Raw genomic sequence first — 144179 nt, forward strand, 5'->3', positions numbered from 1 at the left:
TACTTGTATTTCATGGTAATTTTTTTATGTAAATTCTTACATAATGTTCTCAATTCATACCGACTTCGATCATGGATAGATAAATGACATCCAAAAGTTGGGAGTTCTATTCCATTAATTCTCACTAGTACTATATTTGAATTGTATGTGTTTTTGTGCTAGCTCCCCGTGTTATTTCCTTTGTTTAAAGGGACAGTAGCGGACCGTGACCCGGAGTAGACAAAGCATTGGGGGGGCACTGCATTGTTCGTGAACAATGCCGTGCCCCCCCAATGCTTTGTCTCCTCGGGGTCACGGTCCGCCACTGTAAAGGGATGACATTAAATTGCAGAGTACTTATAAATTATGAATAAATATAATGATATATATCTATGTCTTCTTGTTTCATCTTGTCTTATTCTCTGTAAAACTTGGATTTCAAATCTGCATATGGATAATATGTAGAGCGGTGCCCCATTATACGTAGGCTTTATCAACAAGTTTTGTGAGTTCATGGTTGAAAAGATCACAATATTCAAAGGAAAACGAATATGATATGGTTGCCAAAACAGAAAAGCCTCTGAAAATCACAAAATAGTTGCATAACTATTCAAAGACTTTGGAGCAAGGTCGTTGCATCACCAGTCCAAGTGCTTGAAAAATGTTTCCTTGTGTTCTGTGTTGTGGTTGACATTGCTGAGGAGAATGGTTGATTGCTTATAAGTGCCATAAAGTGATCATTCAAACCTGATGGAGACTGGCTGTTATATATAATTATTTTAATCAGGAATTGGTCTCCAACAGGATTTTAAAAATATGAGAATTAATTTTCCTGGTGAAAGAAAGAGAAAATGTAGGATGGGTATTAAAGAACTAGATGAATGAAGATTGTCATAATTAACATCTATGTGGAATAAATTTATGAGACCTAATTCCTTTGTGTTGAGGCATGTAAGAGCATAAGGGTAATTTCTATTCACAATTTACAAAAAAAAATATAGATGAAAATTAACCCTATCTAGGCCGGGGTATTTTGGGAGTTCATATGGCGGGGGGGGCCTAGATCTCGGCCATCGACTACGCGATTGCGACGAAAATTGGCACGCGGGTTGCCTGGGATATAATCTACAAGATTGTATAGTGATTTATTTCACACGAATCACTATTAAGTGATTATGCTAATTTATGCGTAATTAGTATGCGAAATCATACTTTTTCCTCTAATTCCCTAAATAAAGCTCCAAATGTACTAATTTTTGGTATAGAAACTCTTTGTGGTGTTCTTAGCAAGTGTACATGAAAAAAAATGCGATATCAAATCATTTTCTTATGTATTGTTTTTTGCAATTTCTTATGTATTTCTTTTTTTTACCTTTTGTTTTTCATTGTTTTTTAATGAAATTTGTTGGGGACTCTTCTTTGATCATAAAAAACATAAAACAATTAAATTTAGACCAGCAAAACTAGTAATAATCATACATTTATGAATTTTGGTTGAAAACACAATTTGCATTGACTTTGTACACGAAATCACGTTTTTGAGCAATTTTCGGTCTGACATGCACTTACATAATGTTGCGTAATTTCGGAACCACATACCCCGGTGACGCAAAATTGGTCTCAAAAGTTGCGCAAGACTTGAAAGTAAAAAGTCAGCGAGCGGCGCGGTCAAAAAATTTCGCGGTGAAATTATTGCGAGATTTGTTGAGGGGGGCCTCGGAGGCCCCCCCCCCCCCCCCCCCGGCCTAGATAGGGTTAAGAAAATTCCTATGATTCGAGAGCCTGTCAGACATATTTTCTTTTTCAAAGAGAGATTTTATTTGACAGGTGTATAGCAAGATGTCAGACAGGAGAAAAAAATAACCTCAAAAGTATATTTTATTAATGGTAGACAGAAGATTCTTTTATGATTAGTGGGAGGGAGGGGGATGGCAAAGAAGAGAAAACAAAAACAGGGGCCTGGGAATCATATTTGAAGAGGGGTGTTGGTCTCGATAAAAAATCAACCTGTTTAACAAAAGTGATTTTGGTAGAAAAAAAAATTATTGGGGGTGCTGCCTCTTTCCAGGACCCGGGATGCAAAGGGGATTGTTTTTTCTTAACAGAGTCATCCTAGTAACACTAACAGCAAAGAAGACATTTTGACTGGCAAGCTAACTGAAGGTTTATGAGCTTGAATAGTGAAGCTTCCTTACCAATCAAATAGATGCCGAGCATGTTTCATTAAACTTGTTGATATTTAAAAAATTGCAATAACATTAGCTTTACTGACATTATTCAATTTGATTGGCTGATATGGGAAACTTGTAATAGATATCATGTAGGCCTAGCTATTTGTTATAAGTCTGGATCTTTGAATTACTAAAATTGTTACATCTGGTTTGCCAGACTTAGCAACAATAAAACCATGCAAACTTGATTTCATATATTGTTGCCTTTGTTACTACCTTGTTACTATGTGGGCTATGTTCCCAGGATAGAAACATCATTAATAATTTGTCACTTTCTAATGTATAAGCCTCTAGTGACTGTCTGTTCACGTTTATTTATCGCAGGGTGACTTAATTTTTAATTTTATTTATTTATTCATCATCATCATCAGTGATGATGATGATGAATAAATAAATAAGATAAAACATAAAAATTAAAATTAGGGTTTTGTTTTATTTATATATCATTATTGTGGGACAGGAAGGGGGATTGGTCAGACTGTCCCCGCATTTTGTTTAGCCTGTGTTGAGGCATCAACCCATGGATTTCGCTCAGGCAATGGACCCCACTCAAGTTAATTTGCCCGACTGGGTTTAAGAAAAAATTGGGCGCTAATGCTGCTTATAGTACGCACGGTACCCCGGTCGAATAAGAAAAAATCAAACTCGTTGTATTTGTCGTTAAAAAAAATGAGAAAGAGCAGCATCAGCGCCGCCACGGGATGATATTTTTGGAATGGGGAATCCCCACTGATCTCTCCCCTAAAAGTGGGAATCCCCTGCCTGCCGCGCGCGCCGCATAATTAGACTTCTTGCAGCGACAAGCACAGCAGACTCGGTTACAGACGACGTAATCAAATATTGAAAATGCTATCTGAAAGAGAAAAGAACGGGGTACGGAAACTCTTAGGCAAGATTCCAGAGGAAGACATTTTTCAGCTTGCAAATACTGTAACAAACAGACTTGTGGTTGTTCAAAACAGGAGAGGTAAGTATTTTTTCACCTTGCCTCTTTTCTATCGGTCCCATGTGCTCAAGTCTGTGTGATGTTTTCCCGGGGGCCCCAGAATCAGGGTAATAATGGATAGGCCCTCATTCGTTTTTCCTTTCTAAGCTAAGTTAATCATCGAAGAGCAAAAACGGAAATCAGCCCCGTGATTCGGTCTTTGAAAACACAAAAACGAAATCACAGTGAGAAAAAACGTGCTTTGATTTTGTTTTTGTAGATCAAAAACAGAATATTGAATTTGAAATCAGAAAGACAGAAATTTTTAATACTTTTTTCTTTGAGCTTTGGGCTTTTTCAGATTTCCCATTCCATATTTGTGTTTTTATGTATCAAAAACAAAATCAGAACACACTTTTCTCTCCATGATTCTGTATTCGGACAATCGCACAGCGAACATCGAAATAGCCGTCGGCTCTCTGATTTTTTATTTGCTCTTCGTTCATCAATATTAAAGAGCGCCATCTATGTCAGCAAAATGAACCATATTTCATAATTATCTTGATAGAATTAAAAATAAACCACCGTTCTAGCATGTATACTGGCAAGCTATGGGTGTCGATCTGTATTCATGATTGTGGCTGTTTTCTTCTCTTGTGAGGGACTTTTTTTTTGATAGATTTTATTTTGATTTTATTATTCTTTTAGTTTGGGCAGAGGTCAGAGGCGTAATGAGACTAAAATTTTCAGGGCAAGACATGACATAAAGGGCTAAATTACTTTCAAAATGCTGTTTGCAAGGGAAGCGACCAAACCAAAAATAGCCTTTCGAATAGATAAATGAACAAACCATGAATACAGATCGACATCCATAGCTTGCCGGATTTCCGTTTTTGCTCTTCGATGATTAGAAAGGAAAAACGAATTATCCATTAGTACCCTGATTGCCCAGGTCTAGCTTGGCTCACTCATTTAATGAACAAAGTTATGATATAACTTGGCTCTTAAGTAAATTTGATTCTTTAAATTATTTTTTCTTTATTAGATTTAGAGCTTGAAAAATGAAAATTTTCTTGCCATATTTTCTTCCACCAATAGAGGGCGTACACAAAAATATGCCCCAAATTCAAGTTTTTGAGCGCTTTGGTCAATACAAAAATTATTCTAAGTTACTAATGAAAACTGAGTTGCAACTGTATGGAAATTAATAACTTTGGTCACAAAAGTGATATTTTAATGATTTTTTAAAGTGTGTGCTCAATACAGCATTGGCATACCATAGTCAGGACTACCTGTAGATTCTCCACAGGCAAGATGGTTGCAGTGAACAAGTGGCCTGGCTTAGCCTGGAGGCTTCTGGGGAGTAAAATTATTTCTACTATACGTAGGCTTACTCCCCATGAAGCCTGGTACGGCAAAGCATAGGCCCACACGAAGGAGACAATATTTGTTGGCAATTGTTGGCCAAAAATTGTCAGTCTTAAATACATGAAAATATTCAAAATAGAGGAGCGTTTACTTATATTGTCGCCATCTTGCTGTCTTTGTTATCATAGCTAAAGATACTAGACACGTAAAGAGGGCGACAATATCATGAGCAGTGCTAGACCAAAAGCTTTGGTGACGGTCTCTGTTATGTTGGTTGTTCCGCTGAACTCCGTTGGCTCCAACTAAATTTCTAGCTTGATTGGTACAGGGACTCAATGGCCATATGTTTATGTATTAAGTTCGGATAAAATAGGGAAGTGAAGTTGTGCAACAGCCGATGTAAGTCACTGTTTTTTCCCCTTTTAATTTTATTTTTCACCTTTTAATTTTATTTTTCCCTGTTATGGTGCATTTCAGGTCAAAACGGAATAATAATCTTTATTTTGGTACAGTTTTTTTCATATATCATAAATCGATGAGCCCCGTGGTAGGGATTTTGCAATGTTAATCCCTAATGGTGGCTGCACGATAGCGAGCCATTTGTGTATGAGGAGGAAAAAATGTTAAAAAACTTCTCGAAACAGATGGTTGCCAGCTGTCTAGAGCAGTGCCCACTTAGATTTTAAAAATATAGTTTCATACGATATAATTTGTTATGGTCATTTGACCATTGCAAATTTCGCTTCACTTGAAATAAATATGAAATGATGAAAATATGAAATTGCTTTCGGCATCCTTATCTGCCTAGATCTCTTTACATGTGCATTACATAATCAATTCTACTGTATGTTAAACTCTTAAACCTTCACATCAAACAAGTTGGAATTGAAGGAGTTTAGAATGTTAATTGCTGATGCTGTAACAAAAGGAATACTGAATGAGAATTTTTATGGAATTTAACAAATTGTCATTTTCTTATCACAATTTCTATGACAATGATAGAAGCTACAAAGGCAATCGCTATGTATAGTGACAGTGCAGAACAACTTCTCCGACGCAAACTGGTGAAGCGAGATGTTATCTTCAGTTATCTTGCTGACCTCCATGTTCCTGTATCACCTGGTGCAGACAAACACAAGCTTATTCAGAAAGTTCTCATGTGTTGGCAGACTTCTGATGATTTGGTGAGGATAGATTGACAGGTGTTATCATATTTTGTCTGTGTATAGATACATGTAAGTCCAACCCTAAGAAATGATTATGAAATGGGAATAAAAAAATATTGTGGTAAAGTTATGATTTCTTTTTTAATAATCAAACAAGAATTATTATCTAGCAATTTTTTGTAAAGAAATGAAACTATGAAATTTCGATAAGCATATTTTGATTTTGTTTCTACCCAAGTCCCACTTGAGTATGAAGTTCTGATATCACCTGTTGTTTAACGTGATTGTGACAAAAAGACCACATGTTGTGTGGCCTCGTAATTTTTTTTGTGTGTGTTAAGACCAAAAATCATATCAATAGCAACAAATTTAAGGTACATAAATTTAAAAAAAATAATAAGATGCAGCAATCAGTCTCTTAGTGATGCTATGCATACTGCCAATATGAAAAATAAAAGTTGATCAGTAAGGCATCCAATCATCTATTGTCATAAACATGTTTGATTATCCTATTGTTTAAAAGTGGAGTATAAAATTTGAAATTGGAGACAGGATCAGTTTGAAAAGACATTTTAAATACTGGTATTCATATTATCTACAGAATAACTTGGTGTTCTCATTTCTGACTATGTTTTCTTATCCAATGTATTTCTCAGAGTGGCATAAAGGATGAATATGAAACGGATGAAAGCCCTATTTCATCTCAAGAGCTGTCTGACTCATCCCAAGATACGTTTCGTCTTTCACAAGAGAGTTCATCCAGGGACTCGTCAGCACACAGTACTCCAGCAGATACATCATGGTGTCAGGATCTAGCTGTACAATTCTCTTCTTGGTTTTTCACACAACTCAACCAGCTTCATCCCCAGCACACTAAAGAAAGCAACAATGAATGGGGACCAAGTCACTTCCTGGATGACGCAAACCTGAAACTTTATGTCCTTCGGGGAACCGACCGTCGCTTGGATGCATATGACGGCTCTGCTTTGGTTTCCCAGAGATTAGGATGCTTGGTGAAGGATGAAGGATTGGTTTTCAATCCAAACCTGACTGCAGAGGGTACTCGAGGATGCAGTGAGCCACATGGACTCGTTATGATTGCAGTGTGTGGCACCATCCACAAGGCAGGAACGTGTATGGGACTCTTTGAGCAAAACATTGGACTCGTCAAAGATCCCGCAGCTGATAATAACTGGAAGATTAAATTCATCAACATGCAAATCAAAGATGGTTCCTCCAGGAATGTACCAACATTAGGCAATTTCTCTGAATTAAATGCTATTTCAATGTAAACACAGATAAATGGTCATGGAGATCATTGGATACTGCTGCGTGATTATTAATCAATTGAAATTTCACCCCTCCCCCCTCAAAAGTGGTCAACAAATAGGAAGTTGTGTATCATTCATGGGGATATGTGATTGACCATGTACATGATCAGTGAAAATCACCTTCTGTATTAAAGCCACCCTGAACGAGGATTGAAGTACAGTTGTATTTTTGGACCCTACAAACGTGAATTTTGTCTTCCATTAAGTTAAAGTGACACTTCCCCCCCCCAAAAAAAAAAAAATTAGAAATGCTTTTACAATGTTGCTAAAAACAGATGTGTTCATGCAAATTTTAAGATGTCATGATTTAGAACAAAAACTTGAAATGCTGTGAAACAGGTATTTTGAAACATGACACTGACATTGCACTAAACTGTTTGGTAGAAGGCTTCAAGTGGAATGAGTGTGCTGAAGTTTCCTTTGTTTTTGTGGACAAAGTGCATAGAATAAAGGAGTCAGAATTTGGCCATTGTTATTATTGTCGATGATTTTGCTGGGACACTCTTTAGCAGAATCTGAATGAACAAAAGCATGTATCCTGATTCCTATTTGTCTTCCAGATCTCAAAACCATTTTTTTTCAACTCGGCTCATGGAAATGAATTGTTTCATAAAAAATCATAAAAATCATATTTTTAGTATGCATTGTCTCATTTAATTCTCAAACCTTAGATTTTGTGCAGAGGGCCTGTTATACTTTGTATTTGCTCTTATATTAATTAATGTATTACTTACAAGAGATCAGAGTTGGCCTAGGACTATATGTACTCTGCCGTCCGACATAAGGAAGCAACTACCGGTACATGTACCTAGAATGAGTTTCTTAGTAAATGAAGAAAATGTGTTGTTTTTTTATGTGAAAATATACATGTACATATACTTACTTGCCATTAAAATGTCTATGTTTCACAAATAGGGGGCTATGTGACTCCAGCTCCTGTAGCACTATGTAGAACATATAGTAGATATCCCAAATCAAGTAAAGTCAACTTAAAACAGAAATTAGTGGATTAGAAGTCAGTGGATGGCGATTCTTATTTCATTTGTTGACTCTAAAAATATTTGTTTGTGATGATTATGGATGTAACAATGACAAAAATAAACTTGTTTATTTGTCTTGGAGAAATCTGTCCACAGGGTTTTGTATCACATTCAGCCCTGTAAATAATCCATGCAGATCCCTGTATGTATGTAAAGAGATATTTCAAGACTTCACTCATAAAACTCATTATTACTCTCATTTTGGGGACACATATTCATAAAGTAATGCCAATGTGCATGCAAAATTCATTTTAAATTGCTTAAATATGGGCCAAGGCCGGATCCACATCTCAGAAAGAGTTGCAATCAAATCCACTAGATTGTCAATCAATCAAAAGCGCATGTACTACAACTTTAGCTTTATTTCTCAAGTTGTATCCAAACACAACTAAATCTTAAGATTGTACTTATTTTTCCTTTTTAGTTATCAGTTCATAGAGTATTATGGCAAGGAAATACTTGGTAGTGGAAGCAGTCAATTTTAATGAATCAAATTTTATCTTGAATATTTTATTAGTGTTAAGAGGTTATTTTGAATGTGGAACCAGAGAATTTATCATTGGTATTTTTTCTTGTTTATATTTCATCTTATTATATTTTTATAGAGTCAGTCAAGTCGATTTTATCTGCAATACTAGTAGTTAGTTTGAAATCACACATTAAGAAATTAAGCTGTAAATTATTTTGATATTATTACATTATGCGGTGTTAGATATTTAAGATTATAAGAAAGATTATCTGTGCTTACAGCAAATTTATTTGATCTGTGCAAACATGGAGAAATGATTTAAGCTTTTATAACCTTATCAACAAAATACAGAAGAGAGGGTAGTGTTCTTAGTCATCTGGGCCGTTTTTTATAAATCCCTTTCTTAGTTTGTTCTTTGGGCCCAATATTACCATCATAAAATCATGGAAAGTGGCCCGTGCTAACCAAATTTGTTTTCATTGAGCACTGCTTTACACAGGACTGGGGAACTTAAGCGAGATCAAATACTGGTACTCCCTTCTTTTACATGTATAGTGAGCATAAATTTCCTGTATAACCCAAAAGCTATAAACTTCAAAATTCAGACTGTTATCAAGAACTATAACCTACAAAGAGCTTACTTCGACTTCAGTTGATTGGAATTAATATAATTGGCACCCAAGAACAGGTCACGAGTTGTTTGAAAGTCATTTGTAACTTGTGAACAACTTTACAAAATTGTCCCCACTAGTTATTAGGAGTTGGTATACAAGCCATGTTAATATACTGCGTTCGTAAAGCGCATTCCTAGTCTGGAAAGGTGAGGAGCATCTAACCAATCACACCTGTTGCAATACAATGTTTGACTTAGAACACCTCTGACTTTGTTTGTACATGTATATATGTGGGCTAATGGGCTTCACCACAAGTTCTGATTTGGTGGCTTGAGCTTAGCTCCATTATACCCAGTAAACTCTACTACAATATTGGTCGAGTCATATTTTCAATGTGTACGAACGGTTGTCGTAGGTGAAGCTACAGTGATGCAGGCACTTTCCCAGCATATTGAGGAATTTCAGAAACAAGTTTTGTTCAAAGTAATGCCAGCAGCTTTATTTATATACTTATGTTACCAGCAGCAAAGAGAGTGCATTGTTTTTGCCCATTTATTTGTATGAAATAAAAGTTTAAAACAACCTACATGTAATTTGATAGACTCCAATTATTGGGGAGTAGTTGCAGTTTTTTATTAATATACATGTATACAATTATTACTTTTTTCCAAAATTCATTTAGTTTATTCATTCATTTTATTCATTCAACTGTCGATCCATTCGTTCACCCATTCGTTGATTCTTTCAATTATTTTTTTTTGGGGGGGGGGGGCAAACACACATGTACCTTAAGCGTGACACATTATATACACTGCATAATCATTTCTTACTGGTAGCTTGTAAAGACAGTGATGGTGATGATGACTATGATGTTGATGATGGTGATGTCATATTGATGTTGACGATTATGTGGTCATTGTAATGTGGATCATGATGATTAATGATTTCATTCAATGTTGACGACGATGATGATGCCATGTGTGATTAATATATCTATGATGTCCATTTATATAGAGCAGTTACTATGTGCATTTCCTTTCACACCATCCTCTACAACCAGGTTGAATGTATAATCCACCTGTTTGCTAATTCAAGATTTTCATACCAAAATAATTTCACCTACAGATTGCAAAACCATAAACTGATATCAACTTCCTATTGTTTATATAGCAAAATAACACTTCATCACCTCACAAGGTTGGCTTGATAGGGTATCATGAAAAGATTACTGTCCACTTTTTTATGAAGATTTTTGCTCAACCTGCCATGCCTGAAGGTCAAGTCCATCCCAGAAAAATGTTGATTTGAATTTTTTAAAAAATCAAACCAGCATAATGCTGAAAATTTTATCAAAATCGGATGTAAAATAAGAAAGTTGTGGCATTTTAAAGTCGCTTATTTTTCACAAAACAGTTATATGCACAATTTAGTGACATGAAAATGAGAGAGAGTTGATGATGTCACTCACTACTTCTTTTGTTTTTTACTGTCTAATTTTTGCAATTTTTCATTTTTTACAGATTTGACAAGGGCCAACTTGACTGAACCATATAGTATTAAAATAATGTTAATTCCATATGTTCAGGGAGGAATTAATCTTTGTTTCACTTGACAAAGAGGTGAAACTTAGAATATTCAGTATTTCATATAATGAAATATAAAAGGCATAGTGAGTGGATGATGTCATCAGTCTCCTCATTTGCATACCGACAAGGGTGTGCATACAACTGTTTTGTGAAATTCAGTGAAATTTTTGAATATCATAACTTTCTTAATTTACATTCGATTTTGATGAAATTTTCAGTGTTATACTCGTTGGATTTTTCTCTTTTTATTCAAATCTACTATTTGTTAGGGTGGACTTGTCCTTTAATCATCTCGATAAAAAGCATGTTATTTCAATCCAATTCATTTTACCATTTTCATTACCACTACTTCCACCCCTATGTATCCATCAACATGAGGAAACTACTAAAACTCTCACATGAAGTGTTGATAATTCTTTTATCCATTTATTCTCTGCTGTTATGTGGTGTGAGAATTATAGAACATACACAAAGAGATTCTTACACAGACCAGGAATTTCACATCAACAACGATTGGGTCAATAATTAGAGTAAGAAATTGCTGTTCAATTAAATTCGAAGCAAGGTCTACACGTTTTTCATTTCCTTAATAAATGGCAAAAACACTAATATATAAATACATATGTTAGTTGTTATGATTATAAGGACCAGGTATACAGATTATAGATATTATAAAATGCAGTTATTACCATATTTGCAAATGATACTGAAATAAGAAATGGGCACTAACGATGCAAAAAAAGTTTTTTTTATATAATTACAATGTTAAGTAATCACTGCAATACATATGTTCATATCCTGGTCCATATTCAATATCAATAGTATTTTACATATATAATCAATATCTATCCATTCTAATTTCAGATAGTGGATTTGACAAAACATCTGTTTAAAGCCAGGATGTTTAATAATGCATATTGATTTTTGCACAGAACTAATGACCATCTTCATTTAAAAGATACCAGTTTCTGCAACTGCAGAACAGCTGCATTAATTTCATACCCCTATGTTATACATATACAATATTTACAAGTATTGATAACAACACAATGCGTGAGGGCACATTGCGAGAGATATGCAGCTACGACAGTCTGGTTTTGCAGGAAAAGATGTGTACAACTGATCACCTCGAAAATAAACATACAGTCTGGTAATACAGATAGGCCTACTGAATGTAGAAGCAACATGAAGTTTGTGTACATCTATTCATAGGAATATATATCATTTAATATCACATTTTAAGTGCAAGTAAGATGGTTTTGAGTGAAGCCACCTGCTGACAATGGAGAGGCATTATGAGATAGATTTATTGATAATGTGTATTATACCAACTTCTCAGAGGAGTTGATATATTCAAAGGGGCGTGTAGGGAAGCCACTGCATGTACTTAGAGATTCTGCTGATACAGCTGTCCTAAGATGGCGGTCACTAGATTTTATAGCAATGCATCTCATGATCAAGTTATGGTGGATGTAAGCAATGCAATTCTAAATGAATAGTAACTAATTGAAACTGAAATACAAGCAGTTGGCTTTCCAACAATGGTACTAGAATGGATAGGTCATGTGGAAAAATGATGGGGAATACAAACATTATATCACTATACAATCATTGAAATCCCTCTCCTATCCCCTTCTCCGGATACATCCAATAACAAACAATATTAGACAATGCAACAAAGAACAGACTTCTATTACTGGTACCATAGCGTAGATCAACTTCATTAATTTTTCGGTACACAAATGACAAGATTTGCTGATGCTAAACTACATAAGGTTATCAAAAGGAATTTACAAAATTCAAGAAGGAATTAAAAAAAAATCTACAAAATGTGATCAAATTACTTATAGTAATAAAAAAAAGAATGGATGCATATTAATAAACTAGGACTCAATGCAATATAATGTAAACAATGAAAGGAATATTGTAGGATAAATAGAGAATGTGCATGGTAAAATAAACAAGAGTCAAAACGACATACAAGCAGAATTAGTATTACGGCTGCAGTAAACTTTTGGTGATTTCAAGTACACTGTACGGTGTTTGGTTTTGGGTTATTAGAGATGAGCTTTTGAATCAGTCTGCAGAACTCAACACTGAGAGGTGTTCATCCTAACACCAGTCCTTATTAAGGCTGAGAGCCAATCTTTAGGCCCAAATATTAACACCAGCCTTCAACACCACACATGATATCACTTGGTGTAAGACAAAGACTAATTACTAAAATAATCAACTTCACAAGGACATGTCAAATAGCATGATCATTATTCCATTGAAAAAGAAATAATAAAGAGTTAAAACCTGACCATGCTTATTAACGCTGGAGAAACTACAACAGCATACGATTTCATCCCAAAATACTAGTGAATATAGTGAAAATGTAATTATCATAAGTCAATACCATGGATTCAATATGAACTCCCCTTTGAAAAAAGGGGCACCATCATTAAAACTAAAGATTCCAAAAACAAAATTATAAATTCTATATAATTTTTCATAAAATGCAAAAAAGGGAATGGTAAAAATAAGTTTACAGTAGCAAATCTTTTTTTTTGCAAGGAACATCAATGATGTAAACAACTCAAACAGCCAATTCAATATTAACTAACCTAAAACCTAATTAACCGACTACAGTCCTCTTATCTGCCTTCCATGAATATTCATGCGAATTTTCAAGAAACATAATCATTGTAGCTGACAGGATAGAATATAATCCCATCATTAATAATACAGCATAGATATACTATGAGGGGGAAAATGATAAAATACCATTGACATCTATGTATGCAAATGATATCAGTAGTGCCAAAGCACATATATGATGCATGTCATCTGGGTAATAGCATGCATGATCACAGTATACAGGTACATCATAATTTGTGTAAGGTGGGTGATGTCATAATGACCTTTTTATACACTGTGTCCTTGGCAGATGCCCAGCCACTATACTTTGTTTAAAACATTTTCAGATGTGTATATGCAAGGCTCCACACTACCATTTTTTTCTTGGTGTCCTAATCGGTCCACAAAGTCATCAATTTCATAATTTTATTGGCCTGCATTGCAAATTTGGTAGCCTTAAAACGACAGAAAACAATACAATTTATCAAAACTTTGGTAGCCTGACTGGGCCAGCAAGTGTGGGCTTTCAAAAAAAATGTTGGTTGCCCGACTCACAATTTAGGTTGCCCCGGGCCACTGCTAATGTCGAGCCCTGGTGTATGTGTACATCATGTAAACAAGTGTGATAAAGCCCAATAAAGGCAAGATAAACATAATTCTAAACTATTAAGAGGAAAAATTTTACAACAAATTTGACTACTAACACAAAATGACTTAAGTTCTGACATTAAATTGAAATTGTGTGTTATTTTAATCTGCAATGAATGAAAAGGACAAGCATAGCCATTATGGGGGGGGGGGGCAATATCACGTGAATAGTCAATATCTAAGTGTACATTTAATGCTATATATATTCTGACCATGCTCGATGCTCAAACCGTATATGATAAAGTATGTTGCAGAATATAATGCTAAAAAGGATGAGGATTTGGTTTATATAGAAATACCTAAAACTTTGTGTGTAAACAAGAAGAGCATTAATACCTTAAAACCAGAATAGAATATAGATAAAGCTGAAACACTCCATTAGCAGAAAAACCTAAAGGAAATACCATGTTTTTAACCAACCTTTGCCTTACCATAATATAAGAATGAATACTGACATCATTTACATTTCTCTTGCAAGCTGTAATCAAGTACATGTCTCATGCCAACTGAAATACACCTACAGAAAGAAAATCTGTCTATATTTGAAACCTAATTAAAAACGATCCTTTTCTGATCACTTCTTGCACTCCTGTCCTCTTTCATAGCTCCTAATACCTCAGGGAATTCACATGTCTGCAATAATTTGCCGTTATTTGTTTCCTTCTCTCTATCTCTTTCACAGTATAAATGAAATGTAATAAGATATTATAAAACATGGAATATTCATTAAAACCATCTCATTAAATCCTATACTTCATATTCAAGCATTCTCTGTGACCCAAAGAGTATTTTTGTAATGTTATGCACAACTTTACAAATGACTGAGAAAAAATTTCCATTTAGGTTTCTACAATCTAATTACATCACGCGGATGCTGAGAAGCAGTGCAGAGATACATTTAAGTGTAAAGAATTTTTCTGTCACAGTTTTTAAGGAAATGTTCAGAATATGATTTAACTTATGTCGAAAAAAAAAATGTCAGTAAAACCTTAGGCTCATTATCTACCAGTTGCTTGTACTTCAGTTCACATGTAATATAACTTTAAAACAGCTTCGGGAAGCGAAGCCCTGATTCATCATTTTCTCAATTTGCCCACACACATAAATAATTGAGGATTGTGAAACTATGTAACATTAAAAAACATGTCGGATTAACTTTATCAGTCACTCTATATGATATACAAATCTGAAAGGGCACATTATACAATCACTGAAAATACACATTACATATTAAATTAAATGCACAGAGCAAAGTATTTTAAGGCAATGGCTTGCAGAAACGGTTCTAACGAGTTTCATCATTACAATACCAATCATGACGTAACAATGAATATTACAACTATGGGAATCTATTCATATTTCTTTCACGAAAAGAGAAATATATACACATATTAACGAGGTGTATGAATCATATCATAAATTACCAGTGGGGTCTTGCTTGGATTGAATTTATGCTCTCTTCTTTTCTATTCCTCTTTCTTTTAATTTACTTCTTTATCAATCGATTTATATTATACAAATGTGTTAATACACAATGTTAGGTTCTGTGTATTCATCTGATGCTATCTGGAGACTCTGATGCTAGTATGGGATCAATATCATTAAATCAGTACCTCCAAACTTTGATTGCAAGGATCATATTTGAGCTGAAATGTTGAATCAAGGCGGTCATCTTGCAAGAAGTCTGTCGATGGCTGCAGTTACGTCGCCCCCTGTGGCCGTCAGCGCTCGGATGTTGGCCTCACGATCGACAAACCCCATCGAGGAAAGCTGCTGGAGCTGGGCCTGGAACCTAACTTCTGGTGGCTACATAGAGGACATGATTCAATATTAATAATCAATCAGTCTTATTAATTTTGTGATCACTTTACATGGTGAGGTGAAGGCATCAATGAAGTATGAATGAGTCAGTATTACTGCTAGGCAATATTTCAAATGATTAAAATTATGCAATATTAAAAAAAAGAATAGATAATGATAATGGTTTTATTATTATGTTGATACATCGCTGTAACATGATATGCCCAAAATATTGTCTATTATGAAAAGTTAATCAATATTTATCACAAATGAAATGGGACCCTGAAAAATATCCTTGATTTTTATTGTCTGAAAAGCAACAGGTGTTTGATTGTTACTATGGTAAATGTCAGATAAAACATGCAATGAGCCCTTCCACGAAATTCACCCCACTCCCCGATGAAGTAGAAAATAAATATAGTGCTACCTGAGCTTGCTGTCCGCCCGTTCCAAGAGCTTGTAACATCTGAGTCATGAGCTGATTGAACTGAGGCTCACCAACCGGAGGTAACCCACTTAGACTGGGAGGTGCACCTGGTGTGGTGGTACTGGTCGTCGTACCTGCAGGTGTTGATGGCGTTGTGGTGGATGGGGTGGATGGAGAGGTGGTTGAAGCAGCCGTTGTGGTGGCAGCGGTCGAACCTGTCGAGGCAGACGGAGTGGTACCAAGTCCAGCTCCAGTCATGCTGTCGAAAGAAGTTAACAAATGTGTCACTCATAAAAGCCTCTGCACATTATGGTATTCAATAAGAGTATCCCCGTTGATGGTACTTATGTGTTTCCCAAATGAATAATCTGACAAATACGGCATTGCACTCAATTGGGCATTTTAGTGCGACTTCAGAGCATCAGCCTATCAGAAAACTAACCACTTAGTACCAGGAGGCATAATAATTCAGTAACTCAATTGTAAGATGCAAACTTACCCAGGTAGCAATCCTGGGGCCTCTGTAGCTAGTTGTTGCATGCCTTGTTGTATCTGCATGATGGCTTGCATAGCCCTAGGGTTCGTCAAAGCATGCTGCACGTCAGGATTTTGCATCTATTTAGTGAAGAAAAAAAAATCAAAGAATACTGTCTCCATATGGAGTGCCAAACAGGTTTGAGGATAGACTATATCTTGGTATATATATGTTTGATTTGGCAATCAATCAGGACATAAAGTCATAACCATAGAAATGTGAGTGATGGTTGTTTTTAACCTGATTAAAGAAAGCATGAATTTTTGTAAGCAAAAAGAGGAACAAAAGGCACGGTTCACTAGGCAGAACCAAACTCAGATCACAGCATTGCGAAACCAATGCTCTACAGACTGAGCTATCATACTTCCTCATGCCCTCTTTAATTATACTTTGGGAACTGTGGCAGATTTAGGTGGGGGACCCCCCCCTAAAAAAAAATTTAAAAAAAATTATTTTAAAAAAAGAAAGAAAAAGAAAAAGCAAAACAAAACAAAACCTTGACCATACTCCCTCCTTGATAAAACACATAGTGTCCCCCTTCCTAGAAATTTTTTGCACCAGTGACAAACTTTTTTTTCCTTTCAGGGGAGTGGGGAGGGGGGGAGCTATCCCTTCCTACCCTCCCTGCACATGAGTCATGAGTTACTTACTTGCTGGAGGAAAGCTGGCAGCATCCTCGTCATTTGTTCTTGAAGCTGCGGGTTACCAGAAAACAGTGGATTGTTCCTCATTACCTGATAGGATAGATAAAAAGTGGTTTGATTATTAACCCTAAATAGACTGGGCTTTTTTGATGCCTAAGTAGACTGGAGTGGGGGGATGATTTAGCCCCCCTTATGACCTTGGTTGTCGATCGAACGTTGGCACGCGCGTTACCCATGGCATAATCTACAAAACTGATTATGCTACTTTATGCGTAAAATCATAAGTTTGCGTTAAGAAAATAATGCCCCTAAAATGCTCATTTTTGGTTCACAGACTCTTTATAGTAATCTAATCAAATGTACTAAACAAATTCAACATCACATTCATTTTCTTATGTAGTTTATTGTTTTCTAAATTTCTTACGTATTTCTATGTTCTTCGCATTGTTGTTTCTATTGTTTTTTTTCAATGGAAATTGTCCTTGGATAAACCTATATTGATATACCTGTGCTGCCATATCTGGGTTCTCGACCATAGATCTCACCACAGATTGCATGTAAGGAGCTTGCACCATGTTCTGCATCAGTGCTGGGTTGCTCTGAATCTGCTGCATCAGGCTCTGTAGCCCAGGACTGTTGTAAATATTAGCACCTGAAAGAATAGAACACGGGTAAAAAATATCAAGCTTGAAAATTATTATCATTATCATCATCCTCAACTTCAATATCATCGTTATCATCATCATCATCATCCCCATCACTATCATCACCATCATCAACACTATCATCATAAACATCAAAATCACCATCGTTATCATCATCATCGCTACCACCAACATCATCGTCATCATCATTATCATCATTATCATCATCACCTTCATCATCAACATTATCTACATCATTATCCTCATCATCATCAACATCATCATAAACATCATCACCATCGCTACCACCACCAACATCATCGTCGTCATCATCATCATCATCATTGTGGCCATTGTCATCGCTGTCATCATCTAAGTCATCTTCCTCATAATAACAATTGTCTCTATTGTCATATTCGTCGATATCATCTTCATAACCAACAGTACATCATCAAGCAAGGAGGCACTCTGTCGGTGCTTACCTGGTTGAATTCCAGTTAGACCGGGTGATGTGGTACTGGATGTACTGCTGGTTGATGTGGTGTTTGACGTGGTGGTCGAGGATGAGGTCCTTTGCGAGGGCGGTGCCCAGGGGTTAGGGAGAGGTTCTGTGTTCTCCACCCCCTGTTGGGAGGTTGAGGTACCTAACAAAGAAAAGATACAGGAAGTCTATTGTATAAAACATGCAACCAATGTGGGTAAACAGGCGAGCATTTCACCAAAATAATTAGTCAGTGGTTTTCACGGACAACTGTTATAAGCTACTGTAATCCTTGTATCTGGTTGGCTTGTAACAAATTGGTCAATGAAAATTACTTACTAACAAGATGCTTCATGAAAAACTCCTGAACAATAAAAATCAGCTTTTGTATCAACTGGAGAGTACATAATATGTGACCTTACTTTTGCCTAAAAATGTATGACCCTTTTCATCTATTAATTGTACAGGATGATGTGTCAACTGCTAACATATGTATGCAGTAATTGCATGTCTAATTCTGATGCATGATAAATCAGCTGGGGAATGTTTCACAAAGGATCCTGTCAGGGATTTTCTTTGACAAGTTTGCCCAGAGCCAATCAAATGCAAGGATTTTAAAAGCTTATAAATTCATTACTTGCATTTGAAATGCTTTCCAGAACCGTTTATTGGGGTAAACCTCAGAAACTAATGGATGCTGTTAAACACTATCCAATGAAACTAGTTCATACCATCTTTTTAGACAAAAGGGAAATCACAAATTATGTTCTCCACAATTGGATGCAAAGGCTTTTACTCAGTCAGACCGCAGGTCCCTGTGCTAATGAGCAAAAAGGCCAGATTCATCCAAATCATCTCGTGGCTGAATCCTCCTCCTTGCAAAATCTCGTGATTCAAGAGAATTTCTTTTTATAAGAATTTACCTATTTTAACCTCAAGTTAAAAGAAATATAATTGCACCATCAGATAGAGTAAAAGTTACTCTTTCATATTGGTCATTTATTTTCTATATAATATTTTGTTTAAAAAGTAAATTTCTGGCCTGAAAATGTGCTCAAAACTGAATTTTCTTCCTCTGTTTTCTTTTGCAAATTGTGCAAAACTTTTTATTTTGAGCCTCGATGATATCTATATCACCATAAAGCTGATTTTCTGTACTTTCTCACAATGCCACTCTTGATATGCGGCACCTTTTAATCGGGTCAAGATCACACTTTTCCCACCAAGGTACAGGACGAGATTTCTGAAATTTTGTACTTGCATGAAATCAAGAGTTCTGATTGGCTGGATAAGGTTCACAGAACAACAGGCGCTGGGTATTTGAGGAGATTACCACATGGGAAGTGTGACCTTCCCACGAACCCAGGCACTGGAACCGTTGGAATTTGCCTTTGTGTGGTCTCTTTGACCAATCAGAGTGCAGTATTCTTGTTTTCAAACTATTTATGTACTTGGCAAATGAAAAGTGTGATCTTGACCCGATTAAACCAATTCTTATTTCGAAACCTATATCATTTCAAAGCATAGGGGAAGGCGGGGTAAGTTGAGCATAGGGGCAAGTTGAGCCACCAGCCGCAGGCCAATAATGAATGAGTCAGACATTGTGGTGGTGTCATATATTGATGACCCATAGCATAACCCCTAACCCCACCACATTATTTCCAACTTTGAAACAAAAAGTATTTTTTTAGAGGGAAAAATGTGAATTTCAGCCAAAAAAGTAAAAAAGAGTGTGAAATAGATAAGTGCTTTATAAACACACACGTCTTTAAATATAATAAAGACATGATAACAACATTATTAGTCCAGGTATGGATCTTCATTCTTGTCATAGTCTTTTATATGATGGATGCATAATAAATGTGTGGATACAAAATTATCGCACTAAGTTCGGACTGGGGTAAGTTGAGCCAAACAGCATGGGGCAAGTTGAGCCATAGTAATTCCTATAGTAATGTATCTTAAAAAACAAACAAACCATAAAAATCGATTGAAATGCAGGCTGAAAGGAGCAAATTTACATGACTGCTCTTTTCCTTTTACAGGATGTTAGTATTTATAGAGAATTAGCAAGTGAAAAGACTTAAAACAAAAAATTGACATGCTGGTTCTCCCCCATACATTTTTTACATAGTTTTTGTGGCTCAACTTACCCCAGAAGGTGGCTCAAACTTACCCCATATATGGGGCAAGTTGTGCCATTTGACATCGGTTTTTTCAAAGGTCACGATGACTTTCAGTGTTGGGGTAGAAATTTATATATAGGTGGAAAATATTTCAGAAGAATGAAATTTCAAAGCAAGGTACTTATTTCGACAAGATTATTAATCATATCAATTCTAACTTGCAAAAAGCAAAAACTGTCACAACTTACCCCGCCTTCCCCTACATATTCAGCTTTATGACATGATGTAAAAATCATTTTGGGCTAAAAAAATAATAAAGTGCGAAATAGCAGCTTTTGTCGGGTGAAAAGATTTATTTTGTAGCATATTTTAGATCAAAATTTTAACCTATATTACAAAATCTTTGAATAAATACAAACACATGACCTGAAAGAATGATTCTTCTTCTTTACAATGGTACCAAATTCATGAAATTCGATGCACAATTGGAGCAGCAATGACCGAATGAAAAGAGGTGTTTTGGTCCGCATCAAGTTCATTAAATATGCAAAACATCTCAAGTCATGAATATCACTTGGATGAAAGAAGCCACTTTCTTGGGACCTTTCTTGGGACTGGACTATCATTGTTTAGGAGTATGTTTCCACGCAGGATCTTGTTACCATTTTTTCTTTGACAAATTTGCTCTAGGCCAATCAGATACAAGATTTTTTAGTAGCTTGTTGAAAAAAAAAATATTTTTTGTTCATTAATTCCCCCTAAACAGTTCTTGGTCCAAACCTTGAAAATCAATTGTTAAATTTGATTCAAAATTCATCAAAATTATTAATGAAAAATAAAATCAATACAATTCTTTTAATTTTTACAAAGACCACAAAAGAAAATATAAATAGCACATACCAAATCTATTCGTGCAGTTTATACCATTTCCTTTGAAAACATGCATCGTACCAATCTTTGATCATATTTTTGGTCTTACAGTACAGTGATTTTCCATTTACAGGTAAATTAAAACAGAAAATAAATTTGGGTTCTTTACTTTACATGAAAGAATTCATTTAAAGGTAAATGAAAGTAGTTGCAGTAAACACTGATTTCACGAGAAAGTCTGTAAAAGCAGGCTTAATGGTCATTATATCATCAAGGATAAATACACTGAACTCTGTGAAATCTTGAAATCTACGCGGAAAAATGTTCACAATGAAGATCCCCAAAACAGATAAGCGCACGTGGGACAGTGTATTATTATTGCTTTGAATATCGGTCAGACACTTGACCCTCATCCCGTGCTTATTTGCTAATTTCTAAGCAATTACACAATTTCTTCCAGAATCCTTTGGCACATATTTCTTATTTATACAAACAGACACTTTGGTGGTCCTTTCATTGGATTCTGTACGAACTCATTTTGAAATCGTTACCACAACTGGCATTTATCTTTAACTTACCTTTGTAAAACCTAATTTATTTTGACGTGTACATTTTCAATGACAAAAGGAATTTTCATTTCAGATCAAATCTGAAAAACAGAAGAGGCAATTCTTATTTTTTTTATTGAAATTTACTATTAAGAAGTAAGAGATATATCTTACTGTTTGCCAAAGCTGCAAAGGGGTTTCCTCCTAGTTGTTCTTGAGCAGCATTCAACATGGGTTCTTGAATGTCTGTATACATCCTCCGTAGTGCATTGTAACCACCAGGTATATTCTGTAGAAGAAATGCACACAGAGTAATATGAGACTCATAAATACTGATGTAAAATTAATCTTATTTCTTCAAGGTTGTGGATATTTAATATCCATTTTAGTCAAATTACACTTACCTAGTTCCTTACCCATAATGCATCAGTCTGAGCAGTGGAGTCTTGTAATATAGGCCCACATGAATGGTAACGTATTGATTCATAACTCAATATATTCATATAACAGTGATTATGTTATAACAAGTATGTGCATCTCAAAAACATTTCAATTATTCTATACATATATACTATAGGCTAATTAATTCTCTGTATTATTAACAGTTATCCCAAAAATGGTATGTTGGCTCAGTTGGGAGAGCATCCGCCTTACAACCAGGAGCTTGGGAGTAAGACCAAAATACGTAAAAAGATGGGAGTTGCTGCTACCCTGACAATAACGTTCAACCATACAAGAGATCGAGCCTTGTCGATCTGGCGCTGCACAGTGGCTGCCTGGCCCAAGATCAATTGGGCAGAATTTATTTTCGGAATGTTTCTATTCTTCTATTTCAAACAATAAAATATGGATTTTTTAAGTACATTTTAAGACCAGACCACATGTAGTTTTAGATAGTTCCCTCCTCCATTTTATGCTTACCTCTAGATTGATGAGTGCTCTGTCTTGTGATCTCATCATCTCCTGCATCATAGCAGGGTTACGAGCGAGCTCCATGGTTTGACGAAGCACTTCCGGGTTGTTCAGCATGTGTGATACCTCAGGGTTTCGCTGTGTGAGAAGCGAAGTCAGTTCATATTGGTTTCATTGTTTTGATTTAAAGAGTTACAACTTACAGTATATTTTTTTACATAATCTTTGTAGAGACTTTTAATAAAGTGTGAGTTGTATTGCGTTTCATGATTTAGGTGTATACGATATGCTGTAAAAAGTAAGAAAATCTTAAAGAGTGCTTCAATTGACCCTTCTGTAGCTTGATTTTATCACATACATGTACATGGAGGCTTGTTTCCCCCCCCCCATATTTATTGACCAACTAATCATTCTAAACTCATTAAAATTACAAAAAATAATACTTTGAAACTACAGTTTTCATGACCTCAAAAAGTCTAAAAATAAAATGTAGCTGTTTGTGTGGTTGTTGTGGAATATGATTACGGATTGAACCCAAATTTTGAATAACAGGTACTTCTTAATGTCATTTTTCATATAAGCAACATGTGAACATTTCTTTTTAAATCAGTACAAGGTATTACAATGCAATGTATGGCAAAATATTGATTTTTTTTTTATTCTGTAATTCCTGAAAAAGCTTGTCTACAGAAATTAGGTTGATAATAACACTTGACAAATCATTTGAGACAGAAGAATCAATACTGAATTAGGTTTACCTCCATGATCTGTTGCATCTGAGGATTGTTGAGAACAAGATTCCTGAATATATCCGGATTCTGCATCATGTTTTGAACTATGGGATTATCCAATACTTGCCTCATCATGTCTGGATTGTTCACCAACTTCAACAAGAAAACATGAACAATTAATTAATTGTATACCATATTTTTATTAGCTACCCCTGGTTGGAGTGCATTACCTACTCGTGTTAGCAGTCATAGGGGGCGTTGCAAGAAAATATTTGGAATCAATCACAAATATTCTGTTGCAATTTTACAATTGATTGATCACTTTTAACTATAGCAAATCATATTACACTCCTTGTTTCATGGAGCAGATTAACAATCAATCCCAAATTTGCAATTTATTGCATGGCATATTCTTGATTTCGGGAACAAAAATGGACTTGCAATTGATCGCAAGTTTCTTGCAATGCCTCATAAGTCATAGAAGAAGTAAATAACGTAGTGCAGTAGTACTCTTGTAACAATAGAACCAGTGGCCTGTATCACTAAGCGCTAAGATGCGTCTTAAGCATCCATAAGTCCGGTTATAGGACTTAGTGTAAGATGCATCTTAGCGGGAGTTTCACAAAGACCACTAAGACGCGTACCGTACTTAGTACCCATTTAACTAAGTTGCATACAGAGCGTAGCCCACGTCTCGTCCAGACGAGACGTAGGAACTGTTCTTAGTGTAATGTCATGTTTCCTAGTGGCCATTGGCGGCGGAAACCCAAAAATTTAGGGGGTGTCCACCTGAAATTTTGGGATGGAGACATGTAAAAATTGTTTGACAAGCAAAAAAAAAACAAAACAAAAAAAAAACACACACAAAAAAGGTCATCAACCTAAATTTTAGGGGGGGACAACACACGTTTCAGGGGGTCCACGTGAATTTAGGGGGGGGGATGCTGGAAAAAAAATTGACAAGCAAAAAAAAAAAAAAAAAAAAGGTTATCAAACAAAAATTTAGGGGGGGGTTACACGTCCCCCCCCGCTTCCGCCGCCTATGCTTGTGGCCACAAACTGCAGGAGCGCTTCGACTTCGACCCTTTGGAAGTCCTTGCTTCTTTTTCTCAAATTTTTTGAGGCAAATGCATATTGTTATTAATTTATTTTTATGAATTGCCCAACATCATGTCATTGCCTGTCTGTACACTACCAAATATGTTTATAGTAGAGAGAGGGGGAGGAGGGGGGGGGTAATGAGCACTATTTTTTGTACTCAACACCCCCCTCCTCCCTTGAGAAAAAACAAAAAGGTAAAATTTTGGTTAATCTTTTGTTTTCGTCGAGGTATCAGATACAACTTCCACTGCATACATTTCACTTTCAATATTTTACTTCTATATGTTGTCTTAAGAAAAAGGTAAATACCATACCTTCCCCATTATCCTCCTACAGTAGTCAAAATTATGTTAAAGTGACAAAATTCCTCCTCCTTTCACTTTTTAGTCGCACACGATGCAGACGAAAACTTGCGGGAAATTACTACTTTTTATCTTCACACAAGGTCGAAGGACACGAAATTAGGCTTCGTAGACTCAAAATCCAGACGTTTTATTGTTGAAGACGCGTCGCACACAGGACTTAGTAAAGAACTGTTTAGTGGAACTGACGCACCAACAGGACGTCAGTAAGACCCGTCTTAGTGTATGAAGCGTCGCAGCGACACTAAGTCCCGTTACACTAAGTACTATTTAGTGAAACAGGCCCCAGCAGTTGTAGTAGTGTACTAGTAATACTAGTATTACATGTACATGTAGTGGTGGTGGAGGTAGTGATGGTGGTAGTAGTCACAGAAGTAATAGTGGTGGTAGTGGTAGTAAAAGTGGTAGTGATAAAAGAAGTGATGGTAGCAGTAGTAGCATAGACTAGTAGAAATAGTAGCAGACTAGCAGTTATAGTGGTAGACTACCACTATAACTGCTAGTCTGCTACTATTTCTACTAGTCTATGCTACTACTGCTACCATCCCAGAGTTGCTAATTTTCCGGATTTTTTCCTTTGCTGAAAAATATTCCGGAAAAAAAAATAGATTGTCAAAGTGAAATCCGTAAAAATTTCCCCTCCAAATCTTGTCACGGAGTTCGCTACGGAGAGCGCAATTTCAATTTTGGATGGCCAATTTGCGCAGACGGAAAATTATTAGCGTTGTGCGCAGCATGAAGTTTAGCTGGTACTGTACTTGCACGGTACGCGCGAGCAATACATTGTAGCAGTTGCAAACGCCGCCCTATACCCTGCAGGGATACGGGTGTCAGCGCTATCCCAGTCGGGCGATCGCCCGGTAGAACCGCTCGAAGCACGGCCCGGTGTGGCTGCAATTGCCTGCTGCTGCGTGAGTGATTGGTTGTCTGCCGCGGGATTTCAGCTAATCGGCGTGGACTGCATTTCGACCCTGATTTCCCAGTCACCATTTACAAATGTCTGAAATCATCGAGAGAGAAGAAGGATGTGTCAGAGATTTAGAAGAAGGAGTAAAAAACAAATGGCGATGGTCCTGGCTCGAGATCAAAGATGAGAATGGGGATTACCTATCAGAATACATCAGAAAGATAAGGCAGTCGGGCAAGGCGATTTGCATGTGGTGTAATGGAAAGCAGATCAATTACGGTGCATCAGGTGGGTGTTCTTTCGGCTTTGAAATTTAAAGTGAATTTTTAAAATCCCTGTAAAATCATGCAAAACTTAATTTTTGTAAACTTTCTGTAATTTGTAAAGTCGTGCAAAACTGATTTTTTTTAAGACAGTGATTCACTTATTTTCCCCAGTTTTCTTTGGATTCAAATGTATTAAGTTAGAGCTAAATAACATGTATCAAATTCAAGAGTAGAGGCTAGAGTCGTTAGACTTCGTAGACTGTAATTGGTATAACTTGGCCTTTTTAGGCTTTGATTTTTTTTCTTCATTATTTGTGTTTGTTCCCATAGAGAACAAGCACAAAAATTATATGTTTCGTGGACATTAGTAGCTAGAGCCTAGAGTCCAAGCCGAGTTGTAGATTATCATTAACTTTAAAAATTAAGTCGCCGATAGACTGAGGCCATGGAGGCATAGTAGACTCTCGACCCTAGACTTTCTTTTGGTTCCACTGTTTCAGAATGATGTGTAATGTTCGGCCTACATGTATTCGTTACGAAGTTCCAACAAAAATGTTATACGGTATAACTTACACCTATAAGTGATCTATCTTTCGTGCAGGATTCAAAGCACTGAGAGGTCATGCAACATCAAAAGGCCACAGACAATGGCGTGGAGCAAGAAAGGGAGCTCAACTGTTGCCCTCTGTTTTTCAGGTTGGTCCAACATTCACAAGTTAAATTGCATAACTTCTTTTAAATCTGGTCTTTATTGTATGGTGATTAGTCATATACTTCAAGTATTGTAAGCATTTTTCGTACAGTTTTCCCCCTCTTACTGTTTTATATCATTATTTTTTTTTAAACATATTCTTGTTCATATAATTATGTTTATATATTATGGGTTCAGCTGATGGCACATGCTTATCAAGAGCCTTTTTACAGTTTAGTGCCTTACATACCTGTTTTTCTGAGGCTATCACAAATTTAGAACTTCTTTTATTAGCCACATAAATACTAAATCTGCCATCTCATACATTTGTCAGTACATGTATTATAGTTGAAGAAACTCAGATTTGCTGTGTACTTAGTAATAGGAAATTAATGTTTCTCTGTACGCTCAAACTCAACTCATTTTAATCAGGCTGCAGCTCAGAAAGAATGTGCTGTCCCCACACCAGAAACTGCAGCCGCAGCACCCAGTACCTCATGCTCATCACTTGGTTCAGGGATACCGTATGGGGCACCTCCCAATGTTCATCCTGCCACTGAAACTTGTAAGCAAACGTGAGTATAATTTTTTACTGTCTTTCTAAAATTAATTTTTTCCAGATTTTTTTTCATGAGAAAATGTTTTTGTACTTAATTGTTTACTTTCTTTATTTTTTGTTTGCATGATAAAAAGTTTTTGTATGTTTAGCATGACAATGCTGTTATTTATTTAACTGGATAAACCCATCAACATGTTTGGATTATTTTTACTAATACCTCAGAAGTTGCTACTCCTGAAACGGCCCACTTCTACATCATCATGTACTTCACCGCCTGGTTTATGGATGCTGTATGTGGAGCGCCTTCACTTGCTACGACTGCCACTGGATGTGCGTGATGTCTTTTTTTTCTCTTGAGTTAGAGTACATTTTCATCTTTTAAACCATCATGTTATGAAATTACTGTAATCTGTATGACAGAGGCCAAAGTTAAAATTTCTCCATTGTTTTTTTTTTTTAATCATAATTCCAAATTCATCCCACCCTGTTACATTGATCTTTATAAACAATTTAGTTTGATATTCAATGAGGAATTTTGCTTTTTTAGATTTTTCATTTATACTAACAAATTGACAATAATCACTAACAGATTGTCATTAGCATTCAGATTCAATCGTGAATTACCATCATGTGATGATAGCATTTTGAATTGACCTTAGCTCGGATTTAAATAAAAATTATAGTATGGTAGTGCACATACATGTGCATTAATATTATGAAGATTTATATTATTTTAATTTTGAAGTTATCATGTATTATATTCTTGTGTTTTTGCTGATTGAATTTCTTATTTATTCCTTTACAGCAAGACTCCCAAACCCTTTGTGCACCTGAAAGATAGGATATCACATGCTGAAGGACGGACTTTAGCCTTCATGGCGGAACACAATTACAAGCTGAGCGATGCTCCACATCTTGTTGCCTATGCCAAAGAAATGTCCCAGGACAAAATGGCCCTTGATGGTGTACAACTGGGGAGGGCTTCCGCTACATATAAAATGGTCCATGGCATTGGGGCTGTTGCCCGGAAGCGTCTTGTCTATCAGATGCAGACCAACTGCTTTTCCTTGAATCTTGATGAAGCAACAAGTAATAATAACAAGAAAGTTCTAAGTGTTATGGTAGCCTATTTCTCCCCAGAAAAAGGAGAGACAATTGTTCAGCACTACAGTTCATTGACTCTTACCATTGTCAGTGCCAAAACTATAACTGATTCAATAGTAAAACTGTTGAAAGATGACAACATTCCTCTGTCCAATTTTATTTCTGTGCTATGTGATTCCGCAAACTACATGAGAGGGAAAAAAGGAGGGTTTGAAACCCTCCTGCGTCAACATCATGCCAACCATTTGCTTGACATCGATGGTGATGTATGTCATCATATACACAATGCCTCCCGTAGGTTTTGCAGTCACTTCAACAATGTTGTAGAGAGACTGGTTGATGACTTGCACACCGAGTTCAAGTTTTCTACTGATCTACGGCAATACTTAGAGGAAATCTGTAACATTCTTCAATGCAGCTTCCACATCCCAAAACAAAGAGGACCACACAGATGGCTGTCAGTTCTTGATGTCTTACAACCCAGTGAGGAAATGCTAGATGCATTGACTGTTATGTATTCAGCATGGTTGCCCCGGAATGAGAGAGAAGTCTACCAATCTGTCCTCGATGAGATTATGGAAGGTGTTTCTACAAGTAACCTGAGCAAGCTTTCCAAAATCATCAAAGTCTGTAGGGAAAAAAACCTCACAGAAGATGGAAGAAAGAGGAAAAAACGCATCGTTGAACGGATCTTCTACACAAGAATAGATACTTTCATCCATATCCACTTGTATCTGTCCCTACTTCCCATGTTCAAATCTTTCATCATAACTTTCGAACAGAGAGCACCAATGGTGCACAGAGCACACGAGGAGCATATGGAGTTAGCCACCCACTTTTTGGCATGTTTTGTGAAGACTGAAAAGATCAAGAACATCACAGCACAACAAATCAAATCGTTACAGATTGATGCAAAGGAGAACTTGGAAGATTTGAGCAACATGTACATGGGATCAAAGGCTAAGAAGCTTCTTGCTAAGAAAAAGCACTCAAAGTCTCAATTTCTGGAAAAACTTCAAACAGCCTATATTGACAGTGGAAAGTACTTGGTGAATAAACTTCCCTTGGTGAATGTAACACTGCAGAGGTTAGCTGCTGTTGATCCAATCGCTGTGTGCTCTGGCAGATCTGAATGTACAAACACAATGAAGAAGTTAGTTCATCACTTTCCTACAGTGATATCAAGTGACGAAGACAAGGATGCATACATACATGAAGTGTTAAGGATTAATAGTGATCCTATGTTGCCACCTGCTTTTGTTGATGAAAAGGCAGTTCGTGCAGATCACTGGTGGGCTGCTGTTGTAGATGGGTATCCCATGTTGGGGAAAGTAGTCAAGGCATGCTTGTCCATCATTACAGCGCCTGTAGTAGAGCAGCACTTTAGCCTTATGAACAATTACATAAACCAAAAGACTAACCGACTAGAGATAAAAACTTTCAGTGCTGTTCAGACAGTGAAGTTCCATCTGCAGTCTGAGGGAAAATCCAGCTTGGAACTCTTTCACCGACCCAATGTGCTCCATTCTCCAGTAGATACTGCATTATGTTATCACTTGCAGACCTCCTGGTCAAAATTCAAGAAGGCCTCCAAGACCAAGCCAGGCTCTGACGTACCACCAGAACAAGCTGCAAAGAAATCGGTCCAAACGAAAGCAGCAGAACTTAGAAACTTGGTCATGCTGCCAAAAACCCTCAAAAGGAAGAACATGACAAAGTCTGGATCAGCCAAAAAGCAGAAAAAACATGTAGCTGCTACACTCACTACCACAAAATGAAAACTGCAAATTTTCCTGTATTTTCAGCTGAAAACCTATTTGCTACCATGAAATATGTGTTCTCTGGTGCGTATTCATCAATTCATATGTGTGAACTATCCATCATTTTGATAGAAATTGTGATTTATGGATTTTCAATAGTATAGGATTGTCTTGTTGATGAGTACAGTGAGTGAAAAAGGGCACCCCAGCTGCTACATACACCCGTCCCGAGTCGCACCCATTGGCCGCAGCATATTAACCCGCAGCAGGTTAACCCGTACCGTAATGAGTACGGGTTACATGATTTTTTTTTTTGAGCACCTTTCTTGCCTATGATATGAAGTTTATTATGTCATTAATTATTTGTTATGTACTACTGTAGATTAATGATTTCAGCCCTCTAAAGAATAAGAAAATGTTCCAGCTTCAGGGGGCTTCGCCCTTGACCCCGCCAGGGGCCCTGGGCGGGCCCCTGGACCCCCGGCCTGGGTTTTCAGGATTTTTTTGAGCTATCAGTTAGCATCTCTGTGATAGTGGCAATGGGGGTTGTGGTGGTAATGATAGTGGTGGTGAAAGCTGTACAAGTATCATGCTTACCTGTTGTTGCATTTGTTGCTGCATCTCTGCGAAGTTAGCTGAATCTAGTCCCATATTAGCCAAGTTCCCTAGACCCATTCCTCCAAGCCCTCCAAGACCACCAAAGAACGGATTGCCACCAGGAGCATTAGTGGATGGGGTCGATGATGGGGCGGTAGTCGATGAGGAGGAGGGGTTGGAGGGTGAGGCGGGATTACTAGAAGTTGCTGTGCTTGAACCAGGTTGATCCTATGGACCATTGGTGGATAGACATGAGGAAAAACGATATTAACGATTACATTTTTCCACTCGGGTACTAATATCAAAACATCGCAGAAAAATCTGTTTTCAGGATTTGGATGTCATATCATGGAACCTAAGCCTATTTAGGGTTAAAGACATGCATATTGCTTAACTAGTTTTACAACACAAGAGCATATTTCATCTCACACAGATAACTCACATTATTCCGTCTCTTCCTCTTAAAATATTTTGCCCCTGGATCGGATGATGTTATTTAAAAGAAGGAATTCACCTTGCCTTTTCGTAGGATCTAGAAAGATTAGATTAACATATTTAGAAACATTTGGCAAAGAAAAATTAAAATAGATATGGATCAAATTTTAATTTACCTTCTTAGACCTAATCACCAGATGCACAACCATGTTGTCTTTAATGTCTGAAAGAAGAACATATAGAATTATTCATTTATCAAAATTGAAATGGCCAGACAATCTGTCAGAATCAATAAAGAGACAAAGAGAAATCAAATAACTATCTTCACAAATTTAATGCAAAATAATCATAAGCTAGATATAATTGATTAAAGAAATATTTCCTCATCTGTTTGACTCCCTCTGTTTGAAAAAAAAAGCAAATCTTTATACATATACATCTTACAGTTGGCCATACATTTCAACCTTGCACCCCCCCCCCCCATTCTGTAACATACTTCAAATCTTAAAACTGTGCTCAAATGAGGATGTGGTTATAATTAAAATCATATCACAAAGTATCACCTATTAAGGCCACTGCACACCTCACAATTGGGCTATGACCAGATTTTTTAATATAAGTAGTAGAATATAATGCCAATATCAATACACAGATGTTCTGTGTCATGTTCTTAACCATCATACAAATACCTATAGATGCTAAAACCTGTGACTATGCTATCATCCTTATTAGAATAAAAGCGAATTAAATATATATCGGTAGTTGTTATATCATCATAGCAATCGTAGAATTGGCTATGATTTTGAACTAATTTGGCCTTTACTAAAAAAAAAGTTTGCAGTCAGCCAAAATTGTTATAATGAACCTCAAATAAAAAGATACTTTTCATTCAAATTTCCAGAAAATGAGCAAAATGCGATTTGTTCCAAAAGCAGATTATGGACCAGTCCTAAGGTGTGCAGTGGCCTTTAGATATACATGTATGCATATGATTTTACACGGCTCAAGTGACCAAGGTGTGCCTTTGTGTACATTCACATGCGATCATGTGCCATTCCAAGTTCAAACTTGAGTGATCATGTTTGAAGGGTGCATTAGCAAGGCCACTGTTTTTCCTCTAACATGGCTGATGGCGATATCAGTGCAAAGGTCTATCCAAAAAATTATAGAAATTCTATAATATAAAAATGTCCTATAGAGGGATTTAAGCAAACATCACTGAAGTTGTTGTAAGGTGGTAACATTTTATGAGTGAAAAAGAACCAATTTACTTCTGAGGACCCCCCCCCATATTTGAACATTTATATTGTTTATCCTTTTGCTCACAACCGAAGGATCAAATGGTTGACATATTTGAATTACTTTTATGATATTCCCTTTTTTATTTCTTTTTACTTACCGGAAATATAATAAAATATCTCCCTTTCATAAAATTTTGAGAAGCAAATACATATATGAAAATTTTATCCAAATCTTATTTCTCTTAAGAGTTTTGTAGTTGCTTTAAATGCCAAGTTATGTTGAATGAATAATAAATGGTATCCATTAATAGAGATGCATACAAAGACATGTATATAGTGTGTCAATTCATGTCAAGAGAAAGTTTGTTTCCCAGAGATGCCTATGACTTTGTTTAATATATAATAGGCATTTAGAAATCTTTGAAAAAAAATAAACTAAAATTTAATTACATGTTCTTAAACAAAATGCAAATTTTTCTAGTACCAAATAGGGTTATAAAATTTACAGTTACAGACTTACAGGAAAACTCATACTATGTAAGTCATCAAACATACTTTGAATGAACATAATTTCATAAAATCAAATACAAAAGAACAAGTGGGATGAATCAGTTTGCTCAATGAATATTCATCATTCATGAAAACATTTAGAGAACTGTTCGACCAAAATAATGCAAGTTCAAAGATCAACTCTGCTCCAATATGCTCCAAGTTTAAAAATGGTTCAGTAGTAGTTACTGAGATACATTCGAATATAAAAAGTTTCTACCCTTTGACCTGATACCCCCAAATCTGACCTGGGGCCTGTAACACAAAGCTTAGCAATGATCGTAGACACATTTTTCTACGATTGATTCCATTGACTACAATGTACAATCAATCGAGAGAATCAAGCGTATGATTAATCGCTAACCTTTGTGTTACGGTACCCAGATCATATCATGAATAGAAATGAATACATAACTTTAATTTAATTAAGGTTTATCATTCACACAACCTCACGTTATCACATAAGAAGTACAGTACGATCGTAAAAAAAATGAAGGAGGGTAGAGACATATGATACTTACTATTCTGTTCCAGGGTATCATTATCTTTGAGTATCTTGCCTGCAAAGATGAGACATAATTGCTCAACGGTAGCACTGAACTTCTTGGAGATTTCATCTTTAAGCTGAAAAAATATTAATATTACAATTTTTAAGAAATCATGGTAACTGTACAGTAATCTTTCTTTTCCAGTATTAAAGGAGGCTTTGAAATACAACTTTGTTTATGTGATAAAAAAGATTATCTGTTATAATCTGTAACATCAAATGCAAGACTGAATAATCTTTGTTTTTTAATCCAACAGCAAAACAACAAAACCACCAATTTTGAGGATAGCCGGAGGGTGCACAAGGAGTGAAATAAAGGTGTAGAGTAAGAAATTAAGCTTCTATTTCATTTCGTATTTTTTTTAGAAATAATTTTTACAATATCCTTTTTTTCCCACCTTTGCCACTCGAAGTATCTGAAGTGTTTCACCGACTTGAGGTTCGGGTAGGTGGAACATAGTTTAGCGGTAGTGAAGCTTGGGTGGAGTGGAGCCTGCACGAACATCACTTGAATGATCCCGAACCAGGCTCCATGGAGAGTAAGCCTACATACAGTAGCCTGATTTTTACTCTCCAGGGACCAGGCAGGAGCCTCCAGCCTGTCCAGGCTAGATAGTATTATTTATACATGTTATATGAGAGTTTTGAGACAATTTAACTGCTAAAAATGGGCTTTCAGTTTCACATCTAATGTCAATTCATTGTACCGGTACTATTACTAGATACGAACATCTACATCACCCATTAACAAATAATCACATTACAAGTTAGACTGGGTTAAAATCTTAAAATAATTCCACGTCCTGTCATGCCTGTGACTGTGCTAAGTAAGATAGGCTAAGCCTAGGGCCAGTATCGGGGCGGCGTTGCGCGTTGTGAAACGCTGAGAACGAGAGACTGTGCCTGTGAGTGTGGATTGGATCATTCATCGCGCCGTGAATAAGCAATATTGACAAACTTGTCCTACACTACAGTCGACACATGGACCCTGATCACATATATTACCTGTTTAATTGTAGCATCAGGCTTGATTTCTATTGTTTCTTTGTCTTTCGGTGTCTTAACGACAACATTGATGAGATCTTTAGCAGTGGTTCCCGAAGATTCTGTGGGCTCCGCCATGTTTCCAGATTTGTGTTTCAACAACTTGACCCCTCTCTCTGACCGAATTTGTCTAAGTTATGGAAAGCTACATTTGTCAGGTGTTTTTTTTTCTACATTTACCGTATTCTTTTTCATGAGAATAGATTCGGGGATGTGGATGGTTTATATATATATACATTGAAAAGTTTCCGGTCATTTTTTCCATTTGAGTGTCCCATTTTAAAGTTTAAAAATAAAAGAATTACTGAAGACATTGATCAAATCAATGCCGTTACTCCGGACTGCAACATTTCCCACATCTCTAGACCAGGAGACTTACAAGCCTAATCAGAATGTTTGATGTTGCATCATTTCTGAATATGATTTCACTTATCTCTCTTTGCATCATAATACTGTTAACCTTATTCCCGATTTCCATTCTCATCTCACATCTATCGGTGAAAAAAAAAGAATTTTCATTTAAGGCTTCGATTCAATTCAATTAAACTTTTATTTCCAAAGATAAAAGCATTAATCATGGGTGTCGATCGGTATTCTTGGTTGGGGGGATGATTGACACAAATGTTCTTGTGAATGGGGATCTTTCAACATTACCCCCACTAAAATCACAAGTTAGGACATTTGGGAGTGATTGATATGCATGGTGTTCTCGGAAATTCCTTCATTGTTGTAGTGTACTGTACTTATATAATTTTTTTTGAAAATTCAATTTGTGTTACAAGTAAGCCTATTCTAAACTCATACGAAAGAAAAAGAGACAAAAATTATGTGGACCGTGTACATAGTAATCTGTTTATTGAGCATGATGTATACCCAGGGGCGTCGATCCATTTTTCAGATGGGGGGGGGGCAGGCGCGCCGGAACACTTTCAGTTTTTGGGGGGCAAAATCCCGAAGGGGGCACAATATTTTTGACAGCGTGAGATACCGAAGCGATCGAGCGGGAGAGGCTATGGGACCCCCCCCCCCCCCCACGGTAAGGATTTTGTGTAAAATGGAGTATAAAAGTTGCGTTTCTAAGTGCATTCAAAAATAAATTTCTTGCGAATTAAACAGTCTTGGAGTTCTTTTTGCTCCTTCTGTTTCCTCCCTTCTGACCCAGCCTGGTGTTTCTTCATGACCAGGGTCGCAGTTCCAGCAAATTACGAGCCTTATTGCAAACGAAATTGTTTCAAACCAGTGTAATATAGGCCTTTTAAAGACTTTAACATGTTTAAGATGACAAACATGACCGTACGCAGCCGGGGGCCGCCGATCGAGAGGGCAAAATTCACAAAATTCACCAAAAGTGTGCACGAAATCCTTCAATTTCATTCTAGAAAATGCAAAAGCTCCCCCATCACCTCGCTCTTACGTTTCTTCGAAAATTTAGGTCTTGCAGCCCCACCCACTCCCGGGTTGTTGTTTTTATTATTTTTGCAAACGTCCATGAATAACAAAAGCTGGGATGAACCAGAGAACATAGCTGCCATCTCGATCTGATTAGTAACAGGTAATGGGAAGAAGTTTTGGAATCTAAAATACATAAGTGCTATATATGAGCTGAAATAGTATCAGACAAAACGCCTTCCATGCAATCATGCCAATGAAAAGGAATAGAGGAAATACGGGGCTGTGAAAATATCTTAAGATTTTTTTTTATAGTAGAGCACTAGTGTAACGCTTATTTTTTTTCTTTTATATTCTTTACATTTTTATTCATATCTCGGATAATATCTTCCGGTCAAAAAGACACTTTCACAGATGATTTTATTTTTTTCATGTCTAAACATTATCTCTAAGTTGCTTTCGAGTGGGATTCACCATTTTTACAAATTATAAATTATAATCCTCTACATATGATTATTCTGAGTGTAATTTTCTGATAACATGTCTATATTGAGTTGAAATGACCTTGGTATTTTCTTTAGGTCACTGAATTGTTATTATTATTTGTTTGGCGTTACCTGTGCCTGGGAGGCGAAAAGCGAATTGAATCACTATGATCCACAGGTCTCTCCTCCCGATATAACTGATTGGGGGGGGGGGTGCAGGTGGACCTCGACACCGGGGTTTCCCCCTACTTTTATACAAATAGTGCAGTGGGTTCTTAACGTGCAAAGGTGGTGACTCTCCTCTACACGGGGCCTCCATTTAACGTCCTATCCGAGGGACGGAGTGTTTTCCATTGTAACATAGCCTGCATCTATGAAACATGGGAGAGACGTTTACACACAACGCACTGACTTCAGTCATCCGCCCAGGTGGACTCGAACCTACGATCTTTGGTTCGACTTCGACGGGCAGACGCGTTACCGACTGAGCCAACACCGCTCTCTTGTTATCACTGTATTAACTCAATTTATATTTAGTTGAAAATGAAATAATTGAAACAAGTTTCTCGAGATGTTATGGTTTCTGGGCTTGACAGCTATGACATAGATTCCATATCTTGCTCGAGTAACTAGTGTTCACGCGCGTTAGTTATATCGGGTCCGGTCTGAGCGTTTCTGGGACCGCGCGTTTGTTAGACGACACAGCCAGCATCATAGAATTATAAACCTAATCATTGGTGGACCACTATCAATTTGCCATTCGCTTTTAGTCTGAAATGTATTCATTAAAAGGTTAAACGTTATCACACTGTAATAAGATGGAAAAGGGGCTTATCAAAGCTATGTTTCACAGAGGAACTGTTCGTCAAAAGGAAATTCAGACCTGAGGGACTTTTTAAGGCTTGTTTGTATTCACGAAGGCCATACGTACTTTACTAACCAAATGATGCGATCACGAAGCGCAAGCAGTTTTTGTTGTATATATTAACCCTAAACATGGATATTTTAAGGACTATTTTTTAAGGAATCCATTAAGAGTATACATATTTCTCAACATGTAATCTAATGCAAGTGCCAATTGATTATATGCTGATTTTGTTAGGTTACAGCTAAACACATGAAGCACTTTTGTAGTAATTGTAATCGTGATTATCATACACATCTCACTTATCGAATATTGAGAGCACGAAGCGCGAGCTGAAGATTTAGGACATTCAGACCTGAAGAGGGGCATTCTAAGGCTTGTTTGTAGGAATTCACGAAGACCATACGTAATTCACGGTGATGCAAGCGCGAAGCGCAAGCTGAAATTTTTCATTATGAAAGATTTCTGCCTAAATGAGACAGAAAATCGTGTACAACTCTTGAACGCACACACGGGTCACGGAGTGACCCTGAGTGCAAACAGCTGACTGTGTTACAACGTAGGGGTGATACATTTTCACAACATGGGTGATCAAACTCACTGGAGGGACTTTAATTCACTTATAACAAAGAAATGTGTACTACAGTACTCCTATTGAATGCTCTGATGAAAATTATATGAGTTTCACATTCATTTGAACGGGAGGACAAGATTATCGTATATATCGAGTGCATTATGCATAAATCATACAACCATTGCGACCCCTGCCCGGCCGATGGTTCAGGCATGACGATCCTGAGTGACGTCACCGATAAAGACCTCAAATGCCAGGAGAGCCTATTCGACAACTAACTTCCTCTAAAAAACACGTATTGAAGATAACATCCAATGGGGAAATGGCTTTCATTTTCATGAAATATACGTTCCGTTTCTCAATAAATCTTTAACCCCGTCGTTAACTGCCCATTCATTCTCGAGCAATGGGGGAATGAATACAGAGTGTCTCAAAGTTTGTGTGAAAAAAGGTGCATTTTCCATAGAACTTCTGCCAAAAAGCAATGCGTAAGGGAAAGATTAGCCCCAAAACACGAATAGATGAGTTAATCAAATGGAATGAATCATGAAAATCAGTGAAATATACTTTCTCCTGTACTCATTACTGAATACCCCGACTTGATACGATTAATTTTCCCCCTCTCCATCAACTTTTAAGAAAAAGGGTGCATATTTTCATAAAAATATCATGTGTTATATCGACGGACGCCCGTGCGTACGAGCAGGAGGAAGCCAAATGTCTCGTATTTTTCATAATGGATATTCAGATCGGAAAAGAGGACATTTTAAGGACTGATTTTAGGAATTCATGGACAGCAACCATGTCTTATCAATCCACTAATGCGAACATAAGCATGGACAGGAAATGTTTTATATTTAGACCTTAAAATGGGGCAGTCACTTTAAGTAGTCACGAATAAGCATGTGTCACTACGAACATAAAACAATATGCGTATATTTACTTGAAACGCAGGAGGTTTTAGTACAACAGGATTACATGTCTCGTTCAACAGACAATGTGAGCACGAGGAACAATGAAGACATATAGGCCCTGAACAAATTATGTTTCGTAAAGTTATGAAAAAATGTTTTGTAATATCATAACATAATAATAAAAATAAAATGCCAACAATTTCTTCTTTCCCGCTACGTTTCTTTACCTTTCTCCCTCCTTTTTTCCTTTTCCCCTTTTTTTTGGGGGGGGGGCACGTGCCCGGCCCCTTATTTACGCCATGCACTGTACAGCAATATATTTGACTGCCGCCCGGGGAAAATGTACATTACGCTTTGTTATTATCATCTCACAGAATAATTTCAGTTTGCCGATTTTGTAACACATTGCAATAAAAACACACAGAAACTTCATCAAGACCTTTATTAAAATAATAATGATAATAATAGACCAGGGAAATAAACAGCGGTCAAAATCCCGGGCCCAAAATTTGTGAAGGTCTTACCGTCTTTGTGTCGAAATCAAATCATGATAATAAGAACTGTCTACCATGGCGTTCCATAGGCTTCTAACGTAATGCTTCTAACGTAACGTCATTCAGTACACGTAAGGTTAATGTACGCGAGGATTCGAGAAGTTAGAACTTAGACTTTTGCCTGGGCTGTGGCTGTGGAAAATCATTTTGATTCATGCTTGATGTATGATGTTAACATGTCGAGAACAAAGAAATTACTAAGCAGACCTGAACTTCCAAGTCTTGATGAAATCACTAAAGACTTGGAATCGGCGCCGAGCGATGATGTCGCGTTTACATTCTTGAAGAAGGACATTACCGGTACCATGGGTACAGCTGGTGCTGCGCTTGGCCTTGGGATTTCTCATCTTCAGGATTCCCATTCAAAATCAAGAGATTTCATCCCCTCCGGTAAGTGAACCCACATCAACCCAGATACTATTCCATTGCATATTGTATTTATTCTGATTAAAGGTCAAGTCCACCCCAGAAAAATGTTGATTTGAATAAATACAAAGAAAAATCAAACTAGCATTAAAAATAAAATCTAACTAGAAATAGAATTTAGTAGACTGTCTAGAAACAATTGAAGATTAAACCAAATCAATTATGATGATGATAAATAATGTTGATATTGAAATGGATGTTGTTAATAAAAATTATGTTAATATTTGTACTAATTTTGAATAATAGACTACATGTATTTGAATGATATGATAAAGATATTTATTCCATGGACACTCGTTCATTGATGTAAAACCTAATTGTCATTTTCATTTGATCAACTTCACAGGTGAATCTTCAGCCAGGGTCGCACTGGATACATCCAAATCTTTTGAGTCAGCTGCTAAAAGACCCCGACAGGAATCCAGCAAATCAGTGTCGTCTAGTGCAAGGAAATCTGAAGAACAACTGCAGAAAAGCAAGGAAGAAAGGGAGATCGAAGACTGCTATCAGAAGGTCCTGAAGTTCTTGGAAATGAACTCTTATCTTAGAGACTCACAGGAGAAGATGTCCCAGCAGTGCGCAGACTTACAAGAATTAGGACAGACTGTCAAGGATCAGATTGATTCCCTAAGAACTCGGCTTCACACTTCATAGTATGGTATCTACTTGCCGCAACAGAATCTTTAAGGCTTGGTCCCACTGCACTTACGGATGCAGAGAGGATGTAAAACGGAAAAGAATCTTGCCATCCGTTGGAAAACGTTATATCCGTTGTGTACTCTTTGCATACATGTTTCATACACTCTATATCCATCAAGCATCTGCCAACTGTGATTTCATTGTTCGCCGATTTTGTCCATTTTCTGGAGGGGATGAAAATGGATTGAGCCACACCAATATTTTGCTTGTGCGCTGTATCCGTTACGAGTACATTTTGTGTTCATTGGCCAGTAGGACCAGGCCTTCACATCTTCACTGACATTCTGACAATCATATGTTTACTAGAAAGACCTGAACTTTTTTCTACTGATGCTGTAAACTTTCGCTTGTGATTTTCAAAAACAGTTACATCCATAACACTGGTGATATATTTCAGTGTAAAAAAAATACATAAAAGGAGTTTTTCTTTTTAAAGCATGTATTTTCATTTTGTTGAGTTGAAAGTTCTTGCAGGGCACAATGCTTTTGAAAATTGAGAAAATGAAAACCATCAAAATTTTTAGTAGAGCTCTGCTCTTTCAACCTAAAATGTCTGTATGTGAAGTACACTCTATAGACTAATGTTCCACTGCTTTATTTTCTGATTCCAGTCATTGAAGCTGGTCAAGTTGTTACTATCAACGTCAAATAGATGTCATGATTTCAATTGCCTATAACAGCTGCAAATAACCTTTTTTTTATGGACAGCCAGGTGATTAGATCTTTGTTTTTTTAGCTGAGTTTTCACTCTATAGTGCATACATGTACATACATTCATGTATCATCCTTAACTTTTGATCTGTGATGTAAACAGGTAGTCAAAAATTGTGACTGGTACTGTACCAACCAGTATTAAAGCTAACTACCAATAATTGGTGGAAGTACTATATGATATTGAGTATAGATAATTCAATTACATGTGGGACAGGCCTAATTTACACTGTTCACTAATAAAACCAAATTTGATTGATCGTAAAAAATCAAAAGTCAAACATAGACCTTATTGTATTGTAGGGTCTTCTCCGCCTATCCCCCATGGTCTAACCCATTTTATTTACAAGTTATTGCCATAATCATGTCATTTTGCCCGTGTATCATGTAATTGTTTTTTTCTTATCCACATGGTTGAGCTTAAGGCTGAAATGCCATTTAAAAAAAAAACACAGCATAAATAATGAAAACTTAAGTAAACAATTGAAATGGTACTTGGACTTTTTTATTCATCTGTACAAAAATCCAAAGTGGGTGTAACAAAGTGATGATTGGACTGAAAATGAAATGAGACAAATGTAAATAATAGACCAATGGGCTAAAATTAAGCCGTAGTGGTGTTCAACAATCTAGGAAGTAGGCAAAGTAGTTTTGAATTAGGGTTATGCTTGTGGAAATGGCATAGACAACAGTTTTAGATGTGTAACAATATTGTTACTAAAATTTGTGCAATCATGAAATTTGCCCATCAGGCATTCCTTTTATCTGGTGGAAACACAAGTGATTGTGTAGCTGAAAAGTATCTCTCTGTTGGGTTCTAAAATGCCTCAATCTCATAAAGTAAATTTAATTTTCAAGTATTAAAATATCTATAAAATAACATTCTGTATGCATATACAAAATGATTTCTATGTTTTCAAGTGGTCAAAGTATAGTGCACATCATTGATCTAAAGTACATTTTTATGCTGTAACTATGTATTAATTGCACATGTGTGCTATGCAGTGGCGTAACTACGGGGGGGCATGGGGGGGCACGTGCCCCCCCAATCGGCTGACCAAAAAAATAAAAGGGGGTAAAGAAGAAAAAGAGAGAGAAAGGAAGAGAAACGTAGTGGGAAAGAAAACATTATTGTTCATTATAATGTTATATTATATCATAATTATGTTATGTTATATTACATAAGAAACATTTTTTTCATAACTTTATGAGACATAATTTGCTCAGGGCCTATGTCTTCATTGTTCCTGGTGCTCGCATTGTCTGTTTACCGAGAAATATAATCATATACCATATACCACCACACCACATACACCAAACTGCCAAATATATTTCCTCGCACTTCGAGTTTAATATTATTGTTTTATGTACGCTTCTTTTTCATGACTACTTATAGTGATTGCCCCATTTTAAGGTCTTAATATAAAACATTTCCTGTCCGTGCTCACGTTCGCAGTAGTGGATTGGTGAAGTATGAATTCCTAGAATCAGTCCTTAAAATGTCCCTTTTTCTAATCTGAATATCAAAAATTTTCAGCTCGCGCTTCGCGCTCGCATCATTTGGTTAGTAAACTATGCATGGTCTTCGTGGATTCCTACAAACAAGCCTTAAAATGCCCCTCTTCAGTTCTGAATTTCCTAAATTTTCAGCTCGCGCTTCGCGCTCGCAAGATTTGATTAGTGAGATGGGTATGTTAATCATGATTACAAGTGCTTTATGTGCATGTTTAGATGCAATCCTAACAAAATAAGCAAGCGCTTATTGGCACTCGCATTAGATTACTACGGTGAGATGTGTATAATCTTAATGGATTCCTAAAATATAGTCCTTAAAATCTTCCTATTTGGGGGTCAATATTTACAAAAAATTCAGCTCGCGCTTCGCGCTCGCATTATTTAGCGAGACAAGTATGTATCATGATTACAAAAGATTGATTACAATGTCCTTTTTTAGGTCTGAATTTAAAAAATTTTAAGCTCGCGCTTCGCGCTCGCATTATTTGACCAGTGAGAGACATTTCCGTTTGATGGCACTGTCCTTAAAATGTCTCTAATAGGTCAGTATACCCAGCAACTGGGCGCGCTTCGCGCGCTCACTTAGTGACTCAAAATTTTTGCTGGTGCCCCCCCAATGCCATGACCCACGGTACGCCACTGGTGCTATGTTATGTTCTATATTCTTCTTTTCAAAGGGGAATCCAACCAAATGGAAAAGTTGGTTTAATAGAAAGGGGAAATTTCATAGAAACAAAATTGGACATAAAAATAGTAGGAAAAAATCAATCTTTAGTCATAAGTTTATAAATAAATTGAATTAAGATTTTTTGTTGAAGGTATAATGTAACAAAATATGTGTACGTTTACTCAATACTGCAATGTTACAAGATTGTATCCTTTGTTTGAATGGAATAAGACCATTAAAACTTTGAAAAATATTTTGCAGACTCTGAATCAAGTGTCACTTGAATTAAGTGCGGGATAATTTTATTCCCCTGCATGTAAAAAAATTAAACTGCTTTTAAAATGTTGACATTAAATATTAATAACATTTGGATAAATTATTTCAGAATTGTTACATGTTGAATATGACCCTTTTGTAGTGGGTGCTTTTGGCGTTGACCTTATCGTTGACACTAGTGGGGCATTGCAAGAAACTTGCGTTCAATTGCAGGTCATTTTTGGTCCTTAAATCAATCATATGTCTTGCAGTTAATTGCAAATTAGTGATTGATTGCTAATCTGCTCCTAGAAACAAGAAGTTTAATCTGATTTGCTATAACTAACGTTGATCTATAAATGAAAATTGCAAAAGAATATTTGCAATTTATCACAAAGATTTTCTTGCAACACCCCCTATGAATAATCCCTTCGTACACTCCCTTTGTGTACTATCATGACAAACCTATGTCACTTGTGGTGCAGTCATATTTTCCCGACGGCGCGCGGCCATACGGAGAGTCGAAAACAGTTGTTGTTTTATTAATTTTCATTTAAACCATATACATGTATATAGCTGGTACACAAAAATGTTTAAAGGGGAATCCAGCCTTGGTCATAAAATGTAGTGTTGGAAAGGAGAAAAATAGATAAAACAGAATGGTGAAAGTTTGAAAGAAATCGGACCAGCAATAAGAAAGTTATGGCTGCTTTAAAATTGAAATCCCTATGATTATGTAGATTTCAAATTGGCAACTGGGTACATGAGTAAATTATGACAAGAGGCAAGGACAACTTTCCCATAGGCCATGTACTTAATTATCAGGGATTTGTGGTTTTCTCCTAACTGCCCATTCCCCAGGGGCAGTAATCTTAATATAACCCTAGTATGTATATTGTTTTATGTCCTCATGAAAGAAAAATAAAATTTGAAGTAAAACATTTGAAAAAATGACATATTAGCCATTTTATGTATTGGAGTACATGGAAGAGTAGTCCTTGCCTTACATTACTGTGACATCACATATGTGACCAATTGGCAGTCTCCATGGATCTAGGGATTACCAATATTCACAACTTAAAAAAAATCATAATTTTCTTATTATTTGTCAGAAAGTGTTCAAACTTTCACCTATCAACTTGTCTGATTTTTCTTATTCCCCTAAGAACAAGTTTTTATTTGGGTTGGATTCCCCTTTAACGACTGTTTGCGACTCGCCCGTAGGGGGAATGTGACTATACCACTATACAAGGGAACTTTTTTTAACAAGCTACGCTTTCCAGGAACTTCCATTTGATTTCATAATATTTCCATGTACTTATTTCATTGTTGAAAATTTGAAGTGAAATATATTCTTTATTAATCAATCAAGCAAGCATATGAAAAAATGACAGCAACAAGATACCAAGCTGCTGAAACATTAGATGGTTGACTTTAATTCATATACATTAGTAACAACGTTCCAAAAAATTATTTCTGTCCAGTGTATCAACAATTTTTACAATATTTAGATGAGAGACTGATATTATACTTATATATTTTTCAAAATTATTCATCGAACAAAAAAATAACACTAATGTTTGGCCCAGTGGAGTCATGTACTGGTATGGCTTCCATCGGTTGCTGTAGAAAGATTATAGTACATTTATCAATCTACCCACTCAAAGTCATTCAAAGCAAATAATCTATGAAGTCATACCTTGAACATACCTTGAAGTGCCACACTTCCATATTCACGTAGGTAGATGTTAGTGTGGCAGGGATTGTGGGGCTTTGTAGCCCATTAATAACCTAACATAAACACAATGTATACTTATTATAAGGAAGATACAATTGTAAAGAAGCCCTCGTTTCTATCATTATATTAAGATACAATATAGATTATTGGAACGAAAATGAAAATAAAAAAATTGTTTATAAGGAAATGCATTTGAGACATCATTGGTTCACTCAAATATCTTTGCCTATTATTGTGCACATCAAATATTTTGACGATGGTGACGGTATAATGTAAGGTTTAATGCAAATAATTTGATTATTTATCAGTCAGATTTTGATGAAGGGTTCTCTTCGTCCTCTGATTCCCTTCTATTTGTTCTTTCAGAGAATATACCTCCGTCTCTTCTGCAAATCCTTAGAATAAAGTGCAATAATCTGCACAAGAGCGTTTTAATTCGTTTGTTCATATTATTATTCTATTCAAGTCATTTCATTAATTCATTCTTTCCCACATTTATTCATTCCTCCATTTCTCCATTCATTTCAATGTTTATTTTAAACAATATACCATTGCAGCTAAATTTGTGGTTTTACAGTGGTACACATGTAAATAGAAAACTCATAATAAAAATTAGATCTTGCATAATATTGAAGGATAAAATGGAAGTCACCATGACAAAAATTTATTCTAAAAATAACATAAAATAAAAAAAATATTGGCGAAAATTTGAAAAAAAAATTATTTGATTTGTGACGTCGGCAGCTTTCCTACATATCGTATGGTAAAACATCAATCAAATGTTCTTTTTCTCAGAAAATTTAATAGACAGATCATTTCACATCCACTCCTAAAAAGAATTAAGAATAAGTCATGACGAACCATTAAAAAATAAATTTTATTCACTATATATTTCATTACATATGTGGCAGCTGCTCGTATATAACGTCACAAATAAAAAAAAGAATTCTAATAACTTTCTAAATGTAATAGATTTTCCTCAAAACTTCACCAATATTATTTTTTGGTTATTTTACAACAAACTTTTCGTTAGGATGCAATTATTTAAATCATAGGGATAGTCATTTTTTTTACAATTTTAACAAGGTTATACTTACGACATGAAAATATAAAACCATGTGACGTGCAAAATAATTTTGCAAGAGCCGTTACGCGGCTTTTACCAGTCCTACTCATCTTGTATAATTCGCTTACTTCCATACAATGATGGTATAAAACATCGGGTGATAATTTCCCCTTGCCATTTGAACTTAAAATAGCTACATTCCCATAAAAAGGGAAATATATAAATGAATGAATAAATAATAGATACGTAAATAGATATATGAATAAATAAATAAATAAATGATTAAATAAATAAATGAATAAATAATGAATCAATCAATAAACCATTCAATAAACATCAATAGATAGTTTAGATAGAAATAAAGGATGATAGAAAAGGAGAGTATAGATAGCTAGGTAGATAGATTGATGAATAGATAGATACATGGATGGATGGGTGGGTGGGCGGATAGATAGATAGACATAGACAGATGCGAATTCATAGGCCTAAATAGTTATGAATAAATGAATAAATGACTTAATAAATAAATGAATCCATAAAGATTTGTCAAGCACCAAAAAATATCTGTCTACTTTTATAATCAAACGAGTCCGACTATGTACGCCTAGTATAAAACCCACAATATAATTTTAAAGACTGAAATTGAAACATACAACTTAAATGTAATAAGAAAGCTTTGGGAATTATTTTTCAGCAGATGAAGTGTTTTTAATCAACGATCATTTAGTTATCGAGGTTAGGATATAGATGGATGATGATGGTGACGTCACCAACACGACTGATAGCTCATCTTTCCTTGTTCCCAGTTGTGGTCTGTCATCCTTATTAGACACGTACAACTCTGTGAGGTGAGAAAGAAACGTTTAGAAATTGTATCACTGATTAATTATCATTAATTAATCTGCGATGACACTTCCCGTTTTTTAAAGTATTCCTCCATGAATTTGGTCATTAGAATTTTCATTAATGAAAATGATCCCACAGCATTTTTCAATAGCTGTTGATATTTCTACTTCTCTGTAGCATCAGTCGATGTGCCGTTTTCTCATTTCAAAAGAATCTGGTCTGAAATTGTATATCCATATATAGGTCCATGGCCATTAGCATACCTACGGGGGGGGCATACTCGGGGGCAGACTGCCCCCCCCCCCTCCTGACGAGTCACAACCCATGCAAGGGACGTATCCCTGTCCCCCCTGACGAGTCACAACTGATCCCTGACGAGCCACAAGTGGCCAGCTCCTTTGAACCTGAAGACTTTTTTTTTCTCTTTTTTTTCTTTTTCTTTTTTTTTGCTTGTCACATTTTTTCTGGAACGAAATGCTTTATTTGTGGTTGGAGACCTTTTTTGCCTGTCAATTTTTTTCTCCGGTACGAAATACATTTATTTGTAGTTGAAGCTCTTTTCTTTTTGCTTGGCAAATTTCTTTCTGGTACGAAATCCTTTATTTGTAGTTGAAGACTTTTTTTTTGCTTGTCAAATCTTTTGGCGGACGAATTTGCCACGCCTTTTGACAATCCTAGGTACGCCACAGTCCATGGCACTTCAAAGCTTCCATAGATAATGAAAAATTATTAATTATTTGCTTCCATGACGCGTGATTACGGATTCAAGAACATAAAGGGCGTATTTTAATGCCCGTCGTGACAATATGAGATATTTGTCGAAGGTCTGGGAATCGAAACAGCAGTTTCGTCCTGGACTCTGGAAAAAATGACACATTTGAAACATTTGTTAGCTCCGAAACTTTAGGGCGAAACTGCTGTTCCATTTCGCCAATTTGTTTGACGGGCAATTTCTATATACACATTTTCCGTTTTCTTGAGTCCGTTGCGAAAACTTCCTAAAAAAATGAATTTGAATTATACTTACTGTCGCTATCCGAGTTGCTGAGAGTCGACAGTAAGCCTGTCTGGTTATTATTCAGGGTCCATAAGAACATTCGGTGGTTTCCAAGGATAATTCGCTCATTGTTGGTCATCCAAGATGGGAAATCCTGTATCGACATTAATGTGTACTCAGCGAAAAGCTGTCATCTGGACAATGTCCGGGGGGGGGGGGCACTTGCATTGATGAGTAGATACCATGCGCGACCAAAAAAAACACACGTAAAACGGATGTCTTTTTCACGATAGGGCACGTTACGTACGTAACGTGATAAGGGTATCAAAAACACAAAAATAATCAAAAGGGTATCCATTTCGCTAGGAAAATTACGTGTTTAGGGTCGAATTTGCGGGAATGATAAAACAAAATTAAAATGTTTATAAAGAATGTCCTTTTTGCCCCAACTCTTCGTGTTAAGAGTCCGATTTGCGCGAGGTGTAGAAGGTGGGGTCGTACTACACCAAATAAAGCCGACGACCGAAGGACCCGTAACAATAAAACATTCCTGTACTTGTTTAGGGGTTCATTTCGGGGAATATTTGCCAAGAGTATCGTTTTGTTTCCAATACTTGTAAGGGTAGGGTTTCACACGCCAATACTTGTTAAGGGCTGCATTTTCAGAATATGCAGTGGAAATTACGTGTTAAGGGTGCTTTTCGAGACCCCATGGTCGCGCATGGTATCCACTCGTGAATGGAAGTGCCCCCCCCTCCGGGACAATGTACAATATTCCTGGGACGAACACTGAAAACGTCCCCTATGTCTTCGGTTGACTTAAGGATTTTGTAAAAGTAATAATAACCCAGGGGCACTTCCATTGACGAGTGGATATCAGGTGCGACCATGCATTGGGTTTCGAAAATCACCCTAAACAAGTATTTTCCATATTCTGAGAATGCACCCCTTAACACGTAGTGGCGTGTGATTTACCCTTAACAAAGTATTGGAAACAATACGCTTGACAAATATTTCCTAAATTGACCCCCTAACAAGTACAGCGAGATTTTAATTGTTATGTCCCGGATGTCGTCAGTATACCTTAATTTACTTACATTTTGGTTTAGTACTGCCCCCACCTCACACACCTCGCTCAAATCTGCTCGACACTAACCATGCTAACCACGTAGTGTTGGGGCAAAAAGTACATCTTTTATAAAGCATATATTATACCCTCGCAAATTTGACCGTTTTATAGCCTTCCTAGCCTTCTCAAGACGTTTATTCTAAAAATTTAGAGACTTTGAACGTAAAAGGAAATAATAGAACATGGCAAGAGATGGGGGTTTTAGTACATTACACCCCTTAAAAATATTACGAGAGAATGTGTTCACCAGGGAGAAAATGATTTGAAGTGAAACCTTGCATGTGAAGCACTTTATGAACTTAACGTTTGAAAAAACGTCTGAAAGCGATATAAAACCATCAAACTTGACATATAAATACCATTAGAGATCTTTGGTGTGCTTTACGTGCAAAATAATTCTGCATTATAATTTTGCGCGCAGAGCGCGCCGAAAATTTGGGGTGTTGTCTCTCTCCACCCCCCCCCCCCCTTCGCCACCCAACACATAGAGAGACATTCCTGACTCTTAACTATTAGGTCTATGTTTCATTGGTAAATTTAGCCTCAATCGGGGAGTATATAGCGACAGAGCCATAAAACAAGTGGAATGCCTCTGGCCGTCTCACCTGCATCACGCGATTCAACAAGCAGCAGTGCTGACTTTGAAAACTATTATAACTCGCACAAGATGTTCAGTGATACTTGGTAACTCTTATTTCAACGTTTTATGAACTAGACCAATACACTTACAGAGATAGGATGGTAATTCAACAGATACCCCCAAATTGGCCAAAGTTCATTGACCCTAAATGACCTTTGACCTTGGTCATGTGACGTGAAACTCATGCAGGATGTTTGATGATACTTGATTAACCTTATGGCCAAGTTTCATGATTTAGGTCCATACTTTCTAAGTTATGAAGTCATTTCAAAAACTTAACCTTAGGTTAAGGTTTGATGTTGACGCCGCCGCCGTCGGAAAAGCGGCGCCTATAGTCTCACTCTGCTATGCAGGTGAGACAAAAAATGTATATCGTAAAGAATGACATAAATTTGGAGCGCTTTGGACAAAACGCGGTTATGTCTAGAGTTAAGGCGACCACACGTACACCTTGCGATTGGTCTGCGATTCAATTTTGGAAAAAAAAAACGTAGTAGAATTTGATGGTATTAGTATTGAGACGTGAAATATCTTACTGTGTAAGGTTCGAAATCATCATACGAATACCCATGTTCAAATCTGTGACTACATCATCTTTTTTAGAATAAAAGCAACTTTAATATCTAGTCGTAGTGACGTCATAGCAGTCGTGCGATTGGCTAAGATTTGAAACCTATTTGGCCTTTATTCCAAAATAAAGAAATTGTTACAATAGTTTCAATTAATTTCAACCTCAAATAAAATGATATGTTCCATTCACATTTTCAGAAAATGAAAAATGCTATTTGTTGCAAAATCGGATTGCGAACAGTCGTAAGGTGTGCGGTGGCTTCAGTAGACTTCAATTTTATGGCATATATATGTGTGGTGGGTATATAGGGAGGTTAATCTGAAAGAAATGCAAGGCAGTCTAGTATATTACAGGAGATCACAGACGACTTATACTCGCACCTTGCATTTAGATGCTATTTTGCGATAGGGAGCGAGAAAATTTTCCAATTTAAGTAACAAAAAAACGTTTATTTTAGAGCACCTGACAACATAAATGGAATACTGCATTAATAAATACATTTATACGCATGTAGGACCTACATTTTTTTTCTTTGAAGTCGATTTTTTGGGGGGTGGGAGAGGTGATCAGTCACCAAAGGCCCCCTAAAACCGCGCCTGTTTTTTCAGTATATGTTCTTGACCCCAATATTACGTTACATACGTAACGTGCCCAATCTTGAAAAGAGATCCTTTTTACGCGGTATCTACTCGTCAATGGAAGTGGTCCTCGGGAATGATAATAATAAAAAGTTGAAGCAATCATTATCACCATCATCGTCATTTTCATCACCATCATCCCCTCCTCACTCATCATCATGACCATCATCATCATCGTAATCACCATTAGCTTCACTATCACCATCACTATCGTCATCATCATCATGATCATCACCATCAATATCCGATATCAACATGATCTCTATCTTGGTGAATTGCTCCCACTATTTCCTATTTGTTTTCCCCCAACAAAAGTTAATTGTTCATAGAAAATACACCAAAGAATAACCGTACTTACTGGCAACATCATTGGCCCTCTCGTACCACCAGACAAGCATGCTTCTTGTCCATTCTCACGCTCATCATCGTCATCGTCACTGACTGATCCATTAAAGCAACCAGTATGTCTATTTCGCATGTTTCGGTTTTGCTGGGGTACGGAGGAGAAAGCAGCTACCGTACCCGAAATTGAGTCGCCAACCTCTATGTAAGTATGCATGTTTAAGACAACTGTAAATAAAATAAACAAAAGTATTGTTATAAGCCTATATTTCGTTATTCCCCGCAGATCACTTTTGCCTGCAAGAAAATGCAACTAAAAGCAGGGTCGTAAAACGAAAATAAAACAAATAACAAAAAGTCGAACATTGTTAGAGAACTTAGAGTTAACAACATTCTGCCTTTCAATTCCTTGACTTGGCAATTGTCATTTCTTTTTCATTTGCTTGTCGAGCTCCTAATTATTTCGACCCACTCCTGGGATCATTTTTCAGTGTCGACCGTTTTTTCTTTGTCGACGAATCCATCCACATTTGTTTGACAAAATAAACTGGTATGGGTTATACTACGATGAAGTCAATGTATAAATCCTGCATACTCGAATGTATTACAGGGTATATACATGTAGTATTAATAACTTACAATCATTTGTGGTGAATTTTGGTTCTGAAGCCGATGGACATACGAAGAAGCCAAGGAAGCGATCATTGTTGGTACCCTGCCCAGAAACCAGCCGGATCTGTTGAGTGTTGGCATACTGAAACCTGAAAGTGGGTGCCGAGGTTCGAAGAGCCCAGTTTGGCAATCTTTTGTGAACTCGCTCAGCATCGTCGATGTTGGTTCCGACGCTTCGCTTTACCTTTTTGCGAACAACCGGTTCCCCTATATCGTCAGGGACAGATATATAATCACAAATTATGTATAATATCGTAACTTCATTTTTTTTTAAACTTAGAACTTTCCACTCTCTTTTCCCCTCTCTTTCTTTTTCTATTTGATGCTTCCTGTATTTCCCTTTCCTTTCTCCAAATGACTTAATGACGTGACCAAGTTTTTATTTTGCAGGAAGTAATCCTACAACATTTTTAAATGATTATCATAGAACCAAAGAGTAGCATTATCGAAAAAAAAATATTGGGCAAATTTTACAGTGTGTAAACTGTAAAGGCATTTTCAGCTTAATTAGAGGCGGTTGCAATTCAGGGCAGTGGAGCAAAAGTTTCAGTTTCAGTTTAAAGTACATGTAATCTGTTAGAGAATAAAACTTCCGATTAAAAACCATTGATTATTCTGTTTTCATTTAGGAATGCCTGATACACATGTATATCCAGCGGCGAGGGACTCTTCTCCGCGCCCCTATACCTGGGGTAGATGAGACAAAAGATAGATAAAAATTCATCGAGGAATCCCCAAAGTATAATAAAAAAAAACGAGATATAAATATTCACCTCTTTTTGTTTTCAAACGGAACCCTATCCATGAATAGGTCTGTACACCTTCGTCGTCAGCTGTACCACGTCTAACGAGCTGTAGAAGATTGACAAACATTAAGTGGTCATAAAAATGGATATGAAGGAGAGTGGTCCATAGTTTAGATTTGTTTCTTGATTTTTTTCAGTCAAAATTTTCTGCCTCATACCACTCATGTTTGCTTTGAAAAAAATAATATTGGTCTTCAGCAGTTTTCTTTGGGTGTTGCTTTGTAGTAGTTATTCATAGATATGTTTTAACTTTTATTGATATATAAAATAAATCTCGAATCGACTTGAGTTTAGGTATTCCTAGCAAAATATGTCTGACATAGCAACGCACCTATAACTAACTAATCCCTTAAAAGCGTTTTTCTTTGAAACCTCCACAAGTTTTAGTTCTCTGAAATCAACGTTCCTGATTTAAATTCGGTTTCAAAAGTCAATATTCAATTTTTAATGTCCTCACCATCTCTTACTGAGTAAATGTTTAGATACAAATAGGTCTACTAGAATGCATTATTGAGTAAGTCTATATAAAGTACCATGTTGCAGGTTCGTCCAGCCTCTCGTAAATATTCCAGAACAGAACAATGTCCAGCACCATTCATTTTGAAGCTAGTTGCATCCACTGCCTCGATAACGTCACGGTTTCTATACCAAACCAAAGAAAATTTAAAGATATAAGTCTGGTAGTTTTGACTAGTACACGCCTTAAAATAAACAACAACAACGATCCAATCAGGGTCTGTGCATGCAGACTAAACTCTGGCTGTGTGCGCTTGCGTCTGATTGGTTGAAAGTTGGACTGATGTAGTATGTCCTCTTCATTTTTGGTATTATTGAATCCGATACCAAGAGAGATCTAACACTATACTATGTATTACAGTGACTTTCCATATTAGTATGTTTGTTATTCTTTCTTCACGGAAATTAATGAATTCTAAATCTAGTTAAAAATATAAAGATCAAATTGTCTCCAATAACATCAATGACGACGGTGATGATAATGATTATGGCGACAACGGCTATGATGATAATGATGTTGATAACCGTGATGATCATGATGATGAGGTTGATGATGATGATAATGACGGTGATAATGATAATGACGATGTTGAAGATAATGGTGGTGGTAGTGATGATGAAGATGATAGTTATGATAACGATAATGGAAGTGAAGATGATGATGATGACTACGACGACATCGGCGATGTCAGAAATGAGAGTGATGATGATGTTAATGACAGTGATGATGATTAGGATGATTGAAATGATGATGATGATGATGATGATGATGATGATGGTGATGATGATGGTGACAACGATGTCCGGACATGGTGGCTCAGTGGTAGAGCGTCTGCCTCATGAACGGGAGGTCATGGGTTCGATCCTCGACGGAGTCATACCAAAGACTTATAATAATGGGACCTTCTGCCTTCTTGCTAGGCACTCAGCATTTAGATTGGAGAAGGGTAATAATAATATGTTATGTTATGCAGGGCCCGCTGGTAGAGCAGTTTCCTAACTGAAGTGGCTACCCTGGGTAAAAAAATTATTATTATCATCATCATTGTTATTATTATGGTGATAATGGCGAGGATGATGATGATGGTGTAGGGGCCTGGGAGCGATTTTTGAAGAGGGTTTAGGTTTAGAAAAAAATGACAAGCCCCCAAAAGAGGTTTTCACTCCAAAGTGGTGAGTTTGATCACCCATTTAGCATATCAACTTGATTTCCAGGAGGGTGCTGCCTATGGCGGAGGCCTGTTATTATGCAGCACCCCAGAAAAATGGGGGTGCTTTACGAACCCCAGCATCCCGGCTTCCCATGGTCATGTGATGATGATGTTGATGAAGACATTGATAATGAGAATGATGATGATGTCGACGACGATGATGATGGTGATGATGATGACGACGAGAGTGATGATAGTGAGGAGGTGGATGGTGAAGTTGATAGTGATTTGTTGCTGTGACGAGTGTAAAACGGTAGAAGAGGTGGAAAAGGAAACGGACGGGGGCGGTGAAAGATAGGGAGAAGAGGGTATAATGATAAGACATCTTACCTGAATCCAGCCTTCCAAGCCAGTCCAGACCAATCTACCTCAATCAATGAATGTTCACCATCGGAACTCTTGAGAGAACACCCAAAATCAGTCACAATCTTTGGACGATCCTTTTCACACTGCATGAAAATACGACTCAAAGCAACTCCTTCACCACGAAAAGAATTCGCCATAGCAAAAATAGTTTTTGTATCCTTTTCCAATGAACATGCAATATTAGCGATTTATGTTGTCAATTTTAATGTAATTATGAACATTCATAAAACGTATTGCTATTACTCTCTTATTTTGATAAATCGAAACTTTATCGAGCTGCAATAAAATCAGTAACCTGCTGCTTAGAAACGTTGACTTGCTGTTCTGCTGACTAACAGCAATTTGAGAGGTTTATGTAGGCCTATAGAAATATAGAACGACCATATTTATATATACATTTCCCATAATCTATTTCGGGGAATATTGCCTCACAGAGAGAGCCGGACGTCAAACTCTGTTTTTTCTTTGTGAAGTGTGATTCAGTGAGAGCATGAACAAATATCTATGCTCGAAGGTTCCCAGTAAAAACAATGTCGGCAGTCATCCATGAAACGCATTGTTATTATTTTTTCAACACGCAATGCGAGAGAAATAGGGGAACCCCCATTACGTTATTTTCCTCCAGCTAACTAATTTCATTTCGTCATTTTATTTAAATATTCCTGTAGTCTAACACTGAGAACACTGAGATTTGACATTGTTTGTTTGGTTTATTTTGCTTTGATCACCACTATCGCCATTCCTTGTTGGTTAAATGGTGCAATATTTTGTTTGACGGTGCTGGAGTTCTAGAGCCCGCTGTGGAGCGCTCGTTCAGAGTTCAGTAGAGTTCCATATATTCCATTGATGTAGACTTTATTTATTGAATGAAAAAATATCTGAAGGCTGTTCCATTGTCCTCTAAACGATTATTGATTCACCGCATTACAGTCGTAGTTATGACCTTTCAGAGTAATCAGGAACATGTGAATCATTTTCTAGAGTGGCAACGCTTTGATGTTACCAGGTGACGTTAAAGCCCCCCCTCCTCCATTCACTCTCACTCCATGTCTCCCTTTTTTAACCCTCTCTCCCCCGCCCCTCACTCTCTCCAAAGTTCTAATTATCAGCCCATACTTCTTTCAAATATTTTCATCCAGTCTATTTCAATACTGTCTTCCAAACTCCTCTATAGATATACCCTGTTTATCTTATACCCTCTCTGTGACGTCTTTCATGCATTCCCGCCACTATCTCTGATAATTATAATTTAATGATAACTGATTTTAATCTAGAAAATTCAGGCAGGAGACCTACCACATTTTATGTACTCCTATCATCAAAATTCTCTCACAATAAAATATAGAATTTAAATCTTTTAGAGACCCTTCTTAACAATAAAACAATGACAACAAAAGATTCTCTCTTCAAAATTGGGCATGTGTTCACCGAGGACTATTTCAGTTTCAGCAAGGTGCTTTTTTCTTCGCTTTCATTTATCTAATGTTACGATTCCCATGTTTTTATATGAGTTCTTACTTTGGGGGAGTGAAATTTTCTAAGCCATAATTTTGCTGAACCTGTCAACTCTGCACCCTTCAATATTAATTCCTCATTGTGTGAATACACGGATCAATGAATTTTGTGTAACCGCGCCCACTGTAGACTATATAGCATGATGTACTGTGTGACACAGAAATATCAACTTACATTTATTGGGGTGGGTAATTTTTTACCTAACTGTTAAGAAATCATGAATACTTGTAAGCAAACAACCAGAGGACCGATGAGGATTAATGCTTTACCAAAGGGCACTGCATCAAGTGGGAATCGAACCCGGGTCACCGGAATCCGAACCCCCCCCCCCCCCGCCCTACCATGTCTACCGACTGAGTTATCAGACATGATTTTCATGATATTGATTATGAAAATGCAATAATGCCCAAAGTCAGTTTAAACAGATGAAGGAATGGTATACACACAAGCTTACCCATTTTCTATTAAACAGATCATGTACGTTCGCTATTATTACTTCTGATTTCCCTCTAACATACACGTACGGATTTATTTTAAATTTTGATTTGAATGATGCATAGATTATTTCAATTTGAATTACCAGTCAGGGGCCGCGGAACCGGGGGGGGGGGGCTGGGGGGCTTCAGCCCCCCACTTTTTTCCAAAACCGTGTACAAAAATGCAAAAATGACCATATGATTGTGATTTTTAGCATGGTCAGCCCCCCCACTTTTGGCTCAGCCCCCCCCCCCCCCACTTTGAAAACCGTTCCGCGGCCCCTGCCAGTATGCACTAGCCAATTTGGAAAAGTTCACATTGGGATTTCCCATTATTTCAGGATATGGTCATTTCATTCATTGTGGATGTTGCTTGATCAAGTTTTGTTCATGCCTGTCAATAATGTGACGTTTTCTTTGTACTTGATTTTTCAGGCTTACCCGGAAATCAAATTAATGAATACAATGAGAATAAAGTAATGAATAGTCGGCTGGAGTTCTGTGATCCATGTTTAATCTGTCTCGTTTATCCCTTATTTACCACATCACGCTAATGTTGCAATATTGCACATTCGTACAATTAAATTCAACCATGATAATAATTAATTTTCTCTTTCAACGTTATTAATAAACATAACATTAATAAACATTAATTTGTATAGCGCAGCTTTTATATGGATATATTAAGCTACGCTTCTTCAGAGCTCTTTTTACCTATCTCTACATAGCATATTGTTTTCTTAACAAAATAGACATGTTTTTAATTTTGATTTGATAGCCAATGATGGAGAGCTTCTTAATATGTCGATTGGCAGGCTATTCCTTAGTTAGGGGGCAGCAAGTGTAAATGCACGATCACCAAGAGTGACTTTTGTTTTGTGAAATGGGAATAATTTATCTGTGGAACTTCGCAGGCTTTATTCTGGAGAAGAAGCTAATACAATGTTATTTTCTTTATTGAGTAACGTCTACACATTAATTTTAAGAATCAATTGGGAAATAAATGATATCTAAATTTGAAGAAAATATCGCAAACACGATTATCATCAATAATTGATTCAGCGTGCAAAAATTAAGTTTCCGTCTAAAAGGAAAGCTTTGTATTGTTACCATTGGATCCGGTATTGAGGGACACACTCCTATCAGATGTCACACGAACATGCGGATACAAACGAACTAGTGACCTGGGGGCCCCCGGAACACAAAGGTTAGCGATTAATCGCTAAATGAAATGGCCTACATCGTTGAGTGCGCATTTTGCTGAGTAGACTGACGAAGAACCAATCAGAACCGGTCTTTCAAATTAACATTAATTCCTGAAAATATACGGGATGATTTTTATAGGACTTAATGGAAATCGATCTAGTTCTAAGTGAAGAGGGAGTTACGTGGGAAATTAGGAAGGTGGAAGGAGAAAAATACAATTAACAAGTTTGATGAATAAAAAATGAAATTAGAAATAAAACGTAGATCATTTCTTCTCGTTTTTTTTCTAGTTCGCTGCGCTTACTCACAATCATTTAAATGCAGCTCTGTGGGAAAATCAAAGTAATTTGACAAGCCAGATGACAATAATTCACTACACACACACATATATATATATATATACATATATATATATATGTATATATATATATGTATATATATATATATATATATATATATATATATATATATATATATATATATATATATATATATATATATATATATATATATATATATATATATACTGTATATTTAATATGAGATTCACCAGTCAATGCAGACTTTTTTCTCACTCGCTTCTCTCGCTCGTGCGAACGATAGCATCAAGCAAGATGAAGAGAAATGTGAAATGCATTACAGTCGCGTCAATAAAGCGAAGAAATTTGGCAAGCGATATATATCTTCCTTTTTGAAAGTATTTTCTTTGCAAGTTTTGCTTGCTCTTAAACTCTCAGATGTAGTTTAGATAATAAAGAAATATCTACAAGTCAAGCACCATATAAAACATTCATATTTGGTAGGTATACAAATGACCAAGTAGTCATTTTGTCATGTAGACTATTGATTAAAGAGTATATTTCCTTGAAATAAAAATAAAACGCTTCCTACTTCATGCTAGCGAACACAAAAATCGATTTTGTGGTCAAAATATTATTTTGACGTAATGAAGATCCATCGTGTCATCAATTGTTTGGAAACTATGACCTGGGAATATGATACATCATAATTATTGGCAATAGTCGTTATGATGGCAAACATTTTGTCTTATATGTCCCCCCCCCCCCCCACCTTCAAGTATCCTGGTGACACTCCTGCATCCTGGATTCATATCGATATACCTTTCATTGCATGTTACATTATTTTCGATTTCGGTAGTTTCCAATCAAATGGATCGTCGAGTGATTTTCCTTTTCCAGTTAAGTACAGTTGAACTTATACGGCTCATCAATAAACCCATTAACAAAACACCCTGGCCATGTTCAGCAATGGTAGACGATATTTTTCCTCTCCATTTATTTTTCAATTAATATTTTCGATTAAAATCACAATTATGATTACAGGGAAATTCATGTATTTTTTTCCATATAACATGATTTTTATTCATTGCCTTCAATAAAATAATAATGAAATACCAAACTCCAGTATGCAAGGATTCAATACAATCCTAATCCACCTATACATTCACGAACCATTTTATGTCATATGTTATACTTCCTTAAGAATGCAATGCAAAACCATATTTATGATTTAATAAATCAATATTTTAAGCAAATTTCAGTCCTTGGAAGATCTATTTAAATCAATATATAGAGTATGAAACATGATCAGCATAGCTGTTTGTCACCTTGAGCATCTAATAAAGATGGAAAGTGAGTTATTTAAATCTAATTTATTATTATTATCTTGGTACTGATGCAACAGGTTAAAATAGATATTAAAATTGCATTATGATAATCAGATATTATACCTTAAAAAAGACATCATTACACAAATCACAATTACAAATTCAATATAGGAACTCACTAAAAAAACTAATCTTATTACAATTTTTAAATATATACATTCATTATACATTTTCTGTTAATTATGTCTGATATTAGCTAGTAATATATATATACACACACATATATATATGTATATATACATATTGCTAGCTAATATCGTACATAATGAACAAAAAAAATCTACAAAGAGCGAAAACGAAGGATAGAATAAAACGAATGACATAAGTTTAAAGGTCAAGTCCACCCCAGTAAAATGTTGATTTGAATCAATAAAGAAAAATCAGAGAAGCATATTGCTGAAAATTTCATCAAAATCGGATGAAAAATAAAAAAAGTTACGACATTTTAAAGTTTCGGTTATTTTTTTACAAAAAAGTTATATGCACAATTTAGTCACATGCAAATGAGAACCTTGATGATGTCCCTCACTCACTTTTTTTTTTTTTTTAATTATACAATATTTCAATTCTTACAGATTTGACAATAAGGACCAACTTGACTGAACCATAAAATGTTAAACAATGGTAGTTCCACATGTTCAGGCCAAAACAACCTTTGTTTCACAGGACAATGAGAAGAAAATGAGAATATTTCATATAATAAAATACAAAAGAAATTGTGAGTGAGTGATGTCATCACTTCCCTCATTTGCATACCGACCAGGATGTGCATATAACTATTTTTTTGAAATTAAGCGAAATTTAAAAATGTTATAACTTTCTTATTTTACATCCGATTTTTATGAAATTTTCGGTGTTGTGCTTGTTGGATTTTTCTCTTTTTATTCAAATCAACTTTTTGTTGGGACGGACTTGTCCTTTAAAAATGCGGCACTTAATTATGATTACGTTTAAATGTTTCGGGGAGTATGTAGACTAAGTTTCGGTTTGATTTAATATAGAAGATATTTGAATTTTTGATAGCAGCATAGTTTGATGATTGTTCCGTATTCAGTTTTTGGCTAGACTGCATTTATATCACTTCTACACAATTGCAGTGTTTGTGACTGTCAGACTTGGAAAAGAGAAAGTTTATAATACATGTATCACAAATGAAAAGTTATAGAATAGAATTCAGGAGTAAAAGGATGGACCCATGCATAACATATTTTGTTGAACAGGTTTCATATACAGTTAGACCTATTATTACAATAAACTTTTTACATACATATAGCTATATACACTAATTGCTATGTCGAACGAAACAGAACAAGCATTGAATTTTAAATTTGAATTATAACTAGATTCTTCCATATGAATCACTGGTGTAAAGGGGGGGGGGGGAGGGGGCTTATGGTCTCTTTCTGATACAATTGTGTTTCCAACCTTATGATAAATGAATGGGAAGTTTTGCATTATTTAGTAGATAACTTTGATGAACGTGGAGTAGTCTTCGATCGCCGCGGCGGCACGCCGGTCTGATGTTACGCATATACTCCTTCATATCCAATTCGCAACTTTGTATAAATTCTATCTTACATTATTTTTTACATGTAAACACCACTCTGTCTAAAGTTTGCCCCCCCCCTCCAAACAAATGTAAATAAATAAATATAAAAAATAAGATAATAATAATGATATATAGAATAATAATAATAAATAAAGAAATATAGAAATGAATCAATCCATGCATATTTATGTGATTTCATTTTCTGGGATAATAGTATTTGTATTATCGAAATTGTGTCTACCGTATGGTATAAGCCTGACTAATGTGACGACAGCACTTTTACAGTTGGCCTTCCAGGTCGCCTTCAGTGAAAGTAGAACCCTTTTCTCCAAGATATACCTTGGCATTCGAGTAATACACGTATAACTCTGTTGACGAAGAAAGAAAAAGAAAAAAACAATATTTACAAAATATCAATACTTAGTCTATCCATAAACGTTACAATCTGCTGACGAATCGCTATTATACAGAGAGTCTCGATAAGGCAGGGCACTTTGAGAAGGGTCTATGTAAATGCAAAAGAGATAACCTCATGCAGAGTGAGACAAGGGACTAGCAATTTTGGAGTGGGATTTACATCTTTTCAGAATGGATCATAGCTTCTTCTTGAGTGAAAATATCTAAAAGCAGGGCCGTAGTCCTGGCCCCGCTGCAGACCAACAAAAAATTTGATAATAATAAATAATAATAAAAAATGATAATAACGGAAAAAAGAGGAACAGAGGAGAAAATGTAATTTAAAAAAAGACAAGAAAAGTGAATGAATCGAAGGCGCTTAAATATCTAGTTTTAAAGTCAATATGCACAAAATATTTTGCTTGCGATTCGGGTTTCATGATATTTTTTCAGTGAGATATGCAATTCCGCATCCTGTTCATGATTTAAAAATTAAATTCCAATGAACAGTCTTTGAAATATCCACTTTTTAGGTCAGTATAAGCCTATCAATAATTTTAATCGCTTTGTATTCGCATTTATTAGATGAACAATCATTGTGATTATACTATATTTAACCCGTTTTTAAATCCCTCTACGTTCGTTGTCCCTCACCAACAGTCAGCTCACGCTTTTATAGTGACATACATTAGATATCCTCTTCATAAAAGCCCTACATGTTAAACAGTGCTTAACTTGATTAACTCGATCTTCATGCTCACATTAATTTGTTTATTGAGATATGTAAAAGCGTGCTTTTAATGGAATACAAAAAAATCAACTCGCGCTTCGCGTTCGAACCATTTCTTTAGAAAGACATCCATTCTTCTCATGAAAAAGTGAATTGAACGTCCTGGGTTTTTTTTTAGGTCTAAACATAAAAAAGCTTGGGCTTCACATTGGATATAAGTCTTGTTCTTCATCGAAAACGTCAGCTAAGTGTCTTTTTTTTATCGAAACGTCAAGAATTTCATTTCGCGCTTCGCAAAACTTGGAAAGCCTTCCTGATCATTGGTACAAAAAAGTGCCTAGAATTAGAAGCTTTCAGGTCAGAATATATATTCTAAAAACCATCTCGTGCTTCGCGCTCGCATTGTTTGGTTTTTGAGATATGTACCCTCCGCATGTGTCACTTCAAACACAGACGGGTCGCTTTTCATGCATTCGGGTCGGTATATATACAGTTTTCAGCTCGCGCTTTTCGCTCGCATCAAATGTTTCTTCAGATAACATCCTAATCATTGGTACAAAAAAATGCTTTAGAATGTTAAGTTTACATGTCTGGAATATCAAACATCTTCATTTTTTTTCGCATTTTTTGATTGGTGAGATAATTTACCTCCATGATTCAGTGCAAACAGTCCTAAACAGGGCCCGTTTCCTGTTTTTCTGCCCCCTCCCGTATTTGCGAAAGCCGGAATTGTCCCGGGAGAAACGGAACTGACAGTGGCATACCGTGGGTCGCAGTATGGGGGTGGTACCAGCAAAACTTTGAGGCACTTTGAAGGTAAGCGAAGCGCGCTCTATTGCCAGGTATAATGACCTAATAGAGACATTTTAAGGACTGTGCCATTAATGATATATGTATCTTACTGATCAAATAATGCGAGCGCGAAGCGCGAGCTAAAGATTTTTCAGATTCACACCTAAAAATGGGACATTATAAGCACATTTTTGTAATCACGATACACCTGTCTCAATAAACAAACAATGGGAGCGCGAAGCACAAGCTTGATTTTCTTGTATATATTGACCCGAACAGGGACATTTTAAGCACTATTTTTTTAGGAATTCATGAAGAGCATACGCACTATCGTAACCTAATGCGAGAGCCAAGCTCATGTAGGATTTATTAGAATTACACATAAACATACCAAGCACTTTTTGTAGTCATTGTAATCAAGAACATGCATGATTTCACTACCAAATGATGCGAGCGCGAAGCGCGAGCTGAAAACCTTATATATTCAGACCAGAAAAGGTGAAATTTTACTGACTGTTTTTAGGAAATGATGAAAAGCAGACATATCTCACCAATCCACTAATGCGAACGATATAGCACACTCTTGAAATGTTTTATATTGAGACCTTAAAATGGGGAATCACTTAAGTTTTCATGAAAATAATCACTAAATAAAATAATAATAGTGCGAGGAAATATATTTGGTGCATATTGACTTGAAAACGGTTTGTTTGTACAACGGGATTATATATCTCATTAAACAGACAATATGAGCTCCAGCAATGATGTAAACATGAGTTCTAAGCAAATTATTTTTTATAAAGTTATAAAAAAATTGTTTATGCAATATGATTTATCTAATATGACTAATATGATACAATATACAATAATTTCTTTTTCCATCATCACGTTTCTCTTTTCTTTCTAGGCCTCTTTTTTTCCTCGTTTCCCCCTCCCCCGTTTTTTTTTCGGGGGGGGGGGCAGCCGATGTGGGGCACGTTTCCCCCCGCAGTTACGCTACTGGGAACTGATCATAAAATAGAAACGTTCAATGTCAAGAGATGTGAATTTAAAAAAGAACATAAGATCAATTTTTAATATAGCATTGATACTCGCTTACGTTTAAGATATTTTATTGAACATTTGTCTTCAATAATTTCTTATTCAAAATCAAGGGGGGAAACCCTCTTTGTGTCTTTTGTAACAAGGACGCTGAAACGGCCTTACATGTTTTGTTTTGTGTATGCCCTAAATCATTTCTTATTTATTAAAAAAAACGCCAATATTGCGGTGGCGCTCATACACATGGCGCTCACGTGCACCTCAGTCTGAAAACACATGGGGACAACGCCGGGCCGTAATTGTAAAATAACATGGACATTGACTTACTTTCTTTTTCATTTAAAGTAGATATCGAGAATGATCCATCAGAGCACAACAAACGACCAAACATCTCCGAGTTAAGAATAATCTTCCTCGTACCAGTCATGAAATCTTCAAGGGGCTGATGAAATAGAAAGGGTAGAATGTAAAAAAAAAATGTATCAAACTTTGATTAAGATTATATCCATTCTAGTCATCCAAACCAGGGTACCAGAGTCTCGGTTCAACTCAGGAAAGCGATGATATCAATCAAAATTGTGTATCCAATGAATCAATAAAACACTTTTATTTTATTGTATTTGAAGCAATGGGTGAATATCTGGTGGAAATTAGCTCCTGAGTCAAAAGCTGAAATCATGCCCTTTCAGATATCAGCATCTAGATAGTTCACTCCGGAGGTCACTTTATTTCTTATGATGTGTGCACATTCACCTATACATTATGTTAACAAGCATACTTTTTCCATACTCCCGTTGTGGCTGAAAGGGCTCATAACCTCCCCCCCCCCCCTCTCCGAAAGGACCAGAACATCAAGTTCGTCCTCCGAAAGGGGATGGTGATGAGCCATACAACTCAATAGCCTGAACAGAATGATCAGGTGACGTTGGTGTGTTTCTATGTATTTTTCTCCTTGTAGTCAGTTCCTTACACTACCTTTTCAGGGTTTCGTGAGGCATAACCCCGTCAAGAAATAATTTGAACCCCCCCCTGACGATTTGCCAGACCCTCCTGATCAAATCATTCACATTTCTTGGCGGGGCGTCGATTGTTTAAAAAAAACGGTACTGCTACCAACTTGAGCGGGGGCCAATATCAAACGAAATAGAAACCCAAAGGCATGATAACAAGAGTCATCTCCTCTATTTAAAAAATATCCTTAAATAGATTTAAACAGCATAGTATACATTAAAACATAATTATTAGTTTAGGCCTTTCTCGTCCCCATGATTCCTCAATGACTGCAAAAAGCTTCAATACATGTTTTATGCCTATATAAACAAAGCAAAAAACAAAACAACGTATGACTATAAGAAACGAAAAACATACAAAGTTATCATCTGCTTTTATTTGAATTTCGAATAAATAATAATGATTATGTAAAAGAAATAGGCTTGATCAAAACATAATTAATAAACCCCTGTCATGCAATACAGATAACAGATAAATGAAAGCGATTTAATTACGACTAGCTTCAATGGCCCCTCGCTATCGCCAGACAGGCAGACTTCTTTCTCAGTGTCGTCAACATCCTCGTGGACGTGGTTGTCGTCGTCGTCGTCATCATCACTCATATCGAGGCAGCCTGTACCACCGAGGTCGGGTGCTCTTCGTTTAGGTATGGCAGAAAATGCAACAATCTGTTCTTTTACATTGTCATGTATTGATTCATATATATGCATGTTCAATCGAACTGGGAGGGGAAGAAATTAAAAAATATATATATATATATAGTTATGTCATCATAGTGGTATGCACGAATTAAAAATGGGGTTTCTATACATTTCCCAAAATCCAAATGATTTTTGTGACAATTTCAGGAAATGAAAGTCCATAATTTATTGTTCGAAATAGAAATCTGGAACAGAAATACTCCGATTTCCATAGGCGGCAGAAGCGGGGGGGGGGGGGATGGGAAGACAGATCCCCCCAAAAAATTGAGGTCCCCCCTTAAATTTCTAGTTGATGACCTTTTTTTGTGCTTGCCAATTTTGTTTCCTGCGCCCCCTATTAATTCTGGTGACCCCCCTTAATAGGTCTCTTGTCCCCCCCCCCCTAATTTAGGTTGATGACCTCTTTTTTTTTTGCTTTTTTTTTACATGTGTCCATCACAAAATTTTAGGTAGACCTTGGTGCACCCACAAATGTAATAACACTTTACCCACAAATGTAAAAACGCCCACAAATGTAATAACACTTTACCCACAGATTAAATAATTTCGCCAACAAATGTAATAATGCACTTTACCCACAAATGTAATAATTTTGAAGGGATTTTTGGCAAATCCGTTCTAAACTAATATCCTATAGTAATGCGTTCATATAGCACAAAAGTGCAGTCTCTTTTCCTGACCCGGTTAATTAACAAATTATAATAAGAGTCCAAAGTCTTTATTACAGACCCGGTTGTTTAAAAAATAATATTAGCCCAAAGTCTTTATTCCAGACCCGGTTGTTTAAAAAATGATAATATAAGGCCAAAGTCTTTATTCCAGACCCGGTTGTTTAAAAAATTATAATATAAATCCAAAGTCTTTATTCCAGATCCGATTATTTAAAAAAATAATAATATAAGCCCAAAGACTTTATTCCAGACCCGGTTGTTTAAAAAATGATAATATAAGGCCAAAGTCTTTATTCCAGACCCGGTTGTTTAAAAAATTATAATATAAATCCAAAGTCTTTATTCCAGATCCGATTATTTAAAAAAATAATAATATAAGCCCAAAGACTTTATTCCAGACCCGGTTGTTTAAAAAATTATAATATAAGTCAAAAGTCTTTTTTCCAGACCCGGTTGTTTAAAAAATTATAATATAAGTCCGAAGTCTTTTCTCCAGACCCGGTTGTTTCAAAAATTTTAATATAAATCCGAAGTCTTTATTCCAGACCGGATTGTTTAAAAAACAATAAAAGTCCAAAGTCTTTTTTCCAGACCTGGTAGTTAAGAAATTATAATATAAATCCAAAGTCTTTATTCCAGACCCCGTTGTTTCAAAAATTATAATATAAATCCAAAGTCTTTTTTCCAGACCCGATTATTTCAAATATTATGATATAAGTCCAAACTAAGATACGATAATGATGTTCCAGTGGAATAAAAATGAGAATCGAGCCTAGTCTTCTCTCCAGACCCAGTTAATTAAAACTGGTGGAATCAATGTCTTTGTTGTTGTTTTAAATTATACGGAACGTATTGTGAATATATGCGCTATGAGTAAATTGAGAATCAAGTATAGTCTTTCCTCCAGACCCGGTTATTTAAAACTAAAAACTAAAACCCTATAGCAATACCTTCATATAGCACATATGTCCAAAGTCTTTTTTCCAGACCCAGTTATTTCAAAAATTATAATATAAGTCCAAACTAAGATACCATCATGATATTCCAGTGTAAAAAAAGAAAATCGAGCATAGCCTTTTCTCCAAACCCTGTTATTCAAAAATTGTAAATAACAATACAACAACAAAAAACGTATAAAGACCCCATAATCTTATTAATGCTGGATAACATGGACATATAGCGTAGTCTTTCAGCCAGACCCATTCATTTGTTTTTAAAAATAAGGCTAATAGTAAAAATATAAATAACTCCAAATCTAAGACCAAACAATCCTTGAACCTAAGAACCTGTTTTTAAAAAGAGGTTTAGAACGTTGTCTTTATTCCAGTCCTAATCATTACAAAAATTACAAAAAAAACCTAACATAATACACTATTTTATTCTTTTGGAATAACACGAGTTTTAAAACGTACGCTTTCCTCCAGACCACGTCATCTAAGAAATGAATTTAAAAAGAAAATCAAATCTGAAACCAATTTTCAAAAATTACACCCAGTAAAAAAAATATGTCTTTACCCCACACCCATATTTTTTGTATAATAATACTAAGACCCCTACAAAACATTGTACTTATGCATGGGTAAAGCAAACGTCCATTCTCCAGACTAGGTTATTATTTAAAATAAATAGTTTTTACATATATTCTAAAACGAATACCCAATAATTTAACTACTGTGGAATAACATGGAGATCGATTGTAGACTTTCCTTCCAGACACAATTATTTCAAGAATAAAAAACAATAAAACCCAACCCCCAACAACGAATCTAAGAACCAACAATCCTCCAAATTAAGACCAAGTAGAAAAGCGCATGTTTGGAGCGTTGTCTCTATTCCAGACCCAGTCATTTAGAAATTGATTTAAACAATATTAAAACATAAGACTTTGTCATATTCTTATTCCTGTTGAATAACATTATTATTATGCTTAGACCTTCGTCTAGACCCAGTTATTTATAAGATTAACAAATATTGAATAAAAATCAAAGCTAAGACCAATCTTTGAAATTAAACCCAGTTAAAATGCTTGGGTTTAGAGAGTTGTCTTTACCCCACATCCAATTCTCTTAAAAATACAAATTAAGCAAAAGATTAATCTTAAAACTTAGACACCAGGGGCCCGTTGCAGAAAGAGTTGCAATCAAACGCAACTCTAAAAATCACGCGCAACTTGATTTTCAACCAATCAACAGCGCGCATTTTGGACTTGCGATTGATTTTTTGTCTTGCTTTTAAACGCAACTCTTTCTGCAACGGGCCCCTCCAAAACTATAAAAGCCCTGTGATAACGCATACCACAAAAACGACAAATTAATAAAAAGCGTAAATATTCAGATCTGAATGGTACGCGCCTTAAAAACCCAAAATAGCAACAACGGTATTCTACACCAATGATATTGTGGCGTCTTTGTTAATATTGTTTTGTCTGTTTTTATCGTTTCTAATAATTTCCTATTTTGAAATAACTGGGTCTAGAGCAAAGACTACAAAATATTTAAAGATGGCGCAAATATTCACTACTGAATGACACGCGCCGTATAAGCTAAAACAACAACAACGTTTGTCCCCTGGAAAGATCAAACCTGAAGATGTTGATGGACCTGAACCCACCGATGGGACAGTCGTAACCCCGTAACTCTGGTACGGGTGTGGGAGGGGGCTCTTCTTTCTTTGCCTGTCTCTCTTTCAGTCATTTCAAATCAGTTTTTTCCTATCTTATCACTTCTTGATCACATAAATCCTCTCTCTCTCGTTACTTTATGGGTCAATATAACCCCCGAAAATATATCTTAGGCCACTGAGATTATTGGAATTGTAACAAATAAAAAAAATGCTGAATATACAGCGCGTCCCAAAAAAATGTCCCTCTGACATAGGTCTGAATTAATTCTATAAATGTGGTAGGATTCTCAAATAAATGTTCATGAGTAGAAAGCTCATTTCATGTTCTAACTTTTATGAAAATTTCATTGGTCGCGCTTCAGCGGTTTTGAATGCACACTCTGTTACGTAACAGTGGTGCATATTAGCTCATTCCAAGTTTGCAGCATTGATGCATTTCTTCATTGTCTGTGGCATGTTAACCCGCATTCTTACATCCAGGATCTGAGCAGGGATAATTCCCTAATCATATCTAGGCTAATCAAATCATAAACTTGAGTATGTTCAGAAGGACAAGAAACATAAAAATAAAGTTTGTTTGATGATTGATAAGGGGAATCGGTGCACCAACTTGAAAGAAAATGTGAATGATGGATGAGTAAAATAAGCTGAAAAAGGGGAATCAACAAGTTGATCATCCTTTGCAAAAAGGAACTATACCAAAGAAAATTTTGACTTTTTTCTTTTAAAAAGTTACACTGAATTATTGAACTTGACCTCAGTAGCTAATCAAATAAAAAAAAAGTAATGAAAACAAAAAATGCAGTATTGTTGGAATTATGCATGAAACAGACATGACCCGTTGTCTCAATCATTGTGCATCTCCCGTTTATCAAACATGAAATGAACTGTCAATACTGTTTTTGCCCTTCTGAACATGCTCAAGGTTGTGATTTGATGAGCCTGGTTAGATCACAGAGATTTCCCTGGTCAGATCAGGGAATTCCTTGGTCAGAACAAGGAGATAGAGGTGATATCTCCTTAGTCAGAATGGTAAAAGGGGTTTGATATGCAAGAAAGTGCAGAACACAAAGCAGTGTTGCATGCATATAAACTTGGAATGGGTTGAAAATCACCACTGTTACATAATAGGCTGTGTATTCAAAACCACTGAAGCGAGACCAATGAAATTTTTATAGAAGTTAGGACATGAGATGGGCTTCCCATATCCATACCTTTCATTGAGAATAATTTTTATTTTTGGAAGTTATTAAGCCGTATATCAGAGGGACATTTTTTTTGGGACGCGCTGTATTACTAATGGTGCTTGGGAAAATGAAAATTTAAAGTACCGAAGAACTTGTTAAAACGTTATTCCCTCTTGTTAGAATGATTTTCTTTTATATAATATCTCAGAAATCGTCGATCAACAACCTTATCGTTTACGGGAAGTAATCCCCCTGTTGTTTAGTGATATCTTATTTCTCAGTTTTTCATATGTATTTAAATGTTTTGTTATTTAGGTTTTTCATAGAAAAAAGGAAGGAATATACAAGAAATTATTTTTGAAAAATGGTTGCAGGGTCGTTGTTTTATTGTTGTTATTGTTGTGTTTTTAATGATTTTTATAACTGGGTCTGACAGAAAGACTACGCTATATTTCCATGTTATGCAACATAAATAGGATCGTGGGTCTTTGATTTTTATAATTATTATAATTTTTGAAATAACCAGGTCTGGAAAAAAGACTTTGCATTTATATTATGATTTTTTAAACAACCGGGTCTGAAATAAAAACTTTGGACTTATATTATAATTTTTTAATTAACCAGGTCTGGAAAAAAAGATTTCGCATTTTTGTGCTATATAAACGCATTACTATTAAGTTTCAGCTTTTAGTTACCGGGTCTGGAGCAGAGACTATGCTTGATTCTCAATTTACTATTAGCGTCTGGGGAAAAGTCTAAGCTTGATTCTAATTTTTATTCCACTGGAATATCATTAATGTATCTTAGTTTGGACAAAAATTATAATTTTTGAAATAACCGGATCTGGAAAAAAGAATTGGAAATTTTTATCATAATTCTTTAAGCAACCGGGTCTGGAAAAAAAGACTTTGGATTTATATCATGATTTTTTTAAACAACTGGGTCTGGAAAAAAGACTTTAGACTAATATTATATTTTTTTTAAACAACTGGGTCTGGAAAAAAGACTGGATTTATATTACAATTTTTTAAACAACCGGGTCTGGAAAAGACTTTGGACTTATATTTTTTTATTTTTTGAAACAACCAGGTCTGGAATAAAGACTTTGGATTTATATTATAATTTTTGACACAACCGGGTCTGGAAAAAAGACTTTAGACTAATATCATAATTTTTTTAAACAACAGGGTCTGAAATAAAGACTTTGGATTTATATTATAATTTTTGAAACAACCGGGTCTGGAAAAAAAGACTTTAGACTAATATTATAATTTTTTAAACAACTGGGTCTGAAATAAAGACTTTGGATTTATATTATAATTTTTTAAACAACCGGGTCTGGAAAAAAGACTTTAGACTAATATTATAATTTTTTAAACAACCGGGTCTGAAATAAAGACTTTGGATTTATATTATAATTTTTGACACAACCGGGTCTGGAAAAAAGACTTTGGATTTATATTATAATTTTTGAAACAACCAGGTCTGGAATAAAGACTTTGGATTTATATTATAATTTTTGACACAACCGGGTCTGGAAAAAAGACTTTGGACTTATATTATAATTTTTGAAACAACCGGGTCTGGAAAAAAGACTTTGGACTTATATTGTAATTTTTTAAACAACCGGGTCTGGAATAAAGACTTTGGACTTGTATTACTATTTTGGAAACAACTGGGTCTGGAATAAAGACTTTGGATTTATATTATAATTGTTGAAACAACCGGGTCTGGAAAAAAGACTTTGGACTTATATTGTAATTTTTTAAACAACCGGGTCTGGAATAAAGACTTTGGACTTGTATTACTATTTTTGAAACAACTGGGTCTGGAATAAAGACTTTGGATTTATATTATAATTGTTGAAACAACGGGTCTGGAAAAAAGACTTTGGACTTTTGTGCTATATGAACCCATTACTATAGGATTTTAGTTTAGAACGGATTTGCCAAAAATCTCTTCAAATTTATAGCATTTGTGGGTAAAGTCATTATTACATTTGTGGGCGATCAAAAATTATTACATTTGTGGGTAAAGTGCATTATTACATTTGTGGGTGAAATTATTACATTTGTGGGTAAGGTGTTATTACATGGGGGTTATTACATGTGTGGGTAAAGTGTTATTACATTTGTGGGCGTTATTACATTTGTGGGCGATTATTACATTTGTGGGTGTAACAGACCCCCCCCCACTCAGTGGCGGATCCAGAGGGGGGCGCCCCGGGCGCGCGCCCCCCCCCCCCTATTTTCGCCGGATTTTTTTTTTTTTTTTTTGGATGGTTATATTTACTGGATTGGTACAATGTAGTCAATTTCAAGGGCTAGATCTAGTCAAAACTATATTTTAACTTACGCTCATGGCCTTTGTGTTCGCACGAATGCACCTCTGTCATACTGTATTGCAATATGTAAATTCCGGAATTCCAGGGCGCGCAAGTCGATTGGTTGGAAAGTTGCACCACTTGTAATCGGGAGTTGCAGTGCAGTGAGTCACTAACCAGTGTGAAGATGTTGGATTGGATATCATTTTTTCCCGAAATTTTGTGTTTTTTGTAACATGCGTTTGTCCGTCTTTATGGCAAATACATGTAAATTGTAAGTAACAGATCGCGAGAGAAAGTGTCAACGATGCGAATGATAATGTGTATCCCCGAGATTATTCTTCACTCAAAGATGAAGCCCTATATCGGGCGCCACGTGCGCAGCATTATCATTCTGCCTTGGTCATGTACGTTTTCACTGAAATGTATAGGTCAGACATATTTGTATTTAATGTAAACTAACTTTTACACTTTCTGGTAGATTCAGAGGCATATTATCCAGGGCGCCCAAACTAAGTTTCGCCGAAGCATTTAAGTGTGCATTTTTCTTCTAAAGGTGCTCTCAAAATACGACTTTTGGACATGATTTTTTGAAAAAGTCCTTGCCGTGGGAGGGGGGTATCCCCCCTCCCACCGCTCGGTCGCTTCGCTCCCTCGCCGCTGGCGCCCCCCCCTATTTCAAAATCATGGATCCGCCCCTGCCACTTATTTTTTGGCTTCCGCCGCCAATGCCGATCCCCCCCCCCCCCCCACCTGGCCCGGCAACCACTGTGCAGCATCAGATCGGAAGTAACACAATCCCATTGATCATTGAGCGCCAAACCGTACAGCAGCAACTTCCATCTTTTGAGGAGTCTGACGCGGCCGGGGTTTGAACTCACGACCTACCGGTTATGGGGCCGATCGACGCTTTGTTCTAAGTACAGTCTGAGCCAATTAACATACACGTATAGGACTTTAGAAGGGGAAAATGAGAATCACACCATTATTCAACGATAATACTGCTCTTGATAACTAAGAACAACTGAATGTAAATATGTTAAGATATTAGGTACTTATATTACTCAAAAATCCTATTTTACTTTTTGATTTGCGATATCAGCCATATTTTCACTTTTTAAGGATTTGCAGTTTTTATACTATGACCAGAAAAAAACAACATGAATTATTTCAAACAAGAACAGTGAGCCAACAATTTCAAGGAAGAGAAACATGACGTTAACAAAATACATGGTCAGCGAGCAAAAACGTCGAACATCATCAAAAATTAAAAATCTAATTTTGATATAAGTTTTGACATAATACTAACACACGCCACTCATTTCCTTTTTGTTCCTCCTTAATTTTCCTTTTTTCTTGGTCATTTAACATTATTTGGGAGAAGTGCCCACCAGCCCCCCCCCCCGGAAGCCAATGACTTACATGGTTCTTTTGTGAATTCCGGTTCAATACTACCAAGAGTGGCAAAGTATCCAAGATTAAAAACTGATCCTTCTTTCGGTTCCACCTGTATCATAATAGGCTGGCAACATTGATGCTGTACTGGAAATGATTTAGAGAACCATTTGGCCCAAGCCGGCAACATCGACTCGAACTCATCGACCGACTGGATATGTTGACCAGCACTTTGTCTTGCCTTTTTGGCTATAATGGGTTCATCGCCTGCTAAAACAAATACGATTCAAAGCAAAAACCAACAATAATCCTGTAAGTGAAACTTAACAACAAAAAGAAAACCTTTATATAAAGCAGGCTTGAGTATGCCTACATTAAATATTCGTTAATGTATTTATTGAAGACAACTCAATGCATTGCCATTACTTTTTTCGAATCACAAATTGAAATAAAATGATAAAACTAATTCAACATTGTTCATTGCCTTTATACTCAATGCATTAATCACAGGCTTAAGTTCATGAAACAATCAGCTATCAAATATACTCGTCGAACAACCCTTAAATGTCATGGGAAGAGATGCTGAAAAAATTATATACATATTTTTCTTTTGGGAAAGAATCAAAATAAGATTTGCATGCATTACTAAGCACATGTTACACTTCGTAATTCCGAAGGTTCTTCATTCCGAATGTTCGTAATTCGGAAACACGGAAATTTCCTATACCTCAATGTTCATTAATCCGAAAACGTAAAAGGGTTCGTTCATCCGAAAATTTGTGGCGCTATTCCGAAGGTTCGATAATCCGAACACGAAATAAGGTTCGATGCTCCGAAGGTTCGTTAGTCCGAAAACGAAATAAGGTTTATTAATCATTACGTTTTCGGCCTAACGAACCTTCGGAATTACGAACTTCATTTCGTTTTCGAATTAACGAACCTCACTTTGTTTTCGGACTAACGAACCTTCGGAATTACGAACCTCATTTCGTTTTCGGACTTACCAACCTTCGGAATTACGAACCTTCGGAAATACGAACCTTCGGAATAACGAACCTTCGGAATAACGAACCTTCAGAATAACGAAGCTTCGGAATTACGAATGTATGCGCTAAGCACATTTAGAATGAAATTCAATCCTTTGACCCCGTGTAAACTGTACTTGTTCTAGGAATAATATAGAAATGTAGAATGTGTCTGTATCCAACATGTCCAATATCCGTTTGCATTTAATCAGAAAGCGGTACATAGATTAGCCTTATTGTCCTAACAAAATGTATATAATAACGGAAACGTTCTGGCAAAGCTCCCTTTAATCGCAATGGTGTACAGTAAAGTCGAGGAGGTACTTTCTCAGCCTCATTATCATTGAGAATTGGTAGTCTGCAGGCACAGACCCTGATTGAACTTTGATTAAAATAGTGGCTCTCCACAAAGAGACTAGCACTTAAGACTCGAGATCGGACTCGAAGATTCATGACTTGGTCTCGGACTCGGGGCCCGTGACTCGATCTGCCTCGGCAATAAGTCCGGCTCGAGACCGGGTTGTTTTGGCGCTGTGTATCTGAATTTCAATCTTATGAAATAGAATACCTTTAGTTCACCATATCTAGTAATATGTTTTCTCAGATTACAGTTACCGCCCTTTCACATGGGTACAAATTGATATTTGAATGATATGATTCCAGTAAAAAAGTCTAATGACGATTTTTAAGCAAGTGTGAAACCACACTATAATCATGAACGCTAATCACAATCACGAATTCAATTTCTACTCCAGAGGTGAATTCCAGTTAAGTTTCACTCAAATTACGGTACGGATTTTGCGAATAAAAAGGTTTGAGCTCCAAAACATCTTTTTGGGGCGGAGATTAGGTGACCTTTCAAGCACTTCCGTAGAAAATCAATTGTCATCGTAGTTTGCATGTATTTGCGATGCAGTGCTTTGATTGGCAAGTCACCAAGGACACATACCGACTTCCCTCGGGAATCCGAATGAGCGTGTGAAAGGTCCGATGATTCTAAAGACGAATTGCAATAAGTATTATTACAATGGTGATTCAAGATTCACGAGTGAAAATGCCCTTTACACACATTGAAGATTTTTGGAATATTTTTGCTTATAGAGCAGGGAGGGTGCTGAGAAACAAGTGAAAATTTAATCGTGGTATGTTTCTAGGGACGTTCTTAATAAACTATAAGTAATTGTAATACTAAAATCAAGAACATACCTTCGTCTTATATGTATTTATCATGTGAAAGAAATTGATGAATAGAACAATGGTAGATGTAGCTTAAATCAAGGTTCCCCAGAGCTATCTACCCTTTGGAAAATTGGTGATGCCGAAAAAATGTCTCTGCCGTGAATCGAACCCGGGCCCCCAGCTTTGAACGCTGACAAAGGAAATAATAATTGGCATAGTGTCGAAAATCTGTCTATCTGACGGTCAATCGGATTGGGTTCGCCCTAGCCACTAACCCTTCTCTGTGGTCTAGTGGTTAAGGCACCGGCGTTCAAAGCTGGGGGCCCGGGTTCGATTCCCGGCAGAGACATTTTTTTCGGCATCACCAATTTTTCCAAAGGGTAGATAGCTCTGGGGAACCCTGATTTAAGCTACGCCTACCATTGTTCTCTTCATCCATTTCTTTACAATATTCAAATAAAAGAGTTGCCAAAGCTGTTGTACATGTATAGCTTCACACATTCATATATATATATATATATATATATACATATATATATATATATATATTATATATATATATATATATATATACCATGTATACTGTATATATATATATTGTCTTGCCTGAACGAAGTTGAGCAGAGACTATACACTTTTCCTATTGGCCCGTTGGTCGGTTCTAAAATGATAAAGGTTTTGTTCCTCTCGCTTGCTCTCATATTTTTATTTTTACATTAAAGGGGTGGTCCAGGCTGAAAGTATTTATAGCTTAATAAATAGAGTAGAATTCACTGAGCAAAATGCTGAAAATTTCGTCAAAATCGGACAACAAATAGCAAAAATATTGAAATTTAAAGTTTAGTAATATTTTGTAAAAACGGTCGGCATGAATATTCATTAGGTGGGCTGATGATGTCACGTCTCCACTTGTTCTTTTGTATTTTATTATATGAAAGTAGGTTTAATTCAAATTCTTTCCTCCAAGAAATAGAAAAAGAAAAACTAATTTAGTGCATTAGATATTTATTGCTGCAACTTATTTCATTATAAAGGAGACATTTTATTCACACAAGTATGACATAATGAAAAAATATGATTTTATGTAATAACATAAGAAAACGGAAAGTGGAGATGTGACATCATCAGCTCGCCTAATGAATATTCATGACGACTGTTTTCACCAAATATTGCTAAACTTTAAACTTCAATAACTTTATTAATTGTTATCCGATTTTAATGAAATTTTCAGCGTTTTGCTCAGTGAGTTCTACTCGGTGTATTAAGCTATAAATATTTTTAGCATCGACCACCCCTTTAAAGGTCAAGTCCACCTCAGAATAATGTTGATTTGAAACAATATAGAAAAATCAGACAAGCACAAACCTGAAAATTTCATCAAAATCGGATGTAAAATAAGTTATGACATTTCAAAGTTTCGCTTATTTTCAACAAAATAGTTATATGAACGAGCCAGTTACATCCAAATGAGAGAGTCGATGATGTCACTCACTCACTATTTCTTTTGTTTTTTTATTGCTTGAATTATACAATATTTCAATTTTACGAATTTTACGATTAGGACCTCCTTGCCTGAAGCACAAATTGTTAAAGTATTGGAATGCACGTGTTAAGGGAGGAATGAAACTTCATTTCACATGACAATGATGAGAAAATATTTCATATTTCATATAATCAAATACAAAGAAATAGTGAGAGAGTGATGTCATCAACTCTCTCGTTTGGATGTAACTGGCTCATTCATATAACTATTTTGTTGAAAATAAGCCAAACTTTAAAATGCCAAAACTTTCTTATTTTACATCCGATTTTAATGAAATTTTCAGTGTTATGCTTGTTGAATTTTTCTCTTTTTATTCAAATCAAGTTTTTGTTGGGGTGGACTTGTCCTTTAATTATGTTCATACTTGGTACATAATTTTGGTCCTTGCGCAATACCGCATGATGAGAACGATGGGGTCAAATGTCATCTAAGGGTAAAACGGTAAAAAGATATGATGTCAAGTTGATCCTATTGGGAATTTTGGGTACTGGGGGACCGTGGTGATGGTGATATACATAATCAACGGGATTCTGAAAATAGCCATGAATGTGATTACCCTCCACTCCAACTTTAAAAGCTATCCAATAGAAATGCTTCTTGTTCTCCACTTTACGCTTGATTAGCTGTGAAAAGGAGAAATAAAGTGAAAAGAATAACTGTTACAGATTATCAATGAAGGTGAAATGATGGTGTAGTCATTGTGAATGCAGTTTTTTGTGATGTCTATTTTTGTGCTTTAATTTGTGTCATTAGTCCTATTCCGCCAATAATATGTTACATAGTTATTTTACATATGCAATGGCCTGTGAATGCAAGAGCACAATACATAAAGGAGCAGCTAGCTATAGGCTCTCGATGTAACAAGCTTATCTGAGCTACTGATTATAAATGCACGGAAAAAATAAATCAAACCAAAAATTCTCCTCATGGTTTCTGATTCCGGAAATTAGATGGGGAAAACTATATTGCCCAACAAAATGGAATATCATCTCCATGACCCCCAATAAGATAAAGTTCCTATTCTCTCTAATGCCCGGTTGACGCTTGCACGCACTGTGGTGCCCGCATTGCCCCGCAATGATGCGTGTCAGTGCGGGACGTGTTTACACATTGACTCGGCTCGGGGGTTGAACACGAGAGCCGTGCTCAACACGGCAATTTTATGCTGTGTAAACGCGATCAGAGTGATCAGCGAGCTGTGTCGAACACGGCTTTATCGATCCTACAAAATCGAAGGTTTCAACCCGCGACCTGAGTCAGACTCGGCAATTTTTTCGTGTGTAAACAGAAAACCGTGTCAAACTCTCTTGACCTAGGTCACTGCGCGCGCTTTCACTTTTGGCATTGTTGTTGTTCGCACGGCCGGACAAGATTCGATTCCGGCGGTGAATTTCCCGCGTTTAATTTGCGACGTCATAATTCTTCTTCCGTTCGAGATCCGCGAGCCGTGTTGAACTCGCCTTTTTATATGTACGTATGAACGCGATCTCTGATCCCTTCTTCGCAGTGTTCAACTCGGCTCGCGGATTCAACACGCGAGCCGAGTCAATGTGTAAACTCTGTATTTTTGGCACGACTTGGCTACCGGTATATCAGTTCACGCAATGTCCCGACACGTTAACTACATGTTTGCGCATATCGCGCATAGTTCACGCAGTATTCGCGCATAGTTCACGCAGTGTTCGCGCACTGTCCCGATGTGCTTTCAGCAAATATTCTCGACACCCTATTCTGTGACGTATCTAGCGCAAATTTAAATATTCAACGTTCTAATTGTGTTGACATCCCTCCGTTCGTTGATTAGGACGACTCATACTGATCGGGTGGTATGCACCATAGAGATGTATATTATTGACACCTCTATGGTATGCACTCACAATTTCGCGCATATCATTCATGAACTCCCGGTCATGAAAAAGTATGCGCGACCCTGTCGTGAACTAGTAGTAAACTGCGTGCCACTACCCCGGGGGTGTGCCTACTATTCGTTGCGACACGAAATTTCTATTTCGATGCCACGTAGTGGTATACGCAGTGGCACGACTAGGTTGCTCATAGGTTGCGTATAGTTCACGAACAGTTCTCGAATTTTTAATGCTCCCACAATTTTCAACATGTTGAAAATTTTGGCACGCATTTCACGTACTGCCACGCACGTATCCGCAAGCTGGCACGCATAGCTCGCGCATTGGCCAGCATGAGTGTGTGCCCATGCGCAAACTATGCGGGAACCACAATGCGTGCAAGTGTCAACAGGGCATTATTCACTTTATAACTCCACAAGTTACACTGTTCCCATATCAATATCCCCTCGCCTTTTCGCTTCCTTTTCTCCTTTTTTGCTTTCATAATTCTAATTTCAGAAAATATCAGCGATTTAAAGCTTATTCTGATATGATAGAATATTGGCGTACCATAGTACACGTTCTTCCAAGTTTTTGTAGATGAGTAAGAAGAGATCGATGGCCAACACCCTTCACCTTTGCACCATTCACTATCTTGATTACGTCATGGTTTCTAAAGAGATACAGTATGAGAAATACAAATTACGAAGCAATATTCCCAAAGGAAATTCGTAAATATATAGTTCATTATTGCTTATTGTGACGATGTTATTAGTTAAGTGGGACTATTGATAGATAAATAGTTAAGCAAGTAATCACGAATTGGCATTCATAATTATACTTTTGGTTTCATCTTTTCCCCTTCAAGAATAAAAAGTAACATTCGAACTGATCAAAAGTTGATAGTTGTCCCATCTGTTATTTCCTCATTGTTATAGACCGATAATGCAGGAACATAGTCCCCAGATCCGTTCCCGTTTTAAGGGTCTAACTGATTGAAAAGCATATCGAATTATATGTTTTGTTAACATAGGATGTACTTGAGGGTTCTCAGTATGCCCCCTCCCCCTGCCATCACCTCCAACACCATTCAACCATCCTCAGCATGGACTCCGCGCGAGACTATGAATCATTTTAGGCAAGTTTCATACCCCACACTAACACACAAACACCCCACTCACACCTATACAGGGGCAGATCCAGCTTTCGCCAATAGGGGAAGGACGGAAACTATTTTTATTCACATTTCTCCAGGCTGATTTTTATTCATTTTTGAGTGGGCGTTCCTGACGCAAGACTTAAAGGGATGGTTCGGGCTGAAAAATGAAATTCACAGGGCAAAATGCTAAAGATTTCATCGAAATCGGATAACAAATAAAGAAGTTATTTGATTTTAAAGTTTATCAATATTTTGTGAAAACAGTGGGCTAGAGCCTCCCCCCCCCCCCCCATGTAAGCCACTACTTATCTACCTCACTGATAAAAGACTCATGAAACGTTTTAGGCACGTATGATTTTTCCTTACAATTTATTTATTTATTTACAAGTTTTAGTAATATATAAAATTTAGAATATTGTTTTGTTTCAAAGGGACACTCGTTAACACATAAAATGAGTCCTTCTAAAGTGAAAATGTGAAAAGGGACACTTGCAAAGGGCATAAAACAGCTCCTTCTCAAGTATGAAAGGAGCACAGAACACGTTCGTGAGAGGCACTTTTCTTGAGTAAAAAGGGGCATGCAATGACACGAGAAAAGGCACTTACAAGAAGTCAAGGGGCAAAGGGGCCATAACATTATGTACGCCATACACTGCCTCTACCCAAGTCACAGTCATGACTTAGGAAACTTTATTAAGGGACGTAGGAGTTTCCTTACAAGGTTTTTCCTTCATAAGCAGTAACATACAAAAATTAGAATGTTGTTTTCTTGTTTCAAAGGGGCACTCGTTAACACCTAAAAAGAGTCCTTCTCAGTTGAAAAAAATATGAGAAAGGGCCCCTATAAGAAGGCAAAGGGGCTCTTGCAAACGGCATAAAATTGGTCCTTCTCCAGTGAAAGGGGCACAGAATACGGACATTTTTGGTAAGATTGACAGATATGAGAAATAGCACTTGCTAACACATAAATTATCCTTCTCAGGTGAAAGGGCACGTTCGAGAGGGCATGGGGGTAAAAATTTGAAAAAAAATTCAGTGCTTCAAACAGTGGGGGGTAATGTGCCTTTCTTCAGTACAAGTGCAAAGCGTGAGCCCCAAAATGTGGATTTTCGACTTGTAAATTGGACATTCTATATAGGCACTCCAAAACGATATCAATAAACTATCCCGGCTTTAGCTCGAGCCGGCACTCAGTGCATACAATACAAGCAGGGACGGAAATCTCTCCCAAAAGGTAGGGGGGACACGGGTCTGGAAAATTTTACAAGCAAAAAAAAAGGCTATTACCTAAAATTTAAGGTCATTTCGACGAAAATATATTTGACAATACAAGAAAAGGTCATCTCGTCCAAAACGCACGTTTTATTCCCATTATGAGTTATATATTTCTTAGCATCACCAAAGACCCAAAATAGTAGGGGGACATTTGATATTGTGTCCCCCCTACTATTTTGAGTAGGGGGGACACGTCCCCCCTGGGATTCCCGCCCATGAATACAAGGAATCATGCCGGGTGCCCGTTTACCTCACCTTGCTCGAGTGCAGCACACATAAATTACTTGCTGAAGTAAAACACGCCATGGCTAGTTTCGAACCCACGACCCTCTGTTTGAAAAGCGAGAGTCAGAACCACAAAACTACGATGCACCCACATTTAAACCTCGACATTGTACATTCTATGCGTTTGTTTTGTAAAATGAAAAGGATTTATGCGAGTGCAAAGTACGAGCCAAAATTCATTGACATTTTAAGCATTTTTTAAATAGGGCCTAAAGAAGTCACTGTATAATCCAATATTGATTTTTGATGTATTGAATCGAAAGAAAATCTATTGATCACTATAATATTTCTTATTTTCTCCTTTCTTCGGTTTCTTCCTTTTCTTTGTTTTTAAACTTTTTTGGGAGGCGCCGCCAAGAAGTGGAGGGGGGCTTCCTTGGTCCACCTTTTAGTATGATGATAATAATGAAGTTCTTACCTGAATCCAGCCTTCCAACCTAGTCCAGACCAATCTACCTCAATCAAAGAATGTTTACCATCAGAACTCCTGAGAGAACACCCGAAGTCAGTTACAATCTTTGGACGATTCTTTTCACACTGCACAAATATCCTACTCACTTCGGCTCGATCACAACCGCCATCTGCGCTACCATCCTCACCGCCCGACTTGTTATCAGAAATCTGGTGTGGATTTTGATCATGCACTGAGAATATTAGCGACCTCAAATAACTAATCATTTTGATTTGAAATATAAAACAGATGCAGTCCTCTTCGTAATTATGATGCGACCATGGCATGATATTCTCTTTTATACTCCTAACGACATGACGAAGGGGGATTTCCATTTGAAATTATGCAAACAAAGTAAAAATGCAATGTATTGGAACCTAACATGTACACGTCATGTACCTGGTGCGGATCAAGCTTTCACCGATGGGGGGGGGGGGGCGGCGAAAAAATCACCAATACTTTCCCCGATCGGCCACTCAAAAAGTTTTTGTTTGTTTCTTTGAAGGGATAGTCCTTTCAGTCATTTCTTAGTATATTCTTATAAAAGAACACAAATATATGATAATCTCTTAAGCCTTATTTGAATAGTGCGGGCGCAAAGCGCGAGCTATTATTTCGGGGGAAATTTCATGCATTTTGGCCTGAAAATTAAACATTTTGGCCATGTTTGTGGTCCTGAACAAGATGTGTATGCGACTAAATAATTAATGCCTGAGCGCAAAGAGCGAGCAGAAATTTTCAATACAAGTTCTGGTCTGATCGAAAAATGACCTGCTATAAAGACTGTTTTAGGTTAGCCATGAAGACAATCTATATTTCATCAATGAAGTAATACGAGCGCAAAGCGTGAGCTGATTTTTTTTGACATTCCTACCTAAAAAAAATGACATTCTAAGCACTTTTGTAATCAACAGGATAGGCATATATATAACTAAACAATGCGAGCGTGAAGCGCGAGCGGGAAAAATGAGGTTTAGACCTAAAAACGGAAAACTCTATTCATGTTTTGTAAATCATTAACAGGATGGATGACTGGGTATCTTCTTACAACATTTGTACAATGCGAGCGCGAAAATTGTGATATTCTGATCTGAAACTGGATAATTTATAAGCATGTTTTAAACAAAGAACAAGCTTTGTATCTCAATAAACATGCGTGTGCGTCTTTTAGATTTAGACCTAGAATCTGCATTCTAAATGTTTTCTTATGAAATCAATAAGGCGAGTGCAAAGCACTAACGGAAAAAATGATATTCCGATCTAAAATGGAAATTATTTAAGCACTGTGTATATAGGAAAATTGTGAAGTGGGTATCATGAATATGGAGCGCACTTAATAAATGATGCGAGCGCGAACTGATAGGATGGGGGGTCGGGTGTCCGGACACTTTATCTTTTTGAAGCCTTCTTTTTTGTCTTTGGATTACACTAAAAATTTGAATTCAATACTTGAAATCATCTTCTATTTTGTTCTTTATGATATTTCCTAACATTTTGAACTAAAAATTGATGAAACTTCGCTTGAATTTTTTCAAAAGGACTTTCTAAAATTGATCGTCCGGACACACAACAACTGGGTATACTTTTATTGTTATTATTTTGATCTTTATGATCCCCAAAAAATTAAGGACATTATATCATCATATGATGATCAAACTGATCTTCCTATTCCTCTCTCTAAGCGCGGGACAAAACTTGTCGATACTCCTTTCTGAAAAAGGGACAATTTCTTTGGGGGGGAATTCATGAAATTGTTATTTTCTTATCCATTAATCTATTAAGCCTAATGATAGCGCAAAATTTTGTTGATATTAAAGCCTGAATACTTTTGTAATTATTAATATGATGCACATAGGTTAAGACATATTTAACAATTAATGCGATCCTAAATCGCGAGCCAAAGTTTTTGATAAACTGTCATGAGAAGGAGATGTTAATAAGTTTGTAGAAGCATTTCTATAGAGGTATAATATTACTCACAATCAAAATAGAACCGCGCAGCACTAGCTGATAGTTTTTGATAATAATGATTATCAAGCCTGAAAAGGGATGTTTTGAGAACTTTATGGAATACCGAAGAGAATACGTACTTGTTCAATCAAATAAAGCGAGCGTAGAGCGCAAGCTGCAAATGTTGGTACTCAGACAAAAAAACGGACATTTTACAGAGCACTTTTTGAAAATTTGTAATGAAACAAGATAATGAGGGCTCGATGTCCGATCTGAAATACGATTTGCGTATTGACTTCAAAGCTTGATATTTTAAGCTCCATATAGGCATATTGAGCAAGATAATCATCGAACATGCAATGCGAGCGCGAGCGAAAATTTTATAGAGAGACGTGAAAGATCTCCCCTCCCCCTCCAGCCTTCCCTTTACCTTATTTTGTTCACGCGTCTTTCTCCTCCTTTCCCCTCTTCTTCATGGATCTCGTAGGATCCATGCTCTTTTTCTATTTTCCTCTCTTTTCACTTCTTTTTCTTTTTTCTTCTTTCTCCACCCCCCTTTTTTTGCACAGCTAATACAAGGGCCCCTCGTCCCCTGGATCCACCTATGATGTACTGAATCGCTTTATACACGTTACGTGCTTATCTTTTTTTAAATAATAACAATAATATAGACTTAGATTGAAATAAAAGTTGCTTATCACTGTAATTTGTTAGAAAACAGTCATGACAGTAGAAAGCGTAACTGAAAATAGGTATTCATTTCGATATCGAAATAATAAATTGTGTGATAAAATCTTGACTAACAGGAAGTTTGCGTGAGCTTTTTTGTTTTTATTTCCAAGTTGTACCTAACCTTCAACTAACAAACGAGGTATTTTCTATTTTCGTGTTTTGTTTGCTTTGTTCTCTTTGGCAGACATAATTCAATGTAAATTACAGACGAGGATTGCCACGTGTCTCTTTCACACTATCTGCCTCTCTCTCTATCTATCTGTCTCTCTTCCTGTCCTGTCCACTCCACTCCCATCCTCTCTCTCTCTCTCCCTCTCTCTTCTCCACTGCTATCTTATTCCTTGATTGATATCGATTGCGATCAGGGAGCAATCCAAAGTTGGATTGAAGTTTTCAAGCTAACACATATTAATTTCAGTCTTATTTCATTGCAACTTTCGATCCAATTTTGGATTAATCCCTTACCACACAAACTATTAGATTGACTTTTAATTTAAGGAATATAGCGAGTGGATTCCATTACAAAATGTTTGTAGCAGACAGATAAATCTTAAGAAATATTAATTGAAATTATTGTGAAGGTTGTTTTAATAACCGGTTTGTTCGTGACGTATACATAACACCACCCGCTTCCGAGTATACGGGACATTATATACAACAACAGTTTATGCTGACAAATAGAAAGGAAATAACGAAATCCACTTTCTGTCGGTGCTTTTGGGGGGATTTTATCGAAGCTAAGAAAATAATCAAATTGATACTGCATGACCCAAACTCATGTGACATCGAAAGATTCGTTCCACTCATGTGCTTTGGATTCCTTCTTCAGTAGAAAAGTTTGTTGTAATCTTTCTATATAGTTTATTTCTCACTTAATGAATCCGTAATTATGGTACTTTCTGGTAGCTTGCTCCAAAAGTATATACGAAGGGTATTACCCCTCTCCCATTTCCAGCACCCACCCACCCCCCCCCCCCTCCCCCAAGTCAATGGTCACAACTTATCATTTGTAAGATTGCAATGTTTGCTGACAAAATAAATCACATTATTGAACTTCAAAACTTTAGACAGTTTTTAACCAATAATACATCATCTTGAGCTGTTGAGAGAAAGGAGATGGCATTCTGGGGGTTGGACGATTTGGAAGATGATGTACTACTACGTGGTTCGGAAGAGAATTTGGCAATGAAAAAGGGGGTTCACCCCAACATTAAGATGACTTTGGTCTAAATGACAAAAACGAAAGAAAGTTTTCACTCCGAAATGATTGGTGATTTTGCTCAAATTGCCTATCTTTCAAAAGTTCAGAGACCGATAAATTCAGGGTTGTAATGAAAACGTTTTTATTAAAGCAAAATAAAAAACCTTATTCAAAAAAAAATAAAACGTTTTTTATTGTTTTAAAACCTTTTTAGTAGACCGGCCAAAACGATTTTTTATACTTTGGACGGCAAAATTTGTTAATGCTTGCTAATGCTTGGCATCCCAGCTAAAAGTTTTTCAAAAATGCCCAGGAATAGCGTACGGTCGGATGCCAAGCGCAATTTTGCGTGAAAGTGTCATTTTTAGCGTAAAATCTGAAAGACTGTCGAAAATCACGCATTTTGATATTTTGACGGCTTATCATCATATTTTTGATTATCTTTGATATGAAATTATTTTTATTCAGAATTTCAAATTATAAGTCTACTAAATATGCATTTCAAATTTGAATATTACACACACACATATAGCACAGGGAAACATAAAACAGCGATTTCCTCGAAATAAAAGTTTGTGAAAACTATCAATAGTTTGAAGTTTTTTTACGCAACATAAATTCTTCGATTTAAATGCGTTTATCCATCGAATGTATAGTAAATGTCCTAGTGCCACAAATATTAAAAGAATTTTCAAGAAAGATGGTAGATATCTCATTTTATGTTATCCGAAAGGATACAATGTGCATTTTACCATGTGCGCATTTTGAAAGAAAAATGGAAAATACCGTACATTATGTACATAATTACATGTATAAGTACATACTAAAGCGAGTTTTTATTTACATGTAAAAGTCCATAATAAAGCGAGTTTTTAATTGGATAGCACAATTTGTCAATTCCTTGCATCCCAGCTAAAAGTTTTTCAAAAATGCCCAGGAATAGCGTACGGCCGGATGCCAAGCGCAATTTTGCGTGAAAGTGTCATTTTTAGCGTAAAATCTGAAAGACTGTCAAAAATCACGCATTTTGATATTTTGACGGATTATCATCATATTTTTGATTATCTTTGATATGAAATTATCTTTATTCAGAATTTCAAATTATAAGTCTACTAAATATGCATTTCAAATTTGAATATTACACACACACATATGGCACAGGGAAATATAAAACCGCGATTTACTCAAAATAGAGGTTTGTAAAAATTATTAATGGTATAATGTTTGTGTTCCGCAGCTCAATTTCGTCAAGATTTAGTGCTAACCGAATAAATACTTAATAATTGTTGTCATGTCACATATAGTGAGAACAAATACTGAAATAAGATGCAAGATATATATCATTTTATGTTATATATGCGAAATATAACGATGCACATTATTTTATCAGATGCGCATTTCTGATAAAAAAATAAACAGCGCACAATATTACATCGATATTGCACATATCTTATATCAGTGCGATACTCGTCATGATATTATATTGGATTATGTTTGCTTTTGTAGGGTTCGATCTTCTTGCTATTTCCACGAATGAATTGGTGCTGAACTTAAATCTACCTGTGGCGATATTCAGAAATAGGTCTGATATTTAATTTGCCGTTACCATGGCAGCATTAATTTTACAGGAATATCTATATCCAAAATCATAGAAAACATACATGTATGAATAAAGCGATTGAATTAGCATTTTTAAACCACTCTGTCAATCTACATTTTACTTCAGTTATTTGATTATCAAAGTATATTAAAAAAATGGCCGTTGCACGGCAGTACCTATTTTTTGTCTCGTCGGCATTGCAGAGCAGGACTAAAGGAGCCACTCTCCGGTGGAGGTGACGGTAGTTTTGATTTAACAGCGTCATATCAACCTTGAAATCTTAACCAAAGTTCATTTTTCAAAATTTCATTATAACTTTGAACGTATAGAAAAAAAATAATGACACTTTAATTTTAATGACTCTTTAAAGGTCAAGTCCACCTCAAAAAATTGTTGATTTGAATCGATAGAGAAAAATCAGACAAGCACAATGCTGAAAATTTCATCAAAATCGGATGTAAAATAAGAAAGTTATGACATTTCAAAGTTTCGCTTATTTTTAAGAAAATAGTTATATGAACGAGCCAGATACATCCAAATGAGAGAGTTGATGATGTCACTCACTCACTATTTCTTTTGTTTTCTATTGTTTACATTATACAATATTTCAATTTTTACGACTTTGACGATTATGACCTCCTTGCCTGAACCACAAAATGTTAAGATAATGGAATTCCACGTGTTCAGGGAGGAATGAAACTTCATTTCACATGAGATTGACGAGAAAATGAAAATATTTCATAAAATAAAAAACAAAAGAAATAGTGAGTGAGTGATGTCATCAGTTCCCTCTTTTGCATAATGACCGAGATGTGCATATAACTGTTTTGTGAAATAAAGCGAAACTTTAAAATGTCATAACTTTCTTATTTTACATCCGATTTTGATGATTTTTTCAGTTTTATGCTTGTTGAATTTTTCTCTTTATTCAAATCAAGTTTTTGTTGGGGTGGACTTGTCCTTTAAAGTACTTATTCATGTAATTATGTTTATAATTTACAGTATCTTCAATTTTACACTCAAAATGCCCCCCCCCCCCCCTCCCCGATAACTTTTGCATGTCCCGTTTCGGAAAATATCTCTTCCACCTTACTTAAAAAAATTATTTTGATATTTGTGACATTAGAAACGAACGATATTCAATAGATGAACCAATTTAAATCGAAGAATTTGAGTTGTAAAAAAACTAAGAGCTATTGATAGTGTTCACAAACTTTTATTTCGAGTAAATCACGATTTTTTGTGTCATATTGCCATATATGTGTGTGTAATATTCCAAATTGAAATGCATATTTAGTAGACTAATAATTTGAAACTCTGATTAAAACAATTCCATATCAAAGATAATCAAAAATATGATGATAATCAGTCAAAATAGTAAAATGCGTGATTTTCGACAGTCTTTCAGATTTTACGCTAAAAATGATACTTTCACGCAAAAGAGCACTTGGCATCACCCGTACGCTATTCCTCAGTATTTCCGCAAGACTTTTAGCTGGGATGCAAGGAATTGACAAATTGTGCTATCTAATTAAAAACTCGCTTTATTATGGACTTTTACATGTAAATAAAAACTCGCTTTAGTATGTACTTATACATGTAATTATGTACATAATGTACGGTATTTTCCATTTTTCTTTCAAAATGCGCACATGGTAAAATGCACATTGTATCCTTTCGGATATAGCTGTTTTATTTATCCCTGTGCCATATGTGTGTGTGTAATATTCAAATTTGAAATGCATATTTAGTAGACTTATAATTTGAAATTCTGAATAAAAATAATTTCATATCAAAGATAATCAAAAATATGATGATAATCCGTCAAAATATCAAAATGCGTGATTTTCGACAGTCTTTCAGATTTTACGCTAAAAATGACACTTTCACGCAAAAGCGCACTTGGCATCCGCCCGTACGCTATTCCTCAGTATTTCCGCAAGACTTTTAGCTGGGAAGCAAGGAATTGACAAATTGTGCTATCCAATTAAAAACTCGCTTTATTATGGACTTTTACATGTAAATAAAAACTCGCTTTAGTATGTACTTATACATGTAATTATGTACATAATGTACGGTATTTTCCATTTTTTTTTCAAAATGCGCACATGGTAAAATGCACATTATATCCTTTCGGATAACATAAAATGAGATATCTACCATCTTTCTTGAAAATTCTTTTAATATTTGTGGCACTAGGACATTTACTATACATTCGATGGATAAACGCATTTAAATCGAAGAATTTATGTTGCGTAACAAAACTTCAAACTATTGATAGTTTTCACAAACTTTTATTTCGAGGAAATCGCTGTTTTATGTTTCCCTGTGCCATATATGTATGTGTAATATTCAAATTTGAAATGCATATTTAGTAGACTTATAATTTAAAATTCTGAATAAAGATAATTTCATATCAAAGATAATCAAAAATATGATGATAATCCGTCAAAATATCAAAATGCGTGATTTTTGACAGTCTTTCAGATTTTACGCTAAAAATGACACTTTCACGCAAAATTGCGCTTGGCATCCGGCCGTACGCTATTCCTGGGTATTTTTGCAAGACTATTAGCTGGGATGCCAAGCATTAACAAATTTTGCCGTCGAATCCTTATCTAGAGCACTTTTTGAGGTTTGGCCGGTCTACTAATTTAAGTCGTTTTAAAACTTTTTTTAACGAATGATGCAATTGTCTGCAAATTAATTGAGCTATACCCTTCTTTTATGTATGATTTAAGCTCTTGATGTTGTAAATAAATTTTTGGAGTGAGAGATGGCTACAATTTCTTTTGTACTGAATTTCCAACAGAAAAGTTCATGTTTCCCCCAAATGACTAAAACATGGAAACGAAATGCCCCCCCAAAGAGGCTAAAATAAGTTGACATTTTATAAGTTTATTCCTCATATGTATATATACATGTAGTTCTGGGGTATTCCGAGTCTTGGCAATCTAGGGGAGGGGCGGCGAGAAGAATTTGCACAATGGAAGAAAATTACATAATCTGTAGACTATGAGGTTTCAAAGCTTAATTTCATTAAATCAATATGCTTTGTTTCATTTGAATCCATTTTGCCAATTTTAGTGCATGAATGAAATACAAAATAAATTTGAGTTTAAAATTCAATCTATATAAATAAAGCCCTTGAACTGCTTATTTTTTTTCTTGAGGAATTCTGATCAAATACATATTAGATATTTTAAAAAATCAGTATAAAGTGCTTTTAATGCTTGTTTTCACTATTTCTTTTATTTTTTATGTACACTTTTTAAATACTCTTATGTTTTTAATGGGAATTATTGGCAACTATTTTCCAATATTACCAAAAATACAAATAATTATACAGATATATATTTTGGCGTTAATTGATTGATTAAAATTCAATCTATATAAATAAAGCCCTTGAACTGCTTATTTTTTTTTCTTGAGGAATTCTGATAAAATACATATTAGATATTTTAAAAAATCAGTATAAAGTGCTTTTAATGCTTGTTTTCACTATTTCTTTTATTTCTTATGTACACTTTTTAAATACTCTTATGTTTTTAATGGGAATTATTGGCAACAATTTTCCAATATTACTAAAAATACAAATAATTATACAGATATATATTTTGGCGTGATTTACATTGACTTTACACATAAAACCATGTTTTTGAACAATTCGGGGTTTGACTGCACTTGTTGTGTAATATCATAACCACTTACCCATGCTTGCATCCCAAAAGTAGTCTTGAACCAGGGATATGCATATATCCATGCTTGAACGATATGACCCACCCTTGTGATCATGTTAATGGATTTATCATAGAAAGTTTTGAGGGAATCATTAAAGGTCAAGTCCACCTCAGAAAAATGTTGATTTTAATCAAAAGAGAAAAATCAGACAAGCACAATGCTGAAGATTTCATCGAAATCGGATGTAAAATAAGAAAGTTATGACATTTCAAAGTTTCGCTTATTTTCAACAAAAAAGTTATATGAACGAGCCAGTTACATCCAAATGAGAGAGTCGATGATGTCACTCACTCACTATTTCTTTTGTTTTTTATTGTTTGAATTATACAATATTTCAATTTTTACGAATTTGACGATTAGGACCTCCTTGCCTGAAGCACAAAATGTTAAAATAATGGAATTCCACGTGTTCAGGGAGGAATGAAACTTCATTTCACATGACAATGACGAGAAAATAAAAATATTTCATATTTCAAACAATAAAAAACAAAAGAAATAATGAGTGAATGACATCATCGACTCTCTCATTTGGATGTAGCTGGCTCGTTCATATGACTGTTTTTGTGAAATGAAGCGAAATTTTGAAATGTCATAACTTTCTTATTTTACATCCGATTTTGATGAAATTTTCACTGTTCTGCTTGTTGATTTTTTCTCTTTTTATTCAAATCGAGTTTTTGTTGGGGTGGACTTGTCCTTTAAGGTTCCCTGAGATTGTTAGGATTAAAGGCCAAGTCCATCCCAGAAAAATGTTTATTAGAATCATAGAGAAAAATCAAACCAGCATAATTCTGAAAATTTTATCGAAATTGATTTTAGAATTTCGCTTAATTTTCACATAACAGTTGTATGCACATGAGAGAGTCGATGACGTCCCTCATTCACTATTTCTTTTGTCGTTTACTGTTTGAATAACAAGAATACAATATTTCAATTTTTACAGATTTGACAATGACCAACTGAACCCAAAAATGTTAAAACAATGGTAGGTCCACGTGTTTAGGGAGGAACATAACTTTATTTCACATGACAATGCTCAAGGAGAAAATAACGAAATACAAAGAAATATTGAGTGAGTGATGTCATCAGTCCCCTCATTCGCATACTGACCAGGATGTTCATATTAACTATTTTGCGAAATGAAGCGAAACTTTAAATCATCAGTAACTTTCTTATTTTACATCCGATTTTGATGACATTTTCAGCATTATGCTTGCTGGATTTTTCTCTTATTTTACTCAATTTAACTCATTATTGGAGTGGACTTGTCCTTCAAGGTTTGCTCGCTGATTATCTCATACTGTTTAGTATTTTTCTTCATCGTTACAAAGCGCAAAGTTTCACCTGCTTTTGTATATACCTTAAGAGTACGATGTCAGTTTTACAGTCTATTTGTAAAATATTATTATGCTTGTGCAACACTACCAATTCATCCAAGTACTACTATTACATGTATTTGAGCTTGTTTTAAATAGTGTTTCTTTCCCTGTCCAAAAAATGAGCACAACACTCAGGTATGTTTGTTAAAATGAGAACATAAATGAATCGATGTGCACAATTGAACAGGGAGGAAAGGAACCTGACAAAACGATGGAGAAATGGAGAATAAGGGGAAAGAGAAAGAGGAGGAAAGGAGTAGTGATGAGAAAGAGTTTTAATAAGTTAGAAGAAAATAATACACTACTTAAGAAATTTTAAAATAAAACATTTATCTAAAATCACATCCATGCAAATTTGCAACACACAAGTCTATGAGGTGTTTTAAAATACGTTTTTTTTTGGTAACAAAAAGGTGTTTTAAAACACACCGTTTAAAACGTGTCAACCCTGCCTAAATTAAAAAGAAAAGTTAAGTCAGTTTATCTAGCGATATCCCCCTAGATCCTGCACCGCTCGAAGTCTTTCCTGGTCGTCTCCTTCTCTTTGAAATGATTTGAGTTACAGTATAGATGTAGGGATTTAACGCTGAGTTGATTGGCAGTAGAATGGCAACGACGAAAGCATAAAGAGTGGCAGGCATATCCCAAGCTCGTGCGATTACCAAGATGAACATGGTGACGATGGGAAACCAGGCTGCGAAGTCGGTGCACACGATCAGAGACATTCTTCCCGCCAACTGAATTTCCTGCGTGCTGTTCTTAGTGTTCTTGACATTACGCCCGGAACGCTTCACCGTGACGAAAATGATTACGTAGCAGATAAGGATGACGAGTAAGCAGAGGATGTTGATCCCGACGTAAATGGCGATGCCGAAGTACCACGAAGACCCTTCGATCTCCATCTCACCCGCTTCACCTCCTCCTGGAACCGCGTAGATGTAGAGCCCGACCGGAAGTCCTATACAGACATCCGAGTTGCCATAGAAACCAGTGAAGCTCTCGGGAAACATGAACGGGATGGAGCAGATAAAGATCGATACACACCAAACAAGTAGGACAATTGCCCATGTTACTTTGGTGCCCATGCGGAGGTTCAACCTGAACGGGAAAACGATGGCCAACATGCGTTCAATGCTGATCACAGTTAACATGAATACAGATGTCTGACCAGACAGTGTGGCTAAGAAGCCAGCTATTTGACAGAGTGGACTTTCAAGCCACTCATCTGCGAAGAAGTAGTAGTTCTTACCGAATTTCGCGTTCACAGCCCCTATGATAAGGAGATAGATGCCATTGAGGATATCCGCAGATGCCAAGCTAAGGATCATGATGGCGTTGATGCGGCTGGTACGTGATGCCTTCGAGCGGATGGTTCTTGATCGCAGTAACAGCACGGATGTGTTTCCAATGAAGGACGAGAGTCCAACGAACCAGACGAGTACCTCAATGACGAGGTTGTCGAGAAGTTTGTTGCACGAAGAGAAGGCGGTCAGAACTATATCGCAATTGAAGTCAATATCGTGTCGAGAGCCATTACAACATTCCTGCCATTCGGAAAGGCTGAAAAAAAGAATAACACGATGGCATTACGACATTAATAGCCTATATTGAACGGATGAAGTAATATTTTCACTGACCAAGCGTTATTTCTTCTCTAACTTTTGTAGGAAAATTTTGCAACTAACGTTCTTTTTATTCATGTGTTTTATTGAATCATCATAATCAAAAGACAAAAAATATCAATGATTTTGACAACAATGATAATAATCAACAACAACAAAAGTAAAACATGACATTAACGTAATGCATACAAAAAAGAAGTTTATATCCATGTAAAGATATACGAATACATATTACAACCTAATAATATTATGATGACAGTCATCTTGAACCCTTTCTTGCCGATGACCGATCAAATTCCAACCGTCTGAAATCTGGTTAAAAATCTCACTACTGACAGGCGTTAGGGTGGGGAAATGGTACTGAAACCACCCTAAAAATACGACTTCGTATAATTTGAACTGAACAATGAATTTTTGTTTCTTTATACTTAATTTCAGAAATCATACAACTTGTACATAGATAGACATGCTAAAATTCACAATAATCTATATTGCATGAACATACAAAGCTCCTAATTATTCTCGCCTGTTCTCTCCGCTCGTTCAGTCCGTATCCGGGGTCCGTCTATAGTTCAAGGATATTATCAGTTTATTCATGTATGAATATAAAAAAATAAGTTAATTGCAATTGCATTCATATTATCATCAAAGGTCAGAATCAATACATCTATGGTCCTGATGAATTTGCCGTTCTCTTTTGATATCCACTGTGCCTTGTAGTTTTTTTTAGATTTGCTTCAACAAAATAAGTTCAACTTCGCCAGAACAAGTACACTTTCCTTTTCCTTAGCTAAATATATTTTTGTTCAAAAGTACTTGCAATAACCACCCATTCCCAATGCTAAACTCATGTTATACATTTATTTGTTATCATTATCATTTACTTTGCCAGTCTGTCACAGTAACCCAATTTCAATATCTGTAATAGCATTCTATCTGTGTTTTTTCTCATCATTTTCTATTAGACAACATTGAGTAGGGATTTTATTCTAAGTGCAATGATGCATTTCAAATGACATTGATTGTTATTCTGTCTATGTATGTGTAAATGTTTGTGTAATTCAGTGTATACAATAGGCCTACATGCTGTCTACGTACGATAAACTATTTTATCCCCTTGGATTGACAATATTACCATGTGTCAATATGTCACATTCAGTAATTGGTGTCTTGCTATCCGATCAAAATGACCAAATTCTACAGGAAGAAAATAATGAAAAAAAATCTTTGTTATAATCATGGGGGCGAATCCTACATTCAATTTCCATATTTTACGAATACTCGCCGTAATGGCGGATCTAGGGGAGTTTAGGGGGTTAATCCCCCCTTGTGCTCCCTTAAAAATAAAAATAAGAAAATAAAAAAGGAAGAATGGTATGTAGCTCTATGGCGAATCTTAGGGAGGGGTTTAGGACACAGTACGTCGCAGTAAAGTAAAAGAGAAAAACCAAAAATATTTGGGAGTGGCGACTTTTTTTTTTTTATGCTCATCAATATTTGGGACAAAAACCAACTGGTCAAACCCATCTGTTGGCAATTTTTTTAGCGGGAAAGGACACAGTATGTTCACAGTGTGAAAAATCTTATTCACACTGGTAAAATGCTCAAATGGAAGAATGTGAAGATATTTTCACACTGTGTGTGGACACCTAGTCTGATGTGCAAACCCTTCACTCGTGCAAAGGGTCTGAATTTCATGATACTCATGCCTTGTGTATATCCAGAAGGCCTCGCTCGGGTTTTAAAGGTATAGTCTTTGCGTGGAGACACGCTTGTTGATCAAAGTTTCATTCAGGGTCTGTGTCTGCAGACTAATGGACACCTCGACAGTGTGACTTTTCACAGCGTGTTCACACTGGGACTGGTCGATAATGTGAATGATTCAAACTGTTGAAATGCCCAAATTTAACAAAGTGAAGGTGATTTTGTGTTCCACATTGTGAACACACTGTGGCAGATACTATGGGACGCTATGTTCTAAATAATGATTAAATATAACTTCCCACCAAGGAGATTTCACTTTATATATAGAACCTTGCTTCCCATCATAAATATTACCGAAACTTGCAGGGCTCCCCCTTTAATGATTTCCAAATGCAGGTTGGTTTGTCGGATGTAAACGTACATTTAGTAATATAATATACTCAAAGATATCATGGATATGTTCCAGGGCTGTCATACATAATATGGCGGACTTTTATGATTATCGCTTCTGTTGTGAAACAAAATGTACTGGGGTTTCCTCGCACAAAATCGGTACATGCATTCCCCTTGTCCGCAGCGCCTGAAGACGAGACTATCGGACCGAAATGAAATGTTATTTCAACAGACTAATAATACTAACAATCAATACTTTATTTCGTCACTTTTGTGTTCATATTTTGTGTTACCTAAATATGTTACCTGCACATTACATCCTGGCGGGTCCAGGGGACGGGGGAGGGGGAGGGGCAAAATGGCCCGTGCCCCCCGCCGGCCCCCTGTTGAGAGGCATAATTAAAATTTCTAATGTAAGAATGCCGTTTAAACAGAAGTGTGCTCCCCCTCCCCCTTTGGAAGTGAAGGCCTTTTTTTCTTTTCTTTTTTTTTGGCTTGTCACTTTTTTTTTCTGGAAAACGTGCCCCTTGCCCCCTTTTTTGGAAAATCATGGAGTCTGCCCCTGGCCTGCATGTACGCTGAAAATTGAAATCTACTTTTATTGATTCCATTTCTCAGATCGTTTATAGACATTTTTATCCGGTGTGCCAATTAACTGATGTTATAATCTTTTATAAAGTATTTTTTTAAATGTTATGGCCAAGAATGCGTGATGAAAAGTTAAAACTGATAATTGGACTGGTATAAGAGTGAGTCGAGCAAAAGCAGCGACGTAAATGGAGGACAAAAATGAGCGGCAGACTTGGAAAGAGTTCCTCTTGCGACAGCCACCCAAAATAAAAAATAAAAAGATTGGCGAGTCTTCCGGTTCAATCGCTTCCCTTGCTTCCTGTTTCTCTGTCGTTTTTTTTAGGGTTTCTTACCTTCGCTGAACGTCGTAACTGCAATCAAGATTCTTCCAACTAAGCTTTCGAGAAGCAATGATACCGGAAAGGGTTTTCTTGCGATCATAAGCCGATACTTCGACTAGTCTAGGCTTTCATCAGATCCTTTACTGACGAAATAAACCGATGTCTATGGACAATTACACCAGGGGCGTCGATCCATTTTTCAGATGGGGGCGGGAGCAAAATCATGAATCAACGTATTTGAGAAAGAGACACATATCTCACCAACAAATTAATGCGAACGCGAAGCGCGACCTGAAATTTTTAGTATACTGACCAGAAAACTGGTAAAATGTACCAGTTTAGACTGTATGTAGTAGTAACTCATGAGGAAGATACATATCTCACTACCCAGATAATGCGAGTGCCGAGAGCTAGCTTAAATTTCTTTATATTCTAACCTGAAAGCTTGATGTTCTAAAGGTACCAATGATTAAGATGGGTATCTTAAAGAACAATAGATGCCAGGGCGAAACGCGCGAGCTGAAAAAATGAGGACGTTTTTAATAAAGAACTATATATAAAATTATGTCCAACAAAAGATTATTGCAAGTAAAAGCGGGCGTTCTTTTTAGGTTTAGAACTGAAAATGGGACATTCTTTTCACCTTTTTAAGCATGGGTTTTTGCTAAAGAAATGATGCGAGTGCGAAGCGCGAGCTGAACATTTTAATATTTCATGTCACAAAAAGTGGACATTTTGAGCACGATCTTAAATACAGAACGACTTATGTATCTTAATCTCGCTTGCCGATTTCTGTGTAACATTAAAATCTTATTTTATTGTTGCACATCCGGAATTATTTGGGGGGCAAAACGATATGTTTGCCCCCCCCCCACTCATTTTCATTGGTGGGGCGATTCCCCCCCCCCCCCCCCAGGATTGACGCTTCTGAATTATACGCACTCAATCCTGCTCGAAATTTGACTGAATAAAGCCATATTTTGTTATGTATTTCCACTCTCCCATCATAAAGAAACTTGTACACCTACCACTCATCTCCTCACGTCTTGATTTCGTTAATAGTCTTCTCTATAATATACCTAACTCTAAAATCACCCGACTTTAAAACCAGGGGGCCACTTCCATTGACGAGTGGATACTATGGGTGACCATGCATGGGTCTGGAAAAAGCACCCTAAACAAGTATTTTCCATATTATGAAAATGCACACCTTAACGATTGTCGGCGTGCAGTGAAACCCTACTCTTAACAAGTATTGTAAACAAAACGATACCCCTGGCAAGTATTCCTTGAATTGAACCCCTAAACGAGTACAGTGATATTTTAAAGGAGAAGTCCACTCCAACAAAAAGTTGATTCGAATAAAATGAGAAAAATCCAACAAGCACAACACTGAAAATTTAATCAACATCGGTTGTAAAATAAGAAAGTTAAGACATTTTAAAGTTTCGCTTAATTTCACAAAACAGCTATATGCACATCCTGGTCGGTATGCAAATGAGGAGACAGATGGCATCATCCACTCACTATTTCTTTTGTATTTTATTATAATAGATATGAAATATTGTAATTTTCTCCTTATTGTCAAGTGACACAATGATTTATTTTTCCCTGAATATGTAGAATAAGCATTGTGTATGGTTCAGTCAAGTTGGTCCTTATCGTCAAATATGTAAAAAAATAGATATTGTATAATTCAAACAATAAAAAACAAAAGAAATAGTTAGTGAAGGACATCATCGATTTTTTTTCATTTGCATGTCACTGAATTGTGCATATCATTGTTTTATGAAAAATATGCCAAACTTTAAAATGTCTTAACTATCTTATTATACATCCGATTTTGATGACATTTTTAGTGTTATATTTCTGTGACTTTGCCTTTTTTCTTCATTTTGTCTGGGGTGGACTTGACCTTTTATCAAAATGGAAAGTCGTTATATGTATCATAATGTATTATTATTATTATATAATTATGTTCAATATAAGGGCTAGATATATTATTTTTTAACCTTTCCATATTCATGATATTTTTATTTTCAAGTTTGGGTGGCTGACGCAAAAGGAAATCTTCCCGCAGACTATAGTGCATTTATTATAAAATATGGATATTTTTACAGGTTATCAATTATGAATTGATCATAATTATAAATTAGATGAAAATTGTGACTTTAGAAAAATTGTTTCATCCGTCCACCCAAAAAATCAATGTAAAGGCCTATACAAGTAAAAAGGGGGTGCGGATATTCTACAATCTCATTTCAGTCTCCTTTCTTCACACAAATAAAAGCAAACAGAATTGTTTGTTATATTTGTAATCAATTTGTTTAATTATTGTTTTACTCTTGGGAGAGTGCGGTCACCGACACCTCAAAAACAAACAACACAGTCGTTCTGAAATTAACAACACCTCGAAAACATAATGTAACGATTGGCATCTAACTCAGCTTGCATGCTGATTTGAATTACTCAGACTATTCTAGTAATCGTCATGATTACACATTCTAAAGAACATTGCTCTCGTGTATAACATGTAAAATGGTTGCATATTCATAAAACATCAATATTTGAAATCTTGGTGATCGTATGTCAATTACACTGAACGATTACGTATGAATTTCCTTCATAATTAGAATAATGAAACGATAATCAAATATTTATGAATTATCGAATCTTAGAAATTGAGTTATCATTCAACTTGATAACTAAGATTTTGCTTGCGTACTGCAAGCAAAACCATGGACCTTGAGATAGGCGAAAACAGAGCTAAACCAAATAAGGAAAATTCTCTGAAATTCCTATCCGACCCCATTAAGGCGATCGAGCGAACAAAGAAAATAGCTCCAAGGTCATCCTACATTTTTACTAACCCTATCTGATTTTGGTAAGGAAATAAATTTTTGACCACCTAAAAATATGGTTTTATAAATCTCTGTGTTAAGGGAAAAAATATGCTACTTCCCTGTATGGTGTGATGACCGCGAATGAAAGCTAACCCGAAATCTCCCTTCCACCCAACATAGCAACAATAGCATGTTGCGTAATCACATGCAATTCAACATTCCCCCTCAAATGAGATAACAATTCTCTTTCTATACAATGCTAAGAGAATTTTACAATATTGATCGATCTCTAGCTACGGAGAACAATAAATCAATGTATAAAAGATCACGGACTTTGTCTTGTCTGTTTTCAAAAAGAGTTGCACGTGACCTAAAGGTAGTTCTTTTCCATGTACCTTAAAATTCAAACTCTGTAGGCCTATCTAAATAAACAGTATCCGTATTGTAATAGACCTACTCCTCCCCAAAACAATAAGCATAAGTAGACCTTTGTTACATCAGGTCCATGGTTACATTCTGGGCCCGGATTCTGGGGTTGGCATTATTATAATAAGCGATTTATAGGACAAAAAGAATGGCTGTAAGTCTGTAACCATGGTAGGGCAAATGAGCGGCTATCACCAAGACGCGAGAAGTATTCAAGTTGAAAAACATATAATACATAAATATATGGGATAAATTCGCCTACAACTTGTTCATTATATTATTTTGTGTCAATGTTTGCGCCCCTCCATCGTTCAAATATATTTTCTGTTATTCCTATGCTGCAGGTAGATAAACACTCGTTTTTAACACTTGTTATAACATAATACAATAATCATTATAGGTGAATTAAAGGGGACATCGATGTGTATAGATAAATAATATGTGATAACAGTTAAATTTATATATATATATATATATATATATATATATATATATATATATATATATATATATATCCTAGCTTTCACGTTTTAGTCTTATCCATAATGCCAAAATGTATGTAATCGCAGTCCCCCCCCCCCCCCCTGTCATCAGAGTTCATCACCTAAAGAGATCTGAAGAAAAAAAAGCCTTCTTAACGGACCGCTGTGGGCAATTACTAGACACGCTATGGTAAAAAAAAATAGATGATTTTGAGTTTGATCAAGCTGATGGTGGGATAGAATAGGCCTACAAAAGAAAAGATATAACTTGAGCATTTTGTGGGACAAATTTTGGCCAATCTTACGCGTTTAATGTAAATTATTTTAGAATATCTAAACCATAATCATGACTATTATGGAATTATTGCCTACCGTATATTCAAATTTAAAGGCCCTGGTTGAGGTACTTTCATATAAAAAATACGGGGATGTGTCTCACAAAACTGTCACTTTTAAACAACAAATCCAGCATGGGCTGTGCAATGTGTAAACATTAGGAGCACAATGTCAATTATACCAAGAAACGGATTGATAATATTCAAATGTTATTCGTATAACGGAAAATTGTGTTGAAAATATGTTTTCAAAGCCTTTTTCTTACCTTGGAACGTATTTGTCCTCGTCCGAGCCAGAACCTGGAGGGACAGTTGTCTCCACTTGGGGTGGTGTCGTCATCATCACTATAGGCCTCTGCGATATCTGAATTCGTATATCTGATCCAATTAATGGCAAGAAATCCTCAGATCTAGATCTCAACTTCGAATATTGATGAAGATATGGCTCTCCAACGATTCCTCTGGTGTCATCACTTTCCGAGCGGATTCGGGACTTATGTACAGCATTGGAAATACAAAAACACTTCTACAGCGAATGACATAACGATACCGTGACAGTTGTGACGAGATGTTGTGAGATAGGGAATGTCCTCAACGTTTTGTTCGGAGCACTGGTCTGTATAGCGATTAGCGGGAGTCACTGGTGTATTTAAGTCACGATCAGTAGATATACAGTCTGAGCATGCGCGAATAAAGGGAATTTAAACATTGAATTGAATTGAATTTATTACCAAATATCACTGTCAGGTACAATTACATGGAATAGTATCACATATAAACAAAACATTTAGTAATTGGAGGTAACATGATATCAAGATGCTCATCGAGGTTGGACCCAAATAATGTCGTCATAGTTTAACAATGATTTTAACTAAATCTCAGTATTGTACAACAAATTCAGATCTAATTCTACTTATTACTAATGTAGATAATTGCGATCATTCTTGGTGAACATATTTACACTCCTTACAAGAAAAGAATATCTTAATCATTCACAAAAATCTTTATACATATAATTATCTGTTTTCAGGCAGTATTTACCATACCAAATTAATCATAATCTTCCAGTAGCATTAGTGACAACGATTTGACAAATATCCTGCGGCTGGGGGTGTTTCTAATATTACTTGGCAGATGATTCCATAAAGTATGACCAGAAAATGAAATTGATTGTTTTCCCAAAGTGGTATTATTTTTGTCAAGATTCACATTTCGCTTTTCTCTATTGTAAGGATGGTCTATGAATGAAAAATAATCAATAAAACTATGCGGCAACCGATTATTAATTAAAACGTGCATAAATACTCATATCAAATATTGGTATTGTTTGAAAATATCGAGAATATTTAGATCATAAAATAAAGGAGCAGAGAGATAGCTATGATGGTTGAACGTCATTATTCTAGCTCTTCTTTTATGAAGTAGGCCCTAATAATATAGGGTTCAGGGTTGTTTCGCACGTCCCACCCCAAACTTCCAGACCATGTTATATGTGGTAAAATAAATGAGTTGTATAAGTTGAATAAAGCAAGATTCTCTTTGTTACATAATTCCTCAATCTTTAGTATTCCAATATTACAGGGCCCGCGGATGCCGGGGCTTGGGGCTTCAGCCCTTCACTTTTTTCCAAAACCGTAAAAATTACCACATGATTGTGATTTTTTGCATGGTCAGCCCCCCCCCCCAATTTGAAAGCCGTTCCGCGGCCCCTGTATTATATATAGATTAAATTATCATAAAACAGCTACTTACGTAAAACTCTTTGTTGCCTGACACTTGAATCAGGCAAAGTAGATTCCAAACATCGACCATCAATATTTGAGAGGGAAATGTAAATAGAATACATGTCTTTTCTCTGCATAGGTGCACTTAGCTAATAGCAACAGGTGCATAAATAAAATATTGAAATGGCATTGAGGATCAAACTATATATTGATCAATCATGGTGCATTCCATGATATTATTGGATGTATTCATCTGTCAAAATGGAATTACAAACCATTTCATGAGGGACATCTTTTACTTTATGATCGGATCGAGTACCTTCCATTCAATTATTTTTATTTCGCTTCCATTCAAAACATAATACAAAGCAATATAAAGTAATACAAATCAAGTATAATTTTAAAGAAGGGCATCAAAGTGTTCAAAGATATTCTGCATTGTTTGAAATTATCTGGATATTAAATGTCATTCAGCACATTTTATTACCTACGCAAATGCCTCCTTTAACATGTTTAAGAAAAGTGCTAGCGCAAATAAAGGAAAAAGTACGAAAAGAAATGAAAGAAGGACATGATGCGGAAAATGTGAATTAATATATATTCTGAATATGTCAAATTTAATCACAATTCAGAATTTTACTACAAAAAGTCAACAGTTTCGCTCGCTCGCGACTTTGTACTTTGCCTAGACGCAGTGGCATACAGACGGGGTTCGGGGGGGCCTCTTAGCCCATATTTTTCATGACTAAGAAAAAAAATAGAAAGGAAAGAGAGAAGGGTAAATATTCAATTATTATTTGATAATTCTGAATGTTATGTCCCTATCGAAAAAATTGATTTTTGTAATTAAAAATGTCGAAATTCTTGCCAGCTCGTTTTTTTTACTTTTAACATTTTTTAAAGATAAATTTTATGCCATATCTAGTCCCCTCAGAATTTTTTGCTCATTACGCCTGTGCCTATACACCATGTTCGGCCCGCTCGAAATGGTGTCGCTTATATAGGCCTATACACCTCTTATCGACTAAAAGTCATGGTCTGAGTACAGTAATATAATGATATTAACGAGGTAAATGCTAGCTAACATAATGCAATATTCCTCCATGCTGATACCTCTGGGAGTGACGGAGTATGAAATCAATAAAAAAACTAAATAAACAGTTTCCTCGATGAACATGCAAACAACTGGTTTAGGTTGTTGCATTCATGAATTTGGAGTAGAATTAAGCAAATTCAATCACTTAATATTCTGCATGACTGGATAGATATTAGCAGTGTTGGTTTTCTCTTCTATTATCTGTCCATGCTCAGCCCCCTGTTACGATACTGCAACAAATAACAAGTAAATTTGATTTTTAATTTTCTCTTTTTTTATTACAGGAGATAATTATACATAAATAAAACAAATAATGATCTTACATAAATCTCTTGAAGTGTCCGATGTAAAATCCCGACGTGATGATGCTATATCCAAGTATTAATCCAAATGATAAAAATCCCAGTTGACTGGCGAAAATTCACAATGATGGCGATGATGAAACTGATGTTGAAGTCCGATGAATAATAAAAGTCACTGTAACGAGTTGAAATGTCCGTGAAGACGATGTTGATGATGATTAACAGTCAATTTCAGCAATCCATGGGTTGAAGCGTGTTCATTGAACAGGTTGATGATGTTGATGATCTCGATGAGAACTGATAATTTCTCTCTCAAAATAACTGCAAACAGTTCATTGATGCATAAACTGCTCTGATCTGATCTGGTGAAGTGATCTCATATGATGTGATGTGATCTCCTGCTCTCATATGATGTGATGGTGTGATCTAATATGATGTGATGATCATCTTGAAAAATCTGCAGCTTTATACTAATTACAAGTGTTCTAGATCATTCTCAAATTTCGACTAATCTACAAGCTTCTAGAATTGTCTTCCAAAAGAACTTTCTCCTTTCAGGAGCAGTCAAAATCCAGAACACTCTTGAATGACCTCATTGAAATCAACAGTGTAAACAAAATACCTAAGCCTATTCATTTCCACTACCAATACAATTCTATTGTTTGGCTTTTCCTTATTCAACAATAAAACTCCTTGGCCTTTAAATAGGCAAGGCCTGCATAATAAAAAGACATCCTGGAATGTTCTTTACAATTCTTGGCTATCCTTAAAGGGAAATAACTAATAGATGAATGTAATTGCTTTTAAAATTCTTTTACAATTATTCTTATATGTAACACCTCCCCCACCGGAGAAAAGAAAGCTTTACCGTAGTAAAGGTTTCTTTAAGATTACTTTTTCTTTTAACTGTTCAAAGTCATCTTGATAAATCATTTACAGTTATCGTGTACAAAGATATAGTACTTAACGAACATGTTAAAATAAATGAACATCAAAAATGTTTTCTTCAAATGACACACTTGGTCAAAATCATGAATAATTTCACTTTTTATACTCTTGATAGAGCATCAGCAATTACATTATTCTTTCCCTTTATGTGTACAATTTTCAAAGGGAATGGTTGGAGCATTAGGCTCCATCTATACAGTCTTTGATTCTTTGTTTTGAATTTCTCCAAAAACACAAGAGGATTATGATCTGTATAGACTGTAATCTCTCCATTGGCTAGATACACCTCAAACTGCTGAAGGGCTAGTACGAGACTCAGGGCCTCTTTTTCAATAGTTGAGTATTTCTTTTGAAACCGATTGAGTTTCTTAGAGAAGTAGCACACTGGTTTTTCGATGCCTTCTTCATCTTCTTGGAGCAATACTGCTCCTACTCCAACATCACATGCATCAATAGCTACTTTGAACGGCTTTGTGAAGTTTGGAGCTGCCAAAACAGGCTCATTCACCAAAATGGCCTTTAATTTCTCAAACGATCTTTGACATTCGTCAGACCAAACATACTTCACTTTTGCCTTCAGCAGGTTTGTCAGAGGACTAACCACTGTACTGAAATTTGGAACAAATTTCCTGTAGAAGCCACTCATACCTAAGAATCTGAGCAATTCTTTCTTAGTTGTGGGAATTGGGAAGTCTAAGATAGCTTGTATCTTGGCTTCTCTTGGTAGCACTTGCCCTTGACCAACCACATGACCAAGATATGTGACTTTTGCCTTGGCAAATTCACTCTTCATCAGATTCACTACTAGATTGGCTTTGTCCAGCCTGTCAAACAGTGCTCGCAAATGATTCAGATGATCATTCCAAGTATCACTGTATACTAGGATGTCGTCAATGTATACGACACAATTGTCAAGTCCGGCAATCACTTGATTTGTCAACCTTTGGAAGGTTGCTGGTGCATTTTTCATTCCAAAAGGCATGACTTTGCATTGAAACAAGCCTTCAGGTGTAACAAAGGCTGATATCTCTTTGGCTCGGTCAGTCAGTGGCACTTGCCAATATCCTTTAAGCAAGTCTATCTTTGTGATATAGGCAGAATTTCCAACCCTATCAATACAATCTTCTAACCTAGGAATTGGATACGAGTCAGTCTTAGTTACTGCATTTACCTTTCGGTAATCAATGCAAAATCTCTGAGAGCCGTCTGGCTTTGGAACCATTACAATGGGAGAACTCCAACTACTCTGACTCGGTTCGATTATGTCATTATCTAACATAAACTGTATTTCCTTATTCACCATTTCCAACTTGCTTGGATTGAGCCTATAAGGATTCTGTTTGATAGGTCTTACATCACCTATGTCTACGTCATGTACAGTTAAAGGTGTACGACCTGGTTTGTCTTTACATACATTCTCATATTCTCTTAACAGGCCAGATATATCATTTCTTTGATCTTCAGGCAGGTGTTTTAATGCCTCATCCATGTTTCCTAACATCTCTGAGTTAGATAACTTTATACCACATGGTTCGTTCTTGGATACATCTGTATAAGACAATTCATTATCTGTCTTTCCATAGCATTCTTCTTCATGAACATCTACATGTTTTTCTTCTTCTTTGACCTGTGTTGTACCTATTGGCTGACTAGCCTCTCGCTCAAAGTATTCTTTTAACATGTTTACATGACAAACTCTTTGAGACTTTCTTCGATCAGGGGTACTGATCACATAGTTGACATCATTCAATTTCTTTTTGACTATGTAGGGACCACTAAACCTAGCTTTCAAGGGCTCACCTTGCAAAGGCAACAACACTAACACTTTGTCTCCAGGCTTGAAACTTCGCTCTTTTGCATTTTTGTCAGCTTGAGCTTTCATTTTTCCCTGCGACTCTTTCAAGTGTTCCTTAGCCACATCACAAGCTTTTGAGAGCCTTTCTCTAAACTTTGACACATAGTCTAGAAGGTTTACATCATCATTCTGAACCATAAACCTCTCTTTGATAAGCTTTAGGGGACCCCTAACCTCATGACCATAGACCAATTCAAATGGACTGAAACCTGTGGACTCATTCGGGGAATCCCTAGTTGCAAACAGTAGGAATGAGATCCCTTTATCCCAGTCATCGGGATAGTCTTCACAATAAGCCCTAATCATGGTCTTCAAAGTCTGATGATAGCGTTCTAACGCTCCTTGGGACTGTGGGTGATAAGCAGAGGACTTGATCTGCTTTATTCCCAACTCCTTCATAACTTGCTGAAATATTCCTGACATGAAATTTGACCCTTGATCAGATTGAATTTCCTTCGGCAGACCGTACCTAGTGAAAAACTGCACTAACGCCTGCACCACTGTCTTTGCAGTGATACTTCTCAAAGGTATCGCCTCTGGAAACCGTGTAGACAAGTCCATAATCGTCAGGAGAAATCTGTGACCCGACCTCGTTCTGGGTAAGGGTCCGACACAATCAACAAGAACCCTAGTAAAAGGTTCATCAAATGCAGGAATGGGTATCAATGGAGCAGGCTTGATAGAAGGCTGTGCCTTACCAATAATCTGACATGTGTGACATGTCTTACAGAAATGCACAACATCTTTGTGCATCTTAGGCCAATAGAAATGCCTCATAATTCTATCTTCTGTCTTCCGAATACCGACATGACCTGCCATAGGTAACTCATGAGCCATTTTCAGAATATCTGTGCGGTAACAAGGAGGAACTACAACCTGGTGAATTATACACCAATCTTCATCAGCTGGTCTCCGGGGAGGTCTCCATTTCCTCATCAAAATGTCATCTTTGACATAAAAGCACTCAGGAACCTTATCAGCCTCAGCCTCAGAACATGCTTTCTGTGACAAGCTTTTTAATTCTGGGTCTGCCTGTTGTGCCTGTACTAGGGAGGATTTACTAAACAAACTATCATTGTTAGCAACAGAGCCTTCAACACTATCCCCATTCAAATCCTTGAAAAAGGTTTCAGCTAACCAGACATCAGTACTCTCCTCTACATCAGCAGATTCCGCATCATCCTTTTCAGCTCTACGAGTCTGAGACCTAGTAACAACACAATCCGGGAAAATCCCTGGAAAATCTTCCTGCAACAATTCAGTTTCAGCTACCTCAACGGGCTTTTCCAAAACCACTGGAGATGCAACAACTTTATCTCCAGCCAAGTCGTTACCTAACAAGAAATCAACACCTTTCATGGGTAATTCTGGAACGACACCAACAGTCACAGGACCACTAACTAGGTCACACTTTAAGTCGACCTTATGCAAAGGAACCGACATGAAATTTGGGCCAATACCTTGAACTAAGACGTTGGCATTCTCTGAACTCTCCGGAGGAAGAGCCGAATCCCCTGGCACCATCAGGGACTGTGCAGCCCCTGTATCCCTAAGGATCACCACTGACCTACCAGCAGCACCAGTCGAACAAGGGGATACTTCACCATCATGCAAAAAACTTCTAAAAGTTTCATCAACCTGTTTGACTTTATCAGCAAATACCAGAGAAACACTCTCAACATCTTGATTGGGCTCTGATGGAACAAACTCCATCGAGGGAACACTTGTTTGCTTGACAAAACCCATGTCTTTCTTAGTTTTGGTTGGCATTCCAACCAATTTCCAACATGATTCTTTCAAATGTCCCGATTTATGACAATGAGTACAAATTTTGGAACTACGACTCTCAGACCTTTTGGTTGATTCTGTGCCCCCACTAGCCTGATTCTTGTTAGCGTCTTTGTCCTTGCTTGCATATTTTCCCTCACTAGGTTTATTGTGGGATTCAAATGACCCTTTACCTTTCTTTTTCCAATAATTCTTGAAAGGAGGCCTATCTCCACTACATTTATGTGTGACCTCAAATTCATCAGCTACTATGGCTGCTTTACTGACTTCAGTAACTCTATGGTCATCTAAGTGAGATTTAATGCCAAAAGGAAGACTCTTTTTGAATTCTTCTAGGAGGACAACTTCCCTAAGGTGAACAAAATCTTTGTCAACTTTCAGTGATCTGTACCACTTATCGAACATCATTTCTTGTTCCCTAGCAAATTCAACATACGTCTGGCCTGTTTGTCTTTGCATGTTCCTAAATTTATGTCTGTACGCTTCTGGTACCAACTCATATGCATTGAGAATTGTTTCTTTTACTGTAGCATAGTCACATGATTGCGTTTCAGAGAGTGAAGAATAGACTTTTGCAGCCTTTCCAACGAAAACACTTTGAAGGAGAAGAGTCCAGTATTCCTCGGGCCAATTCAGTCTCTTGGCCACTTTTTCAAATGACACAAAATATGTATCAACTCCCTCTTCATCAAATTTTGGCACAAGGCGAATATTTTTCGCCACATCAAAGCCTTGGGGAGATTTATCTTTAACAGAGTTAGTATTAGTATTTGCATGAGCTAACTCCATTTCTTTCAACTTTAACTGGTACTCCAATCTCATTTTCTCCATTTCAATGTTTTCTCTGATTCTTTCCTTTTCAATGTTTATTTTCTCCTTTTCAAGGTTGATTTTCTCCTTTTCCAATTCAATATTTGCTAGTTGGATCTGAGCATCATCTGAAATATTGATAGAAGTTTCAGATTCCTCTGTAAGCTTCATGTGACTAGCTAACAAGTCAATTATCTCTGCCTTCTTTAAACCTGGGGCTAGAGATACACCCAAATGATCACAAACTGTTATCAAATCATCTTTCTTCAGTGACTTCAAATGATCATATGACAATTCTGTCATTGCAAGAAATTCTTCAACATCAAATGTAGCCATAGTGAATATACACAAATACAAGCACGTAATAACACAGTACAGTATATTCTAGAACTTTCCAAAAATTTCCAAAATGTTTTCAATTCAAATTGGCTTTTGTTTCAAATTGACTTTCGTCTCAAATTGGCTTTCGTTTCCTGAAAAACTGGTTTTAATTTCAAATTGGCTTATACAAATTTGGTTTCCGTTTCCCGGACAAGCCCCCAAAATTATTTGTTACGATACTGCAACAAATAACAAGTAAATTTGATTTTTAATTTTCTCTTTTTTTATTACAGGAGATAATTATACATAAATAAAACAAATAATGATCTTACATAAATCTCTTGAAGTGTCCGATGTAAAATCCCGACGTGATGATGCTATATCCAAGTAATAATCCAAATGATAAAAATCCCAGTTGACTGGCGAAAATTCACAATGATGGCGATGATGAAACTGATGTTGAAGTCCGATGAATAATAAAAGTCACTGTAACGAGTTGAAATGTCCGTGAAGACGATGTTGATGATGATTAACAGTCAATTTCAGCAATCCATGGGTTGAAGCGTGTTCATTGAACAGGTTGATGATGTTGATGATCTCGATGAGAACTGATAATTTCTCTCTCAAAATAACTGCAAACAGTTCATTGATGCATAAACTGCTCTGATCTGATCTGGTGAAGTGATCTCATATGATGTGATGTGATCTCCTGCTCTCATATGATGTGATGGTGTGATCTAATATGATGTGATGATGATCATCTTGAAAAATCTGCAGCTTTATACTAATTACAAGTGTTCTAGATCATTCTCAAATTTCGACTAATCTACAAGCTTCTAGAATTGTCTTCCAAAAGAACTTTCTCCTTTCAGGAGCAGTCAAAATCCAGAACACTCTTGAATGACCTCATTGAAATCAACAGTGTAAACAAAATACCTAAGCCTATTCATTTCCACTACCAATACAATTCTATTGTTTGGCTTTTCCTTATTCAACAATAAAACTCCTTGGCCTTTAAATAGGCAAGGCCTGCATAATAAAAAGACATCCTGGAATGTTCTTTACAATTCTTGGCTATCCTTAAAGGGAAATAACTAATAGATGAATGTAATTGCTTTTAAAATTCTTCTAAAATTATTCTTATATGTAACACCCCGGATCCAGGCGCGCCGGAAAACTTTCAGTTTTTTTTTTTTTTTTTTTTTTGGGGGGGGGCAAAATCCCAAAGGGGGCACAATATATTTGACAGCATAAGATACCGAAGCGATCGAGCGGGAGAGGGGGTTGGACCCCCGTAAGGACTTTGTGTAAAAACGGAGTATAAAAGTTGCGTTTCTAAGAGAATTCAAAAATAAATTTGTCATTTGTAAATAATCATGAATTAACAAACTACGGCAGTTCATAATGTACATTATGTAACATTATTTAGAAGGAAACAATTACATTCCAATAGCGGATGTGGTTGACGTATACACCATGCGGAGTTTTCGAAAAAGTGGATAGAGGAAGTGGACAGTTGATAGTCGAGTAATTTTTTGTTCAAATGAGCGTAGTCCTGATAAAGACAGTAAACCAGAAAAGGTTGAAGACTTGAAGAGGCTTGATTAGTTGATAGATGAGTACTCCTGCTCTGCACTCCATTCGCCAACTCAAGCTAGCATCTTCTCATTTATCCAATAAGCAACTACTCAAGCCTCTATAGCTCTTTAAACTTTTCGGTTTTACAGCTATTTTCAGATTCCATATGTTGCTCGAGTAACTAGCGTTCACGCGCGTTGGTGATATCGGGTCCGGTCTGAGCGTTTGGGAGCGTTTCTGGGCGACCGCGCGTTTGTTAGCTGACACAGCATTGGTGAACATTCAATTTGCCATTCGGTTTTAGTCTGAAATGTATTCATTAAAAGGTTAAACGTTATCACACTGTAATAAGATGGAAAAGGGGCTTATCAAAGGTATGTTTCACAGAGGGACATATTCGTCAAAAGACGCAAGGCTTACTATGATGTGCAATTGCCCCGTCGGGGGCGAATTTTTTTCATTTTTGACAATGGAAATGACAGTTCTTAGGCAGAAAAGTGCCTTCATCGTTTATGTTTGTCCTTAAAATTTTTAATAATGCAATTTTTCTACTATTTTTAGGGGGGCACATGGGGGGGACAAAATCTCGTTTTGCCCCCCAAAAAAATTCTTTGGGGGGCAAGTGCCCCCCTGTCCCCCCCCCCGCTTCCGGCGCCCTTGCCCGGATCAGCCTAGAAAATTCTTTCGGGGGGGGGGGCAAGAGAACCGAAATATTCAAGAAATACAAGCAATCAACTCAAGGGAGCGAAGTGATTGAGATGTATGTTATAGGGTAGTTTATGCATCTTATGCTTACTGTGGATGGGATCTCGTGAAAATTACTAAGATATGTTTGACAATTTTTTGGTTCCCATATCTCCGGCTACATACGACCACTAATATTCGCAATTGCAACGGAGATGGGCTCTACAACATAGCAAATATATTGAAAATGACTGTCAAATCACAATGAACAGCTGCTGAGAGGCCTTTGCTGAAAATCGATAAACCTATATAGACAGCCGATAGTCGTATATCTCAGAGTTGACGAAAAAATTGCAAATAATTATGTTGTTTGACCAGAGTGCGATTTTTCCGTCAATACTTGCGTACGCGACGAGAGAGGGGAGTTTATACGTAGCCGCAACTGTTTCACGAAAAAGTATATTGGAACGGCGATCGTAACGGGAATTATTTAGTCGGACTACGCCTCATGAATATTCATGGCGACACGAAACGTCAGGATAAAATTTCCGACCCACCAATCAACTCTTTTTGTAGTTTGATTCAAAGTCTCCAAAACAGCCCGCTCGTGTCGGATGCACAAGACAAAAGTTCTGACGGAAAAATATCGCGTCAGGAGTTACGGATGACACTTCTGTTTTGATTCACCGATGTTCGACAAAGACTGCTTTGTCATGAAAGGCTTTTAACAATAGATTCTCTATGTTCCAAAAAGCATCTGCGTATTGATTGAAAAAACTCTCGTAATAAGCCAGTTCCATTCTGCGCATGATCAGAAGAAGGCCATTTGTACTGAAGTGACATGGCGGCTTAAAATTTAATGAGATAAGCACCAACTTTGATGTCTTGATTATTCATATATTCTTTTGAAGTGGGTTTTTATTTCACATCCACAAAGACGACAATGCGTCCAATTAGCGACTGGTATTTTACAGTTGACCAAGTAAATTGATATAACAACATGCTAATGCATTTTATGGCAGAAATGCAACAAATACGTTCATAGAGTGTCCATAGTGTGCTATTTTAGTCACCTGGGCCCTGTTACAACCGATAATGTCGCACCAACGCATAATGTGGCAGCAACGCATAATGTCGCAATCTGCGACATTATGCCAAGAGCGTCCGACGCATAATGTCGCAGTCAACGCATAATGTCGTAGTTTTTCTAACGCATAATGTCACATGTCGCAACGCATAATGTCGCAGCAAATCGTTAACGCATAATGTCACATGTCGCAACGCATAATGTCACAGCGGTATTTTCTTCAGGACTTGAGCTACAGATAAGATATAAAACATGCTTTTACTTAGTATTTTGAGACACGAAAAAGAGAATGAAATTATTTTGAAATCAGGATTACTCTTTGTATGGATATTTGTCGCTTTATTGCCATTTCGTCTACTGCCTTTTCCCCACTATCGCATGGTCTGATATCATTTCGTCTACCATTAGTTAGTCAACTATCAACATAGTCCAATAACCATTTCGTCTAATTACCATCTCGTCTAATAGCCAGTTGGTCTAATAGCCGTTGTGTTTATTATCATTTAGTCTAATTGTATTTTTTTCAGTTGGTCCAATATCCATTTTGTACAATATCATTACGTCTATTACCTTTTGGTCTAATAGCCAATTGGTCTAATAACCACTTGGTGTACTCTCATTTTCGTCCATGTTCCATTTGGTCTAACTTCAGTTGGTTCGCTATCACTTTGTCTAAATCCATTTCGGCTAATACTCATTTTTTGACATCGTTGCCACGGGTCCAATCACCAATAGGTCAAATCATTGGCTCTAGGACAATTACCCCACGGACAATCACCCTTCCGGACAACTAATCCCTGACAATATTATTTTACCCACCCGAGGACAATTACCCCCCTGGACATTTACCCCCTGAGGACAATTACCCCCGAGGACAATTACCCCTTGAGGACAATTAAACCCCGGAGAATTACCCCCCTAGACAATTACTCCGGGACAACTACCCCCTGTAAAACTACCCCGAGGACGATTACCCCCTGAGGACAATTACCTCCCCCCCGGACAACTACCCCCTAGGGCAATTTCCCTCCGGACAATTACCCCTGGACAATTACCCCCGGACAATTACCCCCTGAACAACTACACCCGATGACAATTACCCCCGGACAACTACCCCCGGACATTTACCCCTTAGGAAAATTACCCTCCCCCGAGGACAATTACCCCCGGATAATTACCCCAGAGGACAACTACCAACGGGAACAATTACCCTGCCCGGGGACAATAACCCCCTAGACAAAGGGAGTGCACAGAGTTAGGGCCTAAATAGTAAAATCACAAGGCGTTCTTGTGTATATTATCTTTGCATAATATATATTTTTTTTTACTGTATTAAAACTAAAGCCACATCTTAATCTGGAATGTGCACCAATTGTTTCATAATTCTTAGCTTCTTGTTAGATGAATTGTTTTAAAATAACAGGTTTATATGTTCTTCTTGTCGATAGTAGTGTTGATGGTTTGGGTGATTTCAAGTCCGGTGTTGGCGTTGGTGTTGGAATTTGGATTGCTTCCCCTAGCTAGAAAACATATTTTGTGTGTCAGAAATCATGTAGTCATGACATAACGGCATAATTATATGACAAAATTTTGGATAAAAAAAAATTCAGTTTTAATTACGTTATCAATTTTAAAACCAATTCCCGTAAAATTTGATTTACATATTGAGTTAGAGGTAAAGGTGTGAGAGACACATTTGCGTACAGTGGGAAATCGTGTTGCCATGGTTACAACATGTTATAGGCCCATTGTTAGGTAAAAATCTATTGGTTCCAACTACCTGATTAGTTTTCAACCAATTCTCATGACATTTGACTCAGACATTGGTCTCGAGGTAAAGATGTACAAGACATATTTTTGCCTGTGTCGGAAATCGTGTTGCCATGGTTACAATGTATAACAATATGTCAAAAATTAGGAAAAAATCTTGCGGTTCAAATTACTTCATCAGTAATTCTCATGACTTGCTCACACATACGCGTAGGTCTTGGGTAAAGATGGGCAAGACATTTTTTTTTTCCATGTGTTGGAAACTGCTGCCATGGTAACGACGTAGGGCAGGGGTAATTGATCACCTTCATTGATAGTTCTAGTTTCATTTACCCTGATCCCCACATCCAAGTGCATATGGGTCGTGCCTCCTTTATTTCACCATCCTTTTTAATATCACTTTCTTAAATTTTCTTTATTTAGGTTCATGGTCTAAAATAGGTACGCCTAGAGAACATACAAACGATATTCGAATTGAAATTTTAAAAGGAAAGAAAAGAGAAATATCAAAAAGTCATCAAAATTGATAATTTATAGGTCATCCCATTCTTTTCGAAAATCTCAGCTTGAGCTTCTCATTATTCATCTAGTTCTTAGTTAGTAGTCATGTTGGAAAAAAGAAAGGAATCACTATCATGAAAATTCGGTCAGAGAAAAAAAAGAAAAGAAAAGAAAAATATGATATGTTATTAAATATCATATCTATATCTATCACAAAATTTTGTATTAAAAAGTCAAAATGTTTGCTCGCTCGCATTTTTTTTATTTACCCTTTACGCCACGTCTGCCCCATAAAAATTTTGATTCCTAAAGCCATCCCCTTAAACTAAAAGAAAATTCCTTCACAGAGAACAATATTTGTGTTAGTCATCCCCAAACCATGAACACCGATTGACAAGATATATCCCTGTAATCATTTATTCATTATGTTTTTTATTTCTTTATTTCCATATTATTTCTTTATAATTTCAATTGTGTATTTTATAAGCGTGTCATGGTACCCTCTTGCCTGTGCAGTTGGGGCGAGGGTTACTAATTTGGAATCACAATTGGGCAAGTTTGTCAAGAAAATATTTGTAAGAAAAAATAAATAAATAGGCCCAAACAAAAAAAAGAAAAGACACGGGGATTTCCTTGCTCAAAACTTGCAATTGGAGATAGGGCGAGTTGGGGGAGGAGCGGTCCACTTTAAAAAAAATGTCAACTTATTCCCCGCATTCCAAATGGAGTGCGCACGAGGGGCCACTACTAATCACAGCTTTGTACCTAAATTGGGACACGTTCATACCACCTATATCCCTTAATACATACTTATGTCGCCCATCATTTATATTTTTTTCGCCTTTGAGCACCTGGCCATTTTCTTTCTATCTCTCTCATCAACTGCAACCCCCAGTGGCGGACCGTGACCAGGAGGAGACAAAGCATTGGAGGGGCACTGTATTGTTTGTGAACAATGCTGTGCCCCTCAACGCTTTGTCTCCTCCGGGTCACGGTCCGCCACTGGTAACCCCCCAACCCCCCCCCCCCCCCCCCAAAAAAAAAAAAAAAGATGCCCTCGAGGTAACTCCGAACTGTTCGACCAAATTTATCAGTTGAAACAACTAACTCATTCCCAAATCAAACGTTTTATTTTGCAGTACAACCTTGTATTGATTGCATTCATCCATTAGTAAATCCATTTATCTACATTAATAATGTGTTTTTATCAAATATTTTTCATCGCTGAACCACTTTCTTTGATTCGATTTGCCATTACTACCACCACATAAATATAGACGGGTCGTTTCAACGAACATCTTAATTCAGAGCCAGTTTGACTTTTTTTTATATGAAAATGTGTAATAAATTGTGATAGACCCTGACATAATGTGAAACATTGCATGGTTAAAAAAATGCTTGGTAATATTCAATACTGCTCGCTCCAACCATGGAGCTATTAACAGAGATATGCTCCAACCAATATAGACCCATCGCAATTAATAAGACCCACTGTCATAAAGGGGAATTCCTTCATGACACCAAGTCCGTTAATTCCTTCCCATATATTCTTCGATTCATAATGATCTTCAGATTTCCCACATTTTCCTACCTAGCATGCTATTCTCATCCATCTCCTCTTTTGATATTTTCATTCTCTGCAAAGAGGGTCCTATATTGGTTTTTTTTTCTTTCTTTTTTATTGCTCCGGTCTATTTCCCGCGCTAAATGGTAGGCCTACTGATTACATGGATTTGAGGGTTAATTCTGCTTGTTACCATGGTTTGATGATTAAAGCTTTGACGTGCTGCATGGTGTGTTTATCTGCACTTGGGCACTGATTGGATAATGAGATCGATGACACTAATGTGCTTTCAAAAAATAGATCACCGATAATCTCATCCTAGATAAGTATTGTGCGAGGATTTGGACGGTTCCGGATTTCTCATTCAAAAGAGACGGATATGTCGACCATTGTATCTGAGGCCCCTCCACAATTGGTGGCACGACTGCTTAATTGTGGGTAAGAATTTTTCTAAATCATTCAGTTCAAAATCGTAGGAGTGGTACTTTGCAAAATGTTACAATATCAGCAAACACAAAAAGACAATCAGTCATCCATGCATGATTGTACAAAACATCATAGTATTAAAGGGAAAGTTCACCCTGACAAAAAGTTTATTGTGAAAATAGCAGAAAAAATATAAAAAAATATTGCCGAAGGTTTGAGAAAAATTCATCAAATAATTAAAAAGTTATTAGAATTCCAATTATTTGATTTGTGACGTCATATGCGAGCAGCATTCATACTTAGCAAATGGTAAAAAATCAAAGAAATGTCATTTTCTCAGAAAATTGAAAATGATTTTCACTGTACCTTTTGTATATCAATAGACAAATCATTTCACACCCGATCATGAATAGAAAACAAAATTAAGTCATCAGGAACCATACAAAATTTGAAATTCATGCATTTTATATTACATCACAGCTGCTCGTCTATGACGTCACAAATCCAAAACTTTGAACTCTAATAACTTTCTTACTTTTTAACGGATTTTCCTAAAACCTTCACCAATATTTTTTACTAATTTTTTGCTATTTTTACAACAAAGTTTTCTTCAGGGTGCACTTCCCCTTTAATACAGGCGGATAATTTTCGTTAAAAAAGAAATGTAAATAGTAGCCATTCATAACAGAGTTCACAAAATCTTGCTTTAATAGTTATGCAGAAAACAAACTCAATTAAATTTAAAATAATCATACAAAAAAAATCGAGTGCTCCACTCTTCACACTAAAAACTGCGGTGTTAAAACTGACACCAATTGGTGTTAATGGAGGACCACACCCCGAGGTGTTAAAATTACACCCTATGAGATTAAACATAACACCAAAGTGTGTAAATCTAACAACAAAAGGTGTTGTAATAACACCTATAGATTTGAAACACCACCAATATAACACCGGTGTAAAATAACAGGTGTGGTCCTCTATTACCCTTTTTACACAGGCTAAAATTTCCTTAACCCCGTACTATAGGTGGGGCTAAATTGCCATTTAGCCCCACCTATAGTACGGGGTTAAGCTTAGCCCACTTTCTTTTTACACAGCATTTTTGCAAAGTGGGCTAACCCCACCTATAGTACGGGATTATTTGGCCCTGCAAAAAAGCAGGGTTATCCCAGCAATTGCGGTGCTAAGAGCGATAGTACGCTAGTGTAAAACGAAAGTGGGCTAAGCTTAACCCCGTACTATAGGTGGGGCTAAATGGCAATTTAGCCCCACCTATAGTACGGGGTTAAGGAAATTTTAGCGTGTGTAAAAAGTGTACGAGTGAAGTACTTGTACTACGAATGATCGACAAAAACCACTAGTCCGGGGTTAGCGAGTTTCGTGTGTAAAAAGCAAGCATTCCTTATCCGGGGTTAGCAATAACAATTTGGCATGTGTGAAAAGGAAAAAAATAGTACGGGGTTAAGGATAGTACGGGGTTAGCGATAGTCCGGGGTTAAGAAAATCCTGTGTAAAAAGGGTATATGTATACCGGTTATAACACCACACTTTTTGCTGTGCACATACCTATACATATATTATGACCAAATGATCACGAGTAGTTATTAGTAAGAGTCATTAGTAGTCATTAGTAAGAGAAAATAAATGAAACAGTACGGTTCGAAACTTCCACTTCCATAGAGGGCCAAAATATGCATAAAGTCGTCCAGTGGTGTAAGGACCAAATATTTCGACTTGGTTAGAACAACATTTTACAAAATTAATGTCTCGAGGGTGCGAAACAAAGCGAACTAGAATATGACTTTTTCAAAGTAAAAATATAAGTTTGTTATGGAGTCTGCATAAAATATATGCTAAAATTCATTTTCTTTCCCTTTCTCCTTATTTTTTTAAGTTTTCTCTCTCTCTTTCTTTCTTCCTTTCTTCCTTCCTTTCTTTCTTCCTTTCTTTCTTTCTTTCTTTCTTTCTTTCTTTCTTTCGTTCTTTCTTTCTTCTTTTCTCTCTTTCTATCTTTCTTTCTTTCTTTCTCTCTATCTCTCTTTTTTAGTGAATATTTGGGGTTTTTTATAGCCCCCAAACACTCCCTAATATCTGTACGCCAGGAATCTACAGTAGGGGGTGGGATCAAATATGTAAATCGGGATTAAACGAAGAGAGAATAATAATAAAAAAAACAACAACAAAAACAAATATCAACGCATATCCTTTCATGTTATTTTGGGATGAAAAACAGGGCCATGATAGTTTCATTTTTGAAAGGAGGCAAATCAAAAATGAAAATATCATGTCCTCATATCAAAATAACATGAAAAGAGATAGAAGCCAAGAAAACTGGGGGGGGGGGAGAAGTACGCAGAAAAATAAAAGTGGCATTTGCACCAACCCAAATACAAACAATAGAAATAATGAGAATGATTTCCCCATTATAAGGACCTAGCTAGCGAGGGTGGATGTTTTGATCATCCTTAAAGGCTAATAATCTGGGACGATTAAGATATTAATGAATCGAGCCACACTATTCTTGATTGAATGGTGGATGCAATTATATATAGCGAAAATCCCCGATAGAACAGAGTATCTCGACCTATTTGTGAGGTCACATCCAGGTCGCCACCACCCCCCCCCCCCCCACCGGTGGACATGCCATGTTCGTGGCAAAGGTTTTTTTTCACGATGCGCATTAAAGAAAAAGGTATAAAAATAAGCAAAATCGGCAAAAAGATCTATAGCTTTCAACAACCTCTAAACTTATTTGTGCAATTACGCAGTCGTAAAAAGTAGAATTGTCGAGGCAATATTTATAGGGTGGGGGAATAACTTGTTTAGGGCATTCTGAGATCAAAGCAAATCAAAACCCCGTATCAAAATATCATCGGATCGCCACTGGAATATAAAGAGGGACAAAGTTTCACGATCAATAGTATCTCAATGCAGCCTAAAATCAATCTTCAAAACAGAAAAGTTTATTTATATAAGAGATCACTTTACAATGAGACCTAATTAGTATCAGGCTATTAACCGTGACACAGAGGCAGTGTGGCCGTGTATTTACATGTATCCCCATTAAGGTTTAATTGGTCATCAAACAACACTCACTTTAGAAGTAGAAAGATAATTTGAAGCTTGTTTAAAAGGGTATGATTCATCAATGGTTTCACTGGCGTACGCCTTCAGAAGGAGGGCTTTTGTTCACGATCAATAAAAAAAGCAAAAGAAGGACAAAGACAAAGGGAAAGAAAGGAAATGAAAGGGTGAAATATAATATTATTTGATGAATTCTATGTCGAAATCTATAACAAAATTAGATTATCATATTTAAATAATCATAGTATTGTTTGCTCGCTCATGACTATTTACAAAGTTCCCACTAATTAATTGTCGTCAAAGTGGCAAGTATTTTGGCACTACATGTGAGAGAGCGCGGATAACTACACAGTGGCGTAACAGGCGGGGGGGGGGGCAAGCTGCCCCCTGGCAGGTTTCACCGGGGGGAAAATTAAAAAGAGGGAGAAAGAAAGGGAAAGGGGAAGGAAAGGGGAAGAGGAAAGGAGGAAAAGGAAAGGGAAAAGTGAAAAGAAAACGAAGAAAAAACATTTTTAAATGGTAAATGAAGGAAATCAGGAAAATGTACGAAAGAAGAACATTTCAGAAAGAACAAACCATTCCGAAATAGGCCTATGTAATGCGATAGCACGATGGGAAATAAATCAAAAGATGACAAATTGGCAAACAATAGCGCAAAACGAACTTGTAATTAGTCAAAAGCTAAATTTAAAAACAAAGAAAAGGGACAAGAAAAAAAATAACACAACCGGGCTGCCGATGATTGAAATTAAAGAGCGGGAAGAAAGAAGGACTGCGTACAACATTGCGCTATAAGCTAGCTAAATTTTATGCAAATAAGCTACCGGGGCTTTGCCCCAGATCCTCAATCACTGGCATACAGGCGGGGGGGGGGGTGGTCTTGGTTCCACACCCAAGAGGAAATGAGAGAAATTGTAGGAGACAACTAATAAAGAAATGAATGGAAACAATGAAATCCCAATGAAATATGTTATTTGCTGAATATAATGGAAAAAATCTATCACATATTTAGAATTTAATTTCAATAGGCAGTTTCTTTTCCAGCTCGCTTTGCACGCTGGCGACTTTTTACAAATTTTCCCACATTGCTATATTTGGTTCATTACGCAACTTAGTTGAATAAATGTGTTGTGTAAAGCTATATTCTGCATACATGGTATATGCCTGCGATTTGATTGAAATAGCGGCAATCTGCGAGGTTTAAATGGCTTTGATATCAAAAAGTTCCGGGGGCTCCGCCCCGGACCCCAACCGCATAGCACTGCGCATGGAAGGGTTGGGCCATGGCACCAAAGGTTCTACAAACAAAAACAAAAACAAGGAGGAAAGAAAAGCAACTGAGAAGTGTGAGATATGCTTTTATTAACTGAATATAATGTCAAAATATAGCTCAAAGTTAGATTCTCATGAAAAGGTGATTTTTTTTCTCGCTTCGCTTACTCGGGACTTATACAAAGCAGCCTTTTAGCACATGTGATATACTGCGCCCCTCATTTTTTTTTTTTTTTTTTTTTTTTTACTCTTCACGCTGCCGCAAAGAATCCTGTTCACAGTGGCGTACAGACCACAAAAAAAGGAAACTAAGAGAGAAGAGTGCAATATATTATTATTCTCTGGATATCATGTCAAAATATATCACAAAATTGGATTGTTGTCTTAGGTCAAATTTTTGCTCGCTCGCTTCGCTCGCTCGCAAAGTTTTTTAAAAGATAAATTCTGCCCGATGCGCAATATCTGGCCTTCTCAAATAGTCTCCTCATATTACACCATTAGACCTGTTCATACCATGATGACCCCTGTTGCGCCGCTGAGCTTACACTGTGTTAACAATAAAATAATGTATATATATCACTGGCGTAAATGCAGTGGGGGAGATGATAGTGACCTGAAAATTCAAAATTTGGGGACACGTACCCCCACACCAAGGGCTATAAATACCGGGGCATTACCGTGGACATTGGAAGACAGAATAATAACCAAATCATCTTTCAAGGGGGTATACTTATTATGGAAGAAATTGTGGCGAGCGAGCGAACCTTGAAAAAGTCGCCTCTAAGCGTAATAGTCGCTTAAATAAGCCAGTTCGTAGTTCCTTTCTGCGCATGATCAAAAGATTCTACGCATGATCAGAAGAAGGTCATTTGTACTAAAGTGACATGGTGCTTTAAAATCTAATGAGATAAGCACCAACTTTGATGTCTTGATTAAACATATATTCTTTTGAATTGTCGTTTTCATTTACATCCACAAAAAACAATGCTTCCACGAACGACTGGTATTTCACAGTTTGTCAAGTACATTGTGCAACATGCTAAGATATGCATTCAAAGTAAGAATGCAACAAATACCTTCATTAAGTGTTCATTGGTGTGCTATTCTAGTCACCTGGTCTATTCAATTTCTTCATCCTGCTATGTAAGGCAAGCTTACGTAATATCGTGCTTTGAAATCTGCCTATCATGATGAAAGAAATGAAAGGTCATTTGACCAAAATTGTCCATGGAGTAACTACGAAATGGTCTATTCATATGCATACAATACAGACTGAGGATGATAAGAGAAAACTATCAATAACGTAAAGTTAAGAAGAAAAGGAAAAAGAAATAGCCGAGATTTGTTCAATGAAAGCTCATGTGCTGAGTGGTTAGAGGTGAGATGAGAGAGCAAAAAAATGGGATCACGAATATCGGGAATAAAGATGCTACATGAATTGATAATAGGTCATTTTATATATTAAATATTATAATAACTATATTCAATAAAATTAATATTGAAATATAAAAATATATATATCACAGGCTACAATGGGCCTATATAGACTGGTAAAACGTGGAAATAGCACGATGATGCTCATGAAAAGTAAAGATTTTAAATAAACTTAAACCTAAATCCTCCGGGGTATTTCGATTCTTGTCATTCCGGGGGGCGGAAGCGGGGGGGGGGCATTATAGCCTCCACTTCAGATCTCAGCCGCGAATTGCGCAATCACAACGAAAATTTGAATGATGGTAGAGAATGATGTAATCTATGCAGTTGCATTGGTAAATTTCACTAAATTCATATATTTTTATTCTATATGAATTAATTATGCAAATTCATTCATGAAATCATAATTTTTGCTCTGATTCACTAAATAAAGCTCCTAGAATGATACTTTTTGGTGAAAATATTCTTTATAGCATTCCTAACAATTGTGAATGAAAAAATCCTGGTACCAACACCGATTTCTTATGTACAGTTTATTGTTGTTGTTTTTATTTCTTATGCATTTCTTTGTTTTTTTACTTTTTGTTTTTTATTGTTTTTTTTTCGATGGAAATCGTTCCAGACTTAATTCTGATCATAAATTTATGAATTTCGGCTAAATACACAATTTGCATTGGATTTGTACATGAAATCACGTTTATGAGCAATTTGGGGTCTGACATGCACCTACATAATGTTGCGTAAAGTCGTAACCGCGTACCCGGGCGTCACAAAATTAATTTGGTCTCAAAATTTGCGCCAGACTTGAAAGTAAAATGTCAGTTAGCAGCGAGGTCAAACATTTTTGCGCAGCAGATATATCGCGAAAATTGTCGAGAGGGGGGGGGGGCACCCCCGGGAGAATTATAGGGTTAAATTGGGAGATAATATAACTTTCCGAATTTTGAGCAAAGTTCATAATTGAATTACCGCATCATGGTTTTAATTGATTTGATTTTAAGTCCCCTATAAGTGGATGAAATAGTAAACATGTGCGTTTCATCAACGGCATTAATTTGATCAATGTCATCAATAGCTCATCGTACCCTAAACTTGAAAACGTTAATTATCCTCCACTTCCGCCATGTCCACAGAGATACCAAGATATGGGCCCCTCCCCCTCCTCCATTCACGGAATTATATTTATTGTATGTTTTGATTAGTTCATGATCAAAGTTGTGATCACATTAGAATCACATATTCATAGATGAACGTATATTGCAGAGGATATAACCTTGTTATAAGCCAAATGTAGGGATTTGTCATGGACTATAATTATTGTTTTCTTGTAAGAATAGATTGAGTGCGGGGGAGGATCGAGCGACCACACAAAAAAAAATTACGTTTTTAGAATGCAAAATTGGGCCAATTTAAAAACTTTGACTGCATTTAAAGATAAATCAACTCATCATCAGTAGTACCAACTATTTGATGATTATTTTTTCTGACTGGAAAAATAAGGGGATCTTGTATGCCATTCCGGGCCCCTTTTCAAACATTGTGGGGAGGGGATATATCCCCATCCCCCAGGATTTAAACCCGTGCCATATATTAATTTAATTTCATATCATTATCATATCATCAAAGTGGGGTAGAGAGTATAAAAAGGAAAGAGTGTAGAAAAAATGGATTAACAAATACAAGAGGAAGAAGAAATTAAATAAATGAAATAAGGGAAGATGAATAATTCGAGAGTGTTATGATTTTCAGTCACTTTTATATAGCAATGAAAATTTGCTCGCGCTACGCGTGATTTAAGAATTTGCTAGTCTGAGTCTGAGAGAGGGCTACATGTTGAAATACGGTTTTCAAATCAATTAGGCCTATGCTATATGCGTATTTTTCTACTAGCAATATGAGTATTTATAACGGTTTTATACTGTTAATTTCAGCTCGCGCTATACGTGCTCGCATTATTTGATTTAAATATCTTCTTCATGAATTCCCACAAACAGTCCCCAGTCCCAGAATATAATTTCAGGTCGACCAGTATAGGCCCATTGAATTGTTTAGTTAGATACGTTCATAATCCCACAAATTTAAAGTGCTTAAAAATGTCCTGTTTTTAAGTCCGATGTGAACTCAAGGGACGGATTCAGCTTTCGTCACGGGGGGGGGGGGGGCTGGAACTCATTTCCCCGATCGTCCGCTAAAACTAAAAGCTGGTTTTTTTTGTCCATGTATGCTTAAAGGTAAAGTTCACCTTGATAGCAATTCTATTGTAAATATAGGAGAAATATGCTTATAACAAAAAAATATTGTATTGGATTTTTTTTCCTTTGGTACGTCATAATTATGTGAGCTCGCAGCATCCCAAGTATCTTGAGTTCTATAAAAAAAAAAAATATCGAGGAAATGTCATTTTATTAAGAAAAATCAAAATAGGTTACATTGTAACTTCAGTATCACGCCCACTCCTGAAAGATTTTTTTTTTGTCTTTATGAACTTTATGCATTTTATATTACATGATACAGGGCAGTTACTCTTATATGACATCACAAATCAAATTTGAAAATCCTCATAACTTTCTTTATCTTTGATGGATTGTCCTGAAATTTTCACCAGTATATTTTTATTATTTTGTCTGGTATTTTTTACAACAAACTTTTTGTCTGAGTGAACTTACTGGTCGCGTTTGTTGTCTTCAAGCCATAAAATACCCAAAAGTCATCACTAGAGGGCGATGTAATATAATGCTTCCTTTTCGTGTCTCGCAGTTGTAACCATGGTATGGACATATATGTTGATTAAAAAATCGTTAAACATCCTTTGTCACAAATTACCTTTTAAGAAATCGAATACTCATACCGTTTATCTAATATTTCATGAGTGTATCTATCTTCTTTTTGTTCATTTTTTAATCCAATTAATGGTATAAATACGACATGATCCATGAAGTAGCGTAATGGAAATCTCAGTTTTCCATCAACATTACACGGATACGAGTGCATCGGACCACAATACCTCTGCCTGGAGGCTTCTGGGGAGTAAAATTATTTCTAATTCTACTAGGCCTATACGTAGGCTTGCTCCCCATGAAGCCTGGGACGGTATACCATTGGCCCACACGCACCAAGTATTGGAGACAACAATGCTGCTCCAAAATACTTTATCTCGTCACACAATTTTGTAAACGGGAAAGAAGTTCATTTCCCCACATGCCCCAGGCCCAGCCTGGCGGCTGGGAGTGGGACTCTGGAGTTCAGCAGTAGAGGCGCACGGCCAATATGGGAGACTCTCCAATACTAAATAGGGGAGACAATCTCCCATATTGGAGACTTGCTTTGGAAAAGAACATAAGAAACAACACCAACAAAAGCATAATTTTTTCCACCCAAAATTTTATCTCACTGAGGTCAGAAGCCCATTTGTTTTGTGTGTGGATGACAACAAAAATCCTTATCAAAACAAAAGTAGACGGTGAATTTTTGAAGTAGACGGTGAAAAGGGGTAATTTTACATGAGGAATCTGCCTATCACATTTTTATTTGCCGCCAAGGTAATCCTTTTGCCGCAAATGTAAACAAAGGAAATTGGTCTTCTAACCTGGAGACTCTGAAATTGGATACCCAAATTATTTACAATATATGATATTGGAGATAATCTCTCTTTGGAGATAGTCTCCCATATTGGCCATGCGCCTCTACTGTTCAGCCTGGGCTTGGCATTTTTCCATTGCTTGGCATATTCGGGCCCGGCCATTTTTTCAAAATAAACGTGACCAAAATGCAAATTAATATTCCCTCTTGGCATTAATTGCCAAAAAACAGAGAGAAAAATTAAGTTAAAAGGAACAAAAACAGTGACTTACCTCGGCTGTCGCGCAAATTCACTTCCCCGTTTTATCCGATCTTAAGTAAAACATATGGCCATTGAGTCCCCTGTAGGCTGTACAAATCGCGCTAAAACTTCGGTCTCTGTATTTGGTAAGTGAATCCAATGGAGTTCAGCTGAACAACCAACATTACCAAGATCGAAGCTTTTGGTTAGGTATTCCTATCCATACTTCATGTGGGTGTAGGCCGCCGAAAATTTCGCCCCTGAGACATGCGTTTGTAACGTTGGCAAAAACAATACTAGGAAACAAGATGGCGGCATAAACATCGGCCTGTTTGGGCAAGTCTCTTCCGTCTTGTCACGATATTTTTCTCATTTTTTGATGAATTCTTGTTTAAAAGTAAAATCAATGGTGCAGAAATGTCGGAAATGAAGTTGCATCCATGTAGGCCCTACATGATTTAGGGCTAGATCTCAGTTTTAGAAGGAAAGTAGAAATCTGGGGGGGGGGGAAGTTTCAGGTTTTGGCTACCTACACGCACATGAATGGATAGGAATACCTGGCTTCATTGAGAGTAAGCGTACGTCAGTAAATAATTTTCATACTCTCTAGAAGCCGCCTGGCTACAGATGGCTTGGCAAGTATTTTCATTCTTGCCCTCGCATGAAGAAGCATTGATGGCTAATTGATATTCAATAGCAATAAGGCCAAGCACAGAAAGGGAATGTGGCCACGCCTCATTTTGGTGAAAAATACTTGAGACACTGAATGAATATTCATTACATGTGGAAAACGGATGTCAGTAGATGGAAACACCCTGTATACAGTCTAGTTTCAATAAACTACTAAGCACATGTCATCAATTAAAGGTCAAGTCCACCTCCAGAAAAATATTTATTTTAATAGAGAAAAATCAGGCTAGCATAACACTGAAAATTTCATCAAAATCGGATGTAACTAAGAAAGTTCTTACATTTTAAAGATTTGCTTATTTTTCTTAAAACGGTGATATGCACAACTCAGTGACATGCAAATGAGACAGTGGATGTCCCTTATTATTTCATTGTTTTTTATTGTTTGAATTATACAATATTTAATTTTTTACAGATTTGACAATAAAGTCCAACTTGACTGAATCATATAGTGTTAGACAATGCGAATTCCACATGTTCAGAGAGGAATTAATTGTAGTTTCATTTGACGATGAGGAATAAATTAGAATATTTCACATTTCATACTTGTATAGAATACAAAAATAGTGAGTGGATGATGTCATCAGTCTCCCCATTTGCATACCAACCAGGATACATATAATTTAAATGAAATTCAGCAAAATTTTAAATGTCATGACTTTTTATTTTATTTCCAATTTTGATGAAATTTTCAGCGTAGTGCTTGTTGGATTTTTCTCTTTTTATTCAAATCAACTTGTTTTGGGGGTGGACTTGTCCTTAAAGAGATTGGTTCATTCACTGAGAGTCTATAGCCCCTCACATCAATTAGTTTCAGAATCCAGTCACAAAATGGCAAAAGAAAGATTAGATTAGATTAAAACAAACTTCCCAGTTAATTACCATATCTTCATTGGCATCTTTTAATGATTGGCTCAATCGCAAATAAGCTACACGAAATTAACATAAAAATTTAGAATGACTGGAACAGTCGCACAGCCACCCCCCCCCCCCCCCCGGGATGTCCTGGTAAGCGGGGATAATCTGAACTTGGTGTTTGTCTGCGTGTAAATCACTCAGCCGCACACGGATAAACACTGTTCTGATTATACCCTCTTATACCGGGACATCCTCTGGGGATGTCAGTGTGATTGTTCCAGTCATTTAAAATTTTGATTTGTGCAGTGCCCTTGGAAAGTTTTGATGACTTTCTTTTGTAACCTAGTGTATTATAATATATGTAGGTTGAAAATTGGGGTACTCTGCATTTTCATTAATTTGCAATGCTTTACAATGTGTTTTATAGTTCCATGATTTGCATCATTCACCTATTTGTAAATATGACCAAAATCTACCTGATTGATTTCATTTTGCAGGCAGAAGTTGAGGTAAAGAAGAAGCGTACCTTCAGGAAGTACACCTTCCGTGGTGTTGATCTTGATCAACTCTTGGATATGTCCAAGTAAGTTAGCAAAGTACTTTCAAGAATCCATATTTTGTGTTTGTATGCCTTAGGTATACAATTCTTTGAAACCATTTGCTAGAATTCATTTTGTAGTCCATAGATAAACATTTCAGTGGAATGGTTGTTAAAAAAACATGTTTGTTTGCTTCATGGGGGTTGTGTTAGGAATATTATTAATCAAGATAAGTTTGTGTTTGGAAATATTTTCTCCAGATATGGGGTTTGTCATAAGTCTGCTTTCAGACTTTTTTTACATAAGTTTTGGCCAATTCTATTGATGTCTCTGGACATGATTATGGTAAAAATTATGAAGGTATTTTTATGGTGTAAAGAATTACTTGACCCGATTAAAAAAAATCTAATCACGAGGGGTATGTGTAAGGGTCTTGTGTGCAGTTTGTACTTAGTTACCTAGATGTTGAGAAACGTTTCTTTTTCCCTTTTTTTTTCTTCCGGGGGGGTGGGCTTAATTTCGTTAGCCGCAGTTGAAGCATGTACTTGATTCATTTCTTACTCTCGTCATGAAAATAAAGTTATTTGAACAAATTTTGAACAACCAAAACATGGCTCCGGAGTTGTTGGATATCATATTTTAACAAGATTCAGAAATTAATTTCCAATACCATGCCTTACCCTAATTTATCACTTCATTCGCAGTGAGCAACTGAGTGAGCTGCTCCACTGCCGTGCCAGGAGACGATTCAAGCGTGGGCTCAAGCGCAAGCCCCTTGCCCTCCTCAAGAAGCTCCGAAAGGCAAAGAAAGAATGCCCTGCCCTTGAGAAGCCTGAGGTCGTCAAGACCCATTTGAGGAACGTCATCATTGTCCCTGAGATGGTTGGATGCATGGTCGGTGTCTACAACGGCAAGGTCTTCAACCAAGTTGAAATCAAGGTCAGTTTTGCTTTTTGAGCTACCTTGTGAAATCACTTTGATGTACATTATCTGAAAAATGTACAAAAAAAGACAAGAGCTGGATATTAGGAATGACATTTGATTAAAAAAAAAAAATTTTTTTGATCAGCTAATTTTGTAAACTTCTTATCTCATTTTCAAAATTCTGATATTCTAAGCAGCTCAGCCTCGCAAAAAGTAAAATATCTGTGTGGATGTGAGTTTGGTTTGCAAAAGTGATTTATCATTAATTCTTGATACAAGTGAATAAATTTTGAAAAATGACAAAAAACTTTTGTTGCAACCAATATATACCTTCCAATTGAATACAAATATTTGTAGAAAATTTAGAACTTAATACCAGAGCCATTGCTTTGCTACAAGCTTGTATCTATTGTCATCAAGTTCATGTGATAGGACTAGAAATTTAGTTTTACATGTAGCATGACCATGTTTTGTTTTATCAAATCTATGTACATGTACACTACACATTGAAAAAAAAGGAAGTAAACTACCTACATATTATTACCACTTTATAAGAAAAAAGGAAATGTGATTGGGTGATCGGAAGGATTAACGACTATTGGCCAGTCAATGATGCTGATATCTATCAGAGTATCAATTGATATACTGCTGATTCTTTCCTCGTTTCTGAGGCTGGTCCATTGTAAAGCACACTGCATGAATTGATTTTATTTTGAATCGTTCACAGACCCATTTTATACGATTGTCACAAATGTAACTTCTTTATCAACTTACAGGAATTACATTTTGTTGGGATATTCAATATGGTTACATGAAAGATTCCTGGTGTCTAGCTATTCACATTTAAAGAAAACATCTGCAAATGTGCCAAAGAAATTCACTGATAGAAAAATCATTGATATGTATACAGGAAAATGTTGTTTTAAATATCTTCACACTTAACTTTGCATAAATTTTCTCCATTTGTATCTTTTAGCCTGATATGATTGGTCATTACCTTGGTGAGTTCAGCATCACGTACAAACCTGTGAAGCACGGTAGGCCTGGTATCGGTGCCACCCACTCCTCAAGATTCATCCCACTCAAGTAAAACAATTCATCAACTTCATAATCCTCAGACGCCCATCCATTTACATCATGCGTGAGACTTCAATGACTCTCCTCAATAGTTCCTCTTTGAGAATAGACTCTAAATGTCATCCAGGAACTAATTACACACACCAAGCCCAACACATCAATGAGGTGATTGACCAGAGTTCTTGCTATCTACACCATTTCTTCAGTCAAGTTCTGTTAACTGTGTACAACCACGACAATAAATCAATCTGCAGATATATGTAGACGACACAAATCTATCAGGTTTATGTAGTGAGTTTTGTTTGGAAGTATATTGGATAATGTGATATATAAAGTGTTGAGACCATGGGACCATGTCATAAAGGGTTACAACTGTTGTAACTTTGCCATTATGGCAACTACCATGGCAACAGGGCTCAGCAGCTAATCAAAATCAAGGTTACCATGGCAGTTGCCATAATGGCAAAGTTGCATATCAGCTGCATTTTAAAGTCAACTCTAGTCCAGATTTTCAACTCAGAACAGGTTTTCAGATTGTTAATCAAATCAGATTATTATTGAAAATAATGTTGTAATTGTATTTTTGAGAGAAGGGGGAGAATCCAGTAATAAGTGAAATAGAGAGAGATGAATGAGAAAGAGATAGAAAATGATATGAGAGAAAAAGAGCAGGAGAGGAGATAGGGGAAAGAGAGATTAAATGAGGAGTGGGGACCGTGAAAAGATGAGAAAAAGGAAGAGGTGAAAGGAATGGAATAAGATGGAAGAGAGAAAAAAATAAAACAAAGATATGAAACACGAGGTGGAAAGAGTTGAAAAAAATTGAAAGACGAGTGACTCAAGAGGAAAGAAAGAGAATAGAAGAAAAGGAGATTAACATGTACAGAGAAAGAAAAATAATATTACATGGTTGTGTGTGGATTTATAAAATCTAAATTACTGAGTGAGTCAGAAAGACTGAACACCTAAAATTGCACATTTTTTAAGAAGTCCTTATGAACACAAATATTGCATATGTCCTGAAAGAATTCCTCCAAAATGATTAAATATCATTTTACGGTGGTAAATGTTTACCCCTGGAAAATCTGGAGGTACTCTTTTCTGAGATGTAAAAATAGATTTGAGACAAAGTAAGGCATGAATGCAATAAATAATGCAGATGTCGAAAAGATAACATAATTGTTTAATAAACACCTTTTGGTAAGTTAGTTTGCAATGACATTTCCTGCAACTCCAGAATTATGACTTAGAGGACAACTGAATTCATTCATGCCTTACTTTGGTACATATTGGATTGTATATCACAACAAAAAATGCCTTCTTATTACCCAAGCGTAAACATACTGATACCATATAAAAATGGAACCAAATTATTCTGGATAAGATATGCTCCTAATGCATAAAGAGTTTTGTGTCCTGGACATGTACTTTCATTAATTGGTGATTACTTGGGTGTAAATTTTTATCTGAGTCACTCAGTATTTTGGTTTTCTGGAGAGATGAACATAGTGGGGAATAAGCGGAGTTTAAACAAAACCTTTAGAATTCCAGTCAAGGAAGTTACAAAATAAGTGAAGCTCCAGTTGATAAGATATGAATTTAAGTAATGCTCGGATGAAATTGGTCAATTTTTATCTTTAATTTTTGCATTTTTTTTAATTCTGCATCCAGATCTCTTGCAAACATATTTGTATGCTATCCATTGTATACAAAATATACAAGTATGATCCCTTTTTCTAATGTTATGTTATTACATCTAATTATCCCTCTTTCTCTCCCCTTCCCTTTTATCCCTCTCCGTCTATCTCCCTTTATCCCTCTCCGTCTATCTCCCTTTATCCCTCTATCCTCCTTCCCCTTTATCCCTCTCTTTCTCTCCCCTTGGCCTTTCTCTTTTCTCATCTGATCTGTCTATCCCCCTTTCTCTCCCCTTCCCCTCTCTTCTCTCCCTTTATCCCTCTCTTCTCATCTGATCTCCCCCTCATATCCTCTGCGTTTCTGAGCACTTTCTTTACCTTACCTTCGTCTCCCCTTGATAGTACAGCACACTCTGCATGACTCGGCTTTGATATGTCGAATAATCGCCTAACCCAAACATTATCTCAAACTAGAACATGCATAAATGTGTCTTATTTACATGTTTTAATTCGAATATGGCCCAAGTCTAACAGATTTCTACGGTCCCAAGATATTTGACCGAAGCAGATTCACCACTACCCTTTTTTTATATGCACTGTATTTGCAAAAAACAACCAAGTAGAGCACGAGACGTGTAATTCATACTATGAATGAACAGGATATCAGTCAAATATTGCGATAATTTATACAAATAATTTTTCATTAACATAGATTGGTAAAAAAAAAGGTTCGGCAAAATTGATAGTAACTTTTGCAAATGATAGAGTAAATGGCAAGTCTGCAATCAATTGTAAGTCTAGGGTTGTCATCAATAACTTTTCAGTGGTGGAAATTTTGTCACCTGCCACCTAGCATAAGGGGTTCAGGGGAATGAAAACTAGCTTACTCTTACACTTTCCAGTGAATTAAATTATCAAAAGAAATCAGACAAGAAAAAAAAACAAGACACATGGATCAATTCACATTGAAACCAGATTTATTTATACAATATATGTGTTTCCAGAAACACTATTTGCCATCTAAATTCTTTCCATTCAGTGATCAATACACCTGCTCCTGCAAGATTTATGTTATCTTGCACAGGAACAGGTAGGGGGTCATTTATGGGGGTGTTATACTATCAAAAAGGTAATTAATGAATCAATCTCTATGCTTCTTTTCTCTGACCATCAATGTATCTGAAGAAACTTCATAAGTTATTCATATAAATAAAAAGTTGAGAAAAGAATTTAATAGCAAATATTACTAGTTTTATGAGTATCGACTTGTTTGTCAGGGACACTTACCATCTGCGAAAACAGGGGAGAATGATCTGTTATGATAAACCTGTTGCTTGTTCCAAATTGTGTACAAATATTACATTTTGAAAGGAAAAATATAACAAAGAACCATAGATAATTCATTATCAATGGCAATAAACAAAAAAACTTCAATGAAATAGAATATTATTCAACAGAGAGCAAGCCACTAAGGCAAAGGAAAATGTTAACAGAATTAACCTCGTAACTGTTTAATGATATAGCTACATGTATGTATAAATAGATCAACTATGGCAGGGGGATGTTTTTCTTTCATTATGGAAGGCAATTCTTAAAGTAGAAATATATTGAAAATCGTAAAACTGGAGAATCATATATCACAATAAAGGAGAAAATAAGGAGAACACGATGGTGTACATCATTTATCATGGAGACGGATGAAACTCAGTTAATTAATAGTTTAAAGTTTTCTCTCTGAATGCTTCAAACACGCAGAATTACGTCCGCGAAATTGGGGATTTTTTTCTGACGTCACTGTCTGTACGAGAGGCGTGATTGATTCTCCCACGTGAAGCTCCACTTGCATGCAAAACCTGTTGCAAGGGTACATTTTCTCCACATTGTCACTGAATACTTCGATCCCGAAATGATCGAAAGAAAACCCAGAATTTTATCTAGATTTGGATTTTCAAATTGATGATTTTGAGATGAAGAGAATGATGATGAAGTGAAACAACACAGTGAGGTAGTTGGAGGTAAATTGGGGGAATTACGCCGATGATGATGATGATGAAAATTCAACTTGCAACACAATCACAAGTAAAGTCATGTACATACCGATTCGCTACCAATTCATGCTGCTGGAAGTGCTAGCTACACCGCGCGGGCCAAATTGAATTCATGCTGAACATGAATAACCACATCCAGACAGTCTATCATAAGAAGGAAAATGATATAACTGTACTTACAAACAAGTGAATAATCCGAACCTGAAGGCAAATCAACTCAACGAATATCGATATGGCATATGCACTGACGATAAACTTCATGTGGCTGGATAGATTGTCACTCGTTCTGTTAGATGTAACTTTTATCTCATTAATTTGACAAAATTACGAAACTCGGGGAATTATTATTCTATATAAAATATAGTAACATCTCTTATCATTTTTTGAATTACGATAAAACCTGTTTTGAAGGAAAACGTTGAGGTAAATTAAAATTAGATGTAAAAGATCATCCCATCATGCGTAGCATTATGTGATCGTAAACAAACCATCACAACAACACATGCCGTATTGTTTGCTCGACTTGGCTGAGAGACTGAGAGAATAGATCTATGCACGTGTTGCACAGCTCTCAATCAGCAAGGAAAGGAATACGTGCATGTTTGCGATGGTTTGTTTGCAATGACATACAAGCTACGCATGTTGGGGGGGGGGGGATTTAAAAGTAATTATAGTTTATCTCAACGTTTTCCTTCAAAAGAGGTTTTATCGTAATACAAAAAATAATAAGAGATGTTACTATATTTTTATTGATATAAATAATTCCCCGAGTTTCGTAATTTTGTCAAATTAATGAGTTACAAATTACAAACAGAACGAGTGACAATCTATCCCAGCCACATGAAGTTTATCGTCGGTGCATATCGTCTGCTGCTATTCGTTGAGTTGATTTGCTTTCAGGTTAATTCGGATTATTCACTTGTTTGTAAGTACAGTTATATCATTGTTTTCCTTCTTATGATAGACTCTCTCTGGATGTGGTTATTCATTTTCATGGATTAAATTGGGCCCGCGCGGTGTACGTATAGCTACCACTTGTAGCAGCAGCTGCATGAGTTGGTAGCGAATCGGCATGTACATGACTTTACTTGTGATCGTCAGGCAAGTTGAATTTTCATCATAATCATCGGCATTGTTCCCCCATTATTTACCTCCAACTACCTCACTGTGTTGATCACTTCATCATCATTCTCTTCATCTTTAAAATCATCAATTTGAAAATCCAAATCTAGATAAAATTCTGGGTTTTCTTTCATTTCGTGATAGAAGTATTCAGTGACAGTGTGGAGAAAAAGTACCCACGCAACAGGTTTTGCATGCAAGTAGAGCTTCACGTGGGAGAGCCAATCACGCCTCTCGTACAGACAGTGACGTCATCAAATTCCAGTCAATTCAGAGACCGATGCGAGGCATATTTCGGAGGGGCATTTTAGCGTTTTTTAATCGGCGATTTTCACCTTTTTGTATTATTTTCGGTATTTTTGAATGACCCACTGATGATCCCCACATCATTACCTTTCCATTGATATATAATAAGACCACATTCATAATCAATATATTTCTCCTTTAAATTTCTGTACAACGAAATGATACATAGTAGGGAACACTTTCTAAAAATCTTCCACATTCAAAGGTTTTTATTTCCTATACCACATTGTGATATTCTTGGCTCGTTTGATCTTCTTCTGTAGTTGAAGGACACCATAGAGAAGAGCCTCGGCCGTCGGAGGGCAACCTGTAAGATGATTTAAATTAAAAGATAATGATATGATTTAACATGTATATGTATTTTTTATCACTGGTTTAATCTTTCTATTTGAACCATCACCCTTTATCTTATTTATATCTTCTTTAAAAAATGGGACAGATACAATATTCCAACATATTTTCTTCAACTATTAAAATCGGCAGTCTCCAGATAATTATCAATGAGTTTATCCGACAAATTCACAAATTTTCATTAGGAAAGTTGCTGAGGCAAAGTTGATTCAGATGTCATGGGAATGACCAATACATTAGATACTCAAACACATCACAATGCTATAAAACATCACAATGTCACACATCACAAAGTTACACATCACAATGCTATAAAACATCACAATGTCACACATCACAAAGTTACACATCACAATGCTATAAAACATCACAATGTCACACATCACAAAGTTACACATCACAATGCTATAAAACATCACAATGTCACACATCACAAAGTTACACATCACAATGCTATAAAACATCACAATGTCACACATCACAAAGTTACACATCACAATGCTATAAAACATCACAATGTCACACATCACAAAGTTACACATCACAATGCTATAAAACATCACAATGTCACACATCACAAAGTTACACATCACAATGCTATAAAACATCACAATGTCACACATCACAAAGTTACACATCACAATGCTATAAAACATCACAATGTCACACATCACAAAGTTACACATCACAATGCTATAAAACATCACAATGTCACACATCACAAAGTTACACATCACAATGCTATAAAACATCACAATGTCACACATCACAAAGTTACACATCACAATGCTATAAAACATCACAATGTCACACATCACAAAGTTACACATCACAATGCTATAAAACATCACAATGTCACACATCACAAAGTTACACATCACAATGCTATAAAACATCACAATGTCACACATCACAAAGTTACACATCACAATGCTATAAAACATCACAATGTCACACATCACAAAGTTACACATCACAATGCTATAAAACATCACAATGTCACACATCACAAAGTTACACATCACAATGCTATAAAACATTACAATGTCACACATCACAAAGTTACACATCACAATGCTATAAAAAAAATCAAAATGTCACACATCACAATATTACACATAACAATGCTATAAAAAAAAATTTAATATCACACATCACAATATAACACATAACAATGCAATAAAAAAATTACAATGTCACACATCACAATGTTACATAACAGGTCTTGTTACAGAAATTGCATTCAATTGGTCTCATTGGTCAAAAATAAATTTGTGTTTTATTTCTGGAGTTGAATTTGATTACTACTCTTTCTGCAAAGGGTCCCACACCCAGTAATGCCCACAACAATCTCTGAATCAGTTCAGTCCAGTGTACAATCAGATGTAAGCAGTGTATCTACCAGGAAGCATAGAGTGGAGCCCACTACACGCAGGCAACCAGCACCCTCTTGAAACCTAGCTATGAACTCTCATATCAAGGTTCATCAGTACCCCTGCAATATCATCATAGAAACAGGACTGGCAAGACTCTTTCGTAGTGACTTAAATTTGCAAAACCTCATTCATAGCTACTTTGTAAATGGTAACCTTATTTGTTCTCTTAGGAATCACAGACCAGATATGGGAATAATAAATATCTGCTCAGGACAATTCTAAAGGCATGAGAAGGCTAACAACTTTGGTGCTCAAGGGTTCTTTAAGGAATTCTTTTGGTCAGTACCCAGGCAATCGCCACCTGGGTGGAGAGTGGCAAAAATAGAATCGTGTCCTGCTAATAGATGAGTAATGCCATTGGATTTAAATTCAGATAAGATACCTTCAATGATTTTCAAACATAGCCATGAACAGTTATCATTTCAATTATATAGTGAGTTTATCTGGAATTGATTCACTAAGACAAAAAGTGTTGTTGTCCAATGAATAAGTCTATGGACTGTGCACACCAAGGTTCAAGATTAAAATCCCAGCAAAGTAAGAGCATCCACTGGGAACACAATAATCGCTCTTCTCTCTAATCAGGCTTTAAATGAGTACATATTAAGACACAATGCCAATGAAGTATGGTAGGTAATGAGAATATTAGCACCTTGCTGGCATTACTATCCAGGGAGTGGAGAATGTAAACACATTGTTTGTGTATGCCCCAGGATTGAATTAATGAGGCAATGATTTATAAAGCCCACTTGGATATTAGTGTAGTATTGATAGCTTAATAAGGGCAGATGATACAGTACCTGGGACGTAGATATCAACCGGAACAATCCTGTCACAACCCCTGACAACAGCATAAGAATAATGGTAGTAACCACCTCCATTTGCACAGCTGCATGTGAAAATGCAATTAAAAAGATAAATGAGTAAATTGATTTGATGAAATACGAAGATATATTATCTGATAAAATAACACACATTTCAAATGCAATCTTTTCTTGTTACTCTGAAGAAGAGCATATGATATGAAATTTATTGAAATTGAAACTAGGAGTAATTTCATAATTTTATTATATAAGGTCACACACAAATCTCTGAAAACTATTTTAAGTACACTATGCTTCTAAAACGGAATTCTGAAAAAGCGAAGGGAAAGACCTGGATGATTGATCGTGCCATGTTATGATATAGGGCCCTGGAATATTAGCTTGTCTGATATCTCTGAGTTGCATGGAAGCACAATATTTAAACAGGAGCAAGAAAACACTGAGGTATTTCATTGATCCAATGGTCATTCCATACCTTCCCATTGAGATAACCCATCTTGGTTCGGGCATCTGATCGTACACCTTCCTAAGAGCCGGAGCCATCTTGTTGGTCAGGGTACCAGCAACGATCATCACGTCAGCCTGGCGAGGACTGGCTCGGAATACCACACCAAACCTGTCCATGTCGTAACGGGGAGCAGCGAAATGCATCATCTCCACAGCACAGCAAGCAAGGCCAAAGGTCATGGGCCACAGAGAACTCTGAAGGAAAATGATACAGATATACAGTATGGTTAATTAGAAAGGGTACAATTTTAAGAAGAAATCCAGATAGAGTTTGTACTCTATCAGGGAAGTACATGTAAGAGACTGAAAAGTAGAGAGGAAGGCAGAGAGGAAAGAAGTGGTGAAGAGGTACAGAGATAGTATAGACAGGGGAGAAAGTTGTGATAGGGTGGAGAGGGGCAGATAGAGGGAGAGAGGTAGGAAAGGATATACATGCAGGTAAGGGGAAAATGTGGTCAGAATTAAGGATGAGAGAATTTGGAGGGATGAAAAGGAGAAGGAACAAGAGGGGAAATGAGAAAATATTAAAAATGGAGAGAGTGGAGGAACTAGAGGGGTGACCAAGGGGAAGAAGAAAAGAGGTCGAGAATAAAAATATCATACAAAGGACCACAAGGTATTTCTTTAGAAACAATTACATTTTTAAAGGTAAGACTTACCCTTCTTGCCCAGTTGATGACATCATCAGCTTTAGCAACGACAAAGTCTGCTGCATTGTTCAGGTTGATTCCACCTTTCTTAGCTGGAGCTGCTGATGTACTCTGATGCCTATATGGTACCACACTGGAAACAAGATACATACAGAATACAGATTATCAGTTTGCTCAACAACGGTCTTCTTTTTCCTACTGAGCGACCGCAATCAACTAGCCGACTATTATGTCACATTATAAGAGGTCAGTGTTACACATTGCAGTAATGTTTCAATTTGTTTACCATAACGTTTCTCCTTCCTAAAATGAATGCCCTGGATATCTTGAATTGACCACACTGTTTAATTGCAAATGACTCTTCGTGTACATGTATAAAACAAATCAAGCCATGCTGCTGTGATAAACTTAATTTCCAACATTTGGCACATCATTCTGCATTCGGTCAAAATATGGCATATATTTCTGTTCTTATTAATTTAAAGATTTTCAAAAGAGGGTCTTATGCAACTTACTGCAGATGACAGTCTCATATGGTAAACTTCTTTCTTATTCGTGGTTGATTTACCTCCTTCAAGAATGAAGATTCTTGCAATTCTTTTCAAGATAACTTGTTAAAACATTTGTTTAAACCGAAGTTTAGGGTCTGATTACATATATTCAGAAGTGCATTTAACACTTGATTAGCAAGCTGTTATGATTCGTTGTTTACCTTGTGCATTGTGACTGTGTTTGTGTGGATGCATCTTTGTGTTCGTGAAGACATCTCATCGGCTGTGTCTGGGAGCAAGCCGCTGGCAGGGTCCTAACTGGAAGGCTTGAAAACCTACCCAGCAATGACAAGCGGCTCATCATGGTGGCTGAATGGAGAAAAAAGATCAACAAAAACATTGATAAATTTACATAATGATTGATTTTATTTTACTACACTTTATACGGGGAAGCTGTTTGCCTATGACAATATGATGCCGCAAATAGAAAAAAATTATTATAATTTTTTCATCTCAAATGGATTTTCCTCAAACTTTAACAATACTTTGATGATTATTTTTTGTTATTTTCACACTGAAAGTTTTTGTCAGGGTGATTTTCTTTTTTAAATTATGAATGCAGGTAGATCTACAAGTATATCTAAATTATTTAGGTCTATTCTGAGACCGCCAGCACAAATCAGGTCATGATCATGTGGTCACAAAAATAATTTGGCCCAAAGGTACGTGAATGTATTGAGAAATAACAATATCAAGCCACCTTTTCTACACTTGGAATGGTCTTGGCCCATGATCGGATCGCTCAAGTTTCGATCAAAAGTTATTTGATTGGGAAATTTTGTACATATTCATGCAGCGCTCCAAAACCCTGCACTCCATTGACTTTGTTCAAGTTGCAACAGATTCTGTAAACGAACACGATGTGACACTGGCACTATTCTGTATGATTTTTGACAGAAAAGTGAGAAGTATGGCTATAGGAGAGTGGGGTAAATAAGGCCACCTGTTGCAGATGCTTGCGTCGCATAACGTTGGAGAAGAACAATAGGAAACAAGATAGCGGCATAAACAATCATCGGGCAAGTCTCTTCCGTCTTGTCATGATATATTTCTCATTTTTTTAATGAATTCTTGTTTAAAAATAAAATCGATGGCGCAGAAATGTCGGAAATGAAGTTGCATCCCATTAGGGCTAGATCTTTTAGAAGAAAAGTAGAAATCTTGGGGGTGAAAGTTTCAGGTTTTAACGGCCTACACGCACGTGTATGGATAGGAATACCTGGCTTCATTGAGAGTAAGCCTACGTCAGTAAATGATTTTAACTCTCCAGAAGCCACCTGGCGCGGCTGGCTACTTCTACCGCACTGGTTTGCTTGAGCGTGCAATATCAATTTTCATTGTGCACCTTTTGCATTGCACCAAAATAGATGGATGTCATGTGATGCATATTGGCCAATCATGATGCTTAAAAATACAGAGCTATTTTATAAAATACAGAGCTATTTTATAAAAAAAAATGCCTCTCAAAAACTGAAAAGGGCTCTAACATGTCTAATAAAATGAAAAAATGGCTCTTAATTTTTTTTTTCAAAATAGCTCCCTAAAAATAAACAGCAATTACGACACTGCAACACAACAAACGAGGCCTTAGCATATACGCAAACTGTTGACCATCACCCCATCAAATATACGTACAGAAGAATTGCATGCACAGGGAATGACAATGGCCCCCGAGTCGTATCTAACTTTAAGATTTATAGTACGGTAGGCCTACGGTACAGATCTAACGTTAGTTCCTAACGACATCTACTAAAAGTA

At 36.4% G+C, this 144179-nt stretch overlaps 8 protein-coding genes across 12 annotated transcripts in view; 4 read left to right on the plus strand and 4 right to left on the minus strand.

Annotated features, from left to right (window-relative positions):
- Positions 1-2979: 2979 nt before the first annotated feature.
- Positions 2980-7225, plus strand: LOC121416129 (uncharacterized protein C3orf38-like). Of its 2 annotated transcripts, none has more exons than XM_041609597.1 (3): positions 2980-3177; positions 5506-5687; positions 6326-7225. In XM_041609597.1, exons 1-3 carry the CDS (start codon positions 3057-3059, stop codon positions 6959-6961), a joined length of 939 nt encoding a protein of 312 aa, XP_041465531.1. In that variant the 5' UTR covers positions 2980-3056; the 3' UTR covers positions 6962-7225. The 2 variants fall into 2 exon arrangements, with proteins under 2 accessions (XP_041465531.1, XP_041465532.1); XM_041609598.1 differs by having other exon boundaries at positions 6338-7225.
- A 5222-nt stretch (positions 7226-12447) lies between these two features.
- On the minus strand, positions 12448-34991 carry LOC121416128 (ubiquilin-1-like). The gene is made up of 13 exons (XM_041609595.1): positions 34822-34991; positions 33791-33893; positions 31656-31702; positions 31045-31272; positions 23725-23850; positions 22976-23104; positions 22229-22343; positions 18512-18673; positions 17892-18037; positions 17392-17475; positions 16706-16821; positions 16207-16465; positions 12448-15785 (listed from the first exon to the last, which is right to left on the minus strand). The coding sequence occupies exons 1-13, from the start codon at positions 34936-34938 to the stop codon at positions 15648-15650; spliced, it is 1770 nt and encodes a 589-aa protein (XP_041465529.1). The 5' UTR covers positions 34939-34991; the 3' UTR covers positions 12448-15647.
- On the plus strand, positions 26027-30522 carry LOC121416126. 4 transcript variants are annotated; one of them, XM_041609591.1, is made up of 4 exons: positions 26027-26355; positions 26935-27029; positions 27457-27599; positions 27806-30522. In XM_041609591.1, the coding sequence occupies exon 4, from the start codon at positions 28459-28461 to the stop codon at positions 30463-30465; it is 2007 nt and encodes a 668-aa protein (XP_041465525.1). In that variant the 5' UTR covers positions 26027-26355; positions 26935-27029; positions 27457-27599; positions 27806-28458; the 3' UTR covers positions 30466-30522. The 4 variants fall into 4 exon arrangements, with proteins under 4 accessions (XP_041465525.1, XP_041465527.1, XP_041465528.1 ...); XM_041609593.1 differs by having other exon boundaries at positions 27806-28457; XM_041609594.1 differs by having other exon boundaries at positions 27809-28457.
- A 4753-nt stretch (positions 34992-39744) lies between the features above and the next one.
- Positions 39745-41909, plus strand: LOC121416130. The gene is made up of 2 exons (XM_041609599.1): positions 39745-40031; positions 40414-41909. Exons 1-2 carry the CDS (start codon positions 39803-39805, stop codon positions 40719-40721), a joined length of 537 nt encoding a protein of 178 aa, XP_041465533.1. The 5' UTR covers positions 39745-39802; the 3' UTR covers positions 40722-41909.
- Positions 41910-46986: 5077 nt separating this feature from the next.
- Positions 46987-55902, minus strand: LOC121416131. The gene is made up of 7 exons (XM_041609600.1): positions 55417-55902; positions 53893-54001; positions 53327-53405; positions 52521-52760; positions 51898-52109; positions 48592-48715; positions 46987-47559 (listed from the first exon to the last, which is right to left on the minus strand). Exons 1-7 carry the CDS (start codon positions 55587-55589, stop codon positions 47438-47440), a joined length of 1059 nt encoding a protein of 352 aa, XP_041465534.1. The 5' UTR covers positions 55590-55902; the 3' UTR covers positions 46987-47437.
- Positions 55903-62006: 6104 nt separating this feature from the next.
- On the minus strand, positions 62007-104680 carry LOC121415457. Its single transcript, XM_041608661.1, has 9 exons — positions 104587-104680; positions 103101-103237; positions 83483-83685; positions 80916-81018; positions 79058-79124; positions 74782-75024; positions 66350-66576; positions 65172-65286; positions 62007-62253 (listed from the first exon to the last, which is right to left on the minus strand). Exons 1-9 carry the CDS (start codon positions 104678-104680, stop codon positions 62165-62167), a joined length of 1278 nt encoding a protein of 425 aa, XP_041464595.1. The 3' UTR covers positions 62007-62164.
- Positions 104681-127781: 23101 nt separating this feature from the next.
- Positions 127782-133254, plus strand: LOC121416132 (40S ribosomal protein S15-like). Its single transcript, XM_041609601.1, has 4 exons — positions 127782-127849; positions 130947-131032; positions 131693-131927; positions 132889-133254. The coding sequence occupies exons 1-4, from the start codon at positions 127847-127849 to the stop codon at positions 133000-133002; spliced, it is 438 nt and encodes a 145-aa protein (XP_041465535.1). The 5' UTR covers positions 127782-127846; the 3' UTR covers positions 133003-133254.
- A 5057-nt stretch (positions 133255-138311) lies between these two features.
- Positions 138312-144179, minus strand: part of LOC121416133 (NADH-quinone oxidoreductase subunit B-like) — a 6050-nt gene continuing 182 nt past the window's right edge. The window contains exons 2-6 of the mRNA XM_041609602.1: positions 142583-142730; positions 141880-142003; positions 141189-141415; positions 140690-140778; positions 138312-138409 (exon numbers count right to left, since the gene is read on the minus strand). Of these exons, the coding sequence (XP_041465536.1) occupies positions 138312-138409; positions 140690-140778; positions 141189-141415; positions 141880-142003; positions 142583-142730 (686 nt within the window). The remainder of the gene's footprint in view (positions 138410-140689; positions 140779-141188; positions 141416-141879; positions 142004-142582; positions 142731-144179) is intronic.

The sequence above is a fragment of the Lytechinus variegatus genome, chromosome 5 (genome assembly GCF_018143015.1).
Source record: "Lytechinus variegatus isolate NC3 chromosome 5, Lvar_3.0, whole genome shotgun sequence".
NCBI classification, from domain to species: Eukaryota; Metazoa; Echinodermata; class Echinoidea; order Temnopleuroida; family Toxopneustidae; genus Lytechinus; species Lytechinus variegatus.

What these genes read in the sequence shown, in the direction of transcription:
- LOC121416129 (XM_041609597.1), top strand. Translation starts at nt 3,057, where the DNA reads ATGCTATCTGAAAGAGAAAAGAACGGGGTACGGAAACTCTTAGGCAAG. An exon ending in GGTTGTTCAAAACAGGAGAG is followed by an intron (nt 3,178 to 5,505) that starts GTAAGTATTTTT and finishes TGACAATGATAG; the next exon opens with AAGCTACAAAGGCAATCGCT. An exon ending in GGCAGACTTCTGATGATTTG is followed by an intron (nt 5,688 to 6,325) that starts GTGAGGATAGAT and finishes TGTATTTCTCAG; the next exon opens with AGTGGCATAAAGGATGAATA.
- LOC121416126 (XM_041609592.1), top strand. Translation starts at nt 28,459, where the DNA reads ATGGCGGAACACAATTACAAGCTGAGCGATGCTCCACATCTTGTTGCC.
- LOC121416128 (XM_041609595.1), bottom strand. Translation starts at nt 34,938, where the DNA reads ATGGCGGAGCCCACAGAATCTTCGGGAACCACTGCTAAAGATCTCATC. An exon ending in TGGTGATTAGGTCTAAGAAG is followed by an intron (nt 31,273 to 31,655) that starts GTAAATTAAAAT and finishes AATGGTCCATAG; the next exon opens with GATCAACCTGGTTCAAGCAC. An exon ending in GAGCACTCATCAATCTAGAG is followed by an intron (nt 22,344 to 22,975) that starts GTAAGCATAAAA and finishes TTTCTTCTACAG; the next exon opens with AATATACCTGGTGGTTACAA.
- LOC121416130 (XM_041609599.1), top strand. Translation starts at nt 39,803, where the DNA reads ATGTATGATGTTAACATGTCGAGAACAAAGAAATTACTAAGCAGACCT. An exon ending in AAGAGATTTCATCCCCTCCG is followed by an intron (nt 40,032 to 40,413) that starts GTAAGTGAACCC and finishes TCAACTTCACAG; the next exon opens with GTGAATCTTCAGCCAGGGTC.
- LOC121416131 (XM_041609600.1), bottom strand. Translation starts at nt 55,589, where the DNA reads ATGGCGAATTCTTTTCGTGGTGAAGGAGTTGCTTTGAGTCGTATTTTC. An exon ending in CCGTTTGAAAACAAAAAGAG is followed by an intron (nt 52,761 to 53,326) that starts GTGAATATTTAT and finishes CTGACGATATAG; the next exon opens with GGGAACCGGTTGTTCGCAAA. An exon ending in CAGCAACTCGGATAGCGACA is followed by an intron (nt 47,560 to 48,591) that starts GTAAGTATAATT and finishes CTCACCTCACAG; the next exon opens with AGTTGTACGTGTCTAATAAG.
- LOC121415457 (XM_041608661.1), bottom strand. Translation starts at nt 104,680, where the DNA reads ATGTATTCTATTTACATTTCCCTCTCAAATATTGATGGTCGATGTTTG. An exon ending in GGTTGGAAGGCTGGATTCAG is followed by an intron (nt 81,019 to 83,482) that starts GTAAGAACTTCA and finishes GTATCTCTTTAG; the next exon opens with AAACCATGACGTAATCAAGA. An exon ending in TTGGAAGAACGTGTACTATG is followed by an intron (nt 79,125 to 80,915) that starts GTACGCCAATAT and finishes TCCTTTTCACAG; the next exon opens with CTAATCAAGCGTAAAGTGGA.
- LOC121416132 (XM_041609601.1), top strand. An exon ending in CAACTCTTGGATATGTCCAA is followed by an intron (nt 131,033 to 131,692) that starts GTAAGTTAGCAA and finishes CTTCATTCGCAG; the next exon opens with TGAGCAACTGAGTGAGCTGC. An exon ending in TCAACCAAGTTGAAATCAAG is followed by an intron (nt 131,928 to 132,888) that starts GTCAGTTTTGCT and finishes TGTATCTTTTAG; the next exon opens with CCTGATATGATTGGTCATTA.